This window comes from Denticeps clupeoides, chromosome 3, assembly GCF_900700375.1.
Source record: "Denticeps clupeoides chromosome 3, fDenClu1.1, whole genome shotgun sequence".
Taxonomy (NCBI): domain Eukaryota; kingdom Metazoa; phylum Chordata; class Actinopteri; order Clupeiformes; family Denticipitidae; genus Denticeps; species Denticeps clupeoides.
The window spans coordinates 24,785,569-24,929,747 of record NC_041709.1 but is presented as its reverse complement, the minus strand read 5'-3'; the positions used below and the strand labels follow the sequence as shown (position 1 = coordinate 24,929,747).

The window sequence follows — 144,179 nt, the reverse complement described above, 5'->3', positions numbered from 1 at the left end:
GTTCATTCAATTCTGTGCCACATGGGCTGCTGACATCTTACAGACTTTTTAGGTTTTTTAGTCCACCTTCAAACACGAGCAAGGAAAATCAAGGAAACAAGGAAATCTTCCCATGTTGAAAGAGGAAGTAGAAGGTAAATGTAGCATGACAGACCCAAGCACAGTTAGCTACAGCTTACAGGACTGCTTTGTCTGGATACCTTCTGGTGGGTCAGCAGGTCAGAGCATTTGGTGGATAGCATCGATGCTGTTCAAATTTTTAATGTTTAAGAACTGTAATTATACAGGCCAATTATATTTTAATCACGCAGGAGGCAGAGTCCAATTTCAGGAAAGATCCCCGGCCACCTTTCACTAACATGTCCCTTGTTTTCTTTTTATAATTAACTTGAAATGTGTTGCTTGCATTGTCAATAGTAGTAAAAAAAAAAAAAAACCTGAATTCTCATTAAATCCGGGAGGGATGATGCAAAGCAGGAATATATTAAAAGAAAGTGCAGCACCTGCCTCGACTCGCCGCCGTGAACAAACAACCCCGCCCCACTGTGCGTCTGCTCAACACGAATTTTTATTATTAATAAGACGATTGTTTGCGCTCCTGTCGGCTTTGGTAGCACCAGCAGCTGCCTGACATGCTGATGATGTTAGCGTAGATGTGAAAGGTCCTCACAGGACCTCCAGTAGATCTGGCTTTATTACAACAGCGGCAGTTTTTTTCTTCTTTTTTTTACGGGACATGGTGATGAGCTACTCTCCACATGCATTTAAGAACAGGCAGTATTGTTCTTAAATGCATCAAGGAGGGCAGGAGACAGCAAACAGCAAATAAATGGAGACCAATATAATACAGCGGCAGCAGTTAAAAAGTGAAGCTGAGAACTAGCTGTGTGTCCATTAGACCTCAAACTGCAAAAACTGAAATTGAGAGAACAGAAGATTTAGCTAATACAAGATTTACAGTCAGGTCCATAAATATTGGGACATCGACACAATGTTAACATTTTTGGCTCTATACACCACCACAATGGATATCAAATGAAACTAACAATGTGCTTTAACTGCAGACTGTCAGCTTTTATTTGAGGGTATTTACATCCAAATCAAGTGAACAGTGTAGGAATTACAACAGTTTGCATATGTGCCTCTCACTTGTTAAGTGACCAAAAGTAATGGGACAGAATAAGACCCATAAATCAAACTTATACATTTCAATACTTGGTTGCAAATCCTTTGCAGTCAATTACAGCCTGAAGTCTGGAACACATAGACATCACCAGACGTTGGGTTTCATCCCTGGTGATGCTCTGCCAGGCCTCTACTGCAACAGTCTTCAGTTCCTGCTTGTTCCTGGGGCATTTTCCCTTCAGTTTTGTCTTCAGCAAGTGAAATGCATGCTCAATCGGATTCAGGTCAGGTGATTGACTTGGCCATTGGCCCTTCAAAAACTCTGGTTGCTTTTGCAGTATGCTTTGGGTCATTGTCCATCTGCACTGTGAAGCGCCGTCCAATGAGTTCTGAGGCATTTGGCTGAATGTGAGCAGATAATATTGCCCGAAACACTTCAGAATTCATCGTGCTGCTTTTGTCAGCAGTCACATCTTCAATAAATACAAGAGAACCAGTTCCACTGGCAGCCATACATGCCCATGCCATGACATTTCCAGCACCGTGCTTCACTGATGAGGTGGTATGCTTAGGATCATGAGCAGTTCCTTTCCGTCTCCATACTCTTCCCATCACTCTGGTACAAGTTGATCTTGGTCTCTGTCCATAGGATGTTGTTCCAGAACTGTGAAGGCTTTTTTAGATGTTGTTTGGCAAACTCTAATCTGGCCTTCCTGTTTTTGGGGCTCACTAATGGTTTAAATCTTGTGGTGAACCCTCTGTATTCACACTGGTGGAGTCTTGATTGTTGACTTTGACACAGATACACCTACCTCCTGGAGAGTGTTCTTGATCCGGCCAACTGTTGTGAAGGGTGTTTTCTTCACCAGGGAAAGGATTCTTCGGTCATTCACCACAGTTGTTTTCCGTGGTCTTCCGGGTCTTTTAGTGTTGCTAAGCTCACCACTGTGTTCCTTCTTTTTGAGAATGTTCCAAACTGTTGTTTTGGCCACGCCTAATGTTTTTGCTATCTCTCTGATATGTTTCTTTTGTTTTTTTTCAGCCTAATGATGGCTTGCTTCACTGATAGTGACAGCTCTTTGGATCTCATCTTGACAGTTGACAGCAACAGATTCCAAATGCAGATAGCACACTTGAAATGAACTCTGGACCTTTTATCTGCTCATTGTAATTGGGATAATGAGGGAATAACACACACCTGACCATGGAACAGCTGAGAAGCCAATTGTCCCATTACTTTTGGTCCCTTAACAAGTGGGAGGCACATATGTAAACTGTTGTAATTCCTACACTGTTCACCTGATTTGGATGTGAATACTCTCAAATAAAAGCTGATAGTCTGCAGTTAAAGCAGTTAAAGATCGTTTAATTTGATATCCATTTAGCATCATGTGATGTCTTCTACTACTGATGGCAAGTCATTTTAAGTATTTGACTTTTGACATAAAGGAACAATGTCCAAAGCTGGGCTGTTCTAACTACCATGTTAGTCAAATTCAAATTTTATTTGTCACATACACAGTCATACACGGTATGATGTGCAGTGAAATGCTTTCTGCAACTGCTACAGACCACAGTATTGCGAATGTTGCAAGTAAACAGTGAACCAATATGCAAATATTGCAAACATAACCAAGTATTACACTTTTACGTCTTTAACATAAAATATGTGTAACTGGTAGGGTGAAGGTGTGCAAATGAGTTACAGTTTTTTACAATGTTTAAGGAAGAAGAAAGAGCCATAAAAGCCATAAAAGAAAGAGCAGTAAGGGCAAAGTGATTATGTGCAAAGTGGTTTTGTGCAAAGTTTTGTGCAAAAGAGTCCGGAGTGATTAGAGGTGAAGTGCATGAGTTCTATGTACTCTTGATGTTGAGAGCTTGGACAGCCTGCGGGAAGAAGCTCCTCCTCATTCTCTCTGTGTTGGACTTCAGGGAGCGAAAGCGCTTCCCTGATCGCAGCAGAGAGAAGAGTCCATTGTTGGGGTGGGTGAGGTCCTTCACTATCTTCCTGGCCCTGGTGCAGCACCGTTTGCTGTAGATAGATTGAAGGTCAGGGAGCTTGGTACGGATGATTCGTTCGGCTGATCGAACCACCCTCTGTAGGGCTCGCCTGTCCTTCATGGTGCTGTTCCCGAACCAGGTTGAGATATTTCCCGTCAGGATGCTCTCTATGGTGCAGGAGTAGAAGTTCCTGAGCACCTTGGAGGGCAGTCTGAAGTCTCTCAGGCGTCTGAGGTGGTAGAGACGCTGCCGGGCCTTTTTCACCACGGTGTTGATGTGACAGGACCATGACAGGTCCTGCGTGATGTTAACACCGAGGTAACGGAAGCTGTCCACTCTCTCCACTGGGCTCCTGTTGATGACAGGGGTCTGGTAGGTCCTCTCCTGCTTTGTACTGAAGTCCACTATTAACTCCTTTGTCTTGCTGACGTTCAGGTGGAGATTGTTCCTCTGGCACCAGTTCGCCAGATTTCCAACCTCCTCCAGGTAGGCCGTCTCATCGTTGTCAGAGATCAGGCCCACCACGACAGTGTCGTCAGCAAACTTGATGATGGTGGTGGAGTTAGTAGTGGCTGTACAGTCATGGGTGTACAGGGAGTACAGCAGGGGGCTCAAAACACAGCCCTGGGGGGCTCCAGTGCTGAGAGTGATGGAGGCTGAGACATGTCCACCCATCCTTACTGCCTGTGGTCTCCCGGTTAGGAAGTTGGAGATCCACTGACAGAGAGATGAGCTGAGTCCCAGGTGCTCCAGCTTGGTGGTGAGTGTGGAAGGGATTATTGTGTTAAATGCTGAACTGTAGTCAATGAAGAGCATTTTAACATAATTTCCCTTCCGAGTGTCCAGGTGGGTGAGTGCAGTATGGAGGAGATGTGATATGGCGTCATCCGTGGACCGGTTGGGACGGTATGCAAACTGTAGTGGGTCGAGTGTATCTGGTAGTGAAGAAATGATGAAGTCTCTGACCAGCCGTTCAAAGATCTTCATCACTACTGAGGTGAGGGCTACAGGGCGGTAGTCGTTGAGGGAGGCAGGATGGGTTTTCTTGGGGACCGGAACAATGATGGACTCCTTGAAGTATGTGGGGATCACCGACTGAGATAGAGAGAGGTTGAATATCTCTGTAAACACAGGTGCTAGCTGGTCCGCGCAGGCTCTGAGGATTCTTCCCGAGATGCCGTCTGGTCCTGCTGCCTTCCTGGTGTTCACTCTCTTGAAGGCTCTCCTCACATCATGCTCGGTGATGACGAACGCGTTCTCGGTGCTGGCAGTGTCCTCCCGTCTGCAGCTGTTGGAGCCGCTAGCCGTAGCATCGCTAGCGTCTTTAGCTGCAGCCTCGAAGCGAGCATAGAACGTATTTAGCTCGTCTGCCAGAGACACGTCCGCGTTCGTCGTACCGGATGTTGGTGCTTTATAGTCCGTTATTGTCCGTAGTCCCCGCCACAGGCTCCTAGAGTCACTCTGTTCGAGTTGTGACTCCAGTTTCTTCCCGTAGCGCTGCTTCGCCTCCTTCACCGCTTTCCTGACGCTGTATGACGCAGCCTTGTATGGTTCCATGTCCCCGGAAGTGAGCCCCGCGTTATAGGTCGCGGTGCGAGATTTCAGAGCGTCGCGGATGGTTTTATCCACCCACGGCTTCTGGTTGGGAAACGTTCTGACGATCGTTTTCTGAACGGTGTCGTCCGTTAGTTTCCCAATGAAACTCACAACCGCTTCCGCAAACTCACTGATGTTTCCGGAACTACTCTGGAACATGTCCCAGTCTGCGTCCTCCAGTGCGTCCTGAAGAGCGGCCACCGATTGGTCCGTCCAGCGTGCCACCTCCCTCTGAACCGGAACTTCCTGTTTAAGCCTTTGTTTGTATTTAGGCATGAGGAAGATGGCGGCGTGGTCGGATTTCCCAAATGGTGGACGAGATTGTGCCCTGTATCCGTCCTTTATTGTTGTGTAGCAATGGTCCAGTGTCCTTTCGCCCCTGGTGGGGCAGGTGATGTGCTGATGAAAATTCGGCGCTGCGCGTTTGAGGCTGGCATTATTAAAATCTCCCGCCACAATGAGCGCAGCGTCCCGGTGCTGTGTTTGGTGCTGTGTGAGCGCCTCCTGCAGTTCGCCTAAGGCAGTGTCCGTGTCCGCTTTTGGCGGAATGTAAGCGGCGCTGATGATGACCGATGTGAACTCCCGAGGAAGGTAAAAGGGACGACACTTGATGGACAGTAGTTCCAGATTCGGCGAGCACGAGTGTGTGAGGGGAGAAATGGAATTACACCAGTTCCTATTTACCATCAAACACACTCCGCCTCCCCTTGTCTTCCCCGAGTCGCGTGTCCTGTCCATGCGGTGGACCGAGAAGAACTCGGCCGGCTGGATGGCGTGGTCCGGCACCGCTGGGTTCAGCCATGTCTCGGTGAAGCAGAGGAGGTTGCAGTCCCGGATGTCTCTCTGGAACTTTACCCTGGCCCTGAGGTCATCGAGCTTGTTCTCCAGTGACTGGACGTTGGCGAGCAAAATGCTAGGCAGAGGTGTGCTGTGTGCACGGGCCCTCAGCCTGTTCCTGACGCCGGCTCGTTTTCCCCGGGGCCGCCGTTTCGCGTCGCGTCCTTTGTTCTTCCTCAGGATTTCACTCGGCCAGCTGGGATCCGGTAAAGCAGTCAAAGTCTTCGTATTGTAAGTGTATTGTATACTAATAGAAACAAGAGTGTCTCTACTGTATTTAATGCGTTGCATGGTGGTAGATTTGCCGGTGTAGGGTTGTTAAAAGAGGGTTTAAAAAACAAAAACAAACTAAACTTGGTCGGAGCAGTCGCGACGGCAGCCGACCTCACCGGCGCCATCTTGACACACACAATTACATTAACGTATCCAAAATGGCCAGTGAAGGGACCTTGTAATTTATAAAGACATGAATATAACATTAAGTCTATATAATATGTGTAATTAGCTGATGAAGAGAGAAATTAGCTGTCATCTTGGTGTTGAAAACATGGTTGGATTTTACTCTAAGCCAACACCCAGGTCATACCTGGTAGATGGTGCTATACGCATGTACTTGGTAAATTATGTCACAACACCTAGCATGCTGTTTCGTGGGGGCTGTAGTGGTTTATTTAAAAATAAACAGAATACGTCTTTGTCAGTTTGATTCTGTAACATACCAATTCCTTATTCTACAAGTTCTATAAGCTAGTCAGAGGAATTTGTGTTATGTGACTTGTGCTAATAATGCAAAATGTACTTTTAGTACATAAGTATTTTTTAAAAGCAATACTTCAGTACTTTAACTTGAGGAAAAATTTACTATACGACTTTACATTTCACCAGCAATGCTTGTACTTTCACTTAAGTAATCAAGGTGAAATCACAATACTAGATTTTTATAGTATTATTAGTATCAGGGATAGGGATGGATCATATTTTGAAATTGAACCGAAATCGCAATTTGAATAAACATAAACCACACATAAACCTCTAAATCACAACCATGTGATTTTGCAACGGCAGATTCTGCTCCATTGGTTAATGTCAGGGTTGCTGTGGGAAGACGCATGCGCAAACATGCACAAGCCGAGGTCAGAGTTCAAAAACTCACAGCGGCCAAAAGGGCAGGGAGGAAAAAAACAGGGATTTAATAACACATAGTACAAGGCACAAGAACAGAACCGGAAATAATGCACACATGCGGATCAGAAACATACAGGAACATTTATAACATAGTACACAGACCATTACAATGGACAATTATATGAAGCAGAGTGCAGAGGTTTCTTAATACCCTACCAGATTTATCAATGCTGATCAACTCACTGTCAGACCCCGCTGAACTCAACTAAGCGACCAAATGTCTAGAATTAATACTGCGTAGTACGTTAGATGACGTTGCTCCCCTCAAAAGGAAGATAGTAAGATAAATATTTTATACCTTGGTATAAAGATCACACACGCTCGCTTAAGAAGACCGCCCACAAATTAGAACGTAAATGGCGTCGAAGTAAATTGAACGTATTCCAAACAGAATGGAAGGAGAGCCTCCTTAACTATAGGAAGGCTCTTAGTGCGGCTCGATCGACGTATCTCTCCTCATTAATAGACAAAACCAAAAATAATCCCAGATTTCTGTTTAACACTATAGCCAAACTAACCAGGAATAGAGATAAGACTAAAAGCATAACAAACTGCTCCATTGATATTACTATGGAAAATAATCTTCAAATAGCAGACCACTTAGAAGTGATACTTCTGACCACTCAGCCTGAATTAACTAAACTAATCTCATCGTCAAATCAATGTACTTGCGCATTGGATCTGCTTCCTACAAGTTTCCATAAACAAGTAGCATCCGATGTTATAAATCCTATCCTTAAAATCATTAACTCGTTGCTTAGCTCATCTTTCAGCTTTTGAATTATACACCGATATCCAACCTTCCGTTTATATTGAAAATTTTAGTAAAGGTTGTAGCCCAGCAGCTGAGTGCGTACCTAGACATCAACAACATTCATGAAGTATATAAATTGGGATTTAGTCCTCATTACAGCACTGAGACAGCGCTGGTTAAAGTGGTTAATGACCTGCTGTTGGCCTCTGATCAGGGCCTCATCTCGCTGCTTGTTCTGCTTGACCTGAGTGTCGCTATTCTCCTTGCCAGGTCAGAGAATGTTGATGGGATTAAGGGAATAGCCCTTGTATGGTTCAGATCATATCTGACTGATCGGTATCAGTTTAGACATCAATGGTGATTTGTCTTCACATACTAAGTAGAGTTAGGTGTTCCACATGGTTCTGTCCTTGGTCCGTAGCTATTTTCTTTATACATGTTACCTTTAGGTCACGTAATTCGCAAACTCTGTATTAGCTTTCATTGCTATGCTGACAACACACAGTTGTATCCATCAGCAATGCCAGACGAGAGGCAGCAGCCGAACAGAATAGAGAATTGTCTGAAGAACATAAGACAGTGGATGCTAACCAACTTTCTTCTATTAAACCCTGATAAAACAGAAGCTCTTGTACTTGGGTCTCAAGCAGCCAGACGTAAGCTGACTGACTACACAATAACCCTGGATAGCCTTTCTATCTTACCAAGTACAGAAGTAAAGGATCTAGATGCAGGCCTCTCATTAGATTCGCATGTAGATAATATCACTATGATAGCATTCTTTTACCTTAGAAATAGTGCAAAATAAGAAACATCATCTCAATGCACGATGCAGAAAGATTGATCCATGCCTTTGTTACATCAAGGTTAGATTTCAGTCGCAGTACTGTCTGGATGCTCTAGTAGGTGTATGAGTAAACTACAGCTTGTTCAGAATGCTGCATCAAGAATTCTAACTAGAACTAGGAAATTTGACCACATCACCCCAGTCCATATACCCCAGTCCATATACCACCATAACCTCATATTTCAGCATCAGTCGTCCACGCAATGTTGAGGCGTGAAGGTTTAGATTGTCGATGGTTTCAACCAGTCATGTTTATCCCTGAAGGAGAAACTAAGGTGACCTACCTTAAAAGCACTTCTATGGGTGTGAATAGAAGACAAGTGTGTGAATTGATTGAGGACACTGTTGCAATAAAGAAAAAGACAAACAGGAAGCAAGGAATACTTGGTTCTGATTGGCTGCTAGATGTTCTAAATAATCTATCCAACCTCTGTAACTATGGCACATTGGCATGTCCATTGTTATCAACGTTAACAAACAAAGAATGGTCTACTAAGCACAGACAGTGTTAAGCACAGTCAGTGTTAATTTCACCTTAGTTAGGCTGTCCTAGTTAGGGTACCGGGCCACTGTAGCACCAATATACCACTATAACCACATATTTCAGTATCGGTCGTACAATACCACCGTCTGCCGCTGCTTCTGTTTGTTTTTCTCAGAGAAACGGAATCAAGCACCCAGACTACTGGCAGACCCCAGTGAAGAGACCAGCAAATAAATCCTGGTTCCTGACAACTGCTAAACAACCACTTAGCATGAAACTAACCAGAGGGTCACCACAGCCACCACCACCGTACTAACTAAAGTTTCAGGGATTTTCAAATGGACCAGTAACATCATAATGGACACGTAATGTACACCATGACAATGGACTACACTTTGGACTTCTCCACCTCTACAACTGTAGGACTTTTTTTTTCTTATTTGACAAATCATCACCAACCCTGCACTGATACCACATGCAGTTTACTCACTTTACTACTAAAATCAAGTGTAAGTAGTTTTTGTTTCTGTTTTAATAAAATCCCTTTCCCAGAATATCCCGACTCTGCGCTTCCTTCCCCCGTCAGCTCGCCGGCGTGACATCTGGTAACCACAATAAATGAGCTTGCCATCCATTAGCAGGTTAATATACATTTCTGGGGAAGCATAAGAGATTGCTTATTAATAAAACCTTTCTATTTCTATAGTCGCCAATTGGTGGACATAATTTGTTGAATGTAAACATCAACGCAACTTCTTCAAGATGATGAGCTGCTGACCATGTAACTCTCCTGTTTTGACTGCTGCGAAATAGATGAGTTCCATGTAGGAGAGATCCTTTTAGCAAATCAGAATACCAAAATGCATGTCTTGCCATTATTTGTTGGCCCAGTATCTGCTGAGACCTGAAATGTTTAAATGCAAAGTGTGTCTATAAATATAGACCATCTTGAGTAGAGTAAAGTTTGAAGTGATTTATCACTTTATCAGTACAAATAAATCCATTTCAAATTCCTGAATTTAGATGTCCATGTTCCAATGAGGGAACCCATGGTGAAAATTGAAAGCAACCGTGCCCGTAGAGTGAAGAACAGAGCTGGAATTGAGTTTTCCTTTTTTTCTGCTATTTGTTGTTTCCTCTTGGCGCCAGGGCTCTCCTCTCTGTGTAAGGTTCCTTTGGAAATATTGTAAGGTAATCAGATTAATGAGGGGGATAGAAGTGCTTGGGAAGAGATGGAAAAAATAAAGAAAATGATTCTGCATGGTTGCCATCTGTGCCGAATGCTCACGGCCGCACCACGGGTGAAATCTCATCTTAAATGTGCATGCGATGGATAAGTCCACACCCGAGGAGACCATCTGTCCTGCTCCGATCAAAAAAATAACGGAAGAAAATAATAAACCAACAAACTCAATAACACAGTCAGCCTCGGGCTTGAAATACTCACGGCACCCCAATTACCCTCGCAGCTCTGGAGACCCCGGATGGCAATAACACCCAAAACTGGGCGAGATCAGGGGGTTATCTGCAGGGATTTTCATTTCTGCTCACACCGCCGCTGTTTAGGAGAAGCTCCTTGACATGCTCAGAAAGGGAAAAGTGTTCGGCCCAAACTGCATTCAGAAAGCCTGTGTGGATGACAGCGGTTTGCAGCTCTGAATGACTTGACGATGAATCGCTTCATACTTGCTGAAGTCAGCATTCTCACAAGGAAACACTTGTTTACTGAGACCAACACAGCTCAGTCCGGGAAGTATTTAAAAGTTAAACAGTAGACGTGAAGAGAATGCGCACGACAGCTGGACAAAGGTGTGTTTGAAAAAAAGATGCTGATGGTGACATTTTTTTCCATCTATTTCATGGTTCGCGTGTCAAGCAGTTAAGCAGAAAAACTTTATAACGCCCCAAAATGACCCGTAATCCTTCAAACGACAAACCAATATTAAAGTCTGTTTAGTTGAAGTGGAGTGTTTCATCTCCAGTACTACACATGACCAATACGCCCTTATCCAAAAGGCATTTTAAAAAGCCATTTTACCATGCCAAGACACTAATCAAATCCAAACATTTGAGAACTGGGATGTTCTACGTTGAAAGAGAGTCAAAGATGTCTGCGAAAATGTTTGGTTAAACTTTTTTTCTGGGAATTTATTTCCAACATCAGAAACAAGAGCCACTCTATGTGATATAGTAAATTGTATTCGGAATGCATGGTTCTTCAACTCCAAGCACATGGGATAGATTTTTTGTTTTATCGCCAGGGCAAATCTAACGCTAGCCGACATGATGCTCTAACTAACTACTCAACTACCCCCTCCTGGAATGTGCACTACTACTCAAGGGCATAAGGGGAGGAGTTTTCTAAACCAGTGATGATTTTTATGGTGAAAAAAAAGGCCATAATTTGACAAATGTTTAATCACCTCAAAAATACAGGGTTAGAGTTTCATTTGGCTTTAATTTTTTTAATTAATACATTTTATTATTATCTTTGCATGGGTCATGCAAACCCTACCAATTAGGCCTATGGCACTACTCCAAAACTTACTTGGAGCCCAAAGTGTCCTTGTTCCAATAGTGTCAGGGCTTCATTCATCGTACCAAACCTTAGCCCGTTTTTCAGCTGAGAATGAGAAGTTGAATTCAAAAGTGAATACCCTCTGTTTTTGTTGGGTTAAGGGCAGATAACTGGGGCTGGAGAAGTAGGAAATGGACAAAGTTCCAAGCCTGCTTACTTAAATCAAGCTTAAATGAAGCAGAGCATGAAGCCTGATTTTTCCCAGTCAGGAAGGTGAGACATCCTGGAGAAGAGCACATGGATGGCTGAGGCACAGCTTCGCTTCGAGCACAAATGGAAAGTCTGCAGTGTGGAAAAGGCCACGGCAGACGGGGGGAAAGTGAGTGCACAGCAGAATGGAGGGGCCGTGATTAATCTTAGTCAGGCTGGCGCCTTCTGACACTGCAGGGGGCCGCCCACTCCACACATGACTAATACCCTGGTGAGATGGGAAGGGGCTGAGGCACGGGCTGAACATGAGCAGAGCAGACAATCCCATTCCCGTTCCACACAGAATATCCCGATAAGGTTGTAATGCGTAGCACCTCTCAGAAGAAACTGGTTAAAGGTGAATCATCTCTTCTACGTCAAAGAGACACCAGTGCCTGGCTAGGTGCATTTTAACTGTAGACTTAATTTAGACTAGATTCGCCAAGATAGCTAACACCTGTAGTTGTTTTTGCTAATTTCCTAATTTTAGTTTTAGTGTCAAGCTGTGATTCTAGTTATTATTAATCTAAGTCACGTCCATACTCACCTTTTTTTGTTAAGTACATAACTCCACATGTTTTGATGCCTTCAGTGAGAATCTACCAATGTAAATGGTCGTGAAAATAAAGAAAACACATTTAATGAGAAGGTGTGTCCAAACTTTTGGCCTGTACTGTATAACTATAAAACTGTACATAACGCATGGTATTAAATGCCAAACAGCACTGAAGGCAACATATTTAAGTTATGCCAACATTTTGAATTGTTGTCCACAGCAATAAGAGAGACATTTTGACACTTTAATGCACTACGTCAGGTGACAGTTGATAATCAAAGAGTGCTTATTCTAATTGCACAGCCTTTAAAGACAAAAATTAATTACCTTAAATGGTGCTGGAAAAGCATTGCACTTCAGTCCAAATGCATTCAAATCTTAATTCTGGATATTTAACTTTTTCAATTTCCATCTCGCCACATCTTCTAAAAACAGACAGGTTTCCTGGTATTTTTATTTGCCTGTGAAGCAACTGTACGAGTTCTACTCTGGGAGCGGTTGTGCACTGGCTTCAAACAGCTTCATCTCCGTAGGTGTACAATGTCTCCTCGACTGACGGCAATGTCTTCAGAGCAAGTGTTCTCTGTCACGTCAGAGATCAAAGCGCCTGCAGTCTTCAGGGACTGAGGAACTCTACTGGAAACAGCAACACATATCAACTGTTCCCCTTATAATTAGCTGCCACTTCACTTCTGTTGGGGCAGCGCTGGTGAGACAGTGTATTACTTTCTGACATGAGCGAATGCTAATATACTTTTAGACTGACTTAATCAATTTAATTAACTGCTCATAAAATGCAAATTAATTTTGTTGTGTCAATTGTAAATTGTCTTTTTCATTATTATAATGCTTTGAAATCAAGTAAATTGGTCAAAATCAAGTACAATGAAAAAAATTTTACTTGGAATTTAGGAAAAAACAACAACATCACAATTTATCAGACGCCCTTATCCAGAGCGACTTACAATCAGTAGTGACAGTGACAGTCCCCCCTGGAGATACTTAGGGTTAAGTGTCTTGCTCAGGGACACAATGGTAGTAAGTGGGGTTTGAACCTGGGTCTTCTGGTTCATAGGCAAGTATGTTACCCACTAGGCTACAACCACCCACAATTTCGAGAGACAAATTTTAACACAATTTATGTAGCAGTTCTAAATGGCAAAATTGTCTTCAACCTGATATTTCAGAGACTTAATTTCATACGTATGGCTCAGCAGTAAGATTGACGTTCACCTTTTTGATGAATTTGCACCCCTAATTCTTTTGCTGAGAGAAAAGACCAACCAGAATTCTTCATCAAGCTGATAATTGGGAGTTCCATGTTAACTGCCGAGCTCTGTAAAAACAAATGTGTTGACAGTCTGCAATATTGGCTAAGAAGCTCTTTGTGGTACGTTGGGAGCAATTTGAGGCAGTTGGCCTTCCGTAAGCGTGTTTTGTGAAAATCATCATCAGGCCAAAGTTTTCACTCGGCCTTTTAGAGGAGACCCTTTAGAGCCATCAGAGCGCTGTTGCATGGCTCCTCGTTGGCACATAATGACCTCGGAGCTCATTAAAAACAACCTGGAAACTTAAGCGGAGGGATGTGCTTCGTTCGGAGGGAGCTCGTTACGGCTGGTGCCAAGGCCATCAGCAGAGGACAACTTTTAACGACCCGTGCCTTCAGTGTCCACTACTGCAATAAAGCGTCCCCTTCTCTCTTCCCGTCCCTTTGCTGCTCTCTCACTGGCCATTTAGCACTGGGCAGGCCTGCCAAGCATGGGGCCAAAGTCATTGAAAACATTCATTAGTTCTGCATTATGGGTCAGATAATATCTCTCCCGCTCTCCTTCTTTCTCTCATCTGTCTCCCTAACCCCCCCCTCCCATCCTCCCCATCCCTTTGTGCTCACTTGTGAATGATGAAGACAAGTTCAAGGTTGATACAGACATCAGCAGTTCAGGGGCATGAATAGAAACAGACAGTCACACATCTATCACTATCAGAGGGGTTCTTCATCATCTGGCGGGGCGGCAGCGCCTGACTGGAGGTCTTCGTTGAACTTCTGGTCTTCCCTGTTAATCACAGTTCATCTCTTCTGATTTTAAAAAGCAGAAACTACCTGGATTTTATTCACATGATTTAAAATATGCAATGTTTTTACGTATATGAAAATACTTTTGAATGAATAGACAATTAAAATTTGCATAAAACAGACATGATTTTTGTCTGTTATGGTGTTGAATTTAGGCCAAACACTGAGACATTCCATAGGAGTTGGGACAATCTTTAAATTTGAATAAAAGACTTTTAATTTAAATAACACAACAAAGGTTTAAACTGAGAAATTTTTACAGTCATAAATGCTCTGTTTAGCACTTTCATCAGATTCCAAGAACCCATCACAGCTACATTAAGAGCCACATCAGTGTAAACTGTTACATGTCCCGTCTCTGCACTTCCTTCCCCCTTCGGCCCTCAGATGTGTCACACACACACACACACACACACACACACACATACACACACACTCTAAAATCAATGAAATCATAATCCTTCTAAGACCGCGGCCAACCTTTCCCATCTTCAGAAGCGAAATTATCCGCATCGCCTCTCCCAGCATCTATTTACCAGTGATTGATCTGAAAACCCCCCGCAGTGAGGCAACATTGTTCAGGCGTGCTTTTTCCCCACTCCATTTTTAATCCTGCAGAGATGTCTCAGACCTGTGTCGGTCGTGACTGGAGATTATAAGTACAACATAACACCTAATCATAAGCCCTATTTTCAAAGTGATGTAATAGACATGGTGCATGGAGCTTGTTTACAAGTGTAAGGTCAGAGGCGTCCTGAAGATTTACATGAAAATAAGAAAGGATCACTTGCTGTGTCTTGAAGAACAGAAAATAACTAGCCTTTTTGTTGGTGAGTTATTATTTCTATCAGCTGAACATGTTCTTTTCTGATGTTTGTATAAACAGAAACCATGGTGATGAGTGACAGCTCTCACTACCTCATTCAGAACCATTTAAGGCCTTGCACAAAAAAACCTCCCTGAGAATAATTTTTAATTTCCTCAACTTACCACAAGATACAACAATCTGTCAGTGGATATCACCAACACAGCGTCTGTTATAATAATCTCAGGACCACGTCCACTACCAATTAAATTCTGCTTCAATTAAATAGCTCTAATGCAATTATTGAATCTGATCTTCAGGAACCCCTTTAAACGTCTTAGATTCCCATGATGTTCAGCTCGTGAAAGGTTGGAGATGAGGATGGGGCACCGACTGACGCCACGCCGGGAATTCATAGTGATTAGGGAAGTGGGTGTGCCGGGTGATTATTGGGTGATCAGTGCATGTGCAGGGAAGATGTAGGGTGTCACCATGTTATGCATTGTTAAGATGTTACCTATATTTTTAAAGTAATTCACAATTTTTAAGACTATAAGAGGAATAAAACAACTAGATGACACTAAACATAGGAAGAGGAGGAGAGACCTTGGCAAGGTCCAGCTATTGATCTCCCTTGTTCTTGAATATTTGAAGGACCGATAATGAATTTTATTTACACAAGTTTATTCATTTGATAAATTATTCATGTCCTCTCCTCACCCTTCCTCATCCCCGAGCTCTTTATGATGGCCCAGCGGGAGCGGAATCAGGTATTGAGGAGGTTTCCAGGACACGGCCAACGATACAGTGGATACACAGCCGAGGTGTAGCACCACTGCCAGGGCTTTCAAAGCCAGCCAGGCATGGAATTAATAAGGATACAGGAGCCATTCCGATATGCACACACACACACACTCTCACACACACACACACACACACCACACACTCACGCACGCTGTGCAGATGCATTCAAATGTGCACTAATTGGGTGACATTTTTTTTATGACAGACTATGAAAAAGACGTGCCTAAAAAAGTGTAGTCATGCATTTTAAAATGCTAAATGCTTAGCATTAACAAAAAAGTTTATAATGCTCAAGGTCAGGACTGAGACTTGATGACCTGAAGTACCATATTCAGACATCCTGATTTATATTCCGATTGTGTCGCTTCACGGGATGAATTGATGAAGTCGGGGAGGGATGGCAAGCGTGAAGAAAAATGATCCTGAGGTGGTTCACCACAAATTGGAATCAATGCCATCTTCATGCATATATAATCGGAAAGATTTCCCAGTGATCCTCTATTTCCATGGGCTTTTTTTGTGCATGCGAGAGCTCGGCATTGCTCGTTGTCCCAATCATTGTCTCTTTAGAGAGTTCACTTTTTCTTTTTTTCCAAATTTAAAAATCACGATATTGTGAGTGTAGCAATGTTCTAAACCGGGGGTGCATGGACACTCTCGCGCGGGGGGGTTGGGTGGTACCATGGGGGGGTGGGTAGGTTACAAGATGAGAGGAAAATTTTTGAAATTTAACTGAAATATTTCAATGTTGTTTATTTGTGTCTGCTGCGCTCATAGACTTTGGAAAACGGCACTCATTTATTTGATTTCTCCTCAAGAAGCTGCGCAAGCCTCCAAAGTTTAAGGTCCTTGCACCCTGACTGAGTGCGAAACCGTCGTATTCATTTTTTCATATTCATCATTTGGTGGCTCTCAATTGTCAAAAACACTCCTCAAAATATTTGCAACGGATACGAAAAATGCCGAAAATCGAACCATCCAAATTAATTTTTATGACAGACGAAAGTTGCAGAGGCTGCAAACGTATACAATGTGAGGTCGTATTTAGTTATATATATACAGGGAGTGCAGAATTATTAGGCAAATGAGTATTTTGTCCACATCATCCTCTTCATGCATGTTGTCTTACTCCAAGCTGTATAGGCTCGAAAACCTACTACCAATTAAGCATATTAGGTGATGTGCATCTCTGTAATGAGAAGGGGTGTGGTCTAATGACATCAACACCCTATATCAGGTGTGCATAATTATTAGGCAACTTCCTTTCCTTTGGCAAAATGGGTCAAAAGAAGGACTTGACAGGCTCAGAAAAGCCAAAAATAGTGAGATATCTTGCAGAGGGATGTATCACTCTTAAAATTGCAAAGCTTCTGAAGCGTGATCATTGAACAATCAAGCGTTTTATTCAAAATAGTCAACAGGGTCGCAAGAAGCATGTGGAAAAACCAAGGCGCAAAATAACTGCCCATGAACTGAGAAAAGTCAAGCGTGCAGCTGCCAAGATGCCACTTGCCACCAGTTTGGCCATATTTCAGAGCTGCAACATCACTGGAGTGCCCAAAAGCACAAGGTGTGCAATACTCAGAGACATGGCCAAGGTAAGAAAGGCTGAACGACGACCACCACTGAACAAGCCACACAAGCTGAAACGTCAAGACTGGGCCAAGACATATCTCAAGACTGATTTTTCAAAGGTTTTATGGACTGATGAAATGAGAGTGAGTCTTGATGGGCCAGATGGATGGGCCTGTGGCTGGATTAATAAAGGGCAGAGAGCTCCAGTCCGACTCAGATGCCAGCAAGGTGGAGGTGGAGTACTGGTTTGGGCTGGTCTCATCAAAGATGAGCTTGTGGGGCCTTTTCGGGTTGAGGATGGAGTCAAACTCAACTCCCAGTCCTACTGCCAGTTTCTGGAAGAGACCTTCTTCAAGCAGTGGTACAGGAAGAAGTCTGCATCCTTCAAGAAAAACATGATTTTCATGCAGGACAATGCTCCATCACACGCGTCCAAGTACTCCACAGTGTGGCTGGAAGAAAGGGTATAACAAGGGTATAAAAGAAGAAAAACTAATGACATGGCCTCCTTGTTCACCTGATCTGAACCCCATTGAGAACCTGTGGTCCATCATCAGAAAGGTGGCTATATTGGTCGCTGATTTTTTTTTTTTTTTGTTTTTTTTGAATGTCAGAAATGTTTATTTGTGAATGTGGAGATGTTATATTGGTTTCACTGGTAAAAATAAATACTTGAAATGGGTATATATTTGTTTTTTGTTAAGTTGCCTAATAATTATGCACAGTAATAGTCACCTGCACACACAGATATCCCCCTAAAATAGCTAAAAATAAAAACAAACTAAAAACTACTTCCAAAAACATTCAGCTTTGATATTAATGTTTTTTTTGGGTTCATTGAGAACATGGTTGTTGTTCAATAATAAAATTATTCCTCAAAAATACAACTTGCCTAATAATTCTGCACTCCCTGTATGTGTTAAAATGTTGTTGTCTTTATGGAATAAAATGATTGAACCTACACTATATATCTTTATTTTTTTGGAATGCCCTCTAGATACAATCCTTACTACATCCCAAGCTAAGGTGATTATTCTCCTGCTGTGGAAATCAGACAAGCCCTCCCCCTCTTGAGGTCAAAAATATAGCTAATTATGAATGGAGCAAGATTAACAAGGTCAACGTAATCCCTCCGCCTGGCTGGATTCTGTCATTGGGCAGATTGGCCGTTTTTACAGATTAAATTAAATGACTTCATGTAGATTCTAGTGATGTCAGTATGTTAAAATCTACTTGCATTGACCTACATGGCCCTACTGAATAATTAAATGAATGCAAATGCACTGATTAATAAATGTGTGGTCCCAGCAGTCATAAAAGAATGTGAAGAAGTCAGCTGTGGTATCATCACAATAATCCGACCCATTTCTCTATGTTCCTCGTAAAATTCAGTGTACAGGAACATCCACCAAAAATGTGCTGAGTTTGCGAGATTCTGTGATGACTGCTGCAAGGGTGAGGAATTGTTGGATTAGTTAAAACTTTAAAGAGGCAGCAATTAACTCCACAAATAGCAGCAAAAAACACAAACTAGCAGAAACAAAGTAAACAACAGCAGTTGGGAAGGCAGCGGAAATGAGACTCTGGGGAGAAAGGAGAAGCACTTCAAGGGAAAAAAATGGTAGAGATTGCAACAGAAGAACAGACTGCAGATGGTGTGATTTTGGGAATGTAAGAGTGAAATTGGAAGGATGGATGATGGATGGATCCATCATGAAGGTAGACTTTTCAATCTTGGAATGGTTTTATAACAAGTTAGAAAACCAGTATTGTTAATTAATTCCAAATGTTGACCATGATGGTGTTAACACGTCTGCATTCAGCACATTGTACACATACATATGAGGGTGGTAGTGGACAAGACTGTATTCTGTGTAAATGGCAATGGCTACAGATTGAGGATAAATACAATGTTTTGACCAGTACTGTATTCCAGTAGCAGAGAATGTAGAACAGAGAATGTAGAACGTAGTTAACATGGACAACGTGAATATAAACGTGTAGTTTGTAGCAGCAGCACGCCAGAGGATGTCAGGTTATATACAGTGAGTGAAGTGTAAACCGATTCAGTTCAGGTTCAGGAGTCTGATGCCCCGAGGGAAGAAATGGTTCTCCATTCTGGCGGTTGAAGTCCATGTGCTGAGGAACTTTTTACAGATGGGAGGATGGAGAAGAGTGTTCTCCGCACTCCATTGTGTCTTCCACAATGCTGGTGGCCTTGCAGTGCTGTCTGGTGTAAATACCCATTATAGAGTATTTCAGTATAAAAACTAAATCCAACATGGCAGTGAAGGTTGGACATCAGAGATTGTGTTGACCCTGTTAATCTGACTCCATTAAGTATAAGTCGATGTTACCTGGACATACAAAAGCATGGCAAAAATACTAGATACAGGAAAGAACCGTTTCTAATTTATGAAAAAAGTTGGATCACTATTGCAGTAAATTTTGCATGTAAAATGGTACCATTGGAAAGATAGAGAAAGAGCAGAGAGCCGAACTCATTTACATTTATGGCATTTATCAGACGTTCTTATCCAGAGCGACTTACAATCAGGATTTGAACCTGTGACTCTGTAGTGTTCTGGTTCATAGGCAAGTGTGTTACCCACTAGGCTACTACCATCCCACTCCAGAGTGGGAGCCTGGACCACATAGGAGCAGGGGGAAATTAGAATAGAAGTGCCCAGAAGCTAGGAGAGAAGAACCTCCTGCATCTGAAGGGGAAGCATCCCCCGAATGAGGTCTGAACACATCCTTTATATTGGACACGTGGCTCCCATCCTGACAATCTTCTCAGCAGCTCTCTTGCACCCTGAAACATTGCGGTTCCCATACCGGGCTGTAATACAGCTGCAGAGAAGCTCTCTATGGTTCCTCTGTAGAACATGGTGAGGATTGGGGTGGAAGCTGTGCTCTCCTCAGTCTCCGCAGGATGTACAAAAGTTTTGAGAATGACACCAATACTGGTTTTCACAAGGTTTGCTGCTTTAGTGATTTTAGTTTTTTAGTGTTTTTAGTGTTTTTTAGTTTTTTTACATTTCAAAGGCTTTTATTGACAATTACATCAAGTTTTTACAAAGAGTCAATATTTGCAGTGTTTTTCAAGACCTCTGCAATCTGCCCTGTCATGCTGTCAGTCAACTTCTGGGCCGAATCTTCACTGTTGGAACACATTCCTTCATAATCAGTGCTTGGATTTTGTTTTTGTCCGAATTTTTGATTTTGTTTGTCCACCCGCCTTTTTCTCAGTTTGATTACGGTCCAGGGAGTTTCCTGGCCATGGACCCAAAATTTCAATGTTCTGTTCCCCGAAACACTTAGTTCTCACTTTGGCCTTATGGCACGGTGCTCCATCATGCTGGAAAAGGCATTGTTCTTCACCAAACTGATCTTCCTCTGGATGGTTGGGAGAAGTTGCTGTCGAAGGATGTTGGAGGCAAAATTGTGAGTGAGCCCACTCTCTTGGATGAGACATGAATGGTCTCAGGATGCTTTACTGTTGGCATGAGACAGGACTGATGGTGACCTTTTCTTCACCGGACAATCATTTCTCCAGATGCCCCAACAATCGGAAAGGGGCTTCATGAGAGAAAATTACTTTACAGTCCTCAGCAGTCCAATCCCTGTACTTTTTACAGAATGTCTGTCCTTGATTTTTTTCTCAGAGAGAAGTGGCTTCTTTGCTGCCCTTCTTGACACCAGGCCTTCCTCCAATATTCTTCACCTCACTGTACATGCAGATGCGCTCACACCTGCCTGCTGCCATTCCTGAGCATGCTTGAAGAACACTTCTCTCCTTGAAGTTTTTGATGATCTGATAAATGGTAATCTTATTAGCAGCAATATTCTTGCCTGTGAAGCCCTTTTTATGCAACACAATGATGACTGCTCGTGTTTCCCTGCAGGTAACCATGGTTAACAGAGGAAGAACAACGATTTCAAGCTTGTGATTGTCAACACTCTCACTTGTGGAGGACTGAGCACAGATTTGTGTTCAGTGTGATGATGCCTCAGATATTGCTCCTTATCCCGACTGACTGAGGACTAACAGTGAAAAAATCCAAGACCTGGTTGCAGAGAGACGTGCCCAGCAATCTCAGTTTCCTGACCAGATCCTCTGAGGAATGATGGTGTTGATTGTTGAACTAAAGTCTATTCTAGCATAAGTGTCCTTTTTTATACAGATGGGTTAAGCCTGGTGAAGGGTGGTGGTATCACGCCTCTGTTGACCCTTGCTGTTCTCAAGACATTTACATTTACATTAAAGCATTTGGCAGACAGCCTTATCCAGAGCGACTTACAACGTGCCTTCAAGTTACCATCGATGAAGAGATCAGTTCTGGTTCACTAGGACCCCAACTATGAATACAATCTTTTTATTCACTTTTGTTGTAGATTCTGTACTTAAGTTAGACAATAAGAAAGTTACAAGTTAATCTAAATATTCTCTAAAGAGGAAGGTCTTGAGCTGCCGTTTGAAAATACTGAACTGTTCTGACCTCAAGGGGAAGTTCATTCAACCACCGAGGGGCCAAGACAGAGAAGAGTCTAGATGAGTGTCTTCCTTTTACCTTTAGTGATGAGGGACCAGGCGAGCAGTACTGGAGGCTCGGAGTATACGAGGTGCAGTGTGAGGTGTAATAAGGGCAGCCTTGACACCTGCAGCCTCCCTAAACACATTCCAGACAGTTTCTTCTCAAAACAGTCCTGGAGAGCAGAGCAGGGGATCTTTATCTACTTTTGGATGGATTTGGCACATCTGCAGACAGGGATTAGCATGATGGACACATGGTCCTTCACATGAACGTGGCACCCCCCCACCCCTCGTCCTAAAATCCACACGCTGATATAATTTGCGTGATTGAAGTCTCCAGGGATTGAAGACTCTGGGTGTGAGTTTTGGACCTGGCTGATGGCTACAGTTCCGGCAGCGCGTTGGGTGAAGCGAAAGTGAAGTGATTGTTATTGTGATACACTGCAGCACAGCACATGGTGACACAACGAAATGTGTCCTCTGTATTTAACCATCACCCTTAGTGAGCAGTGGGCACCATGACAGGCGCCCGGGGAGCAGTGTGTGGGAGGGTGCTTTACTCAGTGGCACCTTGGCGGACCAGGACCTTCTGATTACAGGGTCGCTTCCTTAACCGCTAGGCCACCACTGCCCCAAATGTACAGGGATTGAACTGGTGGGATGTACACCGCGACTATGAGCACGGTAGTGAATTCCCTCAGTAAGTAAAATGGCCTTCAACTAACACTTATAAACTCCAGCAGCATTGAGTATCAGTAGCTCAAGATCAGCACAGCAATAATGTAAACATCCCGATTGGTGGGGGACATTTGCATGTTGTTAACAGACCACAATGATTGTCTCACATCATGTTCGGGAAAATTGCATTGCATGGATGTGATTGGGATTTCAACCTTTTTTTTACTTTCACTGACAACCAATGACGTCACCTTATTCAAGGTGAATGGGAAGAGCACAACTTCCCGATTATGAGTAGAGCGGAATGCCACTTTATTCCATATTTAGTGCCGTCCAGCCAGCCTGATTGGCAGAAAGGAGTCCTGCAAGTGACATTATCTCATATCATACATCCTTGTTATAGTGAAGAGGTCACAAGACCAGCTCATGCTGAATGATGTTGCTTAGGAAGCGACTAACCTGCTTCATCACAGAGGTTTTTAATATTCATTCCAAATCTGTAAACCAAGTGAACAGTCTGAATCCTTTCCAGATCATTCAGTGAATAGAGGAGACACACACACACATTCACACACATATACACTGTCCATCTGCGTCCCTGTCACTGGCTTTGTCTGTTCATCTCCACGCTGCTGGTCCATCCATCCCTGCCTCTCCTTATCCTCTATCCTGCTGCCTCCTCCCTGATGCTCTGTTTGCATGGCAGCGGGCCACCTCAGAGCTGAGAGATGGAAATCAATAGCTGCGAAAAATCTCATTCTGTCACAGCCGCGGCCCCAGAGTCTCCAACTGCAAGGCAGCAAGTTCTCAGACGGCAGCTACGCTTAATTAAACCTCCTTCCGGATCCAAAAAAAAAACAAAAAAAAAAAACAGGCAGGCAAACAAGCCGAGCGGATATTAGAACACTGCGCCGGGGCCCGGAGCTGTTCCTAACCAGATAAAAAGCCGTCAGTGATGCGAGGAAAGAAGACCCCCCCCCCCCCCATCCGCCTCCCAATCTCATTTTAATTACCAGTAGCAATAAGAGGAGCAAACCTGCCATGTATTTTATTTTGCAGTCTTATCGATCGTCGCCTCAGGGTGCTCTCGGTTCCGCAGGTTCTGTCAGATTCAGATGCTTCTGCACCTTAATAAGCTAATTGACTGAGGGAGTGATGAGAACAGAGGTGGCAAATGAGACCAGGAAGCAAAGCGCTACTCAGTTTTTCTGTTCGCTCTGCCTCTTTGATCAAGTTATTACAATGCAAACAGTCCTCGCAGTCTTAGGAAATGTGTCCTGGTCTAACATGGAAAACTGTCATGGACTGACATTATGGGGTGCTCCGGTTCCGTGTTCCAGGCCGGAGTTTAGTGATGTCAGTGTTGTGTGTGCACCTGATGTATAAAGGTAGTCGTATTCTTTCTAGTCTTTGTCGGGTCACTGCATGGTTGTCTGTCTGTGTACCTTGTCATGTTGTCCAAGCTAATTCCCATCTTGGGAAGTTCATTATATAAGTAAACAGTAATGTGAAAGTCATGTTTGCCTGAGGAAAAATCAGTTTTTACTGAAAATGAAAGTGTCATTGTGAAACACTGCAGCACAGCACACGGTGACACAATGAAATGTGTCCTCTGCTTTTAACAATCACCCTTGGTGAGCAGTGGGTAGCCATGAAAGGCACCCGGGGAGCAGTGTGTGGGGGTGGTGCTTTGCTCAGTGGGACCTCAGTGGACTGGGAGTCGAACCCTCTCCACTTCCTTACCCGCTAGGCCACCACTGCCCTGAGCATGGTAGAGTGCCAGTTCACCGCTGGAGTCCAGAGTGGGATGATTTATGCCAGTATAATAAGAATAATAAGAATAATAATTACAGTGAATTTAAACACACAGCAGCTATGAATATTAACAATAAGTTCTACTTTAGAGACCCTGAGTACCACCAAGTACCACTGACTGAGAACAAAGGTAACATGAAAATATGCCGAGAAGAGATGATGAATTTCTGGACTGATGTTACAGCACAATAAAACAAACTATCCATGATCATACTGCTGAGGTGGAAATGTTAACATTTGATGGGATTTAAGACCCACTCCTTCAAAAATTAAAAATCAGAAGTAAAGTAATAACATTATGAGAGAGAAGTTATGCAAATTTAATAAACTTAAGAGTCTTAAAAAGAGTTTTAAGAATATCAGAATAACGGATTAATGAGTAATATTTTGGACAGAAAAAGTAATTTTTCGTCATGATACTGTAGGGAAGGAAGAACATATTTAAAGACAAAGGAATGTAAGCACTTTCATGTTCATGTTGCCATGATGTATTATGATGTTTAATTATTTACATTAATTTACATAAACAATACATTAATGTAATGTTAAGAAAGTCTTACTCACAATGTTAGAAATTTTATATTCTAACTATCAGGGTTGATATTGTTTACTAATCTTTAATTTCAGAATTTGTATGAACAATTTTTTTTTTTAAAGTAAAAGAACATCTTCGTACGTAGTGACGTTTCCCAGGGTCTCGCCTCTGAAATGCTTCTCAGTGGTTATGAGCGTTCAGGGATTTTTTTAAAAACGAGGAGGTGCCAACACTCATCTCCTGGCACTCCATCATGTATTTCTCCTCAGCTGGAGTCTCAACGTCTTAATCCGTCTGTGCAGCTGTGGCATTTTTTCCTTCTGTGCTATTGCCTTCACATTGTCACCACCTGTGACCTTCCTCAGGGGTGAAGGACACCCCATATGCTCCCACGTTTCCCACGGTAACGCTAAGCTCTGCTGACGACATGCAAAAGCCCATTCTGGGGGTGACCCCGTCGTCCGGCCAAAGTTATTACCTGTCATTTCAAACGAATACAATCTTCCATCTGGAGGGAGACGGAAGCGGGATCAGGTTCTGCCCACTACCTGTGCCCTTGACACCAATTTTTGGTAGGATTCTGATGGCTTTCGAGGGAAAACAAGATGAAAACAGATTCCTTCATCAATCTCAGAATGTCACCCTGGGTGAGAGTGGCTCTCAAATGAATTAATAATGATGGCGACTTTGTGTCTCCCTGGGATCAGACCCCTAAAATGTTTTCTGTGGTCTTCTTGCTGACTGGGAGCTTTTGGGAAATAAAATTGTGTCAGAAAATGAATGAGAAGAGCAGATGAAACAGCCTGGTCTATGGCAGATGAAAAGACTTTGATGTTATTTTAATATTAAACCCCAGAGGGTCTTGATGTTGTGCCCAGTCTTCAGCTCCACATTTTCCCCATGTGGATTGTGAATAATAATGACAAGCTGTCTATTGTGCTGATGGATGGAGCTCCAGTGAGACACACACCAGAACTCACTGGATCCTTTGGTCACCTCCTCGTGGTGTGATGGCCACCAGGTTGCCCTGAGTGAGATGATTGGTTAATTACTGCTGGTTCTAATGTAATATGTTTCAACCAAAAACGTATTTAATATTAACCATTGCAGTGGACACCTTCTCATTTCTGTTCAAATTCGGTACAAGCTGTTGATATCAAAAACCCCCCTGACGTGTTGGCTTACTTTTTTAATTATTTGGAGCAAATACAAAATTCAGGTTTTAATAATGATTTGAAAGTCAGATGTTGACTTCAGTGTGGTGAAATGAATACCTGCCAAAACATCAGTTCTGTGCAATTGTTAAGAAAAGAAAACTTGATATTTAAATAAAGTTTAAAATCCTTTTCAGCCTTTCAGACATGGGTACAGAAAAACTCATTGCGGGTGTGAAAATATTAACTTCTCATGCATAATGTTCATTATTAATATTCTAATAGATAAATAAAGTAAATTAAATAGTGAATAGATTTCAATTCCTGGTTTTGGTGTGGTAATGAAAAAAGTTAAACTGTACACCAACTGTGCCTGGTCTACCGTACGTTAACTCACGGTTCTTGTGTACATCTGTTGATATGAACAAAAGGAGCAGTGCCCACGTCCTTCATTTATCCTTCATTTTATTGTTGCAACACCACATCTGGGCTGGTAAAAATATCCACAGCCTTCAACTTAACAAAGTACAATCGCTTATGGAAAAATAATCTGTCTTTTTGTTCTCCTTTGTGCAGAGTCCGACGAGTCAAGGTGAGCCTTTATATCAAGTTTATTTCGAGGACGAGGTCAGAGAGGGGCAGGTTCGTACAGGTTTTCTGGACCATCTTTTTTTTTTCTCAGGGTTACTGTGATGAGTGTCTCTGTAGGTGGGTTATTAAAGCGTATGTTCTGTTTATTGCCTGTTTGTTGTGTTTGTCAGAACAGTCTGTAAAACCAGACAGTCCTCATGTGGAACATACGGCAGAACATTTTATAGCAGCAGCAGTGTTGGTTCTCAGTTCAGTTTCTGAGCTGTTGCAGGTTTGTGAACTTTGGCTCTTGGGGGCGGGGCTTCACTCCATAAGAGGTTAGTACCCCTGCCTCAGCCGTTCTGATGCTCACGGGTCGGCTACCTCTTCATCATAAGCAGTCCCTGCACAGCGCCACCTGGCCCGGGCGGACGTCCCTGCAGGGGCACATGCGGCGGTATTTGGGGCGGTGGCCGGCGCAGCTGAAGAGCAGGGGGTCCTTTTGCAGCCCGCACTCGCGCCGTAGCACAGAGAATGCTGGGAAGATGTGGTTGGTCTCCACCTCTACTGCCTCGCACTGCACCTCCAGCCTGCGCTCGCAAACAAACAGAATTCTGCGGTAATTTGTGGCGGCGCACTGAGCCAGTTTACAGACAATAATCAAAAACAGGAAATTGTTTTCACTGCATGAAAATGTGAAGTTTTGCTTATAATTCGATTAATGTTCATGTGCAAAGTCCTTTCACAATAATGTCTCACAAGTAAACAAAATTACAAGCACTTTATATAGCACTTTATAATGCAAAAAAAACTACAGGAAAATGGAATAAACTGAAATAGTAACAACAAATAATGAGCATATATTTGCAAGAATAATAATAAACGAGGAAATATATAAAGTAGATAAAAAATATGCATGCATTATTATGTACTTTAGTTACAGTCTTGAATATATTTAAAAATGGCATAGTCCAAAATAAGGATCCCAAGAGCACACCCTGAGATATTTTCTGCAATACCGTCTCTCGGGTAACCTTAAATCTAAAATTGTGAAAACCACAAGAAGCCGATTCTGTTTACCCAACATGACGCTTACATGTTCTCTTATTTAATTTTGGTCTCAATCCTTGCTGCTGTGTTTCAGTGTTCACCAGTTCTGTTTTTGTGTAAAGAGTGTTATAATCATCTAATTTATTAGAAATAATGATCTCACTTTATCAGTATTTTGTGCCATGTACACATTTTGTGTTGACCACAAATGTAAGATGTCACCTTATTTGGAGACATACTTTGAAAAAAAATGCACCAATAATTGGAGGGTAACTTTACTGCCTAACCTGCTGAGGGCATCCTTGTTGTTGACGAAGCGGAAGAAGGTGGGCTCACACACCAGGTCGGCCCCTCGACATGCCTCCACGCAGGACTGTCCATCGGTTGACAACAGCAGGCGCAGAGCGCTGAGTGGAGGCCAGCAAGGTGGCGCTGTGGCGTTGGAGGCCCAGCCAAGCAGTGTGGAGTTGGGAAGCAACACGATAGGACTCCCCTGCAATGTTCTGGAGGAGTTCACGCTTGGCAAAGGCGCCTCTGGGCTGCAAAAATCCTGAAAATGAGAAGGGATGAAAGGGGAAGGAGGGGGAGTTAATTACATTTACCTCTAATTGCCTCGTACCTGAACTGCAATGAGAAAAAGATGTTTGTATGGCAGCAAGAAAAAGTATTAAAAATGTAGAAACGGTTACAGCTGGAGCTGTGGGAACTTGAAGAAATTGTTTGTTACACATTAGTCTCCATTTCATTCAATCACTCCAAGCTAGAATTTGTCACACATATGAATTAAAATGATTATATTTTGAATGATACATTATTATATTTTATCATTATATATTTTATTATATTATAATTATCCCCAAGAAAATCAGAAACTGAAACAAAAGCTATTTGAATGGCTGTGCAGAATTGCACATAAGGTTGTCACACAAAAGCAAAGACAGGTTCTCATTGAGAGCATAGAGAGAGTTATGAACTGAAAACTGAGTTTCGATAGGTGACAGGAGAGACCACATGAAACTGAATGAATGGAGTGGAATTGAAGAGGACAAGAGGGAACGGAATGGAATAGAATTAAAATGAATACAATAGGTTAGATTACAGGAATGGTAATGGAATAGACTGAAATTGAACTGAATTGACTGGAATGGAATAGAATGAAACAAAGTGGAAAGAGATGAGTCAAAAGAGAGATTCAAGTCGAATTGAATTTAATGGAATGGAGTATTGAGTGCAATTGAACACAATGAAGAGCACTGGACTGGAAGGGAGTGGGATTGAGCATAATGAATCTGAATGAAATACAGTGTAACTGAATTGATTTAAACTGAATAAAACAAAATGGAACACACTAGATAAAAGTGCATGGGAATTAAATGGAGCAATGGAATTAATCAGAATGAATCAGGCTTGAGCAGAAGAGACTAAAGTGTAATGGAATTAAATGGAGGAGGAGTGGATGAATAAAACCCAAATGGAACGAAGTACAATTAAATAGCATAGAAAGAAATAGTTGTAACAATTGAGGAATGTGAATATTCATGCACAAAAGCCCTAGGAAATCAACTAGCTGAAGGATGTTACATCGCTAAAGTAAGCTTAAAAAGATATATAAGGCACTTAGTGGTGGTGGAATAGAAATATTGAGCCGAACAAATAAATATGGGAACATTTGGCTCATTCAGGACTGCTTAATTAGTCATGAGTCACTAAGTAAATATTAAAACTGAGATATATTTAATTTTAAGCTCAGCACTCAATAGAGATCAAGGGGAACACATCAAAATGAATCACACTGCTATTGTCTGGGATATATTCTGACATGAAAGCATTTCAAGATTCTGGTGATTCACACCCACTTATTATCTCCCCATTATGTCACATCAAACAGGTTTCAACGAGAAAAAAGATTTTCCAGGTTTATTTCTATGAATTATAAGGATGTCATTCTCATAATGCAGGCAGGGATGTATAATAACAATAATGGGAGTTGATGTCATTAGATGGAGTATCTGTAGGCTAAACAACGTCTACCACAAACCAATAGAAAACACTTACTAGAGGGTTTCAGCAAAAGGTTAATACATGCATGAAATATAAATAGCAAATATTACACTATACCCTCACCGTTACGTTTGATTCACTGCATGAGAGGGCACAACATGATTATAGCACTCCCTTATACCACTCCCTAGGACGTCCCTTCTCCATTGGAAGGGCACCCATAGGAAACCCATTGTTTAAACTAGTTTGTGGGCACCTTGTGTTTTCTCCAATATATATGCTCCTCAAAGTACACTTTAATGAATATGGGTGCACTAGTGGTGGGGAAATCTTTATTAGACAAATGAATGTACTAAAGATATATAGTCAGGATCTGATCTGAAATGGGTTTCTCTGGATCCGGGGTTTGGACTGGAGTTTCGTGTTCGTCCTGTCTTATTAAGTTATGTTTCCTTGTTGTTTTCACCTGTATCTGCCTGTATAAAGCTGCCATGTTCGTGTCTGTCCTCCATCGGGTCGTTGTTCAGTGGTGTTTTCTTTGTCTTGTGCTTCATGTAATAAATCCCGTTTTGTGTGCATCCTCCTTCTTTGTCATGTCCAGCCATCGTGACATATATCGATGTGTCTTTTAGCAATTTCTGCATTTTGATTTATTTTAGTTTCACGCATGTTATTTCTATTTAGCCTGCGATTGGATTGTTTTATTAGAATTTTTTTTAATACATGCTGTATTTCCAAAGAATAAATAACCAGTGGTTCTTAAAAGCCATGCAGCCCACGTATAAGGTCCTAAATCATCCCATTTCATCTCCACTCCATCTCCCACTCCGCACTCTCATAGCTCTCCTCCTGATGGTCTGGACTGGCCGGCTGTCAGTAATGAGGAACTGCGGACCATCAGTCACTCGCCGTGTCCGACAGTGAATCCTGCTCAAGTGTGGGCGCAAAAGCTGAGTTAGGGCTGAGATGTCTGTGTGTGTCAATCATTCACTCACCTGATGCTGAACGTAGGCATGAACTCTCTCTAGCATCCCCTCACATGTGTACTCATAAGGCAGGTGGGGCTCCACCTGTGCAACACACACAAACACAAACCAGTGTCCTTACGTCAAACCTTTCATATTTTTAGTCTCCATACTCATTAATCTCACTAATTGCAATCAAAAGACAGTTATGCCCATTAGTCACGACAAGACAAGCGTGGTGATTGTGAGGCTCGTTGCGTGAAATGCAAAGAATTGCTGACTTCATGAAACAAATTGCATTTCCTCCAGGAAAACAGTGAATCATTTTTTTTTGCGGTGACATGAAATCTGCGTCACTGCACATCCCTCATTTGATTGATGAGATTTGTTTGTCTCTTATAAACGCCTCATGTGCCTCTGTAAAACTCCCTGGAATGGCAACCATCCACGGCAAGTGAACAGAAAAGAATTTCCAAGTTTAGGAAAGAATTTTGGTTTATATGCCGAAATGAACCCATAATTCACCAGTTTTGGTCATTTAACCCAGAGAAAATAAACCGTGGCAGTCTAACAATATTGGATTTTTCATAAGTGGTAATACCAACCACTTCCTGATGATTTATTTCCATCTAAAAAGTTGAGATGCCACATCAGCGCCATTTATGGAAACATTACTGATATTGAACACGAGTACAAACAGTACAAAAGTAATTTTATACAGCACCCTATTTGTTCTTTAAGTGTTATAATTGCAGGGGTGCTAAATATTACTGAGTGATGTCATACACCACTGAACTGAATTGTGGGTGCTTCCCATTACTTGCAGTGTGTGCGGCAGAAACCTAAAAATGTTCCTAGCATGTTTTTAGTGTTTTTTCAAAATCCATATGCTGGAGAAGATAATAATTGTGGGTAGACAATCACCCTGTGCTGTTTTAGCATTTAGTAGAACTGTGATGTCAGTCAAATGCACACAGGGTTTCGAATCACCCCCAGTTTGGGGGTGGGTGATTAGAACCCTTCATATATTGGCTCCTCCCTCACTCCCTTGTCCTACATATTCTTTGTATTGTGGCAATGCGATCTTTTCTCTTTATTAAAGCCCACTGTTTGCTTCACAGATGTCAAGTGTCTCCGCAACACTGAGTGACATGACAGAATGCAGGAGCTCCTCTAGAAACACAGCCGACCTGTGCTCACCTGGAGAGGTTTTTTACCTCCCCGGCTTTCAGGTGAGTCTGATGCTGGGGTACTTGCAGGATTGCGTCTCCAGCCCCGTGTCTTCACTTGCACAGGCTTCTGCACATTATGAACCATACAGGTCAGATTCCGACCTGATGAAGGGCAGTGGGAAGATACACTGGACGAGACAGCGAACAATGGGGAAGACTAGGTTTACCGTTCCCTCACTCTGCTGTTTCGTTATCCTGGTCGATCATCGCAACATGGAAGAGAATGGGTTTCACTGTGGCAGAAATGTGGTCACAGTGAGGAGGAGAACAGCAGCGATGACTATGACTGGTGAGGAAATGAAAGCGTCCTCAGTCACGCCTCCAGACCACATGGGCCCAACATGCTGCATTCGTGTCTCCTTCATCACCCCACACCAGCATGTTTCCACTCCAAACGTCAGGCCCCTCTACCGCTCACCCCGAGTCATACGCCGCCAGATCACTGCTGGGTCTGGCCCCAAAGGTGGGATGGAGGACCAGAGAAGGGGTGGAGCCAAAAAGGGGCCTGGATGCCTGGTGTCTTGCGACTAAGGGACTGCAGGGTTTTGCCCCACGATTGGACGAGACACCGAGAGAGAGGGGCTGGGGTCTGGGGTCCAGTTTCCTGGTCTGCCTTCTGGCCAAGAGGGAACTGGGTACCCACCTGGGTAGCCGACTGGGCCCACCTCCAGCCCTGACTCAGCGAGGGGCGCTGCCCTGGTGTCGCACCCTTGTTTGGGGGCTATGTAATGCCAAGGCAGACCTGGGCTAGAGCTATGACAGGTTATGATGTTGCGAATAAAAAAAGAGGGTTGATTGTTGCCAACCAACCATTGGTTGCCGTCTATTTAAATAAAAATCATATCAGTGTTGATAAACATTGTAAAAACTTTCTAATAAACTGAATTTGACCATTTTAAAATCAATAGCTTAAAACATGGTTTCAAAGTTGCTTCAACAATTGACGTTATTTTGACCAAATGGCCATTTTTTTTTTTTTTTTTTTTTTACATTTATGTATATATATAGTTTTTTATTAAATATGGTTTTGTTCATTTTTAAACATCACAGTGTATCTTTCTACCAGTGGTTCAGGCTGCCCTCAGATCAATGTCTATTTTCTGCACCTGGCAGGTGGTTGTAGCTGCTGCACTCTCTGGAATTGCTTAATCTCCAAGGCCTGCTGGGATTGAACAGAAGTTTGTGTGCCGATTAATTAATGTTGTCCTCCTCTGGGAGCACTGGAACCCAGCTAATCAATGTTTCCCACCATGAGAGGCATCTCAAAGGTCTCCTCTTTCTGTTTACTCACAGTTTCAAAATAAATGGGCACATTATGGAAAATTGAGTTCAAGACTTATAGGAATGAATATTATTTTGCAACAATGAATACTTCCAACTTGTATTTCACGAATGTATTGTACTTTAAATTTATTAATTCCAAAATGTGTAATTAAATGTTTTTTTTCAATAGATTGACAGCCCTAGTTCAAATAAAATAATGATAGCTGACCCTTACCTAACTCTATCTTAACTCTGAGTGAGCATTAGTGGATTTTTACCTCAGTCCTCATAATCTCTCGAACAGCTGCCTCAAACTCTTCCGAGTTGTTGAAATCAACGGTCATGACGTGGGGTCGTCCGATATACTGCTCAGCATAGGGATGCTGAGAGGAGACCTGAAATGAAAAATGAAGTCACTCATATGATCCTCCTGGGGAATCAGCACTTGGGTGTCAGTAGGGACCTACCTCTCTAGACGTTGGTTTTCCTCTGAAGAACTCGTGGTTGAGTGAGCTGTGAGCTGGTTGGAATTTGGGCTGTAGGAAGACGCATCCATTGGCGATTGCCTCCAAGGGGGCGGGGCCTTCATAGGGAAAACCGATTCCGATGAAAAGCTGAAATTGTAGGCAAGTGTGTTAAAGGAAGCCACTGGAACTATCTACACGATAATGGATATCTTCCCAGTCCATTAGTTGCACACCTTAGCTTTGCGCAGAAGCTGCTGCAATTCCTGCTGGGGCAGCAGACCATGGTTCTTGACAAAGGCTGGTACCTCTGGGGGGCGCTGCGTCTCGTAGTAGACTGTGCCATGAATCTCCATGTAGCGGTGAAGGATCTGTAGGAACTTCTCCTTGCCCTGTAGTAGAGCGTGAACATGTGACATTTGGCAACAGAGTAGATCATTTTTAATGAAGCTAAGGTTTTTTTTAAACCACTTTGGGTTTTTTTGGTCCATGAACATCCACAGGTCTACCGTGATGGACCAGCCCATCTGAGATGTTCTTATTGGCTCCTCATGTAGTTTTTCATCAGCAGTGCAAATCAGGCAGAGGATGAGTTAATAGCATGCATTGTGGATTTAATGGGACTCTATGTTAATTTTATGTTAATTTCATGATCTCGGGTTGAGACGGCAACTACATTTTTCAATAGATTGTTAATTTGTTTTATGAAAACTGAAGAGATGAATCCGGTTTTCACTACATTACTAAAATGAATATTTGGTCCAAATTTAAGGAAATCAATGAATTCTTGAGCTCACAAAACTGCAGGTTCACTGTTCCACTGAGAATGTCCAGAGCGTCCGTGAAAGTCTGTGTGAATAAGGCCCTAGAGTTAAATGTAAGGTACCGAAGTATGTCCTTTGGTCTGTGCTGAAGTGAAGAAGGCCATGCCTGGTTAAGATAAAAGGTGTGCCTTGTGCAAACATATTTCATATTAAGCCTTTTGAGGCCGTGGAGACAAAGCCCCTCTGTGTCCACGAGTGCAGCATCACTATTGACTTGCCCGGCTCTGTTAAGCGGCTTATTCTCACTCCATTGTGTGGCCTGTGGCTGTAATTGGAGCCTGTCGGATCGATAGCTTCCTCTGCAAGGATTTTCCGAACCAATTAGGAGATTATCTCCAGTGCTAAGTGCAAAAGACAGTGGGAATTAGGGCCGAGAAAGAAATGCTACCCTGGGAGGGGTTTGCGTTCCAAGCTGATTTCACCTTGGGCGGCCGCTGTGACGGCAGTGGATCTGGCGTCTCGGCCGCGGATCACAGGGACACATTAACATGGTAACATGCCGACCTCTCCTCGTTCACAGGTAATCAATTCTAATAACATCGGCCATCAATCTAGTGGTCTCATGGACCTTATTAGTGCCTCGTCTCGGAAACTATTTGTCTTTGAGAGAGTCAACCTGGAGTCATCATGGCTGGATATGAGTCTAAGTAATCCCGGCATGTGCTTGCAAAATGTTTCAGACGGAGTACAGGGTGAGCTTCCACATTTAGTGAAAGTGAAGTGATTGTCATTTCACGAGGGTTACTTAAACTGCCGCGCTGCAACAGGGGAAGACAGATGCATGACTCTTGTGCTAAACAGGGACTCCTGAAAGGGGTCCGAGGCCATGCTTGAAAGAAAGGCACTTGGAGCCTCATCAAAGGGTTTAAGAGACTCAGTTTGGAGAGTGTTTGGAGAGACTCAGACAAGAAAACCCCCCGGAGCCACACTAGATCTGGTGTCGTAAAAAAACAAAGCATCACACTTTCACTAACTGCTGCTACACAAACAGCAAGATACACTCAACAGGATCAAACAGGATAGAGCCAAAGGTGCTGCTGGGCAGGGTGACCTCTGACTTTCTCTCTGTGGGACCAATCATTGTGTGGGATTCAGGGTGCTTAAGATGCACCTACAGGTGAGTGGGAGTGAGGGACGAAAAAAACTCACCAGCTTCTAAATCTATCTGCATCAGATTTTAATTTTGCCCAATGTGCCGACATCGTGACCGTGAGAGGCACACAACTACCTCTAACCTCACTCTTTTTTTCTAATTTCTATCACGACTGGGTCAACTGCACTAAGCATGCCATTTCACAAGATTCAAGATATATCCTATAAAACCTTTACAGATACAACATGCAGTACAATATGCACCTGACAACTGCTTAGAATAAACTGTACTGTAGCTGTGTTGTTTGCATTTTAACATATATTTATAAAATGATTGCAAGAGTAAGTAATTAATCATTCAGTCACTCACTCAGGTTCCATAACCACTTAGTCCTGTTGTTCAGGGTCTCATCCTGAGACACAGGGGCAGGACGGGGTGCCTGCCCACCACGATGCTAACCGCCATTTGTCCGTGTGGCCCATAGTAAATTATTATACAATAAATTAATGTTTAACTTTTATTACATAGTGGTGGCTTAAATACTGTAATCAATTCACCAATGGGCAATCAGACAAGAGGATCAACTCTCGCATAACATGCTAAAATGTAAATCCTTTCAATAAACTCAAGTTTCAAGCTAAATTTAATACAGTTATCTTAAGTCTTGCAGTGAACTTCTCGCTTACTCATCACAATAAATTAAAACAACTAATCTTGTTATTTTTACTGCAAACTTAGTTAGTGTCAGTGGTTCTAACACTTCAGTAGAGAAACACACCTTTCTCTGTCTCATTTAATTATGTTATATCTGAACTAAATACAGAGTTTATTACTTCTTTTTCAGCAATGCAGATGTAAATGCCCCAATCAACCTGCATTTCTCCAAATATCCACTCCAAGTCAGTCTAATGGTGCTCACGACAAGATTTAAGAAATCTGAAGGCAAAATTCAACAGTTGACCTATGATGCTGATTCCCCAATGAAAAACTAATTTGCTATTTCTGACATGGTGCCAGAATACAATAACATAATGCTTAATTTCAGAATTGATTTTTTACATTTTGTCCCAAGTTGCTATGTGAAAATCAATAATCTCACTTCCCAAAAGCAACCCCCCTGGGCTGAATTTATCCAAAGTCTGTCATTACACCAGCAGCCCTGACATCTATTGATTTTTAGGCAGTTTGCACTCAGAGATGGTCAGTGTGCTCCACAATAACATTCTGGAACAATCTGTAGTCCATCTAAAAAAAGGGCCTCAAGAAGGAACCCAGATACAACCCTGTATGTTCCTTTCCAGCACATCGAAGCTCCAGCAGCCCCAGGCAAATAGGACTTGATCCAACAAAAAAAGTTTTAGAAGCTAAAACTTCCAAAACTTTTAAACAAGTTTGAAATGCTCTTGGTTGCCTCTAATCTCCTAATCTTCAAGTTTTCTATCTGATCTATCTGATTAAATAGATCCGAATGTGCTGTTAATCACAACTGGTTGCGTCGTTATAAATGGATTAGGAACGTTAATTACTGCAGTGAGTCATGAAATGCCTCATTATGATGGCTGTATGGAGTTGTGATGAATACTAACTAGAACCCTTCAATCTTTTGTCAACGGCTGATTTCTTCAACTTCTCTGATTAAACTTTAGTTGGCCAACCGGTGAAAGGTTGGTTCTATAGGTGTGGCTACTAATATCATATTGAATGACCGCAGTCTTGACAGTGTTCTCTTTGGTGGACATCACAATATAGTTGCCAGAAGAAATATGAAGATGAGGGAAAACTATATTATTCACCTGCGCCAGGTCCTGTCATTCATTTTGAGCACTGATACAACCAAAGTGTTTTAGTACATTTATCTGACAATGACCCACTGGCAAAAAAGTTTGCAAAAGTCACACAGTGTGTAGAGGGGCTTAAAGGGAAAAAAAATGGTCCCAACAGAGTAAGACCTTCTCCACTGTTCTGTTGGATTCCTCCTTAATGAGTCCTCATAAATGTTGGAGGAACATCCTGATCTTTTTAATGACAGTCCTCACTTATATATGCATGATATAAAGGCATTAAATATGCCACTACCCTGCACCAGTAGGTTCCATTGATCTTTTGGCAGCTCACAGACACAGGGGATAACTCTGCATTCAGACATAAAACGTTCAGATACTTCAAACATTTAACAGATGACTTCATCAGACATGATTTAGAACTGATGCTGTGTGTGGCCCAGCATGCACTATATAAATTTTTATGTTTTTAATTTTATTCTGGAACACCATTATACTTGCATTTCCATGAATTTTCCATTATGGTGTTGGTTACTGAGAGATAAATGTCACCTTCTCTCTGTTGAGGCCGGCTTGGAGCTCTATACACAATAAAGAATGAACTTTTTTATGCTGATCAAAAAAATCAAACAGGGTCAAGAACTTGACCAGAAACTGGACCCACACTGCAACATGAAGACAGGAAATGGGACACATATCAAGCTTGCCAACAAGTCCCATCAGGCGCTGTCAAAGAAATGCCATTGAATGCTTCTCTTTTCTGCTGGGTTTGCCTTCCAGATATGGAGACAGTGCGACAAGATGAGCAGGAGACACACAGCCCCAACAGACCTCCGCACACGCTGTTCAGTAAAAAAATCCCTCCGGGCTCGCAAATGTCAATGCTGCTGGTTTCTTCACACCACAACACCAAGCAGGATAGACAGATAAAACGCCAGTCTCATCGTAGTTAAGGCTTTTCATTATTATTAACACAGCCTGCTATCGTTAATTAATAAGTTAAACTGATCTAGTGAGTTGTGCAACGGTGATGGGTCTCTTACCTGAAGCTGAGGAGTGTCCACCAAGAAAGATCAGAATTTTAAAAAGAGAACAGAAGGAACAGAAAGAGAGGTAAATATGGCTCTGTCTCAACTTTCACACACAAAGTCACTGTTACATAAAAAGCTAATTAAAAGAATCCAATTAATCTACAGTGTTGCATGAATTAAATCAAAGCATTCTTTACCAAATTCACCCTGACATCTTACATAGCTGGTTTTAAAATACTGAAGTCTGTGCTTAGCTAATCAAATATGCAACAGAACAATACGTTACTTTGAAGGCTAAGCTGGCTGTAAATGGGAATGGAATCACTCTCTCATGTGACTTGCACTGGGGAGAAATTTGATCACTTTCAGCCTGACAGGAGTTTTGCATTGTGGGAATAGCACTTGACAGGCATCTGGGAGGCTGAGACGTGTTCACTCCACATGATTTGTTACTTTCTCAGTTGAAGACACACGTTTTGATGCAAGTTCTACTCAAGAACATTACACATGTTCAGATTCATCCATTAGAATGTCAGTACCATCAGACCAGGGGACTGGGCACAGAGTGGCCTGACTGAAGTCACTCTTTAGTAAAAGGCACATGGCAGCCTATTCTCTTGTCTGATAAAACAAAGATTTAAATCTCTGGTGTGAATGGCAGGCGTCATGTTTGGAGGAAACCAGGCATCGCTCATCACCAGGCCAATCCCATTCCTACAGTGAAGCATGGTGGTGGCCGCATCATGCTGTGGGGATGGTTCTCAGCTGCAGGAAGTCAAGATAAAGTGAAAGATGACTGCAGCAAGTTAGAGACACATCCTGGATGAAAACCTGCTCCGGGGTGCTCTTGAACTCAGACTGAGGAGACAGTTCATCTTTCAGCAGAACAACGACCCTAAGCACACAGCCAAGATATCAAATGAGTGGCTTCAGGAGAACTCTGCGAATGTCCTTGAGTGGCCCAGCCAGAGCCCAGACTTGAATCCGATAGAGATTTCAAATTGTTTGTGCACCGACGCTTCCCATCCAACCTGATGGAGCTTGAAAGGTGATGCAAAGAGGAATGGGAGAAACTGGCCAAGGATAGGTGTGACAAGCTTGTAGCATCACATTTAAAAGGACTTGAGGCTGTAACTGAGGCATGTACACCAGTTTTTTATTTTTAATAAATTTGCAAAACCTCAAGTAAACTTTTTTCATGTTGTCATTATGGGATGTTGTGTGTAGAATTCTGAGAGAAAAAATAAATTAAAGAATTTTTAAAGTATTCTGAATACTTTTTAAATGCACTGTATTTCATTAGAATATGAACAAACTAATTGAATCTGGCCAACTCAATTCTGTCGAGATCCAGATTTTAAAATACACTCTGGGTTATAGAATATATGCTTTAATATATTTTAATGCACACCTGCTGTATTTGGGATGCCATAGTTCTTATAAGATATGAATCTTTTATCTAAATCTGCTCGAGGTTCCAGGTCTCTCACAGACCGCAGCAGATTTCCCTGTTTTTTTTTTTTTTATGCTTTGCAGCAACGGTTTCACCTTCTATTTTTTGCAAGCGTTCCAGTCCCTGAAGCCGAGCATTACTCTTTCGCCACCATGCCTCTTCAGGAGAGTGTTCGTACCTTGACTATTTCTCTATTCTCACACAACATAATAATTCAAATGGATCTGAAGTGGTCAGTGGTTGGACCTTCAACATAGATTTACCATTCTGTTCCAATTTAGCACCTTCTGAAAGCTCAGTGCACTTTCACTTGTGATAATATATATTTTTTTTTTGCTGAGACAATTATGAAAATGGTCCTCACCTTCCACATGCTTGCCTCCTTGCCATAAACAACGGCCATGTTCCTGACCTTATTCATCTGGATCCTGTGCTTCTCTGTGTTGTTCAACTCCTCAGACACAAAGCCCATGAAGGAGTTGTCTGGTGTGTGTGCTGCAGACAGATAGATATTAGATAACCTCCAAAAGACTGTTTAAGACTGTTTATATGCACATTTACATATATATATATATATAATTTATAAACATATCCAGAGTAGTGACCCATCAGTAGTGACAGGGACAGTTCCCCTGAAGACACTCAGGGTTTAGTGGGGTTTGAACCTGTGACTTTGTGGTCTGCTGCTTCATAGGCGATTGTTTTAGCCACTTTAGTACTACCACCTCACTAAAGGGGTCTTGGTTGTTGCTTAACTGGTAATACTGTACTGACCACCTCTGTGAACTGCCTGGACATGTATGAGGATTGACGTTGCAACCAAAATATGGCTCTGCCACCAACATGGTTGACTGGGTACGACTTACGGAACATTGTCATGTACTGTCGGCAGTTGAGGTTCCAGTAGCCCCAGTTGGTCCTGTAGCCATGCATGGTGGCATATTCTTCATGGTTATAGGCTGGTTCTGTGCCGAATGTGTCAATCACACGAATGTGGCACCTATAACAAAAGCATGACAAGTATGGGAAAATAGTCATAATACTATAATGACAAATAATCATGTAAATTAGCTTGCAATTAATTCAGAACAGTGATTAAATGTGACCTGTGATACACAGTAGACAAACCCTGTCAATTATCATATTGCAACTGCAACTGATTATATAATAATGATGTGCATAACTTATATACATAATGGAACAAATAATTTATCTTGTTATAATGCCAGTTGGTCTCCTAGGATTCATCTCAGCCTGTAAAACACTGCATAAAACCATCTTTGAATCAAAAGCATCTTTTTTGAAAAGGCAAGACCAGGGATCAGAGTAAGCATCAAAGCAGGTGATGAGTGTAATTTATTTCTTTTTATTCAGCCAAGGTCCATTGTACACATAGCCAATCGACTGTGATTGAGTACTGCACAAAGATGAGCATGACGGTCAATACTGTTTCTTCAGCTCTCTCCCACATAAAGCCCTGAGTGTCAGATATCAGCCCACGGGCCTCACAATGGAGGTAGTCACTTCACAAGCGGCAAAAACCACGATCGAGCTGGCCAACGAAGAAAAGCAATCAGACTTCTGCTGATATTACCAGCAGCCCACACTTCTGTGTGTTATGGGCAAAGATGTCAGTAAACTTTGCTATGTTAAATACGAGGCCCAGAGGTCGTGAAAAAGTTTGATGTAGATAGATTTAAACACACACACACACACACACTGGCACTGCCGCCTGCTCGATTTTTCTAGAGGAAATCCTGCTGCTGTGTCGGCTCAAGGGCATTAGCAGCACTAAGGAAGCTGCAGGCCCTAGCCTCTCGCTACTGATCCCTTCACACAGCATGTGGATAAGCTGATGCCGGTAGAGGAGAGCCACAGAAGAGGCAGCGATGATAGGGAACTTGAGAGCTAATCGCTCAGAATATAGCTACACTTTGGTAGTAAATATTGTTCGGATCTAAAATTAAGCCACTATGACAGTCTGGCTGTAAACGAGTCCCGTTGAGGATTGTTCTATGGATTTTATCCACGGGGGTGTTTGCTACATTTGCTCAATTTTAGCTGTAAAGAAAAGAAAGACTTCAAGTGGGAATGCTTTTGCTTCAAGTGGCTTCACTTTTACTTTATTTACTATTGAAAATTGGCAATTAAGAATTTCTGTGATTTTTTGAATGCTTGTTTTTAAACAAACATCTTAGAACTACAATTGAAATGAACTATGGTCACGATGAGGCTAAGTGAATATCATCCAAAATCCCAAGTGTTCCTGAGAAACAGAAATGTAAGGACACGGTGACTTTGACATTAGGCCACCAAATTCTACTCAGCTCCTTGAGGAATCCAGCATAAAATTATACTAAAGATGAAGATATTCACTCAAAGTGTTCTTGAGAATGGACAGTAGTATAGTAGGTAATTGTGTCCATAAAACTGTATCAGTGACCAAAAAATATCATCTTGCTAAAACCATTGTGTTAAAACAATATTCTCATGCAACATAATACCTCAAGATCTTGCACCTGAAGTGGTCAGTGGTTGGACCTTCAATGTGACAGAATTCTAATCAGTTCATCTTTGAGTTCTTTTGAGTACATTTTCTCTGGTGTTCTTGAGATAAGATTATGAACATGAGTCATAAAGACATAAATTATGCCTCCACATATGAACAGAATTGATTTAGTCAGTTGGAGAAGTATGTAGCTTGGAGTAGCTTGGAATTGAATTGAGATACACCCAACAAATTGATGGCTGTTGGTGCTGAAGCCGCCACCCTGGGACAGATGAATAAGACGTATAAGACAAAGATGAGACAAACGGAGATGTTTTTCTGAGAAGAAAAGGGTGAAGAAGTGAAGCAAAGTAGTGCAGAAAGGATGCATGAAACATTGATGAGAAATCAGTTCTCCCCTGGCTCGGCATGGCTGAGTCTTCCTTAAACAGATGAGACATCCCCACAGGCAAAGGGGAAACCAGCTTTAAAACCACTCTCCCCCTTCCATGCTTTCAACCCCACCCCCCAAAAGAAAAAAAAAAACAGCCATGTCAGAGTATCTGTGTGCGATCAGAGGGAAGACTAATCTGGGCTAAACTGCTGCACCGCCGCAGCAGTGTCCTCGTGGGGACCCTATCTGCCAGCGAAGAGATTGTCAGCCACTGAGCGGGCTGATGTTGTTGCTATTTGCATGCCTGTTTGCGTGCATTTATCTCTGAGAAAAATGTCGCAGAAGGCTAATCCACTGGCACCCGCGTTTCTGCATGAGCGAATGTGTTTTAGCCCATCGACCCACATTTGGTAGCAGGTACTATGTTTCCTTCTGCAGATATGATGATGTAGTGGCAATGATGTTGAAATGAAGTGACAATTCTCTATCTACAGGATTCTGGATTGTTTTTCCATCATGTTTTAGCAGCTTGCTTAGAATGTCAGTGGTGGTGATACTAAAACAAAGTCAAAGATATTCAAAGCATCAGTGCTGACCTGTAAGTACTATTCTAGCACCAGGGAGAGGTTGCATCAGGCCAAGCCAATCCACATTTTTTCTTGAGAATGCAAAGCCTTGGGAACCCAATCTCCAGTGCGTATCGTCAATGCAGTAAATTCCAAACAGGCTCGGTCGATACCCAGAGAAAGTGTTCAGATGGTAGTGATATATAGGACTTCCCCTGCTTATCCAGCATCAGCATCTCTCTCCTGACTTGATATGAAACTATTGGCTGCGTCCCGCACTCGGACATTATTAACGAACCTCTGAGGAGACAGGTACATAAAACTCAAGTAATTAAACAACCTTGAGGGACTCACAAAACTCTGGGCTTGATTAATGATTCTTGTCGCCTCCAAATAGGCCCAGGCCTGATGGCATTCTCTTCCTGCTTAGTCCCAAAGAGCCTCGTGAGTAAACAACACATGAAGATATAGGTCAGAAGAAGCCATCAAATATGCGTGTGGCCCTTTGGGGACATGAGCTGAAATGAGGTCATGTGGTTTGTCTAATGGCGTATCCTCATAATAATTATTATCAGTCATACAAAATTGCATTATTGTTGTTACCATGCAATCCATTTTATCACAAATGCAGTATGATGCACAGGAACTGCATTACTATTGAAATGTCATCTCCACATGTCTAAACCATCCCAACCCTGCCTCTCTCACAGAGTCTCGAACCTACGAAACAGGCTGTCCCTCTAACATTTTCATTTCCATCACCTTCATCACTTCCAGCTTCAGCTCTGACACTTCCAACTCAGCTTCCTGTCTTTTTGTCAGAGGTGCTGTCTTGAATCCATACAACATAGCTGGTCTTTCCACTGCCATATAAATCTTCCTTTCGCTCTTGCCAACACCCTTCTTTTAAAAGCTGGGTTTGAGGGTGCATTAACCTAACTTCAAGAGAAATTAACTGTAAAGACAGCATCTCGCTCTCAGTACGAGATTAACGGATGTCAGATGCCGGTTTGTCTGCCAGCTAAAAACATGGTTGCAGGGAGGATTTGGGTGGTGCCATAGCACTCTTCAGCAAAGAAAAAAAAACTCACGATGTAATTGGATTTTAAAAATACATGGCGTGGGTGCCTCTCCATGATCTGATGTCACTTTGAGTCAAGTTGTCTGTCACTCTGTGAATAGTGTGTGTAAGTGTGTGTTTGTGTACCGGAGAAAAAGGAGTTGTGTTCCCTCCATCTGTTCTCTGAAGCACTGGGATCAATAATAGTTTCACCACAGAATAATCATCTGATGCATGATGTACTAGTGGATGCCCACAAATTCAAATCAGCCTCGTTTTTAGTGTTGCTAAAAATCTTTGACTACCAGAGAGGTTTAAGTGCCCATTTCTTTGCTCCTTGACTGATTAACAGTCAAGGAACCTATCTTGAATATGGGACAGTGGTGGCCTAGCAGTTAAGGAAGCGGCCCCATAATCAGAAGGTTGTGGGTTCAAATCCTGAGGTGCCACTGAGCAAAGCACCATCCCAACACACTGCTCCCCGGGCAAATTTCATGGCTGCCCACTGCTCACCAAGGGTGATGGTTAAAAGCAGAGGACACATTTCATTGTGTCACTGTGTGCTGTGCTGCAGTGTTTCACAATGACAATCACTTCACTTTCACTTCATCTGTCAGTCAGTGGAATCTTGAATTCCCACTTGTAGTCACTTACATAACATCAGATCAAGCTCAGGTAAGTTGTACACTGGGGCAACTATTACACTTTCCATTGTTGTTAATTATATTAATTAAAATGCAATTTTGCATGTTATACAACCGTTGTTTGTTCCTATGAAGCTGCTGACAAATATTCCACCACTAGGGGCACAGTGCACAAAAGGGTTCGCCTGGAAGTCATTCAGAGAATCAGATGGTGGAATTTTGTATCTGATTTTTGAACATGATCAATGTTCACATAATGACACATATCCTTTTAGCTGCCATGGAATTGTCATGTCCTGGTGCAACGGACGGCACTTTCTTTTTTTTTGCTTGTTTGTTTATTATGGGGAAAGATGGTTGTCATGATCCGGTCCGGAAGGAGTTTCACGTTTGTCATGTGTAATGTTTCCTAATCGTTTTCACCTGGGCTTAATTGTATAAAGCTGCCCTGTTCATTTCTGTTCACTGTCGGGTCTTTGTTAAGTTACACGTGACTGGCGAAGGTGTTCAAAAGTTGGCAAAATCCTCTGCAATTATTGAGGATTGAGCTGGAGGAGTTGGTGCTTGATTTGATATGTTGATTTGATATGTTGGACATATCTGTCATGGCTGCCCACTGCTCACTCAGGGTGATGGGGTTAAATGCAGAGGTCAATTTTCACTGTGTGCACCGTGTGCTGTGCTGCTGTGTATCACATGTGACAATCACTTCACTTTCACTTCACTTGATAGGTCTGAGTCTAATTGTGATTTCCTTTCTGCTGCTTGCAGCACCCTACAATTGCTACATATTGAATTAGAGAGACAAGGAGTAGGAGAAGATGTCCTCTTGGGTTTGGAGGCTAGAGGACAGAGGACAGAGGAAGTCAATTGATGAGAGTTATAAGATAAGAGTGTGAGTGTCTTTGGCTGATTCAAGCAATCAGGAGGAGAAGGAGTCAGGCTAAGGAAGAAGTGAAAGGGCATACGAAGCAACTATTGTAGAGACTGAGTTGACATCAAGTCTAGTGAGGTGGTAATGGGTGTTGGTTTTTGGTGAAGAGGGAAAGGTAATGCAGAAAGAAAGGAAGAATTAGTCAGAGACATGAAGTGGGTGGTAATGAAGTCTATAGTTTATGATGAGCGACTGAAGACTAGGCATAAGATATTTTCCTTTTTGTGAGTTGAAGACCAGTTGTTGCTTGTCAGATTGAAGGAGTAGAGGAGAGGAAAAAACAGGAGGACTGCAGTATATCCTGTGAAAGACTGAAGTCTCCAAGGAGGATTAATGGGGTATCAATGGGGTTCTCACTAAGAAGAGTGTCCAGGTGGACGGAAGACAACAATGTACCAGCATGGTGATTCTCCAACACGCGGCCCAAATTTTTACACTTTCCCCATGTAAAAAAAAAAAAAAAAAAAGTGAAGTGATTGTCACATGTGATACACAGCAGCACAGCACACGGTGCACACAGTGAAATTTGTCCTCTGCATTTAACCCATCACCCTGAGTGAGCAGTGGGCAGCCATGACTGGCGCCCAGGGAGCAGTGCGTGGGGACGGTGCTTTGCTCAGTGGCACCTCAGTGGTACCTTGGAAGATTGGGATTCGAACCGGCAACCTTTTGATTACGGGGCCGCTTCCTTAACCGCTAGGCCACTACTGCCCCTGTATCTCTCTGACTGGTTTGTGGTTTTTTGTGTAGAGACATGCACCTTCAGCAGGAAGCGCGGTGGCTCTTTTCTACATGTTTTACTGTGGTTGACCCAATAAACTGTGTTCCTTTCCCTTACCCTCGTTAACTATTGGTTGTGACAGAAGATAAATTAAAATCTGATGAGAGAGCTGCTGGTGTATCTTATGTGGGTTATGTGGGTTTATCAGTTTTATACTGTGAATGGCTGTGTGATTACGGCTGTAACAAAAACATGAGAAACGTTTAAATGAACACAATTTATGGAAAAAAACTGTATTATAAAACAGATAGATAAAATAGTGTGAGAGGCTGGTGTTGTTCTCATGTTGTACATAGTGTTTATCAAACTATGTCATCAAACCACATGAAAATTACACAAAGACACTAAAAGCGATCATGGAATTTCAATGTAATTCAGTAACTTGTATCTCCAACAGCGATGAAACAACTGGTCAATCTACACAGCCAGAATAGAGATAGATCAGTATCCTGGTTGAGAATACTGATGATAAACCATTGATTTACAGATCGGTCCCTCATATATTTACCAAGGCATCAAGATCCTGGAACATGGTACATAGAACAAATCTCTTCACTTGTAGACACACATTTAAGCCCCAACTACTATTATTATATACAAAGACAATTATATAAAAAGTGAAAATATGGACAAAACTATGTGGGCTGTGAGAGAAAGTTTATTTCCATCAGGTACCTGCTGTTTCATTTCAGTTGACCATGGACTCTACTCAACCAAGTCACCATATTTTCTCATTGCCAGAGCCTCATCAATCATGTGAATAAACTTCCACATTATATTACGTCACAAAGGTTTTGGGTCTCAGCATGTTTTTTGAGGAGTGAACCAGTCATTGGTTGCTGATATGTGGTCTGTGATTGGTCTACTAACTTGTACTTCTTCAGCGACAGGCCCATGTGTTGCTTCATCTGCTGCAGACCATGGTAATCCGTGTAAATGAGGTCAAAGGGCAAGGGACCAGTCAGGGGACAGCTTCCTCTTCCGGGAGGCACACCCAGAAACCTGCCAAACACAAAGGTGTCAAACCATCAAAAGATGAAATACATAATTGAAACCTAAAGACCTAGATGGTCCTCACTGGCATGTAACAGCCAAGACCAGAGTAAAGGAAATACATAACACTCCAGAAGGAGGAATCTTCACATAAGAAAGTTTCAAACCTGGAACAGAGCCTTTCCCAACTCTGTCATTACTCTCTATTACTTTTTCTCTTTTTTTTCCCTCCACCCTCCAGTTTTTAAGGTTTGCATTATTGAAGCAGTGGTGGAGGGAGGTTCATACCACTTCTCATTTCTCCCATTTCAGTATCACATCCCTTTTATGCTGAGTTAATCCACTACAAAGTAAGGCACTCTTTAAAGTCTTTAAAGTATGGATAACAGGAAATGAGGTGAAAGGCCGACGTTGTGGCGATGAGTCGAAAGCATCCATTAGGCACATGAGTGGAGGAAACAGAGGAGAACCAAGCCCAGTTACTGTTAAACCCTGTTATTTGCAGATCGATATGTGAACAGCCGAACAAATGTGTTGGACTATCAACATTCAACAATACTAATGAGAAGTTGCTTTATATCCACTTACCCAACAGTAGAGAGAATGAAGTGTGAATTTAAAGTTCTTTTTCTTTTGTTGTCATGATGATTTTTAAAAATAGTTTAAATCCAATAAAACATTAAATGAAAAGTGGTGGAAGTTCTATATTGGTGGAAATGTGCATATTTCCATCACCAAATGGTTTTATAATGGAAGAATAAATTAGGATGAGGACCCATTCACCAGACATCAGTGCCATAAAACTGCCAAACACTTAATGCATCATAACATTTTCTCATTTATGTTTTGCCATTTTCTGATAACCCCACAAAGAGCTAGACATTCTTCTGTTTAATCATAGCATTATCTGAACAACAAAACAAAACAAAACAGTCAAAAAGCAAAAAGCTAAAAAAAAATCAATGCAGAACTTTGGCAATGTGAAACCCTGGTACTTCAATATATCGATGTTTTTATCCAGGCTGCAATGTTATCCAGCTTGATTGCTTATTCCATCTCTACAAGGCAGTGTGGCAGTGTTGGCCTATTGGGTAAGGAAGTGGACTCGTAACCCCAAGGTTCCACTGAGGTCCCCTTGATCAAGGTACCGTCCCCACACACTGCCTTTCATGGCTGCCTACTGCTCACTAAGGGTAAATGCAAAGGACACATTTGTTTAAAAGCACTGTATACTGTGCTGCAGTGTATCACAATTAGAAGGATAATTGCTTCAATACAGTGGTTTGAGTTACATAAGAAGTTAGATGTATGACTCTGTCATACATCTACAAGAATTACTTTTTAATAGAAAGTCACTTTTTACTCTTTTTACTGATATTGCCATTGCATATACTGTGAAAATGATTTTGGTAGTTATAATTTTGGCAACAGCAAATGCTCTTTTGGGTCAGGTCAGTTTAAGGCAGTTTGGGACGGGCTCAGTCTTTCTTGGACTCAGGCCGGCCCTGAACTGCAGGCTAGTTGGAATATCTCAAACAGTGCATAACACATCTGGACACTAAACTGTCATCCATACATTAAATCTTGATAAGAGCACACTGGAAGTGGCAGGTAAAACGTCCCTTGCCCCAAGGCAATTTTGTCTCAACCACACACTTGATGTATCACATTCAGGAAAATGCCAAGATGCCCAACCGGACAGATTCCTGCCTGAGGGCAAAAAAAACTTCTTCTATTTCCCTCGTACTGTTCCGTTGCAGCGTTTCATGAGTCATTAGTCTTCCTGTTTAACCAGGAGAATCTGACACCTCCTGGGACTCGGTGGTGAGGGTCTTATTTCGCTTTGCTGGGAGTCCTTTCCCTTCTGCACCGATCAAATTTTCAGCTCAATGAGAAAGCGTCTTCTGCCATTTTACTTAGCCCCCATGATGAATGTGCCGGGCTTAATGTGCTACAGCCATGACAGGTCTCAAGTTAATTCAGCCGAGCACCACAAACACCGCAAAAAAATCCCTTCACCCACCCAGCTCTGGGCCGCGGTTACTGGTGCAGAATTTAAGGCCAGCCCTGGCTCTTCAGCTCGGCTCAACAATCTAGCGCCACAGCATGACTTATGAAGCAATTTTCTTCACAGCAGAGTGCAGATATAGCTTTTGTTGGTGGCTGCAGTTGTGTTGCATGTGCTTTGATTAGGATTCTGTACGAACGGCCTCTCAATTCTTCGGCAAAAAGAAAACATAAATAATTTATGGTTGGGAGTGGTAGTCAGGAGCTGTTCGGGGGCAGATGCGTCACGGGGGCTGTTAGTTTGCAACACTATTGTGCCAGTCATGCACATATAAGCTTTTTCTTTATTTATGATGGCAACACTCTTGTGGTCGTAGGCAACATATTGCGTGAAGTGGGGTGCATGACCTGGATTTAGAACAATGCACTTTGCAGACTTTTATAGCCTTTACATCCACTAAAATGCTCATGATAAACATGAATGGTTTAAGAACCCAGTGTAAAAAACCACACATGAAGACCATGTGGTGTGGGAGAAGAGAATAGAGTGTGTAGAAAAAACTCTTTCTCCCTCCACACAAAGCACTGTATTCAACCACTCCAATTTGATGTTACCTGGCAGAAAGAGGCATGGCACAACAGAGGTTAGAAATGAACAGTTTCTAATTTATTAACACCGGTAAATAATTATTGTAGTTACATGTGAATATTGAATGTAAAAAGGTACCAAGGTTACAGAGAAAGTAAACATGAGAAGAAAGAGTAAAGAGGGAGAAGAGAAAGAGAAGGGAAAGAGAGGGAAACCCCCCTGAGCAAGATAGCTCAGAGGTCCCTTTTCCACATGTGTGCAGACATTTATACCCCTGGCCTACAGGAAGTTGTCACTGGCCTACAGGAAGTTGTCACTGGCCTACAGGAAGTTGTCACTGACCAATCAGAACCTGTTGTTTCTGATGTCACGTCCCCAGTGCCTCCCATTTGGTGAAGACAAAGAGGGTGGGCGGTCCTGACGGCTGATACTTCGCACGTTGACGTCGGACAAAAGACATGTAAAAACCGGGGTGTCGAATCTTCACCCACAACCGTCGACACAGGAATGTTACACTTCCCCCTGCAGACATCTGTTATGCAAGACAAAGCAGGCTCCCGCGATGTCCATTCTTACACCAGGGAACCAGTGACTGTTGAAATGCTGATCATGGTAGAATGCTGTATGAACAAAACACAAAGAACTGTTTATTCTTGCTTTTATTTCAAAGTTCAAAGTGAAGTGATTGGTGACTGGCTTTGTTCAGTGGCACCTCAGTGGCACCTTGGCAGATCGGGATTCGAACCGGCAACCTTCTGATTACGGCCCGCTTCCTTAACCGCTAGGCCACCACTGCCCCAAAGATTTCTATCTTTAACCTAATAACCTTGCCAGCAGTGCAGAATTATCCATGACATCCACATTTTCATTATGCATGCACACTTTTATGTCACCCATTCTCGAGAATTGTGTCAAAACATTTCCTCTCAAAATAAATAAAATTACTTATTCACACTTTAACTCAACATGTTTTTGGTCAGATGTATTTTAAACTATAAAATGGGTCATGTGTCAAGTCTGTTGGATGGCTATCAACTCCATCATCAAGAATTAACAGCTGAACACTTGCAGAGTTCATAAAGCGTATTTTCCTGCACCTTTAAATTTTCTAATTTTATTGTTTATGTCTTCTAATTGACCATTTCTCTTTTGTTAGATTTACATAAAGACTGGATTTTGCCATCATCAATAGTATAAACGTTAATACTCTAATTATATAGAATGGCCACTCCCAATCTAACTCTCCACCCTCCACTGGAGATTTACTCTCCTGCTGTTGAATTAGCTGTTTGACTTAACTGCCATTAGCCAGAGCATGTCATCCATCCCGGAAATAACGTTTTTGACTAAGGGGAATGATTTTGCGGCAGGGGACCTGTTATGAGATGTTTAAATGGCCAACTCAGAGAGGAAAGTGCTTGGCAACGGGGCCGGGGTGAGCACAATTTGTCCACCAAGCTCCCAGGGGGCACATGACCACCTGTGGGTTCCCCTACCCAGTAGATGAAAAGGTCAGCGGGGAGCATAAAAACTTCATGACCCCAATGGATGCCTCAAACTCATTCATCAAACTTCTTTGTTCTTACCAAACCTCACGCCGACTGCCTGTTTTTGGATCACTCTTCTGGATAACCCTTATTTGTTCTTATCTGACCCCACGACCCTGTTCCACCCTTGACGACCCTCATGCCTCAGCCTCTGAAAGCCCACATTCTTCTGGTACAGACTGCTTCAGATTGACTTTACTCCAGCCTGCGACCTTTAAGTACAGCTACTGCAAGGTAGCTATCTAGCGTGGATTTAATTGGCTAAATACAGCAAATATATCAAATCCCATATGGGTGTATTTGACAATATTAAATATTGTTCTGTCATGCATGTGTTTAAAGAAACCAAGTTAAACCAACACGCAAAGTTTAAACATTTTTGGTGACACTCAAACGTTGATAATGACATTTTGGAAAACACTATTTGTGAAATTTTTTATAAAATGAAAAACTGCCTGGCAGGCTCTGTGTGTACATGCAAGTGTGTGTGTGTGTGTGTGTGTGTGTGTGTTCATTTTGCAGTGACTTCTTAGTACACAAATGCAGATGTCAATGTTTTTCAGGCTTCTGTCGGTGATCATTACAGAACAGCATCTTCTGTGTGTGCATCTTTGTGTAGATGTGATTATCAGTCTGTTTTCTCTATGCATTTATCCAATGTGCTAAAAGCTGAAGGCATCATTCTCAAAAACAAATCACCTTCTGAAGGGCACAAATTATACACACCAACTGAGCAATAGGCAAAAATAACATTTCTTTTCATTCAATAACATTCAAATCTTTAGAGTAACACTAGGTTATTAAAACTGCTCATTATCAAATCATATGGGGTTTGTCTGGTAATGTTGCTAAATGTAAAATAAACTTTGTACAGTATGTTGGCTGGCATCATTTGTGCATTACAGTATTTATACTCTTCAGTGTTCAGTATGACCTTAACCCAGCCATTGGGGATGCACCTGACCATTCAAAACTTCCGCCATGTCAACTATGAAGACAACCAGACTGGTTGATCTGTTGTGGCAACCCCCAATGGGAAGAAATGTGTGGTATAAGCTTCTCAACCCTAATTCTAAATAAAGGTAAATTAGAATGTTTTGTTCACATGGCATGTAAGCAAGCCCCTCCCACCATTCACCTGTGCGGTTCTAATGCACCATTCAATCTGCCGAGGAAGTCAGAACTTACATTTACATTTTACATTTAAGGCATTTGACAGACGCCCTTATCCAGAGCGACTTACAATCAGTAGTTACAGGGACAGTCCCCACCTGGAGCAACTTAGGGTTAAGTGTCTTGCTCAGGGACACAATGGTAGTAAGTGGGGTTTGAACCTGGGTCGTCTGGTTCATAGACAAGGGTCTTACCCACTAAGCCATCACCACCCCAACTTAAAACATTGCCTTTTACACCTAAAACTTTGCCATTTTACAGGATAATATAGCCTATTAGTTTTTTTTTTTTTTTTTAAGAAAAAACGCAACAGGCCATCTCTGTTATCATCTCACGATACAAAATGTTAAGGTGACTAAATTACAGACATTATTTTTCACCAAAAGCTTTATGTAAAAAGAACCAAATGTTCAAAGGTCTAGACAAGGCCCTCTGATGGAACTGTGCAGTGAGCCTCACCCCTCCTTAACTAAAGATGTCCAGTGCCCATCTCCCTTTTCCCTTCATCATCCCATTAAGAATGAGCCCCGCCGTGCAGCTCAGAAGAATCGGAAAGTGGTATATTCTCCTCCCCCCTGCGCTTGCTGCATCAGTAATGGTTCTGGGCATTATGCAGCGTCCTCCTTCAGCCAGCCAGCAGTGGCTAAATCAAGAAAAATGCGGCGTCTACTCCAGGCCGCTCTAACTACCCCCAGCTGACCTTATTGCTATTCCGCTGCTGAAGGTGCGATGCACAAACTATTATAATTACATTATTGATTTACGCTGGAAGCGAGCGAGCAGCTGCTACTCACACGTCGCATACTGGCTGGGGTTCGACAGCTAGGAAAAAACTTTACTGATAGCATGGAAATTCCCCTCATCTTGGACAAAAATCACCATAACAGTAATGCACCATGAATATAGAAGAGTGCATTATTCTCAACTCTACTCGAAAATCTCTAAAAGCACCATTTAGTTCAAGTGAACATGCACATGAAAGTGTGTGTAGCATCAAAGAGTGAGGCAGTCAATATTTTAATGTAACCTTTTTTGGTAATGCTCAATCACATTGGAAATCTATCAAACAAATGATCACAAATTCAGTCACAATCACAATATTATACTAAAACAGCAAACAGTGAGCCTTAATAAAGCTTGTAGATACTTGTAGTTCAGTAATTTAAGGTGGTATTTGGATGTAGGGTAGATTTTCCACTGATTATTTATTGACTGATTTATTCATTGGTATTATGAGTGCCCACCTACTACCATTGGCACAAGACTTTTAGGAATGCTCTGCCAACCCTGTTTCTGTCCATTTCTGTTATGAAGAAAACCAAATGGCTACCAGTAGTCCATCAGGTCCGTCACCCCAAGGTTGGGAAAGGGAAAAGGTTGGCGGGTTTCACATTTGCTGTAAGCAGTTCCTTGTCATGACCTAGCCTCACACAGACTGCCTGTTGGATTGACCTAGCCTCACACAGACTGACTACTCTTTTGGATTATCCTTGTCTGCTCCTGTTTGAACCCAATGACCTCCACCCATTGCTCCTTCCCCAATGACCTGAATGTCACAGCCTCTGAAAGCCCACATTCTGTCACGATCCGGTCCGAAATGGGGTTACTCCGGTCCGGGATCCAGGATCATTGTCATGTGAAATGTTCCCTAATCATTTTCACCTGTGTTAATTGTATAAAGCTGCCCTGTTCGTTTCTGTTCACTGTCAGGTCTTTAACGTTATGTTCCATGTTCACCAGTGTCAACATTTACATTTACATTTACATTTACGGCATTTATCAGACGCCCCTTATCCAGAGCGACTTACAATCAGTAGTTACAGGGACAGTCCCCCTGGAGCAACTTAGGGTTAAGTGTCTTGCTCAGGGACACAATGGTAGTAAGTGGGATTTGAACCCGGGTCTTCTGGTTCATAGGCGAGTGTGTTACCCACTAGGCTACTACCACCCATATCAACATCTCGGATGTCTCCCCTGTCCTGTGATTCACCATTAAACCCCTGTTTCGTGATGTCAGGTGAAAGCGTCCTTCATTTCTCGTCACTCTTCATCCTGCTCTCTGTGCACCCGCCTCGTCATACCCGCATGTACGTGACACATTCTTCTGGTAGCGATCGTTTCTGATCGTCTTCCTTTCAGCCTAGATGTTAGAATGGTTCACTAACTTTCCTTGCATGCCAATTTGGAAAGCTCAAGCTCTCCTCGTCAAAGCAGCACCACCACATGGGCACCACTGCATAGCCATCAACCTTGCACTCCAAGACCTCAACACTGACCCCAACGTCGGTATGGTGAAATAACGTCATTCAGTTACAACATGAATCAAAGGCACCTGATGGCGGTCTGGAGATGTTTTAAAAAGTTGAAAGCTACTTTAATATAATTGATTTATATGTAAGGGGCACTGGGGCAGGGATGAGTAGACTGGAGACTTGAGAGTGCTTGGGTGAAGGGACACAGTACAGGATGTCGGCCCCAGGAACTGCATGGCAGTGGTGAAAGCACACGGCTGGATCATGGGAGAAAGGGGCAGGTGAGAGGTCGATAACATCGATGGCAAGTGGCAAGTGTAATCCAAAAGGCGTAGTCGGGCAAAAAGGCATGTGAGGCGTTTGTCCGAAAGCAGAAGAAAAGGCGAACAGCAAGAAAGGAACGAATTCTCAATGATAAGCAGGCACAGATCCAAGATGGCCGCCGAGTATTTATAGAGAAGGGTGACCTTGATCTTGTCTGTTTCTTGGTGGTCAGCTCGTGGGCATCTGTGCACCCTCTGCTGGCAGGGAGGTGGACCATGAACTTTGACATTTACCTATAAATCTGAACTGGCTAAAAGTTTTACTTTGAGTCTTCCTAAAATACTACATAGGTTCATGTAGTGTAATAAACACAGACAAACAAACAAACAAACACACAGACTCCCCCACACACTCACACGCAGCCACTGTGAAGATGCTGACAGCTTTTCTCAACAGGGTGAAGAAGTCGATTCCACTCTGCAGTCTTTGCTGAGCGACGAGCAGAAATTAGCATTATTACAGAGCATATCTGTCGCATCACAACAAACAACCATCACCACGTTTGCACATAAATTAATCACCGCGTCTACATTTCAGATCCATTTCTCATTGAAATCAACACGTCCAACTCTACTTCATTTCAAGCATGGCCGCTCCAAAATGGGCTGTTTGCTCATTGAGGGCGATACATAGAATTTTTTTTTACTCAAAATGACATTAGTCTGACCCCATTTTGAGCCTATTCCCCATCCCAGTCTGAAGAAGGGAATTGTGAAGTTGATGTCATCAATCAAGAGTTTGTCTAAATAGGAAGAGTTGTGTTTTTTCAATCTCCACAAGGAGAAGAGAAGGGCAAAGCCCTCGCTCAGGAACCTTGGGAACAAAACACTATGGGATATAGCACATAACTGTGCAAATTGGATATTGATTGACTCACAGAACTGTACAATAGACAATTGTCACACTTAAAAATGACTAAAAGGGAACACTTACACAGATTAACAGAACTAACATAAAGGACGTCCTCCAGCCTCTTCCACATTATATTCATCCTTTTATTCACTACTGTGCACTTCAATTAAGCATTAAAGGAAACTGTTTTGTCGATGGCATGAAAAACAAAACCAGACTAGCCCCATAGTAACATTATTGCATTGAATGCACAAAATAATAGTTTTAAAATAGTTTAAAGTTTTAAAAGCTCAATAAGTCACTCCATGTAATTCAAAATGATCCTGTATTTTCATAACCGGTATGTTCCTGACAAAATTCCTCAGTATATGTGTAGTACTTTTATTTTAAAATGTATTGTGACCGGGATCGGCATGGATGTCTGAGCGACACCTCCAACTCAACCTATCCAAAACCGAGATTCTGATCTTTCCGGGAAACAATTCCCCTCAGCAAAACCTTTCAATTCAAATTGGCTCGCTACTGTTAACCCCCACGGCATCTGCAAAAAGCCTTGGAGTTTGGATAGATGACAAACTGAGTTTGAACCATCATGTTGCTGCGATCTCCAGATCCTGCAGGTTCACTCTCTACAACATTCGCAAGATTATGCCTTTTCTCTCGCAACAGGCTACGCAATGGTCATCTCCAAACTCGACTACTGTAACTCTCTCCTGGCTGGAGCCTCTGCAGTCACCATAAAACCACTCTAGATGATCCAAAATATGGCAGCCCGTCTCATTTTCAATCAGCCAAAATACACCCATGTTACACCTCTTCTTACCTCTCTCCACTGGCTCCCGGTAGCTGCTCGCATTGAGTTCAAATCCTTGATGCTTGCCTACAGGGCTGTAAATGGAACTGCGCCCTCCTACATCAACACACTACTACCTAGATACACTCCTACACGCTCTCTCAGATCGGCAAACGAAAGGAGACTAAAAATTCCTTCTTCACGGGGTCTCCGATTCCAATCAACTCTGTTCTCCGTTGTTGTCCCTGGCTGGTGGAACAACCTGCCCTCCTCCACACGACTAGCCGAGACTACCACCACTTTTAAGAAGCAGGTGAAAACCCTCTTGTTCAAAAAGTATTATAGACAAATCTAACACACACGCACATGCATACACATTGCACAAACAATACAAAATCCATTATAATTTTTCTTCGTCTTACACCTAACAATCTCTGAGCATGCTCCTCGCTGACAACTTGAGCCTTATCAGGGCTCTTAGTTTGTAAACTCAATATTCTATAGAAATCGAATGAGAATTGCTGGTGTCTTCCTCTTGTAAGTCGCTTTGGATAAAAGCGTCTGCTAAATAAAGTAAAGTAAAGTAAAGTAAAGGGATCAGGAGGTAATACTCCATTCTAGTGTTGTTAGAAATATAATAATTACTAGATGACATGAACTAGACACATAAATGCGACATATTTCTAGGCTACTACCACCCCACCCCACACCGTACAATTGTACAAATGTTATCTTACTACTATGCTACACCTGATGGACATTCCTTCCTTTTCATTCTTTTGGGTTGTCTAAAGACTTTTTGGCTGAAGGGTTACAAATAAATGTGTTTTGGTCAGGATGCCCATTTGTATTAAAAAGAAATACTTCCTCATTGGTACAAATTTTCCAATTAAGCGCAATAAGGAATAATTAAGATTTATGATTTCGTAGTGTAAACTTATGACATGCACTTGCGCACAGCATAGGGTCGGAAAACAAATAGAGTATAGAAGGAGGAGTGTCAGTACCTGTTGCGTTCTGGCTCACATTTTTCTGTACCCTAGCAGGCTGATGAAACACTTGACAGCCAGCAGAAACTTTACACATGACAGCAATCAGGCGTTACAGTAGCATGTTCAGAACGCATCCAGCAGACTGAACGGGTCTGAAACCGTGAGGAGAGAGTGTACAAAGAGTGGATTTCTGGGGTTGAGTGAATGTGTGGTTTGTCTGCATTCTGCTAACTGGTGACACATACGCTGTACTACAACTAAATATTTCTGTAAAATGCATATGTGTATTTTTTATGGCATAAAAATACATATTCACAATATTTTCAGTCTTTTTACCTATGCCCTCAGACTGCCATCCACAGCCAATCCACAGACTCTGGTCTGACTGCCAAAACCTCAAACATCCTTCATGAAAAAATGTGAACCATGATTGAGAATATGCTTGTGTTTGCCCACCAGTACTGGAAATTACAGTCCTGGAAGATGGGGTTTTCTGCTATTACTGCAGGATCAATACAGCAAGACAAATGTGGGCTAAATACGATTTTTTGCTCAGTCACATGGAATCCGATATTTTAAATTCCGATTTATGCCACTTCAGTATGTGGTCATAAATGAATACAGATCAGATGTTGTGCAATGTAACTTCAGTCAGAAACATAACATGCTACATCACTGTTGATCAATGTTCATCATATGGGACAGTGGGGGTCTATCAAATCCAGTGGGTGGGTTCAAATCCTGAGCAAGGTAATGTCCCCAAAGACTGGTCATAAAGGGTGATGGGTGAAATGCAAAGGAATAAAAAAAGAAAAATCACAATTCTGCACAGGCGGAACTCACCACACAGAGGTTCACACTTTTGCCTAATTTCCCTACAATTGCCTACTTCTACAAGAGTTTGACGCCGCCTCTGCCTCCATGCTTGAGATTTGTTTTCCCGCATTTATTGTTTCCTTTATTGTTTTGTGCACATGCAGGCCAGTTCAGTACAAGCAGTGCACAATGAAAAGGTTAAGGTTAAGGTCTGCACTCTGAACGCAGCCTTACTGTCCTCTTCTCAGCACACCAGTGTCACAGAGCCTCACAGAAAAACCACAGCTGTTTCATTCGGCCATGGCTATCCCTTCCGGCTTCTTCATCACTTTTGGTGGAAAACTCAAAGTCGAGTTTCTTTTTTTTTATTTGATGAATTGCACATGGCTGCTGCTCCTTTTCCATTTTACGACACACACTTTTGTCTGGAGGGCCAAATTCAGACTCCAAAAGCTTCACTGCTGCTACAAAAGCTCAGGACATTTATGAAGGGGGAGAGGGGAGGGGTTCGCGAGGGTCTTTTTTTTCTCGAGAATTAAGTTTTGTCATCAAAAGAAAGCCTGAAGCCTTCCTCCCGTGGCGAACCTTGAGAATACAAATGTCACTCTGTCACCTCACCTGGCAGAGTTTTCCAATTAATGAAATCTGTGAGCATCCAGCCAGTGGTTTTCTGTGGAAAGCTGTGGCGGCAGATATTACAGTTGCGCAAATGCGTCGCGAGCAGGGGCGGAGGGAGATGTTGATGAAATACAGTGAAACATGGCAAGGTTGCTAACGAGCGTGACGATCTGAGCTGAGGGGTGTTAGCATTAAAGCTACAGCGGTATGTGTGCCACAGTAGAATCCTAAACCTGGGCTCAGTTCGCAGAAAGGTATCAGCAGGGGTCTGCATGTTGCATTTATAGCGTAATGCAGAACAAGTGCGCACATTTGGTCCCCGCTAAGATGAAGTGTTGTATTTAGTCCCCACTGACAAAAATACAACATGCACACATCTGGATGAAAACCGTGCTACATAAACTGGAATTGTTGATATAGGCTGAACAAAAGGGGAACACATGAAGTTTTATTTTGCTTTTATATAGGTGGTCCCCTAATACAGTATCTGAAGTCTCTTTCCAAAATCCACTTTTATCCAGTCCCACAATGAGATTTCGGTGTCTGCAGCTTTAAATGCAAATGTGGAGGAGAGAGGTGGTAAGAGGACGGTTGAGAGAGGCGGCCTATAGACGTGAGTGGGCATTCGAGGAAATGACATCATCAACACTATTCACCAACCACAATGTTTGCCGCAAAACAGGAAGTTTGAGGACCATACATGTGAAACGGGTAAAAATATAACCTTTCCCCTTATGGCGACATAAGAGGACAAATTCCAGATCTGACCGTCTGAGCTGCTGCTCTCTGAACAGTGAAGCAGAATGGCCAAATAACTCTTTACACCTATTTCATGATAGGGGACCTTTAAACATTTGGCTAATGTTAATGCTAATGCTGCCTGTACAATTAATTTTAAATATGATAATCATTTATTAGTCCCAAAAGTGGGAAATTAGCTGCTCCACGGGTGCCCACTGCTGACTGAGGGTAATGGGTTAAAAGCAGAGCTGTGCTTGTTGTGCGTCATAATGACAATCACTTCACTTTACAATAGAGAATGTCACGTTGTCATCATATTAAGTCCTCACAAAAATGACTAAATTGAGTGTCTCTGACTATCAGATGAACACTGTAATACAAGCTGAAGAATGCATTGGAACCATCTTACACAGGAATCATGCAACATTCAGCAAATATACACATGGTTGTCAGGCTCTGGAAGGGAATTCTCTGTGTCCATGGTTCGGGCTGGAGTTTCATGTTTGTCCTGTGTTACTATGATTCCTGATTGTTTTCACATGTGTATGGCTGTATAAAGCTTCCCTCTTTGTGTCTGTTCTCCGCCAGGTGGTTGTTGGTGCTCTTTGTGCTTCGTGTATTAAATTCCCAGTAAATGAGTCGTGCATATGCCTCCTCCTTCCATGTCTGGCCACCATGACAATAGTACATATGTCCGCTGTCATGTTACAGGCTGACAGGGATAGATATCAGCAAGTTTCCTGGGCAGAGAAACTATTTTCCTTTCACGTTTGCACCACACATGGTGCAAATAGATCTGTAAACCGCTTTTCCCCACAGTCACATAAAGTGAATTCAACTCTCACTGAAGCTACCACTGAAAAATGTACTCTAACAGATTTTATTTAAATGGAGTGTAAGACATTTACAGCATTTATCAGATGCCACTATTCCAGAGTGACTTACAGGGACAGTACCCCCCTGGAGGAACTTAAAGTGTCTTGCTCAGGGACACAATGGCAGTAAGTGGGCTTTGACGAACCTGGGTCTTCTGGTTCATAGGCGAGTGTGTTACCCATTACTACCACCATGGTAAGAGCATGGTGGCACCAGCTATTTATCATCAAGTGAAAAGAGCTGCGTTTTTTTGTGACTGATGGTAGAGTAGAGAGGAGTGACCGAAGGAAGAGAAACAAAGAAACAGTCGTGCTTTGTGTGTCGTTTGGAGTGTGTTATGCAATCGGTGTAAACTTAGGTGTAACCTGGGAAGCAACAGCTCTTTAGAAGGGAAGGTACCAGCGATGGGATGCCCTGAGGCGCTTCAGTAAAAGCAGTTCGCTGTCGCACACATTCTGCCAGCCATCAGAGAGACAAGATTTAACATCTTCAGTGCAGCACGCTTTATCTATGCAGTATGAGTGATTTGCTGTAAAGCTGTCATATTACTATCACATGCATATTAATATCACATGCAGTCATGTTAATTTCACATGCATTAAAACAGCAGTAATATTTCTGACATTATTGCATCTCCTTGTTTGACCTTCTTGAACACCCCAATTTGTAGCACTTCTACAGATTTTTATTAAGGATGTCAGAGTTAACGCACTAAATCTGTACAAGTAATGAATAAATAACATGTTATACATTTTTATTGGAACTTTTATTCAGACACACTAGCTTGTGAACACGATGACCACAAAGTCACAAGATCAATTCTCACTTATTAGGATTGTGTCCATGAGCAAGACATTTAACCCTGAGTGTCTCCAGGGGGACTGTCCCTGTAACTATTGATTGCAAGTTGCTCTGGATTTAAGTGTCAGATAAAAAGCCTTGTAATGCAATGTGTGTGTGTGTGTGTGTGTGTGTATGTGTGTGTATGTATGTAGAAATGTCACTCTTCTCCTCCACCTGTCACACTGACTTCCTCGATGTCTCGTCACTGTAGCTGCAGTCACTCTTCCTCCACCGAGACGAGCAGAAACACACAGCGAGATTTCACATAGCAACACAGGGGGAGGTAGAGAGAGAAGAAAACGGCGGGGGGAGTTTAGTAAAATGTGATTAACGCGGGCTGCATCACAGCACAGAAGACAGAAGCGTTAAATGGATTACGCTCAGACGGTTCGGCCCGTGCTGACAGCGCCCCCCAACCCACCCCATGACTAATGAGACTGTACATGTCAGACTAACTAAGCATGACGCATCCCCATCCACACCAACCATGCCGGAGCGGAGACCAGAAATCCCATAAGGGTTGGAAAGAGAGTGATGGGAGGGTAAAAAATGAGAGGAGGGGTGTTGATGGAGCAATTCCAGGAGCTTTGGGAGAGCTGGCAAGCGCTATCTTTAACTTCTGACTGCAGTCGCAGTGGGTGGGTGGACTGGTGCTGAGGATACTGGTCATGATACTGGAGCAGGTCTGGGCAAATTGGAGTGTGTGTGTGTGTGTGTGTGTACTTCTACAATATAAAGTGGAGTATCAAACATACACAAACATGCAAGTGGGGATATTAAGGTGGAGCGCACTATAAAAAATGTTTCTTTGCAGAAAATAGTAATCAACTAAAAAGAAAAATCCAAAACGATTAAGATTGGAGTATTGTTTCATGTCAGGAAGTTTTCCTGACATGAAACAAAAAAAATGTTCAACTAAATACAATACAAGTCTTGATACATAGCATTCATTATGTTACACATTACTTCCCTAGGTGTGTGTTGTGAGTTGTGATCTTGTGAGTTTTTATCATCTCGTGAGTTGATTATGACTATATTAGCGTGCAGGTTTGTTTGTACTTGTGTGTCACACAACTCACTAGTCCACAAAACTTACTGCCCACAGTACCACCCTGCAAACTTCTGTCCCTTCAGACATGCCTCCAGCATTGCCATTGAGGTAAGTGGCCAGATAATTAGCTCTGACACATGGGAGGACCGTTATATAAGATGCCGTCCAACTCGAACCTCATCCCACCCATCACCCAGGAGCCCATGAAACCGTCTTTGACGTCTCTGACAAACAGGAACACAAGAGTGGAACTGACTTCCAGCCAGCAAGTCCTTCACAGTCTGCCAGGACTTCAAAATTCAAAATGATTTAGGTCTCAGAGAAAATCACATGATAACTAGTATTACTTAAAGTCAAAATAATGTGGCAATTGATACCAACACATGCTAACCCTACCTTGAGTCTAAATGACGTCACTTCTGACATGAAGCTCTAGCAGCACCTACAGCAATAATTTCCCTCACATTTATCTCATTTCATTTGTAAATATTAATTTATATTATAGTATAGTATAGTATAATTATAGTATAATTATAGTATAGTATAATAGTATAGTATAGTATAGTATAATTATATTATACATTATAATCCTTTCTCACATTCTAGCTCACCATCGGACTGCCGACGGCCAAGTACACATAAACATAACCCAAGTGACTTCGGATTTTAGACATGGCCAAATGGGATTTCACCCAAAACTAAGAGGCATTGGTGCAGCAAAACAATCCACTACACACAGAGTAATAGAGCACGATTTAAGTGAAAAATTGTGTTTACAAGTACCCTGAATGCCCAGTCCATCTCCAAGCACAGGTCACCTAGGACAAACAAAAGGTCACAACCCAATTTTGAAGACAGATGGCTGTATTTTTGAACACCTAGGCCCCATGACAAAAGACATATGAGGAAAGTGAATGGGATATCTTCTGAAAATTAATGGTTAAAGTGAGTGGAAAGACACATGCAACACGCTCATTTCGGAACAGTGAGCCAGTATAAGGCTATGTTTTTTTAGTTTATTTTTTTTACTATTTGGAATTTGCAGTAAGCTTAATCAAAAGTTTTTTTTTAAATTTGTTTTTGTTTTGACCAGACAGTTTTGAGGTTACTTTCCTCACTAAAGATTTACAAATCTTTAGATGCTAAAGATTTACAGTAGCTAAATCCCCCAAAGCAATTCACCTTTTCTGCAAACATGTTGCAGAGTTCGTGCTCATGGTTTGTAGATGTTTTTGCACATCTAGCTCTCCTAACACAAGGCCTAAGAAGAAAGAAATCGTGGTTTCTGTAAATTAGTCACCATACACGAGTGGGAAAACACCTGCACATTTCTCTAAGTACTGACGTTTTTCTCCCAGAAATTAGTATGCAGCTACCACTTTGCTACTCTGTGTAAAAAACGTAATACCACCCTTTTGCTGCATTTTACTGAGCATGAGTGACTGCAGGGAACATAGTTCAAACGTTCAGTTCCCAAGATCCTCCTCTAAAGCCACATTAATGTGTAGGGTTCCCTGTTTATCCTGTGGGGGGTGTCTGAACATACTAGGGATGTTGGGGGAACATTTCAAACACATCCTGTGTATGTTACCGTGGGATGTCACAGGAACAATTGCTAAACAAGTATGACCTACCAAACCATCACAAGAAAACATAACTTAGGCCCGTCATCAAGCAAAGCCTTTGGAAACAAACAAGCAAATGACCCAAATATTAATCATGAAGCATAGCTCAATGGTCATCGGAGAAGCAGGTCTTGGAAGTGGCTTTAGTGCTCCACCATTCAAAATAGTTTCTGCTACCTTTCTGAGCAAAGGGGCAAATTAGAATAGAATTTTTATTAGATGGGAAAAATATCACAACTAGGGAAAGAGAGAGAGAATGTGAAGGGAAAGATTTAAAAGAATAAGCACTCCTACCATTTTACATCTTCCTTTACCCTGATCTGCTTCTTTGCAGCCAGAAAATGAATTCTGCATGTGTCCAACTCAAGTCTTGTATAAAACAGCAGCCTCTCACAGAACCTGTCACTTAACCTTCAACAAAAGCGAGCAAAAGACGCAGAGACACAGACACAGACAAAAGGGCAAGAAATAGACAGCGCCTCCCTTATCACCTTCACCCCACAGCACAGAGTGGAAGTACCAGGGAGTGTTTACACAGTCCACGGTACAAATAGAAGATCTTTACTGTACACAGTTCATAATTCCAATTTGGACCTCATTTTCATTATCTCCCACCAACACAGCGTCTCTTTGGCATCAACTAAGAGGTGCCTTTAATTTGCCCCTGGGTTTCTGGCCAAATTTGTGTGCCATCAATGGGCGTGTTCATCCAAAAAAAAAAAAAAATTAGCATGGACTTCCTTAATGCATTTTGCTACTTTCAGGTTAATAAAACCTAAGGCAATCTGCAACTGCAACAAAAAAAAAATTGCCCTCATAAGTTCCATCTTTAAGCATTATGGTAGAAGAGAATAAGTGTCACAGATGGAAGAAAGCGCAGAAGCGAGGTATCATCTGGAAAGGAAGGATATTTATTTGATAAAAATAAAGAGGCACGAGGGCCAAAAGGAAAACACAAAAGGAACTTAAACAAACCCTGAGGCGTGTGGAATAAATCCAGGTAGTGAAGAACACACAAACGTTTGGCAGAGTTCACATGAATGTTGCAGCACCCACTGGGTGCTGTTGAACTGCTCTTAAGGAGTCCTGAGCAATCATGTCTCATTGGCTTCATGCCTCATTGGCTAAGATTGCTCAGGATGTTACAATAATGTAAAATGTTCACCAATTTGGTATTAAATAAAAAAATTCTAACAAGCTTGAGGAATCCAATGTTACTTCAGTATAGAAAAAAAGTTCAACATGAGTTACTAACTTTTATGTCACTTAGAAACCAATGGTACAATTCTATATTTTTCTAAATTGACATTGTATTTTCTCACTAAAAGTATAAAAAAGGAAACTAGAGAAGGATAGCCCATTGTTGATGGGTTGGAGTGAATAACTGCAACCATGACCCAAACACATCATGTATCAGCATGTTGACAATTAATTGATACAGTGCATCCAGAAAGTATTCACAGCTCATCACTTTTTCCACATATGTTACAGCCTTGTTCCAAAATGGATTAAATTAATTGTTTTCCTCAGAATTCAACACACAACACCCCATAATGACAATATGAATATATATATATAAAACTTAGTAGCACATTTACATAAGTATTCACAGCCATTGATCATCCTTGAGATGCTTCTGCAGCTTAACTGGAGTGCACCTGTGGAAAAAAAAGTTGATTGAACAATATTTGAAGAGGCACATGCCTGTCTATATAAGGTCCCACAGAGCACAAAGAAATAATGAAAAGGACTTGTCTGCAGACCTCCGAGACAGGATTGTCTAAACGCACAAATCTGGGGAAGGTTACAGAAACATTTCTGCTACTCTGAAGGTCCCAGTGGTGGGGCAGTGGTGGCCTAGCGGTTAAGGAAGTGCCCCCGTAATCAGAAGGTTGCCGGTTCAAATGCCACTGAGCAAAGCAACATCCCCACACACTGCTCCCCAGTCACCTGTCATGGCTGCCCACTGCCCACTAATGGTGATGGGACACATTTTGTTGTGTCACCATGTGCTGTGCTGCAGTTGTCACCACAATGACAATCACTTCACTTTTCACTTTACTTTCAGTGAGCACAGTGGCATCCATCATTTGTAAGTAGAAGAAGTTCAAGACCACCAGGTGTTTTCCTAGAGCTGGCCTATATGGTAAAGTGGCCAGACGGAAGCCACTACTTAGTAAAAGGCACATGGCAGCCCGCCTGGAGTTTGCCAAGAGGCACCTGAAGGCCTCTCAGACCATGAGAAACAAATGCAATGGTTCATCTTTCAGCAGAACAACGGCCCTATACACACAGCCAAGATAACAACGGAGTGGATGAATCCATCTCTGGAGAGATCTTAAAATTGCTTCTACAAATGCTTCCCATCCAACCTGATGGAGCGTGAGAGGTGTTGCAAAGAAGAATGGGCCAAATTGGCCAAGAATAGGTGTCCCAAGCTTGAGGCATCATATTCAAAAAGACTTGAGGCTGTAATTGCTGGTAAATGTGCATCAACAAAGGCTGTTTTTGAGCAAAATCTGTGAATACTTATGTACATGTGATGTCTGGTTTTTATATAAATATCATTTTTCCTTTAATAACTTTTTAAAAATAATTAAAAACATCAAGTAAAATTTAAAACATCAAGTAAATGGTTACCAAATATTTAAAGTGAATAGGGCTGGTTTTGGCCATTAAATAAACGCTTGCTAGTTACATTATTTCAGTATGGGAGCTGGTATAAAGATGTCTTTTGGGTGTCAAACTGTAATTTCTAAGATAAAGTGGCCAACAAAGCCTCAACATGCATCCTGACACATTATTCCGCAAATTGGTAGGCAATGTGCTGCTGCAGGGGATGCAGTTGAACTGAATGGAGGGTTGAGGCTGGGAATTCCATGCCTGTCTGGTCGGCCCACAAGGCAAGCCCTTTACCACGCGACTCACCAAATCAGCCCCAATGTGGCCAATTAGGGAGCAAATGCTGCAGCCAATCACGTCCTCGTCTTCCTCGAGAGTTTAGTGTGAGGGGGTCCTTAAACCTCTGGACCAAGTTGTGCAACTATATAATCCCCAGATCCTCTTTGTGAGAAGGAACTATGGAGAGCAATGAAATGAAAAGTTGAAATGGGAAGTTCAGGCTTAGAAAACATCTTGATACAAAGAGGCATGCAGTTATAATTATAAATATTGGTAAAATTAGTCCATGGGTAATGGGTATGTGAAAAAGATGGCTAAAACATATGCACCATATCCCTCAATGCCATGTTTATCTTAAGCTGGATCCATGCTTCCACTTCAATTGAATGTGGCTAATTTCATGGACACACATAATTTTTTTGGTAATGTTTGGATGTATGATTTTGTGACTTTCCAATGAATACATCACACATCGTCACATAGATGAAAAAAACAATGTGAAAATAATCATAATAAAACAGAACAACAATTTACAATACAGTTATTTTTTGCAAGCGTGAGATTCTATTTTTGCTGTTGTAGTGTCAGCTGAATTTAAAAGTCAGATAACAGATGCATCTGTGACCTGAAACTCCAGGGAAAATATAAAAAGCTTGACGTTTCAAGTGGTAGCATGCACCACAGACCCAAATAATCTAGCAACCACTCACGGTGTGAAATGCATGATAAGCCGTTTTTCCAAATTACTGAAAGCTGTAATGAAACACTGTGGAAAAACTCTCACAGTGTGCTTTTAGCAGTCAGGTGAAGGCCAGAAAATTAAATGTTCAATATCCATCAGAGACAGGTGTCTGGTACTGCTGCTAAACAAGCCAAGCAAGGCCAAAATATATTCTGAAGTGGCACGCAATGGGCCATCAATATTAAAATAAAATGCAACCATTAAAAATGAAACCATTCAAGCACCTGATCCTAGCCAGCAGAGTACAGTCATTTCAGGGTTTTTGCTCTTTTGTTCACCTCTGACAAGTTGAAATGACATTTAACGTTCATAGTAGCAAAAAAATGAATAATCATAAATACTTGAATTTTAACTCAAAATGAATACAAGGAATTTCTGTGTTATGCCTCCCAGCTGGCAGAGGGTGAATTTAGGAAAATTCCTTCGGGCAATGTGCATGTATTTATTAAAACTATTTTTGTAAAAGATAATTCAGATAATTCAAATAAAATTTGTATCTTATTTTAAATTTGATCATAATCCACATTAGTGAAAGTGAAGTGATTGTCATTGTGATACACAGCACACGGTGCACACAACGAAATGTGCCCTCTGCTTTTAACCATCACCTTTGGTGAGTAGTGAGCAGCCCGAACCAGCAACCTTCTGATTACGGGGCCACTCCCTTATCCGCTAGGTCACCACTGCCCATAAAAAATATGCTAATATTCTCTGTATTGATCCAATTTTAGTATATGTGCAGCCGTAGCAATCACATATTATATTAACATATATGTTAAAGGTATCTGCAAGACCTTAACTCATTTTGAAAAGACAGTTATCTTAAATTGGACCTCGGTTACATAAACTCCGATGCAGGATGAGCAGTAGTGCTCCTTTTCCATCCACTGATGTGTTAACCGCAGGGTGAAAAAATCAATAAATCCACCACATATCTGAGACAAATCACAAGAGGGAGAAGAAAATAATAATTGCGTCTCCCTGAAAGCAGAATTGCTTTTAATGTCACATCAGTCAAATCAAAACACCAATTTTCTTGCAAGTATTACAGAGACTATCACAGGAAATAACAATAGAAAGTCAAGGTGAAAAAATAGTAATCAGTCTTCTTCAACTGTGAAGAACAGGTTTATCAGACCTTGGTGCAACTGTGGGAGCTCAGAGGACGACGGTAACAAAGAAAATGTAATTCACTACTGTACTTTTTAATGTATCTGTACTGTGATGTATCTGTAAAATTATTCTTTTAAAGTGAAATGTCTGCATTATAAGAAATCTGTCGAGCTATTACATAGTGGCACAAATGCAGCATAACTGTTTCTTATATGGCTGTTAGTGCTCTTCATATGGCCCATACAGCTATCTGTAAAGGTGCAGACAATCAAAATAATACTAACGTCATCATTCCTATGTATAATATAAGCCATATTAACGGTGCCCTAGGGTAAGCAGTTAGTAGAGATTATTAAAATATGTCCACCATAAAACAGAATAGAGTAACAAAAAAGGGTTTCAAGATAAAACTAAACAGCAAACATTTATTAACCCTCTTGTCATGTTTAGTGTAGCAGATAAAGCTTTGCATGAAGCAGGTAAAAACCACACCAACAAACACTGCAAGTCCCGCCCCCTGAAGTCACATATCTTCTGCTGGATTTATAGTTCCTAGGGTTAGGGTTTGGTAATGTTTCCTGTCCTGTTCACCATGTATTAAACCCCTGTCTTGTGACATTGTGCGTATGCGTCCTTCTTCCTTGCCATGTCCAGCCATCGTGACCGACCTCCTTCCTCGCTATGTTCAGTCAGCGTGACAGTTAAAGGATTTTGTGCCAAAAGCAACAATATTTTCACCTAAAATTAGTAGATTACACAAGAGCTCTCTTACAAAACTAATAACAGAACATTAAATCTCTGTACTTTCACTTTTACATTAGTCCTATTTTAAAGGGAAGACTTACTTGTATTGAATGTGGGATTCAACCAGCAAACCTCTGATTATGGGGCCGCTTCCTTAACTGCTAGGCTGCCCCATGTCGCTTTTATGAACACATTAAGGGGAAGAAGGTGTAGGCATGCTCACACACCCTACTTTCTCAATCAGGACGATTGACACCCAGTTGTCCATCTCCTCCCTTTCTCCTCTGTTTTGTACACTCCTAATACCTCAATCTCATATTTTGATGACATTTGTTCCTCTTGCATTGTTGTCACCCCCTGAAATCTATGCAAATAAGAAATTCTGAGGATATCTGAATGTTCTGGAATGTTCATTTTAAATCTCCCATGGCTTCCCATCCTACTTTTTCCCTGATAATGGTGTTCATTCATAGAACCCCAGACCGTTTTTTTCCCCCACCGTAGCTTTTTTCTAGAACACAAGATTTCCATTTACCAAACCCTGCACACTACACAAGAGCAAAAAGAAAAGGGAAGACAAAAGAACCTTTGAGCCCCACAGCTCGTTCCTCTAAAGTGGTCCTGACTTAAAGGCAGCCATGTTTCCTTTTGGAGAACGGGCAGTCTACCATGCTGCACAACTCTGATAGCGTGCCAAAGGGACAAGGACCTTCACATCCAGTCACCAATGTCCTCCTGTTTGCCACTGATATGCGCATAAGAGTGATGACTACATTGAAATGCCCTTTTGTGTATGGGAGATCTGAAATGGGGAACAGTCCCAAAAAAGCATTTCCTAAACCCTATGGACACCAGAAAGACATTTTATTAAATAAATTCAGCATGAGGTGAGTTAATGGTGGTAATCCATCCGTTCTCTCCCACTTTCTACTAAAACAGTCAAGGTGTGACGCCTGTTCAGCTTTTCCCGGTATGGGCTGATCTAATGCCGCTGCTCCAGGCTCCAGAGACACATAGAGCAATCAGTCTCTGCAGAATGGCACCATCGTTGGCAGCTACATGGCGTGAATAACAAGCCCTGTCAACGTTCAATGGCGTCTCATAAACTGCGAAGGGCCGTGAAGACTCTGACGTGCCTACATGAGTGATGGTGGAGGCTGCTCTGTTAGCATTAGCGAGATTTATGCTCTGGTTCACAAACACACCTGCACTGAGAGACACGCATGTCAAGTGGAGATGAGGTCATTTCCTGTTGCATCTTTAGTGCAGGGCAGAAATAGACCCAAACCACACAAACCATTATTGCTAAAGCTAGATGGATCTTTAGGCTCGAGTCCAGTCTACTACATGCTGGATTCACCTGTGCAAAATGGACGACTATATTAAAAAATAGGAAAATATTTCCTTCCAAAAGCCTATTTAATAACACAGCTTATTTTACCCTGGAGAAGAAGGGGGAAATCACTCTGACTCAATGTTTCTTCAGTTTTTTCTGTCTGCTGGTGAGTCTTCCTTTTCTTCACAAAGAGCAAGTTTTGCATGTGCAATGTGTAAGATTTCTGTTAAAACCCATTGATTCATGCTAATGGTCATTTTGCAGTGTGTTGTGGAGGGTGCTTGCTCTTGACCTCATCAATACAAACAGATTTTTGCCAGTCTGGTGTACTTTAAGTGTGCATCTTTAAGGGAAGAAGAAAGGCCACTGACATGCAGACAGAGAAAATGTGAAACACCGTAAAATCAATAGTAATCAATGTTACACCAGATCAGCGAGGTTTAAGTGACTGGAACGTGTTCATAAGCCTTATGAGAACAGGAAAGAGCACTTCCACACAGCATAAAGGTATAGTCGTATGTAAGGATGGACATCACGGGAGCATGCCTTTTGTGTTGCAAAACAGCTGTCTGCAGGGGGAGGTGTCTCATTCCTGTGTGGATGGTTGTGCGTGAAGATTCAGCACCTCTGTTTTACATGCCTTTTGTCTGACGGCAACGTGTGAAGTGTCAGCTGTCAGGACCGCTCACCCTCTGTCTTCCCCAAATGGGAGGCACCGGGGGCGTGACATCAGAAACAACAGGTTCTGATTGGTCAGTGACAACTTCCTGTAGGCCAGTGACAACTTCCTGTAGGCCAGGGGTATAAAGGCCTGCTCACATGTGGAAAAGGGACTCTGAGCTTTCTTGCTCAGGGGGTTTTCCATCGGAAGCCGGAAGGCTTCTGAGTCTTTCTCTCCCCCTCTTTTTCTCTTCTCCCTCTTTACTCTTTCTTCTTATTTTTATTTTCTCTGTAACCTTGGTACCTTTTTACATTCAATATTCACATGTAACTACAATAATTATTTACCGGTGTTAATAAATTAGAAACTGTACATTTTTAACCTCTATTGTGCCATGCCTCTTTCTGCCAGGTAACATCAAATTGGAGTGGTTGAATACAGTGTTTTTGTGTGGAGGGAGAAAGAGTTTTTCTACACTCTGTTCTCTCTCACACCACATGGTCTTTTTTACACGTATAAGGTATATGGTCATTTGAAAACTCACCCCTGCAGTTCCTTGACTGAGATGGAGATTTTAAGGTTGTGGCCGAGCACGTACAGAGCAGTCAGAATGTCTGCCCATTGCACCATCTCTCCCAGGGGACCGCCCTTCAGGACCTTCGGGCTGAAGACGTCTCCTGACTCCTCTGTCAGGAAGCCCACGTGCACCAAGATCTGTACAGGCAAGCGATAATGCAGAGAAGATAGTAGTTAAAGGGGCACTGTGTGAGATGTTGCCTCTAGTGGTCATGAGTTGAATGGCATCCTCAGAGTATTTTACATTCATGGCATTTATCAGAAAAGAGATAAGTCACACAAGTGGGAAATTTACATTTTCACAACATAAGTGGACAAGATAAGAGCAGCAAAAATAAACAGCATAAAGACTATGCCAAAAGTATGATATAAAAAAAGTTCACTATACAAATAAATAAAGACACACTTATCCAAAGTGACTTAACATTAATACAAGGACAGTTACAAGGACAGTGTCTTTCTTAGGGACACAATGCTGGGGTAAGTGGGGTAAAACCAATCAATCAATCAATCAATCTTTTTTTAAATGCCACTTTTTAGAATATACATTGCACAAAGAACCTAACAATTAGAACAGTGCTCATAGCCCTAGGGAAGCAAGCCAGAGGCAACAGTGAAAAGGAAAAAAAACTCCCTCTAACAAAACCTTCAGAAGGACCTAGACTCAGCAAGGGAAATCCATTCTCCACTAGTCAGCATTGGATTACAATGAAATACATCAAAAACAATTATGGCATATGAAGATTTTTGCAGACTGATCTGTGAGGTTCTCAGGAAGATATGTATAACTTTGCTCATCCACTATCTAAGATGCTCTGTTTCATCTGATTGATCTTATTGTCAAAGTAAACAATAAAAGTGCTGCTTCTTATTGCAGTTAATGGCTCTATGGAATTATCATTTGCTCTTGTTAGTCTAGCAATGGTGTCAAATAAGAATTGAGGATTGTTCTTGTTATCTTCTATCAAAAATGACAAATAAGCAGCTCTAGCTTTTTGATACTTGATTGGACTTTCCAGCCTAGTCTGAACACTTCCAGGTTTGAGGAACACCATTTCCGTTCCAATCGGAGTGAGTACTTTTTTAGTTTAGTGTGGTTGTTGTATCATGGAGCCTTCTTTTGAACATTAATGATTTTTTTTACTGTAGCAACAATATCCAGTTGGCATCTATGTTGTCTGTTACTTGTTGTAGGTATTGTGCAGAATCTGGTAAATCAGGTGACCACAGGGAATAAATTCAACATCTTTATAAAATTTGTGAATATGCATTATTCCCGGTATCTTGTGGGTCTCAAAATGCAGGATCCTAAGCATACATTAAATGTGACCAAGAAGTGGTCTGAGAGAACCAGGACAATCAGGTTCTCAATTACAATTCCAATACTAAGAACAAGATCAAGAGTGTGTCCACATTTATGGGAAGGGCCTATCACATTTTGGGTGATACCAAAGAATTCAAGAATATAAGTAAAAGGGATCATCTAACTTTACCAAGTGACCAAGTAAGATAATCTTGTAATTGTCCACCACAATTTTGGAGAGGAAATCAGAAAAATCATCTAGAAAAGCCCTCATTTGTCCTCATTTGCAAGTCAAAAATGTAAGTAAAATATAGCATTTCTTGGCTGAACCTTATCTCTTTAATGTTTGCCCTGGCTGTTTACTGATATGGGCCCAATTTTCGTGCCACTATGTACAACTAGGCAATATATATGAATGCATAAGCCATGTTTGCTAGCATATCTTCTGGATCCACAAAAATAAAAGAAAGAACTGACTGCGTGCTTGTTATCTGCACGTTCTTCCCCTTTTGTTGGAGTTTAATTATTTCTGACATCCAGAAAGATGAACTTTAACAAGAAAGGAGCCTGTAGGCATGTTTGGAACACCCTACTTGCTCATTCAAGACAAATTTAACCCCCTGCTGTCAATATGTCACACGTCCAGGTGTAGTGACATTCCCCCTTGGGATCAAGACAGAACCAAATAACCTTTTCACCAGTGGTGTCCTACACTGAGGCAGAACTGCATCTGCAGAGACAAACAATGTACCTGGTAGCAGAAGGGAGTGGAGTTGGGCCAGTAGCATGCAGAGGAAAAGGGCCATAAAGGGACACGAACAATCGACTGGAGACAGAACTCCCAGCGGAGACGGAAGACACGGGCGGGTTTTATTTAGTCTTCTTTTTTGTTTGTTTTTCGACATTTCAAAGCAGCAGCGGGGCACTTATTTTATCTCTTTTCTTCCTTTCCCACACAACAAAGTTACTCTCAGACTACTCAACTTCAAAAGGTTACACAAACACTGGTGCTGGCAAACAGGAGTCCTTATGTGGGAGTCAGCCTACAAGCTGAGAGTGAATCACATCACGGGCTTCAAATCTGATCAAATAAGCCCGTGCGTATGACTTCAATTTTTTATATATTTTCACAAGAAATACTGATCAAATTTAATTGGAGCTTCTGTGGCAGATGGCTGAGGAGCTTTTCAAGGCCACTGAGCAGAACAACCCTTGGGCAAACAAGGCAGGAAAAAACACACTCTCATACTGATATCAAGCACAAATCAATTTGAAAATGCATCTTGTATTGTGAATTTAATATCAGTCCAAATGGAAGAATGATAAAATGACAAATTACATTGCATGCTACGGTATTGCAAAACCTTTCTGAAGTGCAATGATTTGGTTATGTGCTCAGCATGTCATCAAAGGGTACAAAGGAAAGACAGCTCTAGAACATAAACATCCCATGTGCAATTGGCAAGTATGTCCAGACTGTCTACTGGAATTTGGTTCCAACTGTCCACTGATTCTTCTTCACATGAGTTGACATACATTTGAGTCTTTTACTTGTTATATGCTTATACTATTTTTTCTTTTAGGCTTTTGTAAGTGTACATTTGAAATGATTTGATAAAAAACATCCTTTTTTAAAAAAAACAAAGGATGAATAATGGTGGTATTATACCAAAAAAAATTAATGTGGATTTTTCACATTTTGAATTACATTTCAGTTATCAAATTTTTACTTATACCTGTTTGTTTCTAGTAATTTATTTTTCTGCCATTTTCCTGGTCTCTTGCCCAGTCACAATGCATTAATTATACATTTAATTAATATAAGATCAATAATCAATGCTACAATTGGCTTTGTATGCGATAAACAAGATTTAGTGTTAAGAAGAGATCTCTTTATGAAGAATTGTGTCTGGTAGTCTGTATACGTATTTGTATGCTCCAGGGTCTCAGATGAAAAAAAAAAAAAAACAGAACATTTTTAGTTCCCGAGGCGTCACCTGGGTAAACATTTTGTACACCTTTTTTAATAAGCTCTGCATCACAGAGGACAGATCTGAGACGCTGTCACCGCTGTCCCCACCAGCCCACCGAGAACTGTGCCAGGGCAGGCCGCAGGGGTTGCAGACTTTTAATTTAAATGTCCGTTTGCTTGCAGAAAGGCACCGTGCAAACCGGTGAAGAAAGAATGGCACCATGGGAATGCTACATCAAACCACCTCCGCTGCTACCAGAATGATAACACTGTGTTTCAGGAAAGTGTTCTGCTTGGAATGTCCCTCATACACCCCATCCCACCCTTTCCCTTTCAGAAATAGCAAATTCAAGAAGCTCTTTGCACTGTCCAACATCCCTTGATGAAGGGGGTCTGAGCTTCTCCACGGGCGGCTGTGCTTGTTCCACAGCTCTTGTCGGGCGGGGAAGATTGAGAGCGCCAGGCAGAGCCAAGGTATCAGTGGCGCAACAGAGTGGAAAGAGGCTCAGCTACTGTTTACAAGAGATAAGCCATCACGTCACAACCCAAGTCTGTGAGAGAGCAAAAGCTGAGGAGCACTCGTGTTCACCAGGACTTCATCTGATAGGACAGGTATCGCCGGCACTGATAGTAGATGACCTTGGCGCCAGAAAGTGCCGGACACTCTAACAATCATAAAGCTTTGTTTTGTCGGTGGCAGTGCAGAGGCCTGGGGGATGAATGGAGATCTCAGAGGGGGAGGATGAGGAGGTGGCTGAGGGCAATTAATGGCATCTGGCACATCTTGAGGACGTGAGCATCATGCAAGGATAAAGCAATGCCCCCTCCTGACCCCCAGCTGGTGGGCACAGATGTCTAAGGCTGGCATCCAAGTCTCCTTAAAGACATGAATTCCTGATCGCTTGCGAGGTCAACAACATCCCAAGAGAAACGGACTGAGGCTAAGAAGCAACTGACATAGAATCCTCCAGCAAAAAATGAGAGTGGTGGCCTCTGGAGGCCATTGAGATTCCCTGAGCGAAAAAAAAAAAACTGCATTAGCAGTAATGTGTGTGTAATGCCTGTAATTAGCAGGAATAATGGCATCTGGTTTACACAGACGAGTTTGCTCGGCTGCGGTTTCCTGACATCATGCTGTCAGGTTGAATGAGCGGCGAATGAAAGGCCCGTCGGGTCTCTTTGAGTGGAAATAAATACAGGTGGGAACTAATGACAGTCATGGCTAATCGGCAAACAGCATAGCTGGAAGCCAAACAGGCCAAGGATGGATTACTTTTACCATTGGCATTCAGCTGGTATTGCAAGTAGATGATGAAAAAAAGCCAAAATGTCCAGTGGTAAATATGCAAAAGACATTATTCATCAGAGGCATGCTAAATGACAACCACTTCACTTTATTTATTTATTTATTTATGTGACGAACACATTATTTATTTATTATTATTTATTTTTTAATTAAATTTTTTTTTTATCACCAAACCATTGGTCTTTTTTCAAGAGTAACTTCAAAATTTTAGGTCATCATCCACACATATCATTTTCAAAATTACATGTAAAATAATTTTAAATAATTAAAATAAATTTCAGAAATAAAAATAAAATAAATATGCAGCTGGTCTTCATCATCCGTAAGTGGAAGAAGTTCAAAACCACCAGGACGCTTCCAAGAGCTGGCCGGCCACCTAAACTGAGCAATCAGGGGACAAGGACCTTAGTCAGGGAGGTGACCAAGAACCAGTTGGTCAATCTGTCAGAGCTCCAGAGGTCCTCTGTGGACAGAGGAAAACCTTCTATAAGGACAATCATCTCTGCAGCAATCCAGACGGACCACTCCGTAGTAAAAGGCACATGGCAGCCCACCTGGAGTTTTCCAAGAGGCATCTCTAGGACTCTCAGACCATTATCTGGTCTGATAAAACATAGATTGAACTATTTGGTGAGAATCTCAGGCGTCATGTTTGGTGGAAACCAGGCACCGATTGAATCCGATTGAACATCTCTGGAATCCAACCTGATGGAGCTTGAGTGGTTCTGCAGAGAAGAATGGGCCAAACTGGCCAAGGATAGGTGTGCCAAGCTTGTGGCTGTGAATACTTATGTACGTGATTTCTCAGTTATTTTTTATTTTTAATAAATTTGCCAAAACATCAAGTAAACTTTTGTCATTATTCGGTGCAGTGTGTACAATTCTGAGGAGAAATAATTTTATCCATTTTGGAATAAGGCTCTAACATAAGTGGAAAAAGTTATGTGCTATATATTCATAATTTAAAATATTTGGAATACATTTGTATTTGGAATATAGCATGTGTCTATTTTATTTATTATTGAAGCAAAATAAAGATAAATATTAATAATAATAAAGTGAAGTGATTGTCACATGTGATACACAGCAGCACAGCACACGATGCACACAGTGAAATTTGCCCTCTGCATTTAACCCATCACCCTTAGTGAGCAGTGGGCAGCCATGACAGGCCCCCAGGGAGCAGTGAGTGGGGACGGTGCTTTGCTCAGTGGCACTTCAGTGGCACCTTGGCGGATCGGGATTCGAACCAGCAACCTTCTGATTACAGGGCCGCTTCCTTAACCGCTAGGCCACTACTGCCCCCTACCTCAGTGGAAATTCATCACATGGCTAATCTTACACATTGCAGCCCAAAATAATAGACTATAAATGACCACACAATATGCAGGGAGTAGCATGCAAAGAAAAATTGATAAGCAGATTCTCATTTGTATGTTCACTCTTTCAATTACATTTTAAGCCATTTTCTACCCTTAATGCAGTAAATATCATTATTGATTTTATAGGGAGAAAATGTCAGGTTGAGCCCCCCCCCCCCCCCCCTTGCTCTGTTTGGACATTTGACCAGAGGTCTCTACAATCAATCAGTGGAGAAATGATCCACAGCAGATTTGTTAAGCCTGCACACTCCACCCTACAAATATAATTAATTTCCCTATAATAAAATGTGCGTTGCTCTTTATTCTGAACTCTATCTTCCTTTCTCATTGACATGTTTCCCATTCCAGGGAGCCGGGGCTGATGGGAAAAGAATGGCAAGCTGGCAACTGCAAAGAATCAGAGTCAGAATCAAAATCAGAAAACTTTATTAATCCCAAAGGAAATTGCTTAAAGCCTGCTGTCAGAGCTCGGTGGGCCAAATGACACTCGGCCATATTAGTCTGGGAACATGCACAATAAACAAACACAACAAGAGCTGCAGAATTGAACAGCAGGAATATATTGAGTTTCAGGGGCGCCAGCAGCATGCTAATGTGTTCTGACATCACTACCTGCAGTTGGGAGAGGGCGTACATAATGGCTCTTGCAATTTTGTGTTAGAAGGACAACTCAGGTCAGCTGTGGACAAAAGATATAAAATGTCCAACATCAAGTGTATTTGAGTGAAGATATGGAGAATTCTGTTTTCAGAATTCCCATGTTCCCAGCCTCCAACCTCATAATCCAAGATGGCTGTGCCGGGCATCAATAATAGTAGAATCTCAGAATGTCTGAGTGAACTGACAGTTGAATATAGTGTCCAGCTTTTAGGTAAAAAAGGCTTGGGTTCTCTCTTGATTCCACCATAAATTTCTCATACCTTCTTCTCGTCCCTCCACCTCCCATGCAGTTTGGCATCCAGCTGCTGGGCAGCCATGCCCCACTGTGCTGCCAGCCTACGGATCCGCCTCTTCATGAAGCTCAGAGACTCCTTGCCCGTTCCCACCTGCTCGAGCAGGGCACTGACGTCTGCACGAAATGCCGCCTGGAGGATGGAGAGAGTGAGAAAAAGAGAGAGCAGAAAAGGTCACCGTCTTATATATACATAAAAAAACTCCCACCTCCCACACAATAAGACAACTGTGTGGTTATAATACTGCCCACTATTATTCATCATGCCTTATGGCAAAAAGAATCGATCCAATGCATGAAAACACACAAGCAAAGACTACACCAAACAAACCAGGAAAGCATAAAAGATTGGCAATTTTTTAAACCTTTTTCCCCCAGCAAATGAACAAACAGCACCTTTGTCTGCCTTGACATTAGTCTATCATCCAAAAAAATCTATATAATCTTTTTGCCAAAAAAAATTATGTTTGATAACATTGCTGGTTAAGTTCTCCATACATGGCAGTGTTCCATATTGATTTGAATACAGTGATCTATATTAATTCTTGACACTGCACATACACTGCAACCAACTATATTGTTTCCAGCTCAATGTGATTGTTTGGTGTCTGTGCTGTATCTTACTGGCCGTTGGTCATGTTTTGGTATCCATGGTATTTCTGCACATAATTACAGTGGTTGATATAAATCCTGTAGCTTCTACCTCAGCCTTCCATTGGGGACACCTGGGGACAGCCACCCCTATCTGATTTAGAGGCCACCTCAACTAAAGCACAAAGCTTGAAGGAATTCCTGAGTGGACTGGCTGCTTCAAGTGATAACCGTTGACTGCATCTGTAGTATCAGTCCCAATTTGCACAAAAACCCTTCAACTCAAAAGAGCTGAATTAATTCAATTTAGCATCCAGCCCTAGGGTAGACAGCCCTCTTCATTCCGCCCTAATCTCCTTCATCACACAACCACTACATCCTACCACCGTTACCACAAGCTAAATACAAATATTTTAGGTAAAAAGTTTAAATTTACTTGTTATATTCCTCAGTCCTACATCCTTTAGTCGTCCGTGGAAAGGCGGTGATTGTGATTACTAGCAGACCGGCACAGATCAGCTGTAGTCAGACGGGAGCTCTCTAGAACGCCCCGGGGGCCGACGCCCGTGCGTGGTAAATACCTGTGTAATCAGGTCAGCGGTTGTGAGTCAGACAACCCTGGGAGTCGGGTCTGCCTTACTCACCTCTGCTGAGCATCAGCACTGAAAGCACCAGGCCAATAACACACACACCCAAACCCTAGATCACTTTTTCTCACATATCCACACACACTCACGCAAATTCGAGAGAAAGTACACAAGCATGCATGCACGTATCGGTGCGTGTCTGCCTTGTTCTCTCAGACAGGGGAAAACGGGGGTTGCAGGGGCAGTTTTTGAAAAGCTAAGCACACCTACAGTTCACCGACGCAGATTTCCGGCACAAACGCAGTGCTGAAAATAGCAGAGCTCTGTCAGTGCCAGGAGGGAAGGGTTTAGTAGAGTGGGAGCGAGAGAGAATAGGGAAAAATAGTGTGGGGGAGGGTTAAGGGAAAAAAGAAACGAAGTGAAAATGATCCTTACTGATCTGGGGTCAGTAAAAGGACAGCAGTTGATATGCAGAGATCATTTATTCAAAACTGACTCAAGGAACATAATCCTTTACCGGTGTAGAATGCACTGCTATCACTCCCTACATAGGGCCCATATTCCCTCTAATTGGACCAACGTCCTAGTGCCGGTTCAAGATCAAGAACCAGAGAGCTTACTACACAATATTTTATCTATTCAATCCAAATCAGACAATCGCAGTGGCATCATCTTTTTTTCTTGGTCGAGAGGCTGCGAACAATCATTGTTCATATCCTTGAATGAAAAAGAGGTAGAAAATATCTTTATATTGAACTTCCATATAAGAATTTTGTTTTATTTCTAAAAATAATGTCATCCCGATATGGGGTCAAAAACATGTAAAGTGTCAGATGAAGAGAGGCGTAAGTTGGACAAAGTACAGTACATTGTGATGTGCATAATATTCACATTTGAAAGTACTTGTATTGTATGTACACTGAAAGGCATGCGAAGATCAGGGTCTTCTGTCACTCCCATTAGAGAGGTGTATGTGGAGACTGTTCAGGAAGCGGCCCCATAATCAGGAGGTTGCCGGATCGAATCCCGAGCCGCCAAGGTGCCACTGAGGTGCCACTGAGCAAGGTACCGTCCCCACACACTGCTCCCCGGGCACCTTTCATAGCTGCCCACTGCTCACCAAGGGTGATGGGTTAAAAGCAGATGCTGAAAGGAGAACCATGTCCAGATCACCTACTCCACAGAAAATTACTTATCCACAGCCTGACCAGCTTAAAGTGTCACAGGAGACCTTTCCTGCCTCTACAAAGACTACAAAATATGTTCAATAGCCTGATGCTTCTGCTGTATATTTATTCATTATGGGTTAAACTATTATTGCGTGAAATCCTATGTGCATTCTCTGCCATTATGTCCAACAGTCTTCTACATGCAATGCTCGTACCAGGTTCTTGTTCTTGTGTCTCTCTGTGTCCTTGTGTGTTGTGGCAGTCATTACATAAGCGATTTTCAGGATTAATAAAGTTGTCTGATTCAGATATGTGGTTTGCCGGCCTCTCACCTGCCTCTTGGTGGAGCTCTTTCGTGCAGGTAGTATGCTGGTGTAGTTCCTCCAGGGCAGAGGTGGACAGAACCACTCCACCTCACTCAGGTAGATAAGGAAAGAACAGTCAGAACCGTCGACCCCGTAAAAGGCATAGCAGGGGTCAGAGGTCCATCGGGCCCGCATCCACTGCAAGGTAAAGAACAATCATTGGGGTTAAGACCTTGCAATGCTACCCTGAAATAGAGTTAGAGCAGGAAGAGTGTTGCCAAAAGCATTGTGCCGGAACTCGAGAAGGATTGTTAGAGGGTGGCTTTTATGGTGTGACTGAAAGGTGGTGTCCTGCAAGGCTAATTTGACGAGGCAAGCGTGTCAGGGCCAGAGAAAAGAAATGGTGCCTGAATGGACTGTCTAATGGCTAAGCGCTAAGAGGGAGCCCACAGCTTTAACAAAACCTGTGAGAGAGAAATGTGGGAACATTTGGCTGGTTCTCAATAGCAATGTGCATGTACAAAATATGAAAATTAAATGAAGGATGAGAGCTGTATTTATATATTAATTGTTTCAATTCCACATAAATAATTAATAAATATAGAAATCTACTAAAATTAATGCCGCTGTATCTTTAGATCCTGTGTGGGTCTGACCTATGACACAGATGCAAAAATGGAGAAAGAAGGAAAAGAAGAAAAATACTAAATGATTATGTTCCTAGGTTTATTCATATGGTTTCGTAATAATTGTAGAAATAAAACTGTCTAAAAAAATTGCTAAATATATGTTATACTCACAGAATTCAATTAGAAAATTAGTTTAACTTGGTACCAAACTGAGATCTGAATATAACAGTAAACTATCATATTGGCAACAGCTGTTAACATCTGGTGGTCGGACACTCACGTCTACTTTACCGGGACAGTCAGGGTAGCGAGGATCTCTTGGAACTTCACACTGGCCTGTTGTCCCATCTCTGAGGGCTAGACACAAACAATAGAACCCTATTACGTGCAATATTCACATTTTAACAGATTGACGGACTCAACTCCGACACCGATGTGAAGAAATGCACCCAGATTTGCTCGTGGGTCTATAGCAGCTCAATTGAATCACTCATTAAAACAGAAATGTTCAGCTTCTAGAAAATGTAGATGAATGCTTTGAAATTTTAAATCAAATCACAAATAAATTGCTTCTTTCTATGATATCATCATTTAAGGAGACACCCATATCTAAATCTGGACAGAATTTTGGACTTTGTAGTCGTGTAGTGTGCAATTAAGCCAAACTGCATGTGAGTGGGCAGCACTGATGTGACACAGAAGCTGCAACTACAGGTAAGGCGCAATGCACAACAGCCACTAATTCGAAGAGAAAGACATCCACACTGATTTGGCCCACAGGGAAGCCCTGGTGCTCAATGGGACTTTTAGTCATTGCATAAATGTCTTTATTCGGCAATACTGCCGAACATGGCCTGCTGTTGCATGGAGGGGATGTGGCTGATTGATGAGAGCACTCCTGCAGTATTAGGAAAATGCCTCTCCGAGCAGCTTCTCATTTGTCTAATGAAAGGCTGGGAGACTGCGCCTTCTTCCCCTACGGCTGCCTGGCTCAGGAGGATGAGATCGTGTTCGGGGAACAAGATTATGCTGCACGCAATTCGATTACGACAATAACCGTGGTGGGCACAATTAAAAGTGCCGCGGCTAACAAGATAAAACTCAGCTGAGTGTGGCAATAGGAAAAAAACTGTTCTTGCTGCACCTCTGCCTACAGAATGAATGACAGCAAAAAACATGGCTTATTTTTAATATTATTGCACGATTACACCTTCATAAGAGAGGAACTTTTCATATCTGTGTGTCACAAGAGCATGGGTTTATGGGTAAAGAGGAGGCTAAAACGCTATGATGTGAGCTCCGTTGCTTGTTGGGAGGAAATCAGTTTCTACACCAATGACAGAATTATTTATGGTGTGATTAAAGTCCAGCAGCGGATGGCACAAAAAAATCGACGGCGTCTGAGGAAGGCAATAAACATGGAATGGAAATGAAAGTTTGGGAGGAGTTTTCACTTAAATCTGCAATGTGCCCGGTGTACTGTAGTTAATTTGCCTTATTTTCGCTTCCTGAATGTATTTTTCGATGATTCCCAGATGCAAATCTCACATCTTTCCATTTACATATGGAAATATCAACTGGCAGCAATTTTATCAAGTCTGAAGGCAGAGACGCTACGGTTTTATCGCCACAATTTGTAACTTCTTTTTCTATAGAAAAAATTCACAGATTTAAGAAACATTTGGTCTTTCTAGGAGTGCCAGAAGTATGCCCGTCGATGTGGAGACTTGAGGTAGACCCAGTCATTTAACCAGGGAACACCTAGCTCATCTTCAGGATGAACTAGAGGAAGTAGTTATGCCTTAGCAAACAATTACAATTTTTTTTTTTATCCATATACATTTTTTTCAGAAGTGCAGCAAATCATGCAATAATTGTTCCATAGTGGGTGCCATAATTGCAATAACTCAGTGGTAGCAATAGTTTCTATAAATTGATAAAACCTGACAAAAACGGCCAATCAAGCACTGCACATGTGGCCTGTTACACATGTGCAGTGTTACCGCTGCATACCTCTCCCCGCAGCCATGCTGTTCTGCAGGATTTGCTCCACACGCACGGCCATGTTGGACACGTTCTGGGCGATGGCTTGAATACGTTCCACCAGTCCAGCTGGCTGGATCCTGTGAAAACACACAGAAAAACTCAAATCAGTCATACGCCATCATGGGCCATGTTTACATGCTAAATAGGACTTGACAGATGGGGTGTGTAGGCTAACTTGCACATAATTGGTATGGTCAGTCCTGTTATTCATACAAATTGATTAGAAAATCTCCAATAAGATGCATTGCCTGTATTTTTAAAATAATTACACTGGACTGGGTGGCTAGTTGGTTCTTCTTCTCCAGGTAACTGGTGAACAGTTTGTTTTCTTTGTGAATATTCAGAAATATTCTTGAAATCTTGAAAATACTCTATTTAGTAACATGAGGAGAACATGCAACAAACAGAAAAAAATGGAAATAATGATGCATAACAGGAAAATCAATGTGTGCTCAAAATAACATAGCCTGATATCATGCAGACTTAAGAGATTAATGCACCTTGACTGAGGAAGATGCTCCGGCCAATCAAACATCTTGTCACATAACATTGCCACCATCATGCCATAGCGCTGAGGCTCGGTGGAAGCCCTTTACCGGAATTGAACGACAATAAAAAGAAGCTACGCGCCACTCCCCCCTTTACCCTCCTGCCCCAATGATGCGGAAAACATTAACTCGCGAAGGAGGTGTTAATTGCGCGGCACTCGGGTGGAGCGTGAAATAGAAAAAGGGCCCACGCTGATGATACAATTTACTCTTTTAGATAAGAGACTTCCTCCTCCCATTACAGCAGAACGCAGGGTGACTGTGAAGGTTTGTTAGAGGGTGGCTTTTACAGTGCGACTGGGAGAGAGGGTGTCTTATGGGGCTAATTTGATGAGGGGACCGTAACGGAGGAAGAAAGAAGCAACAGGGCCTGAATAGACTGACTAATGGATAAGCACTAAGTTGGAGCCGTTAGCAGAATTAGTACAGGCTAAAAAGACAAAATAAACACGTGTGTGTTTTCATGTATTCACAGCCTTGCGGGGACTAAATAGCCTAAAAGAAACACTGGGCAGCATCACTTTTATGGTCTCTATTGGAAGACAACACAAGATGAAAGGAATGGCTTTTAGGTATGGCTTAGGCTTAGAAAAGTTAGTTTTAGAGTTATTTTAAATGAATATGTCTTAATTTATAATACACATATTTCACAGTTATCAACTGTGAAACTGTTATTGGGTATTCTAATTGGGTTATTGGAGTAGCGGTTAAGGAAGCGGCCCCGTAACCAGAAGGTTGCTAATTCAAATCCCAAACTGCCAAGGTGCCTCTGAGGTGCCACTGAGTAAAGCACCGTGCCCACACACTGCTCCCTGGGCGCCTGTCATGGCTGCCCACTGCTCACCAAGGGTGATGGTTAAAAGCAGAGGACACATTTCGTTGTGTTACCGTGTGCTGTGCTGCAGTGTATCACAATGATACTCACTTCACTTCTAATTCATTTGTTTTATGCACCTGCAATCAGTGTGTCACGTCTCGGGTTCGTGGGGGAAAGAAGACGCCGAAGAAGGACATGTTTTCAGCGAATAGGGAACTTTATTATAAATATAACGCAAAACAGCGCGAGAGCCAACCGAATTACACAAAAGGTGATTCTTCTTTTCACCATTATTTTATTACCATGATAATGCTTTTTCAGGTCATGTGCCAAAATGGCTTTTCCAAGCATAATTAAAATAAGATAAAATAAAAATAAGAGCCGGTGACCAGGCCCTGCAGAAATTGTTCAGCATCAGAGAAATTGTTGATGAATCCTCTCCATATTTGCCAGGTCTAGATGTGATGGAGAATCTCTGGATTGTGCTGAAAAAGTCCCACCTCACAGCCTCCTAATTTCTTGATACATTTCTTGATAACACAGGACACCTTCAGAGGTCTAGTGGAGATGTTTTGGTAGCAGAAGCGTGACCTAAACATCAGTTACATGGTTTTTAAATGGCTGATTCTTATATTATATTTCCTGGCAACAACATGTATTCATCACAATGTCTTCATGTAATGAATATGCATCTATGCAGTCATGCAGATAGCCAACTGTTGCATAATTCATAGATAAGCCTGCAATTCAACTTCAGACGGAATCAGGCTGTCATATAAAGTGACTTCTATTCCCTCAGACCGTTTTACTTCACCAGCAAGTTTAACAAGGAATCTCAGACAGTTCACCTGCACAACCTGAGGGCGCTAAAAAAAAAAAACAGAGAACTATCCTCACTTTTATATGACTCAAGGCCTGTGACAGTCAAGAGACAGCACTAGATGAAGGGTGACATTAATTCAGCCCCTGCATTTCAGGGCAAATCTTTAATTATCATTTTAGCCAAGCAATTCCCATGACAATCTGCCATAATCTCCTCTCAAAAGCTCTTTAAAATATTCCCCTTGGGTCGTCACCGTGACCTTGGTAAGAGCCAGCTGTCAGCCTGCTGACTCCCCTGGGCGTCCCCCTGGCCCCAGTGGCCAGTGTGGGATTCTCCTTCTGGCGCCGGTGACCCTCTCACCATAACGCCTGTCACTGACCAACTGCTAAAAAGCAGCGGTGGAGATAGAAGGCCTTGACCAAGGGTCAAAGCCACAGAGCCAAAAAAAATCTGAGTGCCAACATCACAGAGGGCAGTGCTGAGGTATTTACAATTAACAATGGCCACTAACAAATAATTAGTTACTCACTGCTAATCGACTAATTACTCTACTCACTGAGTAATACTTTAAAATGCTTTTAAAAAATGTTTGAATTCTGTTGTAAATTTGTTTACTTCATTTTACTTACTATATCTATATAAAAAAAACTTTTATATTTGATGCTTGTTATTTGTAGTTTATTTATATTGTTTGTTCTTATTTTCCTTATTTTTTATCACTTTGTTGACCCTTATGTGGTGTGGTGGCAATTTCAGTGTTTACCAAAATAAAAATATTCTAATTGTTATAATGTAAACCCGAGGCTCCTTGAATCTTACTCATTTTCTGTGAAGAACATATACCATATTTTTACAATGTACAATTCCCCCTCGACTGGACCTATTTAAGTATGATCACACAAGGGTTAAAAAAAAAAAGCTTTGAATAGTCACTTTTTCCTCCTGCGACCATTTTAATGGATCCTTCCGAGAAACAACATCTCAAGATTTCATCCATGGTGGTGATAGCTGGTGGCACAATACAGAAGATATCTGAATGTTAGACCTTCTCATTGTATAGTATTGAAAGGGTGTAGCCTGGCGGCAAGGACCCACAAATGGAAAGACACCTTTCTCTTTTCCACAGCTTCACGCCCCATACACATCATCATCTATGACCTGCACAAACAAAGCTTTACCCTAATCATGGCATTCAGATGTGTTTGCTTTCTCTTTGCTTGGCTTTTTCTGTGACTCAACGATACAGACGTAAACAGATCTGTATGAAGCAATTAACAGCCCACACAGGTCACGACTGGGAGTCTTGACAGTATTTACCAACCGAAGGCAGTCACAAGGCCCAACAGACATCCTTTAGATGTCCTTATGCCCGGAAGAGCCTTTATGGTTCATTCTATATTGTTCCTGCATAAAATGTCAACCACTGCTAACCATAAGGGGTTATGGCATGTCAGCTATACCCCTAAATATTAATGGGTTGTTAAAAAGGATTCATCTGAAACCCTTAAACACTGAACAAGTAATTAGAAAAACAGGTCCAGACTAAAAAAAGTGAACCTATGATACAGAGGGTCACAAAGCCACAGGTTCAAAGCCCACTTACTACAACTGTGTCCCTGATCCACAGTGCTCTGAATAAGAGCATCTGATAAATGCTTTAAATTTAAAATTTAAATGTAAAAATAATGCAAGTGAATTGCTTCAACAGCGAGCAGAAGTTCACATCTATCAAAAATAAGAATTGTGCTCACCAATCACACCACACCACATGGATGTCCAATTTGTCTATGCTGATCTTGACCCGTTTGACAACCCCCCACCCCACCCCCGAGCATTCTTCTTTATAATAAAAAAGGAGGCTTGCATAATGCATAAATAATCAGAATTCTTCTGCTGAGTTTCAATAAGTATTAACATTTTGTTAATAAACAGATGTAGCTAAACAATCCTTTACTTTACTTTACTTTGCAGACGCTTTTATCCAAAGCGACTTACAGGAGGAAGACACCAGCAATGCTCGTTTGATTTCTATAGATTTTGAGTTTACAAAACTAAAAGCCCTGATAAAGCCTAACTTGTCAGAAAAAGAACATGCTCGGAAATTGTTAAGTGCTAGACGAGAAAAAATGTTTTAATTTTGTGCAGTGTGTGTGCATGTGCTTTTTGAATAAGTTGGTTTTCAACTGCTTCTTAAAGGTGGTAGTAGTCTCCTGATTGTTCATTGTGAAAGATTAGCAGTATTCAGTGTCACATAAGGAAGCATACACACACACACACACACACACACACACATATATATATATATATATACACACACACACACACACACACACACACACAAAACAGGGAAATTACAAGGCATTTAGAAAGTGGAATCCAATAAGCTTCTATTATTCCAATCTAATGCATCTATTGCTTTTTTAATTAAAATGTTGGACAGTTTGGGTGGGGCATCAATCAATATATATGTTATGACATTCTGAAAAACATGAAAATGATGTTTCATAACAGCCTTGGTTAGAATCAGAGCCAGCCCATGGCGTAAGTGAACTAAGTCGATGACTGGGGACACCAAGCCACCAGGGGGCCCCCAAGAACATATGATGTAAAAAGTTGAGCAAAGGGCCCCAATTAGAAGACACCTACTTGGATGGGCCTATCTCTACTGTAAAGACACCAGGGGTGATTAATCAGACATGGACAATTCTGCATTGATGCTGTGCAGAACATTATCGATTATATCCTAATGGTGTTGGTTGGTGATTTTCTGTACAGTGGACACATGGACAATCCAAATGAACGCCCCCTGAATGCCATACGTGATTTTGCTTTGCTTTGTAGCTGCGTTTCTATTTTTGTTTCACTGGTGTTCGCTTGTTGCTATTTAACATTCGTCGAGATCTCAGCAGAAATTGACACCAAGAAAATGCTGCATGAACTAATATTCATTCCAGCAGATTCTTCACCATATCTTTCTCCTTCTACAACAGCCCGCAACCTTGGAGTAACAATAGACAACTCTACTTCTCAACTAACATCAGCAATCTTTCCTGCTCATGTAGATTCCTTCTCTCACCTCGCCTATAAACCATAAGACCCAGGTTCAAATCACACTTACTACCACTGTGTCCCTGATCAAGACCCTAAGTTGCTCCAGGGGGACTGTCCCTGTAACTACTGATTGTAAATCGCTCTGGATAAGGGATAAATGCTGTAATGTATAATTCTCTACAATATCAGACAAATACATCGTTATCTGTCAACACAGGCCACCAAGATACTGGTTCAGTCCTTAGTAATCTCACAACTGTAACTCCCTTCTAGCTGATCTACCACTATGCATCATCCGACCTCTACAACTAATACAAAATGCAGCAGCACGACTGATCTTCAACCTTCCCAAATTCTCCCACACCACCCCTCTGCTACGATCCCTCCACTGGCTCCCAGTAGCTGCACGCATCAGGTTCAAAATACTGATGCTGGCCTACAAAGCCAAACATGGAGTAACACCATCCTACCTCACAGCCCTTATTACACCTCGTATACTCCGAGCCTCCAGTACTGCTCGCCTGGTCCCTCCATCTCTGAAGGTAAAAGGAAGACACTCATCTAGACTCTTCTCTGTTTTGGCACCTCGGTGGTGGAATGAACTTCCCCTCGAGGTCAGAACAGCTCAGTCACTGAGCACTTTCAAACGGCAGCTCAAGACCTTCCTCTTTAGAGGACTCTTAGATTTGCTCCAATGATCAGAAAAATGGTATTCAGTCCCCGCTCACCTGATGCCACAACCATCTGAGCCAGGATTTTTTTTTTCTGCAATTTGTGGTGTCATGTGAGCACATTTCAGTTCATTGTAGCAAATCAAAGCGGCCTTAACTGTCCTATTTGAAAACGTGAAGTAATGTAAAAAAATGTAATTGGTACGTTGATAATCGTAATTGTGAGTGCAGTGAAGATTCACACGCCTACAGAAGAGATTCGTTCTGTAGAACATAAGGCAATGGGCAATTCGAGAGAAAAAAGGGCCAGTTATTGTATTCTAGTTAGAAAAATAAAGTGTATGAATAATTATGAATATTAAGATATGGTCTTAGGATGGGGGTAAACAAGTGAATCAAGTGAGGTTCCACGGGCTAGCACAGCGCTCCTTAATGAGCGAGCTCTGTCACGGGGCGCCTCCGCCGGGGCCGTGTAGGCGGCACACAGCCGGCAGCTGCCTGCGGGATACGAGATTGCGACGCACAACAAACACCGTACGCCAAAGCGCGGCCGACACACAACAGGGCTGCGCACTCTCACAGGAAGACACATTTGCACATGAAAAGACTCTTATCATGGAGAGAGAGTCACTGCAGAGACAAACGAGGCGGAGCAGGAACTTCCAACCACAGATCCAACTTTGTTTTTACTTCAAAACGGAGCGTTTGTGGCCACTTTCGGCTCCCTTCTCGCCAAAGGCATCATTACCCAGGAATTATTTAAAAGTCGACAGACTGTTCTGTTTGCTCTCATCAGAATTTAAATCACTCTCTTTGACAAAGGGTGCCAAGGTTGATCTTGCCAAACCACTTCATAAATATATACATGAAAAATGTATTAGAGTTAAGTCCAGAATTACAACCTGCTGAGCCTGAACTGTATTCATACACATTTTAATACACCCTTTTTTCTTTTTTGCTGTGTCTTATAGGCAAATGCATTTGTTTATAATTAATTACCTGCATGGCAAATATCAATTTATCAAAATGCCATGTAATCCATGGTCTGTCCTAAAGTCCTGAACTGTTTTTGTGTGCACAAAATTGTGTGCACAACATTGCATGCAGCTAGTGGTATGAATAACCTGCATGCAACACGGAAGCGAATGGAACAGAGACATGGAATGAAAGTGAAAGTGAAGTGATTGTCACATGTGATACACAGCAGCACAGCACACAGTGCACACAGTGAAATTTGTCCTCTGCATTTAACCCATCACCCTGAGTGAGCAGTGGGCAGCCATGACAGGTGCCCGAGGAGCAGTGTGTGGGGATGGTGCTTTGCTCAGTGGCACCTTGGCAGATCGGGATTCGAACCAGCAACCTTCTGATTACGGGGCCGCTTCCTTAACCGCTAGGCCACCACTGCCCCACAGAATGGCAGTCGGACCCCTGGACAGCAGACGATGCATTCAGTTACTGCAGTCACTTATTACCTACATGAACTAAGGAGGAAGACAGAGGCAATAACTTCCCATAATGTAAGCATCGTTCAAATGAACGTTCAGGTTAACTTTAGTCACTGGCGTAACCAAACGATTATCGTCTTAAATTAATCTGCTTTATCTAAGGCTTTGGATTTGTTGCCTGGCTTGACAGCCTCAGAGAAACATAAAATAAAAGAAAATGCTGTGACTAATTATTGAGAAATGCAAGATATATTTTAATTATGAACCATTCGTTTTAATTGGCAAGTTTCATCCACATTTCATCACCACGATCCGGTATGTGCAGTGGCTCCTGAAACACAGAAATAGCTCTGGGGGTGCAGAGTTCCTGCAGGGCTCCCCGCGGGTGAAACTCAGATGTAGGCCATGGACGTCAGACCTCACAGACCCCATTGGTTTAAGTGTGGGGAGCGTGTTGGTGGTAATTGAGATTCCATGGTCATGGAGCTCAGACTGGTCCCTCATCCACAACATCCACAACATCCACAACTAGTCATGATGTTGAAGCTAGAGCAAGTTTTTTTCTGAAAGTTTTCTGCTCGTCACAACAGGTGAAAAAAACTGCATAAAATGCAGCATGAAAGATAATTAGATCAAAAGACAACATCATAAATATTCATGGGTTTTCTTATTCCATGTCCAGTGAAACCAATTAAACATATGACAGTTTTCCTTCCTTTCCAAAGCATTAACAACAGGTTTGGATGCCAAAAACAGGACACAAATGAGGAACTGATATCAAGATCAATCTGGACCTTGTCAAGGTCACTAAGATCCTTACACCTGTCCACTTCAGCTCACATGCTAGTGGGTTTAATGTTGTGGCCGATTTGTATCCAGAAGGCACCTTGGCTTTTGTGAAGTGTAAATGAAAAGTGAAAGTGAAGTCATTGTTATTGTGAAACACTGCAGCACAGCACATGGTGACACAACATAATGTGTCTTCTGCTTTTAACAATCACCAATGGTGAGCAGTGGGATCGGGATTCGAACCGGCAACCTTCTGATTACGGGGCCGCTTCCTTAACTGCTAGGCCACCACTGGCCCTGGAAGTGTTTCCAGAAGCTGGGGAGAAAACGGCGCCTGCATTTCTATTGTCTTGTGTTTCGGGGCGGTGTTACAGCCGTCAGTGTGAATGCTGACACGGAGGACATAATTGGCTGTTTACCCGCAAAAACACAGTAATAATATTGAATGGATGCATGTTTTAGCGAGGCTTTTACCGTGTTGTGAAAGCCATGGTGGGGGACGACAACACCGATGCTGTGACGGAGGACATTCTCATTTACCTTCAATATGGAAAGAACATGTGCATGTACATATTTTGGAAGCAATTTTCAAAAAAAGGAGGAGGTTTGTAGAGAGCGGTGTTCACCAGCAGCACTGCCTCGGAGCTCTGCAGAGCTTGTCCAAGTAACGCCCTTCCACCAGAGAGGGGCGTAATTATAACATACGGCTGCTGCTTGCGGTGACATTTTAAAAACATAATATAGCCCCTTGTACCAGTAATGAGCTTCCGTCCACTAGAGCATCCACCTGAAACAAAGGGTCATGACCCCCTAAGGGGCGAGTTTACGTATTACAGGGGCTCACTAGAACATAGAACAATTAATCTTTTATCTATAACATAAAACATTGACGTTAGTTCACTTACGTGTTGCCACTGCCATACAAGAGTCATCAACATGTACAGCATTCCCAGCACACACTCGCCTCCTAATTATCTTGTACATGCACACACACCAACACACAAATACACACAGGCTGGTACCCTGGACTTGTACATGCACACACAGCCACTCTGTCCATATTATTATTTAATGCTGTGTTAAAATGCCGTGCACTTTATTATAACCGTAGTTGACTCCCTAGTTGAATTTTTGTTGTTAAAAGCACCATTATTCAGATGAAAATGGTTTTAACATGTACTAATGAGGAAATAGTGTAACTTTTAAAGGGTACTGCTTTCTAAAACAAATATGCCTAAAATACAACAGTGGTTTTTATTTTTGGCAATAAGGTGACATCGTACCTGGCCTGGATTTTTTGTGCATTTTCGACTGATATCCACTGAGGACAATTGAAGGTATAAAATTAACCTCTGTTTTCCAAAAAAATTATATATATTGCGAATATGTTATACCTTGGTGTTTGTAGCATCAGAATTCCAAATGGAAAGAGGTCCAACGTTGTGTTTGAAAATGCAGCTACGGTTCAAAATAAAGCAGCAAAATTCTCTGCCTTGGGGGGTTCACAGCTGGATGGATCAGTGGAAGAAGTTCACATGAGCAGCGCTGTGCAGCTCACATCAACAGGACCGTGACCCAGATTGCGAGCAATGGACCTAACAGTATAAAAGAGGCACTAAAGCTCAGTATGCTATTGCCCGAGTTCAATCAGGACAGAATAAATTGTCCTCCATCCCTGCAATTATTCAATTGCCTGCAATTAATGCAATTATTCTAAGCCCAGAGCATGGCCATGTCAATCTGGATAAACACAGGCCATTATAGGCCACTGATTCTCACTACAACCTGGGTCAGGCGTAATTAGTCAGACTGCAGAACGTTCTCAACCCTCTCCTCATTCACTGGTGCTAATTCAACTCTGTGCTTTTTCCACAAATGGGCGGTAGCTACATCAAGTCAAACTACAGCCACTTCATTTATTCAGCATTAATTAAACAAAATAACATAATTAAGGACTCAGTTCACTCGAGTAATTTTTTTGTGGCAAATGGCATTAAAAATCAATGGCGTTTAATAAATCAGTTGATTAAATTAAGCTGGGAGCTCACGTTGGTTGTGAGGACATAACGTCCCAGCAGTGGTCTATTAAGCAGATGCTGGCTGTAACCAGGAACAGAACAATCCTTTTATTTGCACTTTGCCAGAAAGGGCAGAAAATTATTCAGAGAATAATGTAATTTATTCTGTGAATATTGGGGATGGTGTGAAATACAAGATAAGATAAGAGCCTAGAAGCACCTGAACATAGACAAAGGTGAAAATTAAAAAAGGCAGTAATTCTTTGAAAATGATTGGGCTGCATTAAACAAGAGATATAATTTTTACATTAATGATGCCTTTAAGATATACCAAATAGTATTTTATTGCTAACATTTACATATTAATAAAAAAAAAAAAGCTACAATAATAAAAAAAGATGTAGTTAGGTTAGCAGATTACCTAAAAATCAGTTCTTGCTATGGCCAACCCCAACCCTCACTGCTGATGTAAATAGACATTTTTACATTTACAGCATTTACCAGACACCCTTATCCAGAGCGACTTACAATCAGTAGTTACAGGGACAGCCTGCCCCTGGAGACACTCAGGGTTAAATGTCTTGCCCAGGGACACAATGAAAGTAAGTGGGATTTGAACAATTTATAAGATATAAAATAGCATAAATGAATCACTACTGTAAGGTAAAGAGTAGATCTGAAATGATCTGGAAATCATCCAAACTGAGGAAGTGTGACAGCTGTCAATCATTGGGCTCCTCTCATCTTAAACGGTTTACAAAAACAAAATTAAAGATTGTGTTACGGGTGACAAATATTTACACATGAAAAAGGCTAGTTAGTGAGTCATTCTTGTAAACCGTAAATCATGCCTTAAACCTCACACAAGCTCACAAATTGGTCCTTTCATATTCAAACAGTAGCCCATATGAAACAAGAAATATTGGCTTTGTTGAATGGAAGTGGCGACTTGAATCTAACACCAGATGAAATTTGCTATACAAGACTAAAGGGTCACATTTCATGCTTGCATGGAAACTATTAAGTGTCTTGTCTAGTAAAAGGGCATAACATTAAAAACATGTAGAATGTAGAATGTAGAATTAACATAATGACCACCATGGAAGAGGACGCTGTTTCATATGAAGGTGCCCTGTTTTCAAACTGGCGCCAAGCACAGCTGTACAAAGCATTGGACTTGGTACTTATCTGTATCTTGAAGAAGAGAAAGTTTTTGTTGGTGTAATTATTTCTTTCACCCAGAACATGATCTTTATCAACAGTGATCAAGATGGGAAGAGCCTCATGATGATTTAAGCCAATGCCAGTCAATACGACACACATTTTTTTTTTTAATTTTCTACTTATTTATGTAAATCTTAAGGATGACTTAGCAAGGTGACAGTATCACCAAAGAGGTGCCACACAGGACGAAAGTGGTCCAAGTACATTTGAATGCTTGAATACTACCGTGTCGTGGTACATGTCACCACCCATTTTCCAAACCCTCTTCATGTATCAAGTGAGGTTGATTGAGACTAATGGTCCCCCTACACAAACCCTCTGGATCCAAAACTCTGCGGCAGGTGGCAGTCTGAAGCCAACCGGGGTTGTGTGAATGAGTGCCAGTGCGGGCCTACGTGAGCCGGTAGAAGCCCTCAAGAACATTTCAGCGCCAAGACACAGTGGTTTCGTTTCACATTTTGTGCTTTGTAAATAACACATTCTTTCTTTTTTAATCTTCGGCCTCTCTCCATCCTCTCTCACTCCACCCCAGTCGTGACATCAGCACATAAACAAAAGTATGGGCATGGGGTCAACTCTGAGGCTGTGGTAACCCCATGTGAAACTCCAGGTGAAAAGATTATGTTCATTGATATCTGCTGAACTTGGCAACTGTTCGATGTGTTCTAAGTTCTGGCAATCAGCACACGCCTGCTGGTTTGTGTTTTTCCCCTTTTCTTTCCCCCGTTTTTGGCCCTTGCGCCATTTTGATTTCTGTTTAATAAATCCTTGTTTCCCGGAATGTCCCGTCTCTGCGCTTCCTTCCCCCGTCAGCTCGCCAGCGTGACAATGTCAATAAAGTCTTTTTTTATGCTCCTGTCACATTACCCTGCTTCTCACCCCTTGGTTTTATATAAAAACATACCACAATCACCATTAACAGGATCAGTACTCTATACAATTATTTTTAAAAATGTCGCTACCAAACACGGTGGGTTGTCAATTTATTCCAATGCAATCCCATCCGTGTCGCTACCAGACGCTCCGAGATCGCAGTCCAGCCCCCCCCCCATTCACTTCAGTATCGACCCAACCCGACTTTTAATGCACAGTAATGACAGTAGTGGCGACTCACATACATCGGCAGTGATTCCAACATCCGTACATGCAGAGGACCAAAACACAGACAGGATCGCCGGCATGGCACAAACGACTTTCACCGCAACTTGACAGATGCAGTAGGTTAACTGAAACTTGATTAGACATGTGAAGCGCAGTGCATGATGGGATGGGAAATTTACACCATGCATTCATTCACAGCTAGGTAAGTTGAGTTTTGAATTTCCCATCATGCAACAATCAGTTGTATGTTTAACTCGACCGGGATTCCGAGCTTCAACCAAGCTGTCAGTGCTTAACAATTCTACAATAATTAACCTGTTCGCCATAATGATGTGAAAACATTTGCATGTGCATGCTAATGGGGCAGCAGCAGGGGCCGATGCGCTGAGCTTCTAAACAGCGACGCAAAGAGAGACTTTGTGTGCCAATAAACGACTCAGAAGGGCCGTGACCAAGTGTTTTGACGGGTCGGGAGTGAGAATGTGTTGTAAAATGCAGTTATTATAGCTGCCCTGGGCAGGTGGACGTATTTACCGGTTGATAGCGGAGCTGAGCTCCTCCAGGCGTCGCGAGTCACTGGCGTTGTCCAGTCGGGACAGGCTGTCGATTCTTTTCATTATGACCTCCAGCATGTCACTGATCTTCCGCAGAATGCCACGAGACTCCACTCCTCCCATCACTGCAGGTAGAGATAAAGATGGAAAAGAGTTAAAGACAAACTTGAATCCAACATGGGTTCAGGAAGGCTTTCCACGATGTAGATCGTAGTGTAGAACCACCAAGCTTAAGATCACCATACTTTGTTATTTTCCACAAGAACAATATGTACATGAGGTGACCTCAACCTCTGACCATAAGAGGTTGAATAACTGAATTTGAAGGCATACTTGCAAAGCACTCACTATGCCGGTGAATTGCCCATTCAGACAAGCTGCTTGTGATTTTGAGCTGAATAAGAAATAAATGTTGTTGTTGATGTCAGGAAAAGGAGAACGGTTCTCTAAGCAGCATTTGATACAAATTTTGAAGACAACTGGGTCAGCAAGAAAGTTCCTCATACTTCATGACTCTTCCCTACAAATGAAGAAGCAGCCAGGAAACAAACAAAAAAGAAAAACTTTCAGACAGGGACTAATGTGTTGGCAAGAGTCTTTGTGAAAGACATTTAAAGGACAAGGTCAGATCAGTAATGAAGTAATTAATATAATTTCTGCATGGCTACCATTAGACTGTCCTCATCATATCTGTGTTGGGGAAAACAAATTAAAAAGTCTTAAGGGACTGAAAAAAAGAGACCAAATGCTCTTAGATGTCATCATCAAACCCCACCTCTTATCCACTGTGCACTTGTCTCTCAGACTGCAGACTCTATGTGAGGCTCTGACCTCAAAAAACAAAAAAACGTGCAGGTCTGAGGGTCACGTTTGATGCGTAATAGCAGTGCTGGGACTTTGAAAAGAGAGGGCGAATAAATAATGTTGACATTCTCTCCCATCGCCACGGCACAGCCAATTATCTGTGACCAAGATGGACTCCGTGTGGCGTTATGGCACAATTAAGGAGGCTGTTGTTAAAAAAAAAAAGGTGAAGAGGAGAGGGAGCAGGGAAGACAGCTCATCCCTCTTTCCTCCTGATTTAATACTCAGCTCCGCCGACGCTTTATTGCTCTGGGATTATGAGGTCAGGCATCAGACGGCTGAAGGGCGTCACACCCAGTACCGATTGTCACATAATTCAATATGCCGAAGACCATATAAACATAAAGCCACAAAAGAAGAGTTCTAAAAACTTTGCACATATGAATAAAATAGGGGTGGGAATCACAGTGATCCACAATACATTGTTCATAACAATATACATCCATAATACCTGTAAAGATACAAAAACCTGCCATGTAATTGTTTAAAAATGGCAAACGTCCTATTAAATTCAGCACTTTTTTGCTGCAAGAGCAGACTTTCTCATTCAAGTTTGAACTTTCCAGAAAAACCTCAACATATCGATAGGCTGTGCAAGCATATTGAAGAAGCGTCACAACACATTGCGGTATCGATTTATTGTCCCGCCACTGCTCTCCTCCCCCCATTTCATGCTGACTAAAAAAGGACACCCAAAAATGTGCATTCCATAGGGCCAGTTGCATGTGCTAATAAATCTTACACAGAGTGAGAAATTCCAATGAAACAATATATTACAAAGTTTGAAATTTTCTTTACTGATGAGTCTGTGGTGGGCTAGTGCCCCACCCTGACCCCGAGTAGGACAGTATCAGAGTAGGTAATGAGTGGGTGCATCAGTTTACTGAAAAGTTAACCATAAAAGAGACATTAACAGTCTCCAGACTCTATAGCTGAGGTCCCCATTGCACTGGCTGTAAAGCATGAGAGTTGATAAAAGACTGAGGCGTGCTGCAACGGCGCTAATAACAGGGCCGCTTTGTGTGATGGGGCTCATTTTGTAAGAGCCGTCTTGCAGATTTATCAGCCGGGTAGATGCCCAGAGCAGGGCAGGAGTGACAGCGACAGGTTTGTGGCTCGGCCTGACACGACTGCAAATCACAGCCGCTGTCACCCGGCATCGTCTTTCAGATTAAGTCAATTACAGCCGAGCGGCCACACATTATTAGGAAGCTGACGGATTATCTCAGGAAGCAAGGGAAGGAGGTGAAAGGCGATGTGAGTGAAGGAGATATTTAAATGGAACCGGGGAAATGGTTGCTTCTACACTGGCAAGGAAACACGCTAAATGAAGCAAACAGACAACACCAAAAAATACATGATCACTAATCAGTTCTCTCATGATCATTTACATACATATTTAATCTGTTTTACGCTGCCATCCATCCCCAGTTTCTGACAGACCGCCTTTCCAACAATCTTTTCAAAATCATAAAAAAATTTTATGTGAGCAGTGGGCAGCAAAGTGTGGGGACGGTAGCTCAGTGGCACCTCAGAGACACCTTGGCGGTCTGGGATTTGAACCAGCAACATTCCAACCCCTTCCAGTTCAACTTCCTTAAGCACATGACACTCCCACAACTCGATTATCTGATTGATTAAAAAATGTTACAATTTCTACAGCTAAATGCAGAAAGAATGCATTTTCTAAATCTTTTAATATTACTGATTCATGTCTGCAGCACCTACAACAAACTGTAAAATATCAACGTTTTTAAAAGTTCTTAGTTCATCTGTTCCAGATGAACATTTTTTTTTATTTTGCAAGGCCCATTCTCCAATGTTTCAAGTCCCCTCATCTAACATTTTTTTTAATTATTGTCATCATACAGAAACCTTGTATTTCCAAAACAGTTCATTTTCAGGAAACATTTCAATCTTTGTTTATACATCTGATTATGAATTAACATGAACTCAAGCACAATAGAACACATGATGATCTTATAAAAATGAACACTACATCAAGCTGCATGTTAAAGTCCAGAATATAGAAACTGGGAACTGGCACTGTTTACCACTAAAATGATAATGCCATCATTTGAAGTTGTAGATTCACCTTTCAGAGGAAGGTCATCCTGTTAAACCCTCCACTGGTGACATTTCCAAAGACATTTAACACATTTTCAAGTGCAGAACCAAGGCACCTCGCGAGTGACAGGTCATGCCACATCACTTCACAGAGCCATGGATGAGATGTCACACCTTTAAGCTGAAGCTTGTCATGGGTCTCAGAATATGCCCAGGAGACTGTGGCCATTAACACTCACACAGATTGTTGTCTTGAAATAATTCTCATTTCTGGGCCTATTTGACAGAAAAAGCTCCTCACTTGTCGATCATCTCTTTTTACATCTTGGTTACTAGTGGACAGTCCAGTCTCGAGTTTAGTCCCTTTGGTATGTTCCAGTCCCTTTGGTATGTTCCTCATTCCTCATTGGTACAGCTTCACTTAATCACTAGTTGCATATCATTTCGTGAATCTCTTGTAGTCTCCCCGTATAACTCAGTATGAACAATTTTAACCATTTAACTCAGATACAAATTCACATCTCAATATAAAAATTTTCAGTTGTTCTTATAAAACCATTATCTGTCTTGTGCTCCTAATTACCTGATTGTATCCATCTGTGATTGTTAGTATAAATGTATCATTGCTGTGTCTCGTCCTCATCCTCTGATATTTGTCATTTTACCCCAGTGTTGTGTGTTCATGAGTGCACTTACGGCCGCCCTGCTTTCCTCATCATGCGTTCTTTTCACATAAAAACAAATATAATACACAACAAAAGTTATCTGAACAACATGTGTTATCCCTCAATGAACTTTCAAACAGAACATAGAGCACTTAGAGAACATAGAGCAACAATGCAAAGAAGGAGCGAATTAGCAGGCATTTGAATTGTGTTTGAAAAGTTGAAATCTTTTCTTTTTTTATTTATATATAATTCTTTGTTATTTGTGCCAACAAAATGATCCAGTTGGTGTCACAAATATGGAATATGTGGTAAAAGGTATCCTGCCATATCACCATCCCTACACACAACACAATATTTAAATGCAAAATTACATGGTAGGATAAAAAGAAAACAACTTTTAAATTGCTAACTCACATGCAAACCATTATTGTCCATCCATAACTGTGTTTCTGTCTCAGAGAGACAGATTCATAAACTGTCATAAACTGACACCAAAAAGAAATAAGATTTGCATGAAATGTCCAGGCACTTTTCTGATATGTCCCACAATTGTACCCTATCAATATCAGAGTCCACACAGCCCATTAAACCGTCCAAATCGAGTAAATGAAAAGTACAAGAGACTCTGGGAGCAGCTTTGTGTGAGAGCAGGCTGCGCGCTGACAGCCATTCTCGGGGCTTTAGCGCTTCATTAGCCGCATTAGCAGTCACTGATTGCATGTATTATAAACGTTAGCACTCCTGTGGGATCCAGGTTCATTGTCTTCTCTGGGTATTGATTTTGCAACGTGGTCAATATTGCAGGCTGTACATGAAGGAAACATTGACCCTGCAGTTGCAATTACATCACCATTGATCGATTTAAGGTAGTGTAGAAGATGCTAGAGTAACTGTGAAGATTCTGAATGTGAACCAAGCCTTGCCTTTAAGCATCCCTCCAAGGCCACTGTCTAAAAATTTTTCTTTGTATGATATCCTTCATCATCATATCCTTATCCTAATAGGTCGTTCACAATTAGAATACCCTTTAGCATTAGCATTGGGCTAAAACATATGATAAGTAACTAGTTACGTTGGCTGCGTAGCGCTGGAAGACAACAAACTACAAAAAAAAATAAATCTGAGTATGCATTTGTGGTTCTTGGTTTCTGTTGGTTTCGTATTGCATTTACCTAAATATCCCTCTTACAACACACACATGCAGTTATCTTATGGTCAGTTTCCAATTTATGACTGGTCAGGGAAAGAAAAGGTACTGTTTGGGCTATATGAGTAAAACTGCTGTTGCTGACACTTTTCTTTTGTGATTGGAGCCTAGAGGGTCACTTGAATCATATAAAATTGTGACGCCTTGCTGCTACACACATATGACACACCATGGGACCCATCACAATCCACGCCCACCTGCTCCCCGCCTAACCACACGTCTTGTATTGTGAAGGGTTTCTCTGTCCGTGTGTACCTTGCTTAACCTTCTAGGAAAACACTGATTAGAGGTTTCGGTCATTGTGCTGTTGCTGTTGTGTTTCATTTGGGTTTAAAATCAAAGTGTGTTCTGCACCTGGCTCTCTCTCGTACAACCCATTGTCAAGGTCCCAGCGCGGGACCAGAATGTGAGCGCATGTTGGACAAAACGAGAAACCCTGGTGCGATTGGACACAAGGAGGCAGGTAAGTTTCCTCCGGTTTAATATGCAAATGATAGCCGGCGTAAGCCGCAACACCACACGGACGTTGACGTTCGCTTTTTAGGTTGAATTGGGGAAGGGACAAGATGAGAGGAAGAGTTGAGAGGTGAGGAGATGAACAGGATAAGTCCTACGGGTTGAGATGGAGAAGGAGCCGAGTCGAATTGACGATTGCCAATCAATAATTGAGCGGCTGGCATTGGCCATCTTGCCAATCTCTGCGTTGCTCCCGGTCACATGGATGGAATCATGTGACACCCATCACAAAACCAGGAATCATCAGCCAACAGAATTCACCCATTACATGGCAGAAATGGCCATTATGGCACATCAAAGCATTTGAAAATTCATTTGTAGCACAAAGTAAATAAAAATGGCAACATATAATATTATATGTTATATAAAATATTGTTAATATAAAATATTAACATGTTCTTGAGTTACAAGTGACAAAATGTGACATTACAGCGATGTTCATTTGAGAAAAAAACTGAACAGAAGTAAATTTGTAGAACTAGAAACTGATATTAAAATGAAAATAAATCATTTGAGTCATAAATATAACGCAAATCTTCCAGTGTTCTGTAGTGCCGCTCATGTCAAGAGGTGGCCATCAGTCGCATCAACATAGACAGCCTGGTGTACAGCTGTTGTAAACGTGGAAATGAGCGCTGTTGGGAGTCTGAGCTCGATTGCTTTTCCTCATTTCTCAGCGGCCCATTTCTTGTGTGTTGCAAAAAATTTCATTTGCATTGTGAAAGCGGAATTTGAATTTGGAGAAGCGAATTTGCATTACATTTTAAGGATGTAAAATGCAGTTTCAATTTCCTTGGAATTCAAATGCAATTTAATACATTCAGTTCAAACAATTCAATTTCAGTTTGTGCAAGTCAGATTCAAATATATTCAATTTCAGTTTATACTGGCGAAAAACACTGCCCATATAAATACATAATTTAATTAAATTGAATTTATGAGATTTTAATATTTTACACTCATTTAATTTATTCATTGATGTTGGGGCATAACAAGAACTTCCAGAGCTGTGCTTTAGATGTACTCTAAGTGTAATTATTGTGGTCTATTCATATGACCTCACACCGTGAATATGAGGCATCGCAGCATAATGTTGATGATAATAAAAACGGGCCCTAAAAGATGACAGCCTGACTGGGTGATAGTATCGCACAGTTTCATGGCCCGTTACAGTTCAGCATGAATGGGCCTGAATCACTAATATGCCGCTGCAAGCCAGAGTCAGTGCTGTCTTCCATGTTTACCATCATGGCGCACATCACACGTTGCTACCGCTGAGCACAGTGAGGTCAGTGGACGTTTCATCGGACCTGCTGAACGATGGCGTCCAGCATAGCTGGATGTGCCCTTGTCCGACCATCGGAGCAGGTTTCACACATCAGGAGAAACAAGGGCAAGGTCAGACTGAGCATGGTTTTCAGCCAAGGGTGTGATCCTATAACAATGACATGAAATACTGTAGATTCAGTGACACTCAATATATTGCCATACTTAAGCAGAAAAATCAGAAAATGTTTGATAAATGCACATTAAATGTATATTAATGGAGGGTGAAGATACTGAAGAATCCAGTATGATATAACAAATTATTATTTTCTCAGCTTCTGTGCTTAGGCCATACGACTTCTCAAATAGAACATTACTGTTCATAGTGACACACCTTTTAATCTAATTAGACTGCTAACTTGTTTTTTACCATTAGCATACTGTTTGGATTTTTTTTTTATAGTAGTATCGTATGTATTTTTCCTATATAGTAATTCCCAATTTCCCAAATTTAGTCAATGTCTGTACATGTACAGTACATTCAGAAAGAAATCACAGCGCATCACTTTATTCCACATATTGTTAAGCTACAGCCTTATTCCATAATGGATTTTTTCATCAGAATTCTACACACAACACAACCGTAATGACAAGGAGAACCAAGTTTACTTGAGGCTTAGGCAAATTTATTAAAAATAATTCTTAAAAATTGCTCAATACTTTGCACCTTTGGCAGCAATTCCAGCCTCAATTTCAGCTTCAGTGTGCATTGGCAATACAGTTCTCAAGCCACTATATCACATCCCTCTGACAAATTACACTGTATTAATAATTGCTGGCTGACCCACTTCTGCTGGCAGGAAGGGATTTGTGAGCGCAAGGGATTTATATCTGTATATTGTACTTCTGTACTGGTAGTGGACTTGGGCTTTTGTGAGCGCAGCACAATAAAAGAGGTGTTTTGAGTCCTCTCCCCAGGCCAGGCGGCTTCATAAAAGGCCTCGCGAGGCACAAAGAGAGTGTCTGGCCGAGTCCCATTGGACCTGTATGAGTCTTGCAAAAAGGACGGAACACTGGTTACCTCCATTAAGACACAGAGCTGTTATCGCACCACGGGGCCGTGAGACAGAATGGGAGGTCACACACAGGTGACGAAGCATGGAGAAGGCTCTCTGTTTTTTTTCTGGATGAGAATGAAACACTGCTGGTTTAATTTCTTTTTGCCGTTGTAACTATTTTTCCCCTCTGCCACAGAGATATTGCGGCATGTTAGGGTGAGTCACGGGAAAGTAGCGGCACAGCGAGACCGGGCCAGGGAGGCTGCATGTTGTCCAGAGGCTATTTGCATATTCATGAACTTCAACGTATTCCCAGCTTGACTCCAGAAACAGACATTTCCTCAGAGAACGGGCAGGGAGAGAACGGGGGGTTGAGATATAGAGAAAGAATGAGTACCAATTTCCCTTCCCTGCCTGGAATCGTCCATGGGAAAGAAAAAAAAACCTACACCTGGTTAACTCCCGCTAATCTGCACTGTCAGAGGCACAAAGGCAAAGCATTTAGAATAAAGCGTCACTGTGATGGACTGGAGATGGGCCCTTTCCCAAATCAAATTGAAAAGGGGATAGCCCCCTCTGCATGCCGCCATCTCCACATATAACAAACCTCTCCAGTCGAAGCCCAATTACAGGAAATTAGATTCACTTTAATTGTTATTATGCGATGAAGGGGGAGTCTCATTTATTCATGACCTAATGAATATTTTGTCTTTTGATGTTCTTTTCCCCTACACATCCCAGATCTTAGGATTTTACCATGCCTCCAATTAAAAAAAAAAAAGTAAGCATGGAACATAAAATGCACATCAACACACAGAGTACGGCCTGACAATGTAACAGATAAAGAGAAAAATTAACAAATTCATTTGTTTAACATTTCGCAAATATCTGCGTTTTGTTTAATGTACATCCAGCTATGCTTTTGGGTAGCCTCAACATCACAAAAAGTGGTTATGGAAAAAATATATGGGCAACACAAATATCTCAAATTAGGATTTTGCCAATAACTTTTTTGCTCAATACAGCCAGATCTACAGTCTGTCATACAGCAGAAATAAATGCAACAGGCAGCAGGTTTTGGCCTGAGGAAGAAGTGAAACAGTGAAGGAGAGACACTGAAAATCAGTGGGAAAAACAAGTGGAGAAAGAGAGAAACACATCAGAAATTGCATTATCTTCCAAAACTGAACAAAGGATGGAAATGGTTAGGAAATGCTACTAAGAAAATGTCATTGGTTGGTGCAAACGAAGACTGTAAACACAACAAATGTATTCCATCCACTGAAAAGATACAATCCTAACACCAAACTGAGAGTAACAGTATATTTCATCTTCATATTTCAACCAAAATTAACATAAATTAATCTGATCAATATGTCAAACTTTTATCGTGATATATATATATATATATATATTTATTTATTTATTTTACAGTACAGGACACACCTTCTCATTCAATGTGTTTTCTTTATTTTCATGACCAGTTACATTGGTAGATTCTCACCAAAGTCATCAAAACTATGAATGAACACATGCAGAGTTATGTACTTGCTAAACACCTTTGGGGAACTCCTTCAAGACTGTTGGAAAACCATTTCAGGTGACGACCTCTGGAAGTTCATCGAGAGAATGCCAAGAGTGTGCAAAGCAGTAATCAGAGCAAAGGGCGGCTGTTTTGAATAAACTGTAAAACATGTTATTTCACCTTTTTTGTTAAGTACATAACTCCACATTTGTTAATTCATAGATTTGATGCCTTCAATGTAAATGGTCATGAAAATAAAATATACATATCACCCTAATGCAATATTTTTACAATTTGGAGATATTAATAATTAACCTCATGCCTGCATGGTTAGACCAAACATAACTGCATTTCTCACAAAAACCACAAGCACAGTTCCCCTGAAAATGGCAGAATAAAACGAACAGATCTCCTGTGAATCCTCTCCATTCACATCCATCACAAGGCCACAAATTAATAGCATCTCATTTTCCACAATCCACTCCACTTCTTCTGAAACCTGTTCTTTGACAGCATTTTATACAAAAGGTCTTCATCAGAACATCTTTCTCCCGTTTCTCCTGGACTTGTTTTTGTCTCCTTCTCATTTTTTATTTACATTTTATTTTCCCAACTATCTTGAGAAAAAAAAATCACAGAAAAAGGTATTTGTGTGAAAAGCATGATGTCAGACCTTGAAGTCCTAGACCTTGAAACCTACTTCAGGCGAAGGGGAACCTACCTGTAGGAAAAATCTTATAAAGAAAACAATGTGGCCCTTTTAATTTTCAACACAATGACTCCAAGTTGGTCTAGGCCAGCATACCGCTGTGAAAGGCATTTAAATACGTTACAGTCTGCAGACATCCAGATCTCACCGCATGGCCTGTGGCAAACGCAGAACCGTGGTGGGCTGTTCCATGTCTACAGTGTTCCACGCTTGCTCTTCCCTAATGAGACCTGGCATGGGCAATGGACACCAACAGGGAGCTGAAACAGGTTGGGGTAACAGCATTAGACAAGTCCCTCACATTTGTGGCAGTGGGCAGGGGCAGTGGTGGCCTAGCAGGGAAGGATATCGACCCGCAATCGGAAGGTTGAACTGCCAAGGTGCCACTGAGCAAAGCACCGTCCCCACACACTGCTCCCCGGGCACCTGTCATGGCTGCACTCTGCTCACCAAGAGTGATGGTTAGAAGCAGAGGACACATTTTGTTGTGTAAACATGTGCTGTGCTGCAGTGTATCATAATGACACTCACTTCACTTAATTTTAATTTTTCATCTGAAATTGTAGTACAACCATCAATGAAAAACATGAGATTCAGCCAATACAAGAATATAACTGTCAGAAATGGCTGGGAAATGCTGGACTCATAAACATGGGGTTTTAATAAATTAATCTAGACATGAGGACCTGGGTCAAGTTCAAGTTGAGCTTTATTGTCATTCAGCTACATATATGTTAGACAGTACATAGTGAAACAAAACAACGTTTATCCAGAACCTATGACAAACCTATAACAAATGACAGAAAGAGGATGAGACACGGCAAGGATACATTTAACTTAAAAATCCATCACTGATCATGTTCTCAGCATGTGCTGATCCGGTTTCAAGATAATGTGCAACTTGAAATTGTGCAATTTTCTGCAGGAATCCCTCAGATCAAGTCACAACACAATAAAGACGTGTTCAAAATTAGCTGCCAATAATCTTGGCACAATAATGTTGTGCCACCCATTAAAAAAACATGGCCACTTTGGTATTCCTGTTGATGCAAATACTCAAAGGCAGATAATAAAAAAAGTTCAATTCTCAGTCCATCTCCTCAACTGCTTAGCCCTACCCAGGGTCGCTGTTGCCAAACCCCGTTCTGGGACACTGGGCACAGGTCGGGGACTCATCCAGGGCAGGGTGCCAGCCTACTCAGGGAGCGCACACAAACACAATTCGCTCACACTTACACCATTTACACAGGTAGAAACTGAAAACCCTGAAGGAAACCCGCTCCAATCAAACTCAGAACCTTGGAGGTGTGAGGCCATGTTGCTAGCCAATGTACCACCATACAGCCCAATTTGTTTTATTACTCTATTTATTTGCAGCAATTGCAAAAAAAACATCCATAGGTGAAATAAGTAAGCATATTATACTTGTGCATATAAAAAATAAGAATATGGTGAATGTTGCTTTTGTAATTGAATAAAAAATTGGAAACGTTAACCATTCAGCCCTACATTTAATTTGATGAGCTATCATCCACAATAAACATAAAACATTAAATATTTATAACTTTTTTTTAAAAACAAATGACCTTTTAAAAATATGACCATTTATACATACAGTATGGTGTGGGTCCTCTAATGGACCTGTATCTCTACAAAATGAAAGTTTGGGCTTATTTTTAGGGAAGTAACGAAAGCTTCTGGAGTAGGTGGGTCAGTTTCCCACAAGGTGACATTCCCAAGATCATAAAGCTCTTCAGGCTCATGGATATGGAGTCATTGCTAATCTCTTGATGGTCTCCTGAAGCTTCCTTTCTGTGGGCTGACTCATTACCAGCTGAGATTAGTCCCATTGCTGTAGTGTCATCAGGAAATTTCACGCTGGTGTCTGATATATTTAACCTGAGCCTGAAGCTGGGGAGAGTCCCACAGCTCTGGAAAACTTCTTATGGGGTACCAGACAAGACTCCACATCCATAGAACCTCAACGCTACAGGCCGGGGGCTCTGACATCCCACCTGATGAAGACCCGGGAGCGGCTGATGCTGGCGCAGCTCATCACTGGACCCGCTTCAGTTTGTTTACCAGCCTGGCATTGGAGTGGATGATGCCATCATCCACCTCCTACATCGTTCCTTTCTCACCTGGAGACTGCTGGGAGCACTGTGAGAATGTTCTTTGATTTCTCTAGTGCTTTCAACACCATTCTACCCACAATCCTGAGGGACAAGTACACAGGAGTGGACCATCATCTCGCCACATTGATCCTGGATTACCTCACTAACCGACCACAGTATGTGAGAACTCAGGGCTGTGTGTCAGACACGGTTGTCTGCAGTACGGTGGCCCCGCAGGGAACGGTTCTGGCACCGGTCCTCTTCACAATCTGCACTTTAGACTTCTCCTACAACTCCACCAACTGCTTCCTGCAGAAGTTCTCTGATGACTCTGCAATAGTCGGCCTCATCACTGATGGGGATGACAGGGAGTACATAGAACTGACACAGGACTTTGTGGACTGGTGCCAGCAGAACTACCACCAGATGAACACTGGAAAAACCAAGGAGCTGGTGTTAGACTTCCGCAGGCTGTGGAGAGCTACAAGTACCTTGGGGTTCATCTGAACAATAATCTGGACTGGACTCACAATACAAATGCTCTCTATTAAAAAGGGCAGAGCAGGCTGTACCTGCTGCGGAGGCTCAGGTCTTTTGGAGTACAGGAGCCACTCCTAAAGACTTTTTATGACTCTGTAGTGGCATCAGCCATCTTTCACGGTGTGGTCTGAAAAGGCAGCAGCATCTCCGCTGGGGACAGAAAGAGACTGATCTGTCTGATCCAGAGGGCCAGCTCTGTTCTAGGATGCCCTCTGGACCCAGTGGAGGTGGTGAGTGACAGGAGAATGGTGGCTAAGCTGTCATCCCTGTTGGACAACATCTCCCACCCCATGCAACTTTGACAGCACTGAGTAGCTCCTTCAGTGGCAGGCTACTGCACCCACGATGTGGGAAGGAGAGGTTCAGAAGGTCTTTTCTTCCTACCGCTGTCAGACTCTATAACAAAGACCTCACAGTTGACCACACACACACAGACAAACAAACACACACTTCAAATACATCATGGTAATTATCAACTGTACAGGTGTACACATTGCACTTTACCCATTTTACCCATTACTTTACCCATTGCACATGTGTAGATCTCAATTGTACATTTGTAGATATATACATATATTTTTTGATGCTATTTACCTATGGTTTTGCTGCTATTACTTCTGTTTCTATCCACTTTCTGCCGTAACAAATGCAATTTCCCACTAGTGGGACTTATAAAGGTTGATCTTATCTTATCTTATTTGCATGGCAGCATGAGAGAGTAGTGTGAAGGTAGCATGAGAGGGTAGTGAGAAGAGCACTTGGCTCAGCACCAATAATGCAATCAATCCTAATAAAATCAACAATTTCCATATGGTGCAATAAAATTACACATCAATAATCTATATTATTAAATTGTGATCACAGCATTACCTTCTTGTAAAAATAATTCATTCCTAAAAATTTACATATTAGTGGTGGCATGTTATGGTAAGCGCCTTCTGCCAAAATAAGTTAAACCCATTATAAAAATTGTATAGGTAGAGGCCCTTTATGACATTATTGATGTTTTTTTATGATTTTTTTTATGATGGTTTTTATTATGCTTAAAAGGAAATTGGAAATTACTGGGTTCTTACTGGGTTTAAACAGAGAGAATAGCAGCTCTCGTGGTTTAGATGTCAAGTTCCATCATGTAATGCTCAATGTTGTTGATGTTCTTTGTAAGCACATACAACGGGAGGAGTGTACATTGTGAACATTATAGTCTATGTATATTATCAATGTTTTTACATGGCATTTGCATGTTTTTTTTCATATTTCTGCAATCTATAGAACCATGTGCAGCATAATTTATGCAGCTATTTGCTTGGTAGAAAACTGGAAATATATGTTTCTTGATCATTATATTATAGCACTGTAGCCTGCAAACTTCTTTTCTCTAGAAGATAAGTCTATAAATGTCAGAGTGCTTTAGCATGATGGCAGCACTATAGAACCCTTTGCAAATCAAGCCAAAAAAGAGCTTGCCCACAGTTCCCATATGAGGAAGATAGGACTTGACGTCTCCTCTGCCATCCGTGTCTCTCTCTAACCCACAATTATGGTGAGGAAAACAGAATTCTATACCAAGATCAGTCTTTTTGTCAATTGCTGGGGGGCAAATACAAGTCTTGCAATTATCACAGAAAAGTGGATTTACAGAAGAGGTGTCATTCCGCCCTCAATTCATTCCCTTACTTAACATGCCATGCATCAAGCATACTACCCACTACCATGTTTGTTTCCATCTAAATAATTCACCCATCGGCAGATATATTAGCATCTGTCAGGATCAGCCCCCGCTAAAAGCCTTGTCCAAGCTTTGCGCATTCTGCTTGATGGCACACTTCATTGCTCTGGCACATCCATCTACTTCTCTTATTTATTAGAGCCAACAGGTAATGAAATGGTGGCCCGACAGAAGCGGCAGGAAGCCGTAGAGCCTGCCAGGCCCATACAGCGAGCCAAAAGAGAAAAATCCCACCACACCGCGCTAATGCTAAAGCTAAAGACTAACTGGCTGAAGTTACCGTAAGTATAAACTTCTTTTTTTATATATAAATTAGCAATTAGCATACATCAACTGAAATGTTGAAATGTTTAAACTGTCCTGTAATGGCTGCAACTGTGCCTTAACAGACCGGGGAAAAAACTAAATAGTGTTGCTTTTAAAACACATTAACTAATGTGCTATGTAAATCCAATATGTAAATAAATCATTTTGAACGTGTCACGATGGCTGGACGTGGCGAAGAAGGAGGACGCATACGCACGTCGTCACGGTACAGGGGTTTAATACATAGTACACAGGACAAGGGAAACATCACCACACAATGACCCTACGACGAACAGACACAACAGGGCAGCTTTATACACTCATATAATTATACACAGGTGAACACGATCAGAGAACATTGCACATGACTAACATGAAACTCCGGTCCGAACTCCGGACCCGGAGTAACCCCTGCCGGACCGGATCATGACAGAACATCATATCTTCAGCTAAAAGCTTTATCTTGTCTTATTTTATCTAATTAAACCATCAGAAATTGTGAAAAATGCTGGCCAAGTCACCAAAGTCTAACCAATTGAAAAATGGTCATGCTGATTTTAGACGCTCTTTTCTGGTTTCAGCAAGAGCAATTCTCAAATATTATGATCTGCCAAACTATCATCTTACCATCTTAACCATTGTTTTCCAATATGTGTTTGTTGAATAAGATTTTGAAGTTTCATATTCATGACCGACTCAAATTAAGTGACAGCCACTGTAATCCTTTCAAAATTTTACAACTTCCAAACAAATGTTAACCAATTTCAATTTCATTTCAAATTTTCAATTTTCAATTTGCTTGAGTTAACTGGTTAACATGTCAAATTTCTCATTACTGTTATTTTCATTGTTATTACATTTATTGTTATTTAGATGTGTGGACTAATTCAGAACTCTGCACACCACATTTTGACTTCAGATTAAATACTGCAAGATAACCATTTTTGACAGGGGAGTACATCAGGAAACCACAAATGGTTGCACAGATTTGAAGCAAATGAAAAATGAATGGACATCCAGTACGGTTACATCTGTTACACCCATGTCAAGCCACTGAATCTGAAACCTTTTCTATTACAGATATGGCCAACTTATCTTCTTCAGTGCTTTTACACACAGGCAGAACATACCTGTCCATCACGAATGCCTCAGATCTGGCACAGAGAAAGCATATTCCAACAGAATTGAATGTAATGTCCCAACATTGCAATTATATGTCTCTGCAGTGGTCTTTCAGTTTGACATGAAAATACATGTCTTTATATGAAACTCATCACTGAATGAGGTAAAAAAAAATTGCAGTTCATAAAACTATTTTTTTTACTATACTTACATTTGATATGAACTCAACTAATAAGAATCCCAGGTCCATACTAGTCCGTAGTTGCTTGAAGTATTTTGAAGCCTGTGTTTGCTCTTTATGCTGCAATCTAAACTCTTTTTATGATTAAAACCAGCATGCCTCATCACTAACTTTGAAAATATATGCTATACAAATTATGCCATAGATGTTGACGGAATTTATTTCAAATTTACATTCTTTAAGAAAGGTGAAATATCACATTCACTAAAGTGATATGACAACCAACACTGCTGCAGATTATTTTAAAAATTGCTTTTATATTAATGCAAAGACATTGCGCAATTTGTATATGATTATTATATAGTGTTGTGATCAGGAGAACTAATGCCCTTTGGACACACTTGACATATTAGTATTTTCTAGCACTTGAGGTCATATTTACCCATGGTGACACGACTAAACAGATTATGGATAGATGTATTTTCCCCCTCTTTTTCCCCAATCCTACAGGCTCAAGGGAAAGAAAATATTCTGAAGCAGTAATAGCAATGTTTTGACAGATGCTAGCGCTATTTTTAGGGCGCCCTGTGGGCGTTATTAAGAGTACTCAGGAAACCTTGGAAATTGTTCAGGCATTCTTTACGTGCACGTAAAGAAAGAGTATGTTATCTACCCTCTTCAGAGCTTTGCTTTGCCCCAACCCTATGAAGTCGCCCCCTCCACTCAGTACAGCGAGTGCTGCTGTAATCCCTGCTCAGGTCCAGGTAATAGCAGGGCTTAAAGCCAAAGGTGACCCTCTGCGCTATGCTGGCACTGCCACCCTCCCATCACGAGAGTTCAATGACAGGGATGTGGAAGAATGGCGAGCAAAGGCTTAGATGAGCAGGATTAGACATCTTGAGCGAGCACACGGATGTGGCATCTCAAGTGCTTGGGCGGGGTAAGGTTCCTCTGCTGTACAGGAATATGCTCTGGGCCACGATTCCAGATGACCAAAGCCAGACTGTCTGAGCTGTTGATGAATCAGCTATTAAAATAGTATGTGGGAGGGGGAACTAACAATGTGCAAGTTGCTGAATATATGCTCATTTCAACAATAATGTGTTCAATCTAGAACAATGCAGAAATTAGGGGGGAGGGAAGAAAACAAGTCAGCCTGAAGTTGTGAGAATTACGTAGAAAGAAAGATGTTGTGCTTATTACAATGTTGCATTTAAAGTTTTCTCAAATGCTAAAACACAAAAGCCAATCCCCTAAACCAAATGACCAGTTGTCTAAACACATTTACTAAATCTAGCCATCATTTTCCAATATCATAAACACATTTCACATGAATTGAACACAATTCACAAAACACAATCCTGTGTTCTCATAAATCTGAACACATTTTTCCTTGCTAAAACACAAGTTGCAAAAGAACTCTGCTCATATTCTCAAACTAAAGCTCATGTGATGCAAAATGCTTGCCACAGTCAGCAATATTTGAACACAATGAACACACCCAGCGTCATTCATTACACAAAACGACTCACAATTGAAGGCACTTGATGCTAATGCTGTGACCACATGTATAAAAGCAGGTTCAGAGCGCACAGTTTGCTGAAGATTCCAAACAAACACAATGGATGAAAGAGTCTGGGGAAGAGGAATTCGAGTCAGAGGAGACCTGGCCATGAAAAAAGAGAAGCAGGCCAACGAGGAAACGGAGGAAGAGGAGGAGACCAACAAGGGAGAGCAAGACAACCTCGCACCATCATTACGGACAAGATGCGAGCAACAGTCATTGACCATGTCATTGTCCATGGCATGACAATTGCTGAAGCAGGACTAAGAGTCTGTCCAAACCTGAGTAGGTTCACCATGGCCACCATTATCAGGGCATTCAGACATTGCTTTCTTTGTCACAATACAGTTTTACAAGCCTTTGAAAGTAGTCTATTGGTTTCAAATCAGTTATTTATTGTAAAACATGTCAATTCTTTCTTTAGAGTTGAAAGAATGCCACATAGAGGTGGGAGGGTTGCCATATTTACAGTGGCACAAGAAACCCTCATTGTGGATATGGTTCGTGAGCACAACCTCATCAGACTAGAGACAAAGTCATTGCCGATAATGTCAACTTTGAGAGCATTGATGATGTCCGCTTGGCCACAATAGACCGAGTTCTCCGGTGCCAAAAGATGTGGATGAAACAAGTCTATATGGTTCCCTCTGCGCGACACAAGGACCCACTTTACGAGTATGTGCAAATAAGTATACATCCATGTTCACAGTACAGTTAGTGGACATACTATTTTGCTCAGTGGCCTACATTACTTCTGGACAATACTGTGCTACATGATGGACTGTTGTTCTGAACACCTGTACACTTTCACATTTTCACAGAGGATATTACAGTTGGATGTGATGGCCAGATCTCATGACGGATGGCTTCAACCTGCAGAAATGAAGGCATTGAGGCCGTAACATCATTGGCCAAAGACCCATCACTGAGTTCCAGGTCAACAGGGGGGCAATATTACTCTTTGGGTTCGGAGGGGCTTGTCCACCAGAATGCTGTCCTTGGGTCTTACAACACCCAACGTCTCCTCACCTTCCTAGAGGAGCTAAAAGACATCCTCCTGGACTGCCAACAACATCATCCTGGGTCTGCACATCACATTTATGTGATGATTTGGGACAATGTCCACTTCCACAGAACAAACGAAATCAGAGAGTGGTTCACCACAAACAGTAACCACTTTTTAAATGTCTGTCTGCCACCCTAGTCCCCTTTCCTGAACCCTATAGAGGAGTTCTTCTCATCATGGTATGGACAGACAACCATACACTAGACAGAACCTCCTAAGGGCAATGGAGCTGGCCATTCCAGGGCGTGTTTCCCGCCTGTGGATGAGGTGATGTGGCCCGATGCAGCTCAGTGACATGATTGTCCAGATCACTTCATTGATTCTAACATGGAAGCACGTTTTAAGTCGCTCTGGATAAGGGCATCTGCCAAATGCCTTAAATGTAAATGCTGCACAGTGATTGTGGTGCGAATAAAACCTTCACACTCTGATCATGTTTTCAAGGGTACCGTTGTGTGGTATAGATTCTGTTTTTTGCATTGAGTTGTGTTACAGTAGTGTACATGCAGAATTTCCTATAGATTTATACTCTTCATATGAAACAAATCTAAATGCCTAATCCTCTGCAGAGCTCTAAGGAGATCCGTGGCTATAAAGTTTCTAAAAATATGCATTGGCAGAAACAAAGAACCTTCTCACAAATTGGGCATTGTGTTTTCAATTGTTTTGCTGTAGTGTGTAATGTGGTTTATAGTGTTTACATTTTTGAAAGCTTCGAGCTGCTCTTTTGGTGTGAAAGTTTGAGTTTTGAAGTGAGAAGGTGTGGTTGTGTTTATGTAGCTTTAGAAAAGGGTGCTGTGTTTAGACATTGGGGAACATGGAGGAAACGTTTGTGAAATGTGTTTTAGCATTTTTAGCAAAAGTGTAATAAAGGAGGGGGGTGGATACAACCCATATTCCCTTGGAGAAGTGTCATCAATGGAGTCAATTCTTCCTCAAACCAACAATGACACCCTGATATCATTTAATCTTCATTAAGTCACAGCCACGTGTTAACATCACTTATAAATGTCAACAAAGCTAGACTTGCAAGCCAGCTTCGGGAAGTCGTATCTGAACTTTGATGTTTTTACGATGTTATGACACCTTATATTATGTCTGTATTATATACTGTCTGTGTGGATTTAAATAAACCAGAAAGAGAAAGTAGAGAATGTTATAGATGTCAATATAGATTCTCCCATGTAAAACCCTGGTTTTTCATAACAAATAAAAACATAATTAAATTGTCTAAATTTCTTAGTAATTTGTATCCCAATTAGTTTCTGTTGTGTTTCCAATTTGTGTCCTCTATATATATATATATATATCTCTCTCCATCCGAGTGTATTAATTCCATGTTGTGCAACTCAAAGTCAAAGTGAACTTTATTGTCATCTCTCCATATACAAGTACACAGAGAAACAAGATTACGAAGCTATAGACATAACACACAACACAAAAAGGTGCCCTCCTGCTTTCTGACCAGCTCACCAGAGAGTATTGTGTTTTCTCCTGCCTTAGACATTAGCTTGTGTTAGCTTGTTATTTGTAAGTCTTAACTTCAACTTCACCAGTTGTCATCTTAGTAGTCATTGCTACAGCCCTGTTCCTACTTTTTTCTGAAACTTGAGTTCTTTGTTTTATTTACTTACTTATTTTATAAGGAGCAGTAGGGAGGAGGACGCCATTTACTTTTGGTCATCTTTTCTCATGTGTTGAGTTAGTAAGGGAGCCAGGTAAGACTTCTGTTGTTTATTTGATATTTTCTTTTGTGAGGTTACCTAAGTTTCTTTAAAACTAAGTTAGAACTGTTATGTTTGTTATTTTGGCCTTGTTCCCTCCTGAAGTTGGTTTTGCTCCCTGTTTTGGATATTTGAGTTTGTAAATAAAATCTTTTTTGTTTGGCATTTAAGACTAGTGTGATCTTTTCGGAGTGTTGGGACAGGGGAAAAGCCAATTAGACATTGTATTCAGGTTTGTAGATAAAAAGCTGCTATCTTAATTCATTTTGTTACTTCTCTTCCACCCCTAGACACGAGGAGAACGTAACAGTATATTTAGCATATATAGTATATATATAATATAATTAGCACGCCTGCAGGCTAGTTTATGTTTATCCCCTTTATTTCCCTTTTCGGTCATCGCGCCTTGTTTCTATTTATTAATAAAATCCTTGTTTCCTTTATGTCCCGACTCTGCGCTTCCTTCCCCCGTCAGCTCGCCAGCGTGACATGGTGAGAGATGTATCTCCCTACATGTGCTAACTGTTCTACATTTTATATTTATGGCATTTAACAGACTCCCTTATCCAGAGCAATTTACAATCAGTGGTTACAGGGACAGCCTCCTTGGATACACTGGGGGTTACGTGTCTTACTCAGAGACACAATGGTAGTGTCACACCAGCATGAAGGACCCTGATAGACACAGACCAGTGCCAATCCTCGTGTCCCAACAGAGACCTGTGCTCACTTGCAAGTAGTTGATACTGGCTTGCTGTACCTAAACAGGGAGTAATTCTAGAGGTAATTCTATGTTTTGTAAATGTCTTAAACGCCTGTTTGGCTTTTGTCCATTAAAAACTTTTAACTTTACATTACGCACTTGGGTCCGAAATTTCTTGCCCGGCAGGTTTGTCTTCTTCAGTATATAGATTACCAGCAATTACTTATTTTCCTGTTTTATCTATTTTAACCATTTTATAATTTTGTATAGAAACAACTGCATCTGACAATTTTGCCCTTGGCCTGAATTATGTCATTTCTCAATCTGGATGTTTGCCATTATAAACAGACGTTTTTTTCACCCTGGGGCCCTTTAGATAAATTTGTTTTGCGACTTTCGCATAATGTCCTTAACCTGTTATATTCATTTGGATGCTACATGAGTATAACATGCAACAGAAAATCAGTCCGATATTTAATGACGAGATACCAGTGCATGTCTGAAAGAGCCTGGAGTTAGTTTACATTAAATATAATTTCCCGTTTGCCCTAGAAATTTAAAAAGGAAAACTTGGGACTACTTTTTTTATATAAGGGGGAAAGTGTGGCTTTAAGGCAAGGACAAATATTTAAGGTAGATTAATTAAATCTACTTCAAAAGCAGCGTTCTCGCTGGGGATTGGGGGAAAAGCCATCATTCAGAGACAGCAAATCCCAGTGTTTTCACAGGCAGGAGAGGGATCAATACAAAACTATTCTCAGCTAGAGACTAAACAACCTGATCGAACAGGAATAATCCTGAGTGAAATAGCAGCAACACAACCTCTCAAAGACATCTGGATTTCACAGCAAACACGTGCATAGAAATACTTGTTTTAATGAGATATTCACTTTGAATATTTGCATTAAAATGAATAATGCTGAATGTATCAGCAGCAGTGCATGGCACTGTATGTTCTTTCTTATTTCGCTGTATATTGCAGCACACAAGGTCCCTATAAAGTTGTATTGTCCTTGATCAATATTCCACTTCAGAAACCCAGGTATAAAGTTCAGATGAAGGTCAATGCGAAGTGGGTGGAAAGAGAGCAACACCCACACACATACAAACACATTATATATATAGAGATAGATATAGAGACACACACACACACACACACAAAATTCATCAAACGCTTGGGATAAAGCAGAGCAGTCAGAATTCAAAAGCACTGCTGACAGGCTTCCACATTTGTGTCATTATGCTGTCATGTCACACTTTGGTGCAGAACCCGACAACTAGCAAATATCAGTGAAGACTAACAGATTGCATCATGAGACGACTGAAGGGAAGCAAAGCGTGCTCTTTTATTAACATTTAATATTAATATGCCTTTAATATGCCTAATATACCTTGCTTTAACTCTTCTAGAAAGCATCAGAAATGTTTTGCATCTCTGAGAAAATACAACATGCATTAAAAACTTCTTCTATCAATGAGTTCCTTTTTTACCTCCTGCAAGTGAGTTATTAACATAAAAAATGATTTATTAATAAAAATTATTTATCAAGCATAAAATAATTTATTCACTGGTATCATTAGACACTCATGACTTAAATATTAAATAACATGTATTAAGTAACATTTCAGTAGGTGAACAGCCAACTGAATCAATTTAAATGTTGCCTAGGTGAACGGCTATGCCATTGAAGTAAAAATTTGTACTTTTTGAATTATGGTATAAGTAAGCCTACTTATAGCCTCACACTACTTATTACTTTCACACTGTGTTGTGTCCAGAGCCATTGTGCATAAATACAATAATCATATGTAGAACGTGATGACACAATGCTCTTTTTTCTATGATACAGTGCATCCAGAAAGTATTCACAGCACATCACTTTTCCCACATTTTGTTATGTTACAGCCTTATTCCAAAATTGATTAAACAAACATTTCCCCTCATGCTTCTATGCATTTGCAAATAATTAACACATCCTCTGGGAATTTATTTCTCAGTGCCGAAGGGCATCTAGCATATGACCCCTAACACAAGCATTAATAATATTTTTTAGTATTATTCTCAGAATAATGTGTGTTTCTCTTTTATTTGAATGCTTGTAGATAGCTGGTGCTGCTTATATGGTGCTGGTGCTGCATCTATCTATCTATCTATCATATGTAAAATGTTAAAAGAGTGTCTGTATGGCTGCCTTCTCGGAAGGCCATAGAGCCAAATGACTTCAGACTGCGATCTACTCGGCTCTGCCCCAGCAGGAAAAAGCCATAGTCACATCCTGAGCACCTTCCGGCTATAAGCGCAACACACCCAAAATAGCAATTGGGAAGATCAAAGCCAAGGATGGGCAGCCTTGCAAACCATCCTCCGTGAGAATGCGCTAATCCTCTGCCTGTAAAACAACCGAGCAGCTATCTGACTTTAAACTAGGAAGGTTCCAGATGCTTCGTCGGGAAGGTGCAGACAAATTCCGCCACAATGTTGAAGATACTGTTACAGTGCCTTAATCTTACTTGTTAGTGTAGAAGGAAATACGTTAGTCCATTCACCAGGCAGTCCAGTTTTTGTTCTGTTGGTGCACACATAGTCCAGGTAGTCCATGAGCAGGGATCCTTCAGAGGATATGGAAAGGAGGGGGTTGTACAGGAGAGGAAATGTACAGGTCTGCTTATAATGATAGTATTTCTAGCTGTAATTCTAATTTCATGAGATTGCCAGTGTACTCCTGATCAACAATCTGTGGCAACAGCAACATTTTGAATTAAAAACCACACATAGGATTATGGGATAGGCTGAACCATAAAGGATCCATCTGATGACTGCATTTGAAGGAGTATCTTCATGTGTGATGCATTTGGTTTTCAATTAGCCACACCCCCCACCCCAAAACTGGTTCAGCCATGCTAAATAGCAGGAACCCAATAAAATGGTTACAGAGATGGTCAGACAGAGAACACAAATAATGAATTCCAACAGCTTATTTTGGAATCAGAAATGATTCCTCCGTTCCGTGTCTGCAGGCCTCTCTTTTCTCATTAACACTCCCCAAGCACATTCAGTTTTCAGCCTGAGTCAGCAGTTGGGCATAGATTTCTTCCTCGAAAAGCTTTATTCCAGCTGAAAGCTGCCTGTGTGAGGGGAACTCATAGGGACCTATTGATTTCTGCTAACTTATTCATTCCTCCAATGTGCATTCATCAAATGCAATGTTTTCCAAATAATCTACATCTCTTACATTTCTGGTGGTCCACTCATAGAGTTGGAATCATCTGGAAAGGCTAGACAAAATTCATTTGGTCTCTTGCATTATGTTAAAGTTTTTCATCAATAAAATTGGGATTTAATCCAATTTTAAAGGCCCATAATCAAAAACAAAACATCATTCAGCAGTAAATGACTTTGCAGCGATAAACAATGTATTCAGATGAAATGAGATGTATCCCAGGATTCCTCCCATGCAATCACAACTGGCATACTCACACATCAGCGGCATTGCTGTGGGCCAATAGGAAGCCCTGGTTTACATTTACAGTACCATGGGAATTTCCAGACAGAGATTACATTTTGGGGCACAATTTGATCCCGATGCTATTCTCAATAAGGAAACAATCCCAGGCCAACTGGAAAGACAAGGGAAAGTGCCATCTCATTTATCTTCTCAGACGAGATGTCCATCTGGGAATTTAGCCCATTGTGATGTTTCATGTAAATCATGCCTGCAAGCTCAAAGTTACTAATTAACTCTTACTTTTCACTGACGAGTCCTTTATTTTAGCTTGTAGCTGCTCAGTAACAATATGGCCTCCTGTGAGTTGAGGGCTTCAATTAACCATAACTTCACCATACAACAGATCTTTAACACAAAGGCGTATTGAAAAAATGGCATTAGCTCCTCAGAGGAGTCTTCGGCAAAGAAAACGGAATAATTGCGAGGTCCTGTTGGGACTTGCTCGAGAAAAACAAGAGGAAATGCAAGTGGAGTTCGGGCTCAGCAGTTGCCTCATGAAACAATGCTAATCACCCCGAGTGGGGCCATCATTTTACTGCAACGTTAACAGCTCGTCCCTTTCGCCGAACAACTGCTGAGGGAGGAGAAAACCCTGGAGATGGAGCACTTTGATCAAACTCTGACACTTGTCCTCAGTCTTTCGAGGGGGGAGAAACAAAACAGCGTCTTGATGATACCAAATTGTGGACATTTCATAGCTTTTCTTAGCATCAAACAGTGCTGTCTCTAGAGGCCCTGTTTAAAAAGTTTGAAAAAGCAGCCCTGCAAGAAAGTTTAACAGCACTTCCCCCTGGATTGTTCAGCATCTATGACAACACGCTGCCAGGTACACCACTCAGCCACAACGTCAAATCCACCTGCCAAAACAGATATGACCATGAAAGCTAAGACCCCCTGAAGGTGTACTGTGGTATCTGGCACCAGGATGCGAGCAGGAGATCCCTTAAGTCGGGTAAGTTTTCAGGTGGGGACACATTTTGTTCCAGAACATCCAATTAACATAAATAAATTCTCAGTGATAGTTTTAAATATGCATTATAGCAAGTAATCACAAGTTTCAACTACGTCTCAGCATGGGGAACCCATCCTGGTCACAGTCCTGGTGCATTTTGAGCTGCATACAGGGATGGCAGGCGTATGGAATAGGAGTTTTGCATTTTTCTTCACAATTTTGTTTTCTTCACAGTGCTAAAATCATAGACTTCTGTCATGGATTGGTTCATGGATTGGTCCTTAAAAAAAAGGATCCATTCGCACGACTCACAAAATCAGGGATTTACTGGACAACAAGAAGCACGCGGGTCATTGCGTAGACAATCTATGCGTAGACAATAGATCCAGGCATAGATAGACAATAACAAGGGCACAAGCAGCATTCATTCATATTACACGCAACAGGGGAACACAATCAGGAATTTAGGGAGACACAGACTAAACATGAGCCAGGAATGCCAAACCAGAGAGCCCCACAAACTACAGTGGGGCAAAAAAGTATTTGGCAGCCACCAATTGTTGTCCCACTTAAAAAGACCCATAGCTAGAAAGAATGTAAAAAAAGTTTCCTTGTCCCAGGTAAAACTAAGTAATGCGTTCTAATCTGTCTCTCTCTGAGTAAAATGAACACATCATTTTCCATTCTTTTATCTTTCTCGCAAGTAAAAAAAAAATGAGTGCTGTGTTTTTTATCTATTATGCCACCACAGCAGTGCCACACTACTCTGAGTTCCAGGCTGCCCAGAACAGATTGGAGACCATTATTTTTCTCTATTTCTCTTAGTTAGGAAGCTCAAACACTTCTCTCCAAACTCACATCCATTCAAACACTCACCGTCCAATAGGCAGTTCATCATGCATAACAGAAACTCCAATATCAGCAATTCACAGCTCACAACATTAATATGCATCTCATCTCTTCTGGACTTCTACTAGGCAAATTAATGTACTGTCATCGTCGTTGTTACAGACCAAGCAATTATGCTAAATTTAAGGACAGTTGCATCAAAACACAAAATACAGCACTGAAGTGGATGTTTCCACAAAATTGTCTATACCCAACTTGTTTTTATGAAAGGTAAAATTAATACTGAGTGAGGTATTATGATCTGACTGTATTTTGCAAGATTCTACAGAGCTCAGACCTCTGAAATTCTAAAAGAGGTCTCAAAAATTGCAGTACTGGACATTTTTTGCCATATTTGTTCATTCATTCTCTGGGTTCATTCAGACGTCAGTTAAGCCTCAAACCCTTAAACCATCAGCTTCAATTCAAGTCAACTTCTTGCTCCTGTTCCACACACAGTGAACAATAATGGTAGATCATTCTTAGGATTAGCATAAGCCTGGCAGTACATAAACGTCTTTCAATATATGTGGGGACAGACCACATATAACCAGGTTTTGGTTAAGAAATGTTTGTTAGCTAGGTAACAAAAAGAATTTATAACAGTTGTGACACAGAATGAATGTTTGTTTCTGATTTAAATGGTACTGCATAATAATTCAAAATCAGCTGTTAATTATGTTGCAACAGATTCTAAAGTCACCGTTTTAATTGCTATTCTAACACTTCCTAGCTTGACCATTTCAACGATCCATAGTGAAAATGAGTTTGTGTACACACATTTTGCAATACTTCTGTGCTATTAACAATAGTGTTATTAGATCTGATAGCCCTAATTTCTGCCACAAAATAGGAAACTATTCTCTGTAACCACAGTAACCAGATGTCAGTGTGGCAGATAGTTCTAGAACAGAAAATAACAGTTACACGGAACAAAGGATTGTCTGATAAATGTGCATTAAAACAGGGTTTTCAAAAATAGTAGCATAACATAAGATTCTTTCAGCAGACTTTTCTTATTGATTGATGCATTGACTCTGATACTGTCAGGTCCTGTGTTGGTGTTGTTCCTGTGTTATTGTGTTTCCTGATTGTCACCCGTGTGCCTGTATTAAGCTGCCTTATTCATGTCTGTTTGCCATTGGGTTGTTGTTTGGTGATGTTTCCCCTGTCTTTTGCACCATGTAATAAGTCTCCTATCCCGTGATGTTTACATTTACATTTACATTTACAGCATTTATCAGACGCCCTTACAATCAGCAGTTACAGGGACAGTCACCCTGGAGCAACTTAGGGTTAAGTGTCTTGCTCAGGGACACAATGTTAGTAAGTGGGGTTAGAACCTGGGTCTTCTGGTTCCCAGGCGCGTGTGTTACCCACTAGGCTACTACCACCCTGTGATGTTGTGTGTATGCATCCTCCATCCTCGGCATGTCCAGCCATCATGACAGATAGCCCAATCACGTAGAAGTGTAACAAATGACACAAGCAGATTGTCGACAAAAAATCTAACTAGGAAATGTGTTAATCACATTTGTCTATAAAACGCATTGTGTCATTGCATAAGTACCACAATAACTTTATAAACTTTATGGACAGCCCTACCTGAATGTGTTGCCACAACGTAGGGAACTAATGTCTGTAACCATAGTAACCTGCTGTAAGAGTGCCAAGTCCGAGTCTAGCAGAGTATATTTCTTTGTGCGAGAACACTGACTGAGTAGTCTTTTGCCAAAATAATGTTCTAAGTGAGATAATAACACAGTCTGGGGTCTGCGCCCATCTTGTCACCTACTTGAAAAGATCATTTGTATATATTTGGTACTCTAACTGATCAGGGTTTATTATCCAGTGTACAGGCCTGACTTCCGAAGGGTATCAAGGGGGTCGGATAAACTGAATGATCTAACACTCCTGCACTCTGAAGTAAAAAGCTGGTGTATAGAGCTATGACGCTAATCCAAGAATAGCTCTATTACTGATCATTCGCTTGGGGTGTTATTTTTTTCTCGAATGTGAAACAAAAACCTCCAAAGATGCCGCTCTCATGTAGCCGCTGATGAAGTAGGAGCAGATGGAGCAGCACACGGTCGGTGGATCTGTGCTCTCACGTTTGTACCATATTTCTTCTTATGCCCCATTAGACACCAGCTTTCTGCCAGCTCACCCCATCACATGGACACACCCAAATCAAAACACACATGCACACATACGTACTGTAACATCACATTACAAAAAATATCAAACACACAAACCAACATCCTATAAACTACAAACACACACACACACACACACACACACACACACGTCTTTTTTATCCATGTAGGGATGGACCCCTCAAGTGAGCTTAATGAGCCAACTCAGATGGCGCTTCACCAGCAGATAATTAATCAAGAACAGCACACTGACACACACACACACACACACACAAAAACATAAAAACGTACACACACAAATACACATGTTTGTTTTTATGGTTTTGTGGAGACTCAGCGTAAATGTGCAACTAACACTTACTTTGAATCTTAAATGTTACTATAAAGTTTTAAATAAGAATTTCATTAGTATATATATCAGCCACGTGGATTAGAAACTCGCCTAAGAACCAGAAGAGCACAAAGTCACAAGTACACTTAACCCTGAGTGTCTCCAGGAGGACTGTCCCTGTAACTACTGATTGTAAATCGCACTAAATAAGGGCATCTGATAAATGCCATAAATGTAAATGAGCATTTTATCCAACTGGGGGCAATTTGCCCCCAAATTGAAGGCTTTGGTGGGGATATTTCATCCCCAGGAACAGTAACAAGAACTGAACAGTTTAAGTTTTTTAAACACACCAACGGCATCTCTAATGCATATATACCAAAATTCATAAGAGCACAGTACACACATACACACTCGTTCTGGCAATGAAAGCAGTCAGAAGGCCCAGGGTGAAAGAAGATTGCTCTTTGTTTCACTTGATTTTTACTCCCAAATCGCAGCATAAATTGTTTCATTTCAGATCTGGCACCAGAAGAGATAACCACCCAGCAGCAAAATCCCGGAGTTCACGCCACCACCGAAATGAAGATGAGACCCGTCCCGCTGTCACTCTCTCTCACCTGTGACACGAGACGCCTCCAGCGACTGACTCGTTAATGAGATTTTTCCTCAGTGTGAAGTAGGGTGGACCCCGCTGGCGCTCACACAAATCAGCCTCCTGGCACTCAAGTCATACTTCCTGCTGAAAACCCCTGTTGTTTTTCTTATCTCTCAACAAGATGCCAGACCCTGAGCATCAGTCTACTTGGCAGCACAGAGACATCATTTTGAAGTACCCAGACCCAATTTTAGGGTAATTTTGGCAATTTTGGAGGATTTGGAGTAATGCATGGTCAGATCAGTATGTTTACTGTAATAATGCTTTCTCTGTTAACACATTAATAATGTAAATAGTTATAAAACTTCAATTTACATGTTAAATATAACGTCAAGTTCATTGTATTCTGGTGTGTATATAAGGCACCGTTCAATTTTGGTTGATTTTTGCATGATTGATCTCACATGATATAGGTAAGAAAGACTAGTCAAGACTTATTTGACAAAGAACAAATAAGACAGACTAGTCATTAACACTTGCTAAGGTAGGCTTACAGCAGCCACCTTCTGTAGTTTGGGAGAACTCAAAGAAGCAAGAGTGATGTTCATTAAAAATGCAAAAACTGACAAAACCAAAATAAACTCCGGCATTCATGACTTTTGACACATGAACAAGCCACTTGACTCATGATGTTGCATACATTTTCTGATTGTGGCTAAAAAACTAATACTAAAGTAATAGTGTTAACATTTACAATTACAGCATTATCCAGAGAAACTTACAACCAGTTTCTCAGGGACACAATGGTAGTTGGGACAGTGGTGACCTAGCGGTTAAGGAAGCGGCCCCGTAATCAGAAAGTTCCCGGTTCGAATCCCGATCCGATCCTGTGCCACTGAGGTGCCACTGAGCAAAGCACCGTCCACACACACTGCTCCCCGGGCACCTGTCATGGCTGCCCACTGCTCACTCAGGGTGATGGTTAAATGCAGGGGACAAATTTCACTGTGTGCACCGTGTGCTGTGCTGCTGTGTATCACAAGTGACAATCACTTCACTTCAATGGTAGTGGGGTTTGAACCTGTGACTTCATGCTCCTTTGGTTCGGCGCGTGTGTTACCCGCTAGGCTACAACCATCCTGTGCTGTACTGTTCAGTAGTAGGACATTGCATCAATGGCTACACAGATATTGGTATGGAAGTCAATAATCTACATGGAATATATTCACAGAATCAGTATTACACATATATTCTCAGAATGGTGTGGCTGATTTATTTTTTTTACTGCTTTTCTCCCCTGTACTCATGAATACCAGGGACTCATGGGGCATTTTCTCGCAGAGCAGCCCAGCAGGAACCCTGCTCCAGTTTAGCCTTTGGTTCTAGGCGCCAGCCCACAGCAGGAGACCATTTGGGCTCCATTTAATCCGTGGAGCACGGTCCAGCATTAATGAGGCCTGCATCCAGCAGAGCAGCTTCCACCCCAGCCTGTGCGCGGCAGCCACAAGATCCAAGAACACTGTAGCACAGAACCTTAAGACCTAATCGAGCAGTTACACCGTGCACCAATACTACCTTTTCCGTTATTAGAACCAACTTTACCTTCGGCTCTGATGGTGAAGGGCGAGTCCCCGAGCCGCTTGGCCGAGAACTGACCACCCAGAGAGGTCATTAGAAAGCAGAAGCTGAAGAAGCCAACCCCCACCACGAAGATCCTGAAGACAGAAAAAGAATAGGGGAAAAGGAGGGTATATGTCAGGGATAAAAGAAGAGAAGGGTGAAAGAAGGGGTTAGTCTACGAGGACAGTAACGTGTACAGTGAAGGACAGAAGTGGAGACAAAATGACAACACCTGACAGAAAGTGAAAAAGTGAAAGTTTTTGCCTTTGTGATACACTGCAGAACAGCACACGGTGCACACAACGATTCACCATTTGCGAGCAATGTGTGGGGTCGGCACCTTGATCAAGGGGACCTTGGTGGAACCTTGACGGTTTGGGATTTAAACTTTTGGTTCCGAGTCCGCTTCCGTGTCTGGTAGGTCACTAACTTGTGCAGAGCATTTAGCACTATGGGCCCATTGAAAACGAGGGTAACGGGATAAGAATGGCCGCGTTGACTAGGGAAGGACGCGTCTGATACGTGACGCAGACATCGGTAACAGTGTGCCGATCTATTCAGCTGAATTGTGGGTTAATCTGTGTTTCCTATATTTTACGCTCGCTACACCCCCTGTTCCCTTTGCAATGTCTGCAGCGCCATTCTTTTAATAAGGACATCCAGAGGCATCAGAGTTCAGCCAAACACAAGCAGTGGGCACTTCCAAGCAGCGTACCAGGAACGACAAAACTAGCACATCTACGTCTACAGTCCCATGACTCCACCAACCAGTCCAGTAATTAGAGTAAGCACTTCCTGTGACAGTCGTCAGTGACCTTGACCTCCAAATCATAATTTTATTGACACACACACTGCCTCTTTTTTTTTAACAAATTATCTACTACTGCAGCATTTGCGTGGTTGATTTTGAGACGCTTGAATGTGGAATGTGCATGACTCGGTTTCCCACTTAATAATTCACACAGATATTAAACTGCTCTCACTTTCATCACAACTTACATGTTTGAAAGTTACTTAAAAAAATGGAGGTGCTGAAAATGAATGTGAAGTAAAAAACAGCAGGGTAAAATAATGGGTGCCTTTTCAGATGATCTTCATTCAAGATTTTTTTGGGAGGAAAAATGAAGGCGATGAACACGAGACCACAGCCACCTTCATTCATAACCTTTGACCCACCAAACTTACAGAATAAATAAATAAAATTCTGTTCTTGAAACTGCATGTTCAAATGAATGGGTCATACTGTACAGGCCAAAAGTTTGGACACACTGTTTTCTTTATTTTCATGACCATTTACATTGGTAGATTCTCATTGAAGGCATCAAAACTATGAATGAACACGTGTGGAGTTGTGTACTTAACAAAAAGGCGGAGACCTGGCCTCCACAGTCACCGGACCTGAACCCAATCGAGATGGTTTGGGGTGAGCTGGACCGCAGAGTGAAGGCAAAGGGACCAACAAGTGCTAAACACCTCTGGGAACTCCTTCAAGACTGTTGGAAAACCATTTAAGGTGACGACCTCTTGAAGCTCATCGAGAGAATGCCAAGAGTGTGCAAAGCAGTAATCAGAGCAAAGGGCGGCTATTTTGAAGAAACTAGAATATAAAACATTTTTCCAGTTATTTCACCTCTTTTGTAAAGTACGAAACTCAACATGTGTTCATTCATAGTTTTGATGCCTTCAGTGAGAATCTCCCAAAGTAAATGGTCATGAAAATAAAGAAAACACATTGAATGAGAAGGTGTGTCCAAACTTTTGGCCTGTACTGTACATGAGGTGACAGCAATCCACCTCCGAAGTGACTCAGGAAAGCAATTTCCGGTACGAGGGGCCAGCGAAAACTAACTACTGTCTAATAATTCATATTAATACCACTGTTAGACGCGGATAAAGCAAGGCTGTCTGAAAAAGACCCCAGGGAAACGTCTGCTGTCTTCATTTCTGAGATGCCAATTTCTGCCCAACAGTGCACGTCAGGCCAGATCAGAGTGCTTTACCAGTAAAAGTAAAATGTTTTTTTTATGGGATTATGAATCATAATGAGCTGCTTTAAGACAAAGAATTACTGTGCCGCGATATGGAATTGAAAATTAATTGTGGAGTTCTGACTTCATTTGGAACCATTCTGAACCATCTGTTCCAACCAACCATCCTACCATTATAAAACAAAAAAAAAAAACCTCTATCACTGTCTGCGGACTTGATCAGATTATAATCCTCCCGAGACTTTTGATAAAGGGAACATATGGGATTAGTCAACTTTGACCATCTGTTCCAGTTCTTCTGCAGAAGAGCACAGGTAACCTGGGAGACTGTGAGGTTCTTCTGAGGACAGACTTTAGGAGAAACGAGCCCTGTGCCCTCAGATGAACGCCTTATCATCTCCCTTCATCATTCCGCTGTTTTCAAGGCCGTGCTGCGCCGGTGAATGGGGATTTTATGGCCTGTCAGGCTCGTCTCTAATTAAAGGGTTTAAAATAAACGCTTTGGTCCCCTAATTGGATCAGAGAGAAGCCCCGATATCTGCTAATTGGCTTTGCGCGGGCACAGTTTTCACGTCTCGCCTTGCTTTAGCGATTGCAGATTGCATCAGATCACTCTAAACTTCTTGGAAGAACCCGGGCAGCGTTCCGGCTGTTGCGGTAAAGAGAACAGAGGTGTGACATGATCCCCTGAACTCCTCTCTTTTAAGCCTGACTTCAGGAATGGGATGAATTTTAAATGTTCGTTCTCTCTCATGTTTTTTGTTAGATGTTACTCTTGCACTTTATGAAGCCCAGATTGTCTGTATCACACACATGCACTTTATGTCAGTATGTAACTTTGTTTAATCTTTTAAATCTTCCAAGTAGTACCAGGTTACGGAGAAACTTTGTTTCGTTTCACTATGTACTGTATTACATGTCCGTACCTGAAATGACAATAAAGCTCAACTTCAACAATAAAAATTATGATGTGATATTAATGTATCAAGTACACTGAGAAAAAAAAAAACTCCAATGGGTTTCAATTGACAATTTTTATCCATAAACCGGGAAATGTTACCATGTGAATTCTGTATTTATGCCATGAACCTGCTCAAACTGTAGCAGCCTACACGCCAAGCCATGAATTCCATACCTTATTTTACAATTTTGTGTAGTTCCTGGTCCATGTTTGCTCTTCCATGGTGGCGAGAGCAAAGTTAACAACTTTAAACCATCACCTACTGACAGTCGAGAAGCTGACATTTTCGGAATTCCAACTTCCCAGTTCATATTGTCCTGAAATCATGTCTAATTGTCACAAGTCTTCATGGCTCACGTCACGTAATTAGTTCAGCGCCGTAATGTCCCTCCTACGTAAACTTTAATGCTATCAGGAACATAGTTTCGGTCCACAAACCAGGAGTTTGAAAATAATGCTTATTCTTATTTACGGAAATGAAGACGCCTCCGGAGGAGTGACGTCACACTGGCCGCGACGATGACACCGGCGGGACTTCGCGGGGTACCGGTCGGGGTCTCTGCAGCCCACGGCTAAACCGACAAACAGGACTCTTTTCGGGGAGTTTGGGAATAAAAACTCCACCCGACGTTTGTTATTAGTGGAAAGAGGGATTATTTTTAGGGGCGCGTTTCTGCCATTCCTCTCGTTGTCGCCTCACCTGAACGGTTTGAACGTCACTAGACATCTTCTGACCATTATTCGGGCTTTCTGGGCTCAGAGCAGCGCTGGTCCAAAACGCGGAGGTGATCCCGCGACGCCGGGCATGGTGCAGACGAGGAAGAGGAGCCCGTTCCGAACAGGAGCCGAGGCGACATCCATAAGTTGTGGTCCCGTATTTCACCTCCCGTCGGATATAAAACGAACCGTCGTCAGCTTCCCGCGGCTCCGTGGAGGGGAGAGATGAAAGTTGGGTCCCGGTAACAACGATGCTGCTGCTGCTGCTGAAGGGGCTGAAACTCCAGTGGCGCCAGACGCTGCCCCCCCCCCCGACTGGGTTCGGGTTGCCCGTGCGGCCCCCTCCCTCCTCACCCAGCCCTCCGGTTTTTTTCACGGGGACCAACGGGCGCCGTTTCCTCGAGCACGCGTTTCGTTGTCGACACAGCGACATCTAGCGTCCGTGTCGCCGAACTGCAGCGCACGACACACACAAACCAGATCATACATCTTTATATAACAAGACTCTTCTGTGACAAATCTGAGTGCAGGCTGTGTTTAGTCCTGAAGACACAGGACTATAAAATAATGCATGTGAAGTTATGAAATAAACAAAAACATTAGCAACTCTCCAAAGCAGTCTTCTCTCCACCACCTTACGTTTGACAATGGGGACGGTTTACAACAGTCCTGAAGGTTCATGCTGAACACTATTATCATTCACTCATGTTAAAGAGCATCTCATGAAGCTGCTTTTGATGACAATAGTGAACAAAGCAGCTATGAAGGTAAAAAAAGGTGACTGAAAAAACAGATTCATCCTGATATGAAAAATATTAAATATGTTTCTTGCACTGGATTCTTCAAAACAGCTCCATCTTAATCTCTAGCCAAAGTAATTGTTAATGTTTAAATTTACAGCAAAAATTGATAAATATTTTATACCTTTTTTTGTTTTTGAATTTTCCAATGAAACCTTTCAGCACCCGGGACAGCGCTTTAGGTACCAGTGCCTAAGCGAGTAAAAGGGACACACAGGGCCCTGTTAGGTTAACATCAGTCACCCTACATCAGGGCTGCATCCCCATCTCTGTTTTGTGCTCATCGCGTGAGTTGAAATATATGCGAAATATGTGAAAACTGCCAAGCCGTGAATTAATTCAGCACCCCACAGACGGGCAGTGCAGATGATGTGGTTCCCACAGAGTAATTACATGAGCGCCAAGCATCATGCAAATTCCAGCTATCGCACACAAAGGACATGTTGGCCGTGCTCATATCACACTGCGCTAAACTAATTTTAACCGCATAACCAATCAGTCATTAACAGCTTTGGCTTTTCAAAGTGCTTTTATTGCCTGGGGCACATCTGAGCCGTTAAATAAGCATATTTTAGCGCCGCGTTTGCCGCCGCCCTCCGTGTTGGGAGGAGTTGACGTGCACTTGGCCTCCTGTTTTGGTGAGCAGCGCAGCGCCTTCCCCCTCCCCGTGCTGTACAGCGACGACTGTCAATACAGCTGGAGCCCCATATGGCGCTCCGCTCTCCAGCACAAAGTCAGGCTGAGCGTGAAAAGGTCCCGGTATTACAGAATTAGGCACGTTAGAGGAGCCTGATCTGGAGCTCTCAGCAGGAGCGACGAGAGTAAACGAAACTGTACTTAATCTGAAGCGACAAAAAAAAATCCAGTTTTTCCAACCAAATGTGTCCTCTGCTTTTAACCAATCATGTTTGGTGCTACTATGGAGCAGTGTGTGGGGACGGTACTTTGCTCAGTGGCACCTCAGTTGCACCTTGGCGGCACAGGATTACCAGAGGGTCTGTGGGACCAGAGGGCCCTTAAGCACTTTTAATTTTGCATCTTTTTTTAATTTTATCATGGGATGGTCCTGGGGGCGCAGTTGCAGACATTTCCATGGCACTGCGAGATGTTGGAGAGAGCAGGGAACTGGAGGAGGAGGACCGTGGGCACTTGTGCAGGTGATCAGAGACAGAGAGAGGTGGAGCAAGAGGAGACAACAGTCTATGGGGCCACAGGAGAAGGTAAAGTGCAGTTACTTTGTACTGAGTCCAGTTTAAGGTGTGCACAGGGAGAGTGTGTAAAGCTAGCAAAGTCCAGAATCTAGTAGAAGTCCAGCAGAAGTCTGTCCAATCTAGTTCAGCAAGGGGACTTGATGATGCCAGGCTGGTCCATTAGAGGGAGAGTTCGGTCATGGTTATGTCTCTGTCTTGTATGATGTGCTTTTGTTTTGAATACATGTAAAATTAAAATTGAAAGTCTTTTTGTTGCCTCAATTGTATTTTTTCACAATATTGTATGTACAATATTCTTAAAATGTCTCAGTTATCAGTAATAATGAAGACATTTGCATAAAATACATTACCTGCACATTACTAAATGAAAAAAGAAAGCTCATCCTGTAAACTCTTCAGCCTGGCTGTCTGCTCCTGATCAGATTGTTTTTTCTGGAAATAACATCCATTTGTGGGCTCTGTGATGAAAGCTAAACCATTTTTTCCAAGCCTTTGTTGGCTTTATGTAGGCCTCTGAGCAGAGTTTTGTGGCTCTGTGCTGATGTCTCAAGCCATCTGGGCAGAAATACCATTCTTTAGAGGAGCAGTTGGGAGTCCATTCTGTATTACATTACTGAAAATGAAACTTCAAACTGGCATCTGCTGGATGCATTAAATGAGGACAAAAAGCAAAAGCAGCCTCCAATTTTGTTTTGTTGACAAAATATGAATAAAATATGAATAACAATGTATGCATTCACATTTTAGTGTTGATTTAGTTATGATTGATATATGAACAGAATACACACAAATTGACAATAATGAATGCATTTTTATTACAGCACATAGCTTTAAAGAACTACTATACAGTATAAAAAGTACATTTCTTGACTGAAAGGAAAATCCAACCTCGGGTGTTCTGTAATTCTGAGTTGATATCAAACTAAGCAGAAGGTTGTCATGACCACCCGACCGCCTCACCTGTCAAATCTTGAAAGTAAAGCCTGCAAAGGAATTCCGCGTTGAAGAAACCCAGCAACAGGCAAATCCTTGATCAAAGGAGCATGTTTCTGCCCCTCTGTAGTATGATGATTCCTGATAGTGAATTTCTAGACTTTATTCTGTCCGCCTGAAGCGTGAAGACACCAAATTGAACCATGAGCCTTTATTAATCCCCACATTTTTATTTTATTCAACATCACAGCAAGTGTCTTTAAACACCATCTACAACAAAGCTGTTTTTCTTCCCTTTATAGTACATCACATCTGCTACTGTTCATTTCACGCACTGGAATGCAGACTGCAAAGGGTTTAGTCTGGATAAAAATGTCCTCCCAGACCTGGAGTGATGTACCGTGGCATTGGTGGATGGGGATGGTGATGTCCCAAATGTGCTCAATTGGATTCAGGTCTGAGGAAAGGGGCGGGTCCATAGCATCAATGCCTTCATCTTGCAGGAGCTGCTGACACACTCCAGCCACATGAGGTCTAGCATCGTCTTGCATTAGGAGGAACTCAGAGTCAACTGCACCAGCGTATTGTCTCACAAGGGAGGATCTCATCTTGGCAGACAGGCTACTTCTGGTGAGCACATGGAGGGCTGTGCGGCCCCCCCATAGATAATGTGAAGTGATTGTCACTTGTGATACACAGCAGCACAGCACACGGTGCACACAGTGACATTTGTCCTCTGCATTTACCCCATCACCCTTGGTGAGCAGTGGGCAGCCATGACAGGCGCCCGAGGAGCAGTGTGTGGGGACGGTGCAGGTAGCAAAACATTCTCCATGGCGTCTCCAAACTCTGTCACGTCTGTCACATGTGCTCAGTGTGAACCTGCTTTCATCTGTGAAGAGCACAGGGCGCCAGTGGCAAATTTGCCAATCTTGGTGTTCTCTGTCAAATCCCAAACATGCTACACAGTGTTAGGCTGTAAGCACAACCCCCACCTGTGGACGTTGGGCCCTCATACCACCCTCATGGAGTCTGTTGAGCAGACGCATGCACATTTGTGCTCCTCCTTTTCCTCCTCGCTTAAAGGCGAAGGTAGCGGTGGGTCCTGCTGCTGGGTTGTGCTCTCCTACAGCCTCCTCCATGTCTCCTGATGTACTGGCCTGTCTCCTGGTAGCGCCTCCATGCTCTGGACACTACGGTGACAGACACAGCAAACCTTCTTGCCACAGCTCGCATTGTTGTGCCATCCTGGATAAGCTGCACCACCTGTGCCACTTGTGTGGGTTCTAGACTCAGTCTCATGCTACCACCAGAGTGAAAACACCACCAGCATTTAAAAGTGACCAAAACATCAGCCAGAAAGCATAGGAACTGAGAAGTGGTCTGTGGTCACCACTTGCAGAACCACGCCTTTATTGGGGAGGTCATGCTAATTGCCTAGAATTTCCACCTGTTGTCTATTCCATTTGTACAACAGCATGTGAGTTTGATCGTCAATCAGTGTAGCTTCCTAAGTAGACAGTTTGATTTTACAGAAGTGTGATTGACTTGGGGAGTTACATTCTGCTGTTTAAGTCTCCCCGATATTTTTTTGAGCAGTGTACAATGGACAGTAAAAATTCAAATCATTGAAAATTAGTTTGAGTTCAGATATTTCACAGGGACATTTTTCCCTTTACTATTCCAAAAGGCTTTGTGTCTTTTTACTTTATTTTCACTGCCAATTGAACAAAATACAAATTATTTATCATCAGCAAACATGCTTTTGTGAAAAATGTGCAATTTTAATTTTGTGCCTGCTGCAATTCACACTGAATCCACCTTTGTGTTGAGATCAGGATTATTTTAAATGTATCCAAATACAAACAGGAACAACACAAAGTGAAGGTTTAATCCAGATTAAAAGTGAGACTGGATTAGTTGATGTAATGTGTTATTCCATTAATATACTAAATAGAAACTGGTGGTTTTTAAACTAATTTAATGAGTTTTAGAAGTAAAGAATAACATGAGTTATTATAACATTGTAATTAGTTAACATATTATAACAGATTATAATAAAATTTAAAAATGTATTCCATTTGTACTGTGTTATTGTGTGTTTCTAAGAATTTACATTTTAAAAATGCATTATGCATTATGCATTTGTTATTCATGTTGAAAAAATGCATTTCAAATTTTCGAGTAACAATTTCTTGCTTATGTACCTTTGTGAGTGCTATGCACCTACAGGACGGTACACCCCTTGGCCACCAGAGGTCATCACCAATGTGTATTGTTTGAGCAGTGCCTTTTCCAGTGAAGCAAATCATTTGGGCTTGTAAGAAGTTTCATTAGGAGATTCCTACTGTCAAACAGTTGTGTGTATGTGTGTAAAAATGTGTAAACGTGGCATTTTAAAAAAGAAAAAAAAAGGCTGCATATAAAGAATTTGTGACTTGGTTCTGATCACCATAGACTAGGACTAGATGGATACAATGGTCATATAAATCCTGCAGCCCTCATCCTTCAGTTGTTCAAGAATGGCAGATTTACCTATATTGTTCAAAAATCTGTGTTAGTTAGCACTTGTCCTTTGCTGAGATATTCCATCCTAACTCACAGGTCAGGCTGATCAGGCAGTGGAATGCTTGTCCAATCCCCTTCAATAGCTGTAAGAAGTTTATAACACACTGTTGTAAAAAACTTCTTGCCAGTAATATTCATAGGCTGTCTTCTGATTGTGATTTTAAGATCCAATATACATTGTTCTTCTTTAAGGTTGTTGATATGGTGCTCATTTTAAATATAAATTCTAGTTATCAAAACATTTTAGCTGAAACATGTCAAAAATAGAAAGAAAAGTGAATATAATAATGAGACTGGTTCAACAGACCTAATAGGAAATATGTCTCTCAGACCCACTCAATCAGCAGTGCACCATGCTGAGGTTCCTGAAATTCATTCTATGGACATAGAATGGCTTCCACAGAAGCCACTTTTTTTTTAAAGGGTGAACTATCGTTATCGTAGTCAAAGGGCAAGTATAGTGATGGATGACTGCAAGTGCTATGGTTATCCTTAATCTTTTGTATCCCTCTGGATCAAGACACGAGTATGGATTGAAACACAGATTTGACCTGCAATTGAAAAACTGGGCGAGGCTGTTATGCTATGATTAATAATATATTTAGACCCTTTGAACAGGTATGCTGTGGCCGAGATTTGCTGATAGGACACCTGAGACTTCCAGAGGATGCTCTCCTGATACTGCAATGAATCTGGAATTCAGTTTAGCCACGGATGGCAGCACCAGCATCTTTCTATTCTTTCTCCCTCCCCACTGGCCCTCCTTCTCCCATCTCTCTGCCCATCCTCTTCACAAAGCCCAGATAATTGGGTGTCTAAAATGGTCACGGAGGAACAAACAAACAAAAAAACAGTTTTGTTAATGACAAGATGTAATTGAAAAGCTGAAAGGCAGCCATGCCTCGTTTGTCATTTGGTCGGGCAGTCGGTATTGTTCCTGCCTGCGTGCACACAATTCCTGGTTAAGTGGTTTCTTTTTTTTAAATACAGACAAAATGGAGCAAAGAAATAAAATGACAAAATGAGCCAAGTAACTGCAGGCGAGGGCCGATTCAGACAAATGGAGGCAATCAGAGCAAATCAATGCTTCACATGAGAGAAGAAGCAGAAAAAGACATTGCGACAATGTGCATTGATTAGGTGCTAACGACCAGGCAAAATCAAATGAGATGTGGCGTACCAACAGGTTTGTCTCTTTTCCCCTCACATGGCAAATGTGCAAAATAAATGAATGGATCTATTGTTTATCAGCTCATTTTCCCCTGCTGCCTTGCGTCTGTTTTTTCGTCTTTGAATAAACTGTAAGCAGCTATTTACACTTAAGGTAAACTGAGGGTTATACCTGACAGCGCACTGCCTGACTGTCCCAGAGGACAACACCAACCCAGAAGAAGTGAAGTGAAGTCCTGCCACGCCTACTCCACCGGCACGTCATTCATTGACCGCAGGTGTGTCCTCTGATCGGAATTGGTTTACATTTACAGCAGCATTTATCATACGCCCTGCCCTTATCCAGAGCGACTTACAATCAGTAGTTACAGGGACAGTCCCCCCTGGAGACACTCAGGGTTAAGTGTCTTGCTCAGGGACACAATGGTAGTAAGTGGGATTTGAACCTGGGTCTTCTGGTTCACAGCCGAGTGTGTTACCCACTAAGCTACTACCACCAGTGTGTCCCCGCAGCATCAGGGCAACCGCAGCATTGCAGATTATGCAATTAAATTCAGAACGGTGGCCAAAGACAGCCAGATGACCGGCATGACAGACTGGCCTCACCCTATCACCATCCACCAGCTCTAACAGTTCACAATTTCTACTCTTTCATTCGCAATTACAGTCATGTCACTCATCCTATCGCCACCCTCCTCAAAGGCAAGCCCTCACGTCTCATCTGGACCACCCATGCCCACCAAGCCTTCATGAAACTCAAGCACCTGTTCACCTCTGCTCCTGTCCTCACACCCTGATCCACAGTTGCTCTTCATGGTAGAAGTTGACGCCTCCAGTCTCAATGTTGGAGCAGTTCTTTCACATTGGTCCACATCGGTCCTACTACGATGCCAGGAGTTGTTGGCCATCAAGCTGGCACTGGAGGAGTGGAGACAGCCTTTCCACGGCAATTCAGACCGCAGACATCATGATCCAGGATGTCATTTATCAGCACGGACTCTCTGTAGACCTTCTCTCCAACCGGTGTCCACAGAGAAGTAGAAGTACATCCAGTGCTACTGTTCTGTTTGTCCCATGACCTGGTCCAAGCATCTCCACCACGCTGTGCTTACATGAAACCAGTGCTGTTTTTTAATGGCCATGGATTGATTTAAAGCATCAACAGGACACCAAACCGTGTGGTTCGAGATGGACACTGCCGAATGCCCTGTTTCGCCTGCAGCATTTCCTGGCCACCAGTGCCCTCAAATGAACCACAGAAACCATGCGCTTACAGGCCAACTAACGATGCAGTTCGGCCCTGATGTTCCTTCCTGGAGACTGGGTGTCTGGGTCGCCACCTGGTACCTGACGATGCAACAACGTCAACCCCACCTTGGTGCAGGAATTCCAGTTCGACAAGCACCCAGTTCGACAAGCACCAAGTTCACCAAGGACCGATTGGTGCGGGGTTCTGGGCTGGGTGTAGGGGTTCTATCATGGCAGACAGCACCCAGGAAACAACGCCGACCTGGAAGAAGAAGAGGCCTGGGTATAAACAAACCCTGGCACCATGGTTATGTTGCCAGCCCATTGTTTGCTTTCCATCAGTGCTGCTAGCTGTCTTTTCCATTTTTCTTGCCCTTGCTTGTTCCTTTCATCAAAGTTGATAACCTCCTGGCCCACAACTCCTCTTCCCCAATTACCCATGTCTGCCTTCTTTGACCTCGCCACCACCAACCATGAGACTGTCTTGCCCTCTGATACATAATCCGCTGACTCACACCGCCCCGACTTCTCCAGCCAGCCGTCCTCCTGTACGATTACTCCTCAGTGACTTCTTGCTGTGGAGTCTGCTTTGCCCAAACTCATTGTTGTCTGTCACTTTGTAGTAGGCCGTTCCTAGTTCTGATTGTCTTCTTCTCACTCCAACCTTGATGAACCTGAACCACCGCTGTAGTGGAGGACCACTGGAAATCATGCCACTGGTGGCAATGTTACCACTCCCACTCGCTAGAGTGTCGTCCAAAACTCAGGCCAGGACTCAAAGTTCAGAGGTTAATTGTGTGAGTGTGTGTGTGTGTGTGTGGTCTGGAACAAATAAGCATAAACAGTCACGAGAAACTTACCATAACATATAAACATAAACAAAATGTAAATGTAAATGTAAATGTAAATCACCGTACAGGTGCCAACGTTAATACATCCCGCCACTAGGTGGCGGTACGCAAGGCGTAATGACGAACGTAAACTACAAGCACAACAAAGTAACAATGGACAGTTGCAGGATACAACTTACATCAGAATGATCCTGCCTAACTTTACTGCGGTAAACTATCCACCTTTGCATTTATGTACACATAAACAACTTTAAACTCTCTGTAGCATCGAGCGACAGAACCTTCGTCGTGTACTCAGCGCTGATGATGTCATCCCAGCGCGAGTCTCTCAGCGAGATTGTATGGCTCGATGAACAAGCGGGTCTCAGTCCTATTTCACAAACACAGGCTCCAAACTAAACAGAATGAACTCCCCCAATATACCCCTTTTAAAATCGTGCGGGTCCTTTCTACAACTGCTAATGCCCCTGATGAGTCTTGCTCCTCAGCCTCAGATACAACCCTTCTGATACAACCCACTTCCGGATGATCAGTGTCCAGTCAGCCCCCTTCTTCTTCAATTACGCCATGGTAGAGCACGCTTAGATCAACTGAATCATGTAGATCAACTGAAGGCTGAACTGAACGGTTGAACTGAACCATGCATCCGATCATGCTCCCCTTTCGTTGCTGCATGGCCAGTCCAAGTCACCTGGCTTCATCACTTGTCTTTGTTGCTTCCGCGAGTGCACCCCAAGACCAGCACTGTGACACTGACATTCTGGAGCACTATTTAAAAATGTTTTTTGCCCTTGAGCAGCAACTAAATGGGCAGTCCTGCGGTGTATTACACCACAATGGCTAAACTGAATATGTGTATAAAACCAAGATCACTGAACCATGTTTTCAGTAACATTTTTTTCTTAAACTTGTGTCTCTTTACCAGTTTTTTTTTACTTCAAAATACCCTGCTGAACAATCATGTGAGCAGTTTAATCTAAGTGTTCAATCTATGGTGTAGCATGTTTAATAAAGTGAAGCGATTGTCACTTGTGATACACAGCAGCACAGCACACGGTGCACACCGTGAAATTTGTCCTCTGCATTTAACCCATCACCCTGAGTGAGCAGTGGGCAGCCATGACAGGCACCCAGGTAGCAGTGTGTGGGAACGGTGCTTTGCTCAGTTGCACCTTGGCAACCTTCTGATTACGGGGCAGCTTCCTTAACCACTAGGCCACCACTGCCACCAACAAAATTCTGTCAAAACAGGCGAAAGATTTGTACGTGATGAGTCCAAGTCCAAGCCCAGGCATATTGTCCATGCTCAATAAGTTGTGTGGAGGGTCAGTTGGTGACGGGTCATGAGCAGAGTGCAGGTGACAAGTCTAGCTGGGTGGTAGTAGCCTAGTGGGTAACACACTCGCCTATGAACCAGAAGACCCGGGTTCGAATCCCCCTTACTACCATTGTGTTCCTGAGCAAGTCACTTAACCCTAAATTGCTCCAGGGAGACTGTCCCTGTAACTACTGGTTGTAAGTCGGTCTGGATAAGGGCGTCTGATAAATGCTGTAAATGTAAATGTAAATGTAGTCCTGTCACTGGCGTATTTCTCAGTGACAGTAGCAGCAGACGGGGGTCTGTGCCTGTCTGCACTGCTTTCATCAGGGAATGTTTTACACTCTTTATGGCTTGCTTAGCCATTCTGTACAAAGAGGGAAACCTGGACTAGAATGAGTGAACTGAATCTCCCACGACATTTTTCTAACTGGCAAATGGGACGTGATCACCAGCTCTCTGGAGATCCTGTACCTAGCAACCGGTACCTGGGCTTCATCTTCTGAATCATGGTGTAAGCTGTTTATCTGGGAGGTTAAGAGGGTATTTAGTAAGGTAATCCACTAGTAACAGATATGACTGACCATTCAGGTCAAAAATGTCTGCACCAACCTTCATCCATACCTAATGTGGGATGAGGAGCTCTCGCTGGTGTTTGGGCTGCAGCTGCTGGCACTGCACACATTGCTGTACCATTGCCTCTATATCCCCTGCCATGCCAAACCAAAAAAATGTTCTTACTTTGGCCTTTGTGCACTGCACTCCTTGGTGTGCGAGATGCAACTTATCCAAAATGGGGTGTGATGATTTTACCCATCAAAACAACATAATTCTGTAGACTGATGCTGTTGCGCATCTTCCAGTAACACCGCAGCATCCTGTCCAGATCTCTTTGTGGGCCAGCCGTTCATGTGTTTCACACAGACAGCCTGTAACACACAGAAAGCCGCAGTGGCTTTCTTCAGCTGTGTGAGTGTTTCATCACTCATAGCATCCGTGGCCTCTAATGCATACACTACCTTCTCATCAGAGATGTCTTCATCAGTGTGTTCATCAGCTCTGCTCACTGTGGAGCGTGAGAGTGTGTCAGCGATGTACATGTGCCGACCAGGTGTGTATGCGACGTTGAGATCGTACCTTTGCAGCTGTGACAGCAGTCCTTGCAGCCGTGCCGGTTCCGTGCTCAGCGGCTTGCACATGATGACCTCCAGGGGCTGGAGGGACTGTTGGAACTGTTTTGTGCATACTCAATTTCTCAAA

At 41.9% G+C, this 144,179-nt stretch overlaps 1 protein-coding gene across 2 annotated transcripts; it reads right to left on the bottom strand.

The window, feature by feature from the left end:
• Positions 1–26,577: 26,577 nt before the first annotated feature.
• Positions 26,578–133,116, bottom strand: LOC114786544 (alpha-1,6-mannosylglycoprotein 6-beta-N-acetylglucosaminyltransferase B-like). Of its 2 annotated transcripts, XM_028973735.1 has the most exons (18): positions 132,804–133,116; positions 129,137–129,249; positions 98,155–98,299; positions 85,098–85,207; positions 83,365–83,441; positions 82,483–82,653; positions 79,772–79,936; positions 72,857–73,026; positions 47,594–47,725; positions 40,723–40,856; positions 40,221–40,351; positions 38,416–38,421; positions 33,911–34,066; positions 33,678–33,824; positions 33,489–33,605; positions 30,746–30,820; positions 28,037–28,299; positions 26,578–27,289 (listed from the first exon to the last, which is right to left on the bottom strand). In XM_028973735.1, the coding sequence occupies exons 1-18, from the start codon at positions 132,839–132,841 to the stop codon at positions 27,091–27,093; spliced, it is 2,349 nt and encodes a 782-aa protein (XP_028829568.1). In that variant the 5' UTR covers positions 132,842–133,116; the 3' UTR covers positions 26,578–27,090. The 2 variants fall into 2 exon arrangements, with proteins under 2 accessions (XP_028829568.1, XP_028829569.1); XM_028973736.1 differs by lacking the exon at positions 129,137–129,249.
• Between the last annotated feature and the right edge of the window lie 11,063 nt (positions 133,117–144,179).

What these genes read in the sequence shown, in the direction of transcription:
- LOC114786544 (XM_028973735.1), bottom strand. Translation starts at nt 132,841, where the DNA reads ATGGTCAGAAGATGTCTAGTGACGTTCAAACCGTTCAG. An exon ending in AGAGCTCCACCAAGAGGCAG is followed by an intron (nt 79,937 to 82,482) that starts GTGAGAGGCCGG and finishes TCCATCCTCCAG; the next exon opens with GCGGCATTTCGTGCAGACGT. An exon ending in GGTGGAGGGACGAGAAGAAG is followed by an intron (nt 73,027 to 79,771) that starts GTATGAGAAATT and finishes TTGCCTGTACAG; the next exon opens with ATCTTGGTGCACGTGGGCTT.